The sequence below is a fragment of the Dipodomys spectabilis genome, unplaced genomic scaffold (genome assembly GCF_019054845.1).
Source record: "Dipodomys spectabilis isolate Male_0828 unplaced genomic scaffold, ASM1905484v1 ptg000507l, whole genome shotgun sequence".
Lineage (NCBI taxonomy): Eukaryota > Metazoa > Chordata > Mammalia > Rodentia > Heteromyidae > Dipodomys > Dipodomys spectabilis.
The window spans coordinates 568,045-712,223 of record NW_024871184.1 but is presented as its reverse complement, the minus strand read 5'-3'; positions in this window follow the sequence as shown (position 1 = coordinate 712,223).

Genomic DNA, 144,179 nt, shown 5'->3' with positions numbered 1-144,179 from the left:
ATTAAATTACATTTAATATATTACTAATAATTAATAGGTATTTAATTATGCCTCCATTTAATTATGTATCATGTTTTAAGGCATAATAAAATGCTTCCTTGAGCAAAAGGAGCTCAAGGACAATGTCGAGGCTCACAGTTCAAGACTCAGGACCTGCCGCAAAAAAAAGAGCCAGTAACTCCACATATCTGTGTATATATGCAAGTATTTCTATCGGTGAACATCCAGAGACACTATGAAGAAAGGAACCCAGCTAGGAAATTTGCTTTAAATAGAATGATTTCATAGCACAGCTTTCAAGACAGTGCATGTTCCAGAGCTCCCCTCACTGTTCCCAGCGTAACCTGAGGTTTTCTCCACACCCCAGGCTACTGGAGGAAATCTGCTTCATTGTTGGAACAGGCAAACAAATTAGTGAGGATGAGTGTGGTTGGGCTCTAAAGGCCAGGAGAAAAAGGCCTCCTTTTACCCCAAGCTATCTCTCCCCCCAGTGCTCTGTTTTGACAGGAAGTCTTTATTTGTGTCACCTCCTGTGGCAGGACAAGTTCCCTGTACTCATCCTGTCTTTGTTATACTATGTTCCAATGTTGAGACAAACTGCTACAATTAATTAAAGAATCCTTTTGGCAGACAACTAGGGCCATGAATCTAATGAATTGATTCATAATTGGCAGTGTTGCCTCCCTAGGTTTCCGGAACATTGCTAAATCTGCAAAATCACAATGCTTCCTGTCATCTAGGGCTGGTGAAGCTCATCAGGATTTGAAACCTTTGACCTCTCTTAGTTGGGTCCTCAGTGGCTAGGTTTGGGGTTGAACACAGGGCGAAGGTGTTGACCATGAGTTCACAGCAGAAGCTCAGTGCTTTCCCATTTGGTGTCACAGCTTCACTTCTGGTCTGTGTATGTGTGTGTGTGTGTGTGTGTGTGTGTGTGTGTGTGTGTGTGTGTGTGTGTGTGTTTGCATACACCAATCCTGAAGGACTCAGGACCTGACCACTGTACCTGAGTTTCTCCTGTACAAGGACGGCACTCTACAACTTGAGCCACAAAGCACTTTAGATTTTTTTTCTAGTGATGTGGCATTGAGGATTCAAACCCAGGGTTTCATACATGCAAAGCACTCTACCCCTAAGACACATTCCCAGCACTCCACTTTAGGTTGTTTTTTTCTTATAAGTTTGAGGAGTTGAAATCTGGGCCTGGGTACTATCTGTGAGCTCTTCAGCTCAAGTCTAGAGCTCTACCACTTGTGCTAAAGAGCCCCTTCAGATTTCTGGTAGTTCACTGGAGATAGCCATCTCAAGGAATTTCCTGCTCAGGCTGGCTTTGAACTGTGATCCTCAGCTCTCAGCCTCCTGAGTAGCTAGGATGACAGGCGCGAGTCACCGGTACCCAGCTTCCACTTCAAGTTTCTAAGTGGTGAATAGGAGATAATAGTCTCATGTGACCTTTTATGTCTGCAATAGTTTGGAACCCAGATCATCAGATTTCAGCTTCATGAGTAGGCAGAATGACAGACCTCAGCTAAAGACACCTATGCTCTGACACTTTACTGCAAGGGGTCATTGGCTCCACATGGTAGAGTGCTAGCCATGAGCCCAAGATGAAAGTCAGCGCCTATGCTCTGAGTTCAAGGTACACGATGGAAAAAACTAAACCAAAATAATTGTCTGCAGGAGACAACTCAATAGATTTCAGTACATACATCATTTTGGCCCTGACATGGGGGCATATCTGAGCCTCAACTTTCCCATTTGCACAATCATCTTCAGGTGGAGCTCTTACAAGGACCAGATGAATGAACCCCGTGAAGGACTAGGCACACAACAACTCATGAAGAACTCATCACATAGCTGTATCCCACATGCTGTCATTAGAATTAGGGTGCTTTCATCAGTATCACCATTCTTTCAGAAACAAATCACAAACCTCACAAAGTTCACATCCAATGATTTAGAGGGGTTGGTTTTTTTGGTGGGGGGGTTCAGCCACGTGGATTGCACTCAGAGGTTGGGGATACTATACTAAGATTTTAGCTCAAGCCTACAGCTCTGCCACGTTGAGCCACAGGTCAGAGTTTCACAGACTTCATGCCAGGGCTGAGTTCTAAACCCACCAGTGTCAGATCTCAGCCCCCGAGTATCTTGGATGACAGGGGTGAGTGAGCGAGCAGCATCTGTTTCGGTGGAGCTGGGTTGCAGTGGTTTATCTCTGGCTAAGTCGGGTTAGATGTCACCTGTCAACCCCAGACTCCCAGCTTGTTCTGTGATGAGGTATTTGCAGCCTATCCTTATATCATTGCAGTCAGAACATTCTATCTTTTTTTTTGGTGCCAATACTAGGGTCTTGAGTAAGGGTCTAGACACAGTCCCTATGTTTTTATGCTCAAAGCTAGTCCTCAACTACTTAAGCGAGACAGCACAACTTTTGGGTTTTTCTGTGCATGTGGTAGTAAGGAATCAAACCTAGGGCTTTGTATGTCTTAGGAGAGCACACTACCACTGTTCCCCAGGAGTGACAAGTGTACAAACAGATAAATGTGTAGATTGGTATATAGATAGTTAGGTAGGTAGGTAGGTGGATAGATAGATAGATAGATAGATAGATAGATAGATAGATAGATAGATAGATAGATAGATAGATAGATAGATAGACAGATATAGAGGTATATGCTTAAAACAAGAAAGAGATGTCTGTATATTATGAAATTGCATATACAAAATTACTACTGATTATTGGCAATTAAATTATTCCTTACTTTTTAAAGTATCATGATTGAATACAAAATAAAGTATTAATTGAAAATTAATGTAGTATAATTGTTTTATATAGTTTTATAATTTAATCATACACTAGTAATTAATTTGTTACTTTTATAACATTTCATTTGTATGGATGTATATCGGAATGTGCCTTAGAATCTCCTACCATTCATTACTGGCAGTACCAGGATTCGAACTCCAGGCCTAAGTGGCCTCTTTTGGCTATGGCTTCCCTAATAGCCCGCCAAACATCAGCAATGCAAGGTCATGCACACTTTCATTTAGACCCAGGATGGCCACAATGCAAAGGGGGGGAAAAAAGTAAAACCACCTTCTTGAACTACTCAGTTTTTTTTTTATTGTAAGAATACCATACAGAGGAGTTATAATTACATGGGCAAGATAACTAGTGCATTTCTTATCAAGCATTGTTGCCTCCTCTTTGTTTCTGCTTCCCATCTCACTTTTATCCTTCTCTTTTTATTTTTTTTTTGCCAGCCCCAAGATTTGAACTCTGGTCCTAGGATCCCAGGGTTGATTGTGGCAGAGATGCCAAGACCTGAGTTAAGCCCCATTCTTTGGCCAAAAAAAAATAATAAGGCCCTGACTTGGAATTTGCACTATTTTTCTGGCAGGCCTTTGATTTGAACTCAGGGTCTGGATAACTCTGTGACACTGTGGGTGAAGGGGAAGATCACCGTCCTTGAAAACAAGAAATTCAGAACAATTCCAAGAGCCCAAATTGAAGCCCCAGCACTGGAAAAACTAATATTTATACATAAGATCTATTTATATTGCATGAGTTTACAGCATATGACGTTTATTACACTTATTAATTTAGTATTATTACACATATAATGTTTCATTACCTCATATCACCTAGGATATATTTGCATATGAATTATACATCACACTGTGACCAAGGACTGTCACAGAGAAGAAAAAAATGTGTCAAAATTAGCTTCTTACCCCACGAATAAATTTTTGGCCATGTTGGGATTTCAACTCACAATGCCCAATCCATAAATGGGGTCACAGTCTTAGCAGACTAGCGTGTGGCAAACAGCTGCCAAGAAGTTCTGAGGACCTGTGATCAAGCCACAATAGTGCCCAATATACAGATAGTTAGAAACATAGATAGATAGATGGATAGATAGATAGGTGTGTATATATATACATGTGAGTGTGTGTATATATATGCATATATATATATATATATACAGAAAGGGAATGTGAAGATGATATATATATATATATAAAACTGATTATTAGTGATTACATTATGCCTCCATTTAATGAAGTATTATGGTTGAATACTTAAAAAATGTGTAGTTAAAAATTAGTCAATATCCTTCCATTAGGTGCTAGAATGGAAGACATAAATCCAGTCATTTGTGTGTGGCATTCTAAAATAGAATCAAGAATTAACTGCAAATTATTACTATTATAACATTCCATTAGCATTCACATGAATAGGAATGAGTTTTTCAGATTCTCCCTCCATTTGTAGGGGGCAGTCCTAACATTCGAACTCCAGGCCAGGGTAGTTTACTTCTAATGCAAACCATTGGAATGGCACTGTGAAGACTTCAGATTGTCACGATTAAAAAAAGAACAGGAAGAAAAGAAAGCCAGGTGTCAGTGGCTTCTGCCTATAATCCTAGCTCCTCAGGAGGCTGAGATGTAGAGAATGCCAGTTTGAATTCAGCTGGGGCAGGAAAGTTCCTGACACTCTTATTTCTAATAGACTACAGGAAAAAAAATACACACATGGGTGGGGCTGTGGCTCAAGGGCAGAGCACTACCCTTGAGCAAAAGGAGCTCAGGGACAGTGCCTAGGCTCATAGTTCAATCCCGGACCTGCCAAAAAACAAAAAAGAGGCAGAAATTCTGTGTCTCTGTGTATAGATGGATGGTGTATGGATGATGGGCATTCAGCAGGTTGCCTATGCCCAGCCCCTAAACCTGGGCAAGCTGGGACAAGCACTGAGACAATACTAAGTCTGAGCCTGCTGCTTGAACAAAGCATCCTTCGCTGCCATTTAAGTACTGAAGCCCCAAAGGCTTTGCCTGGTCTGGTGTGTGCAACAGGTGCATTATGTTGTGGGTGAGGTTTCCCATTAGGACACCTAGAAGCCAGCCACTGCCTCCAGGGAGACCACATTTCCTAGGCTGTAGGAGTTGTTCAAGGTTCTGGCTCCATATTCTGTAGGATGTGGGGCCTGGTGCCTATCACTCATTCATCATTCCTGATTGCAAAGTCTCAGGCTGGTCCCAAATCCTGGGAAAGATAGGAAATAACCAGTGATTTCTGCGCCGAAATGGTTAGCCAATAAATCCCACCCTCATAGCTCCTGTTAGAAGTGAGCCTTGGGCTGCAAATGTGGCTTAGTGGTAGAGTACTTACCTAGATTGCACAAAGTCCTGGGTTCGATTCCTCAGTACCACAGAAAAAGAAAAAGCCAAAAGTGGCACTGTGATTTAAGTGATAGAGTGCTAGCCTTGAGCAAAAGAAGCTCAGGAACATGTTCAGACCTTGAGTTTAAGCCCCAAGACTGGAAAAAAGGGACCCTGCTGAGACATATTCTTCTGGGACTCAGAGGAGGGCCAAGGTTAGAAGTAAGAGGTAGAGGTCAGGTGCTGGTGGCTCACCCCTGTAATCTTAGCTACTCAAGAGGCTGAGATCTGAGGATCAAAATTACAAGAAGAAAAGAGTATAATGAGACACTTTTCTCCAATTAAACACCTCAAAAGCCAGAAGTAGAGCTGTGGTTCAAGTAATGGAGTGCTAGCCTTGAGCACAAAAGCTCAGGGATACTATCAAGGTGATGAATTCAAACCCCCAGACTGGCACAAACACACAGCAAGATAGAGCATTTCCCAGTTGGCCTGCACAAGTTCCATCTCTAGCAACACAATATTAAAAAAAAAAAAGGAGAAGGAAAAGAAAGAGTTGCTCCAGAAGGTGATATAACGAGTGCCAAAATTCCACAGGAGTTCTAAGATGTGGCAGGACAGAGAGCCTCAGGCAGAAGGTACAGCATTGGCAAAGGTCCTGAGGTATGGTGTAGTGCTGGTGGTGTGGGTGAAATGAAGTTTCTGTGGCTTCAGACAAGTCTGGCAGGACATTAAAGGCTGGGTAAAGGTTTGTACTTGAGACACAGGCAGGCCAGAGGGTGGCGACCTAGAATGGGGCCCAGGGGGAAGATTAGCTTGGCTTTTCACCACGGACCCCAGCCATTTCCAGTGGCTGGAAGCCTATTTTTCACAGCTCCTGACCCTCAGAGGCCTCCTTTTCATGGATGAGTCAGGGCAAATGCAGGCAAGAACTCTTTCTTAAGAAAAGTTTCTAGGCACCAGTGGCTCAGCCCCTGTAAATCCTAGCTATTCAGGAGACTGAGATCAGATATTGTGGTTCAAATCCAGCTCAGGGGAAGAAAGTTAGTAAGACTCTTTTCTTGCCAATGACCTAACAAAAGACAGAAATGGAAATATGGCTCAAGTGGTAAAGTGCCAGCCTTGAGAAAAATTTAAGAGACTAAGTCTCAAACTCTGAGTTTAAGCCCCAGTACTGGCACAGAAAAAAAAATAAAGAAAAGCTTTAAGAAGCTCCTAGCCCACTGTGGTGAAAGGCCAGATCAGCTAAGTGCATGTGGCTCATGCATGTCCTCCTTGATCCTCAGGAAGCTGAGATCAGAGGATCCTGGTTCAAAGCCAGCCCTGGCAAGAAAGTCCAGGAGACTCTGATCTCCAAGGAACCACCAGAAAACTGGAAGAGGCGCTGTGGCTCACGTGGTAAACTGAAGAGCTGAGCTACAGTGCCCAGGCCCAGAGTTTGAGCCCCATGACCAACACCTGCTTGGAGCTCACTCTGTGGCTCTAGGCAGAGTACTTTCCAATGGGCCCCTGAGGGTCAGGTCTCCCAATGTCTAGGTGTCTTCAGGGCAGTCGCTTTGGCGGCCTTTGTGTATGCAACGGGCCACAGTATCAGAGAAGGGTCCTGCCTTGGGGCATGGAGGTCATCAGCCGGGTCATCAGAATGGCATCAGTCATGGGTGCAGTGTGCATCTAAGCAGTAAACCAATGTCTCATACCACGGTTCTGGGTTAGGAGGGCCAGGAGCTGCAAGATGGCACAGCAGGTAATGCTCACTCATGTGGGTATCATAAGTTTGCGACTCTGTCACGCACACCTTGGACATGTGTTGAGTTGGGCTCATGAAAGACTTGTAGGCTCAGGAATCCAAAGCTGGCTGGCTGATGCTTGTAGCAGTCGCTATCCCAGGAGTCCCAGGGCTCGGAGCACTGCTTTCCTCTCCACTGCTTGGGGACAGATGAAGGTCTGCACTCTTGGACTGACTACAAAGGAGCATCCATTGTGTCCTTCCCTTGGTCCTGTGGCCCTGTGCCTGGATGGAGGGGCAGCTTCCATGGAACTTACTGCCATGGCCCAGACCCACTCAGCCCAAGAAGGACTTAGGGAGAAACCACTTGATCAACTTTGAGAATTTACTATGACTATGCCTCAGGACTGCCCCCAGTTCTAGCTCAGCTCATCATTAACACCTTCCTCTGTATGTGTGTGTGTGTGTGTGTGTGTGTGTGTGTGTGTGTGTCAGTGTGTCTGTGTGTATGTGTGTGTGTGAGCATGTGCGTGTGTGCACGCACACCCATGCATCTTGGTGCTAAGGCTTGTACTCAGGGCCTGGGCTCTGTCCCTCAGGTTTTTCATTCAAGGTTACCACTCTACCACTTGAGCCACAGCATTTCTTCCAGCTTTTGGGTGGTTATTTGCAGAAGAGAGTCTCACACACTTTTGTAGCTGGACTGGCTCTGAATGGTAATCCTAACATCTGAGCCTCCTGAGAACCTAGGAATAAGACAGCATCAGCTATTAGCATCTGGCCTCACTTTCCTTCTTGGCTAAAACAGAGTACCTCTCTCCCAGCCTAGTACCCATCTGCAGCTACCCCTCCTAACCCAGGCTTCAGAGGAAACATTCCCTCCCCTGACGACAAAGAAATAGGATCAAGTTTGAGCTTTATGTTCTCCACACAGTCAGGGGCTGCTGGGAGCTGATGTGCAGGTCAGAGGATCTAGGCCAGGGCAAGTAGTCAATGTGTTAGAACAGAAGAGAGTATGAGACGACATCCTTGTAGCTGGGTGCCAGTGGCTCATGTCTATAATCCTAGCTACTCAAGAGTGACACCTGAGGATCAATCAAGGTTCAAAGCTAGCCTGGGCAGACTCTTCTCTCCAATGAATCACCAAAAAGCTGGGAAGCAGAGCTACCCTAGTTCAAGTGGTACAGCACTAACCTTGTGGAAACAAACTAAAGGATACAACCTAGGCTCTGAGTTCAACCCCTGGTAAACACACACACACACACACACACACACACACACACACTTACATTTGCACGTACACACACATACACATGTAACATCCTTAGCAGTTGCCAATGGCTCATACCAGCAACCCCAGCTACTCAGAGGCTGAGCTCTTAAGATGGCAGCTTGAAGCCAGCCCAGGCAGGAAAGTCCACCAGACTCTTCTCTCCACTAAACTACTGAAAAAGATGAAAGGTGAGCTGTGGCTCAAGTGGTAGAGTGTTAGCTCAGGGACAGTGGCCAGGCCCTGAGTTCTAGCTCTGAGATGTTTTTTCTTAATAGACACCCTTTGCCATCCTCATCCCCACTGGCCATACATCCAGATTTTCATTATCGTAGATCTCACTTCCGCTCCTGCCACTTCCACAGCACTGCCACAAGAAGCTGGTGTGTGGCCAGCACTGGATTAAGGGAACTTTGAACAAGAGACACATAGCCAGGTCAAGGCTAATGCCCCAGAACATTGAAGTATTGGCCATACCAGTCTTTCATCCCCCAGTTCCCTGGCCCTAGAATCTAAAGTCTGTGCCTCTGTATTCTGGGCATCTGGAATTGTCTAGAAGAACCTAGAGAGGCCTAGCTGGGGCTGGGAGATAGACTTTCCTGTGGTAAGGTACATTGACATTTCCTAGATACCGACAGATACTTCCAAGCCACCTTGGCCTCACCTCCCATGTAGCCCCGGAAGATCCTTGGTTGGGTGGCCTTCAGTCAGCTATCATGCTTGAGTTGGCCAGAGCCACTGGCAACCACCCTTCCCCCACTCCCCTACCAGCCTCCAGGAAGGGACATGCAGCCAGAGGCCCAGCTGAGGAAAAGTACAGGACATCACATGACTGAGCCCCCGCCTCCCTCACCCTGTGTCAGGGGAGAACCTATGCCAGCCTGCCCTGCTAACCCAGAATCCCCTGGAGGTGGCCAAAGACATGGACAACCAGACTTGGTCCCCCCAAAAAAGCTGGAATATGCAGGTCTCTGGCAATTTAAGACTCATTGTAGACCCTGATAGGGGGCTAAAGGCAAGGTTGCAATGCAGGAGGGACACCATCTGAGGTCAGAAAGAGGCAAACAGTCACCAAAGAAGGGGACAGAGAAAGATGAGGGAAAAATACACACACACACACACACACACACACACACACACACACACCACACAGGTAGCCCAAGGCCTCAGCAGTCCCTGAGCACCTGAACATCCCAACCCTTGAGAAGATGGCACTACCATCCTCAGACCAACTGTAGACAAAACTCAGAGCATCTCACATGTCTGGAATGGCTCATGACACAGCATACCATTTCCTACTGTATACATCGCTATGTAGAAAACTCAGCTACCTTATTTTTGGTTGTTGGTCATGAGGTTTGAACTTTGGGCTTATGTGCAGTCCCTCAGCTCTTCAGTTGAAGATGCACGCTCTACCACTGGAGCCACAGCGCCACTTCCGGTTTTCTGGTGGTTCACTGGAGATAAAGTCTCATAGATTTTCCTGCCCAAGCTGGCTTTGAAACTCGATCCTCAGATCTCAGCCTCCTGAGTAACTATGATGACTGTTGTGAGCCACTGGCAACGCCTGGCTTCAGCCACCTTCTCAAACCCAGGGTAAACCCACTTTGTCAGGCCACAAACCACAGGCAGCCCTTCCCTTCAGACTTTGACACCAGTATACAAAAACATTCTTCCATGGATGGGGAGAATATAATTGACACTAGCCTCCCACCCCTATTTCCATTCACCCACTCCCTGCTTAAGAAAGGCCACGACCTCTGGAGTTCTTGGTAAGGCAAAGCCCAGCATGCTGTAACTTCACCCTTGGGGAAAACTGGGGAGTTCCTAGAAATGTCTGTACCCTGAGGCCAGCACCTGGTCTCCCAACCACAGCAACCCCACTCCTTCACCATCTCTTGCAGGCAAGGGTGTCTTTCTTTCTTGTTTTTGTTTTTTTTTTTTTTTTGGTTAAGGGGCTTAAACTCAGGGGTTGGGTACTGTCCCTGATGATTTTTGCTCAAGGCCAGTGCTCTACCATTTGAGCCATGGTGCCACTTCTGGTTGGAGATTAGAGATGAGACTCTCCAGGGACTTTCCTGTCTGTGCTGGGGAAACAAGGTACTCTCCTGCATGTGTGGGGAAACAAGATACTCCTGAGTAGCCAGGATGACAGGCATGAGCCATCTGCACATGGTTTATGGTGTCTCAGTCTTTAGAATTTCCAACTAGTCTTCCTCTAGACACTCCCACCTAGTCACTCCTCTAGATACCTTAGGGACAGCAAAGGTATGTTCGGAATCTGGGTAGGGCCATAAGCATTAAAGTGCCCTTTCCACATCACTGCCCCTCTCTAACCTCTCATCTGTCTCCTCTGGAAGGCCTAGTCATCTGGGTCAGATCAGACTCACTAGGACTTCTGGGGCCTGCCCTGTATCCCCATGCTCCACCCAACCGGTATCTTAGGATTTCTGAGGCCAGCTGCTCCATGTCCTGGTGGAATGAAGATGTTGGGAGAGTTGCTGATAACTGGGTCCAGGGGATGCCAGGGCAGAAGAAGTGTCCAGCTCCCCTCTGTCAAAGAAGGAGACACATAAAAATGGATGGATCTATTAAGAGCTACCGGGCATAGCCATCCACCTGTCACCAAGGACCCTTGGAGTGCTGTTTTATGTTGACAGTCCTGGGGCTTGACCTCAGGGTTCAGGTGTTGTACCCAAGCTTCTTTGGACCGAGGCCAGTATTCTTCCACCTGAGCCAAGGTGCCACTTCCAGCTTTTTCTGTGTATGTGAGACCTAGTAATTGAACACAGGGTTTCCTGTGTGCTAGGTGAGCCCACTACTGCTAAGACACAATCCCAACCCTGGATAGCTGTTCTTCTGTAACCCCTCGGGCATGTCTCAGGACAGTCTTGCACATCTGTACCGAGTTTCTCAGCAGCAACTCTGGCTGGAAGTGAACATGCTCCTCTATGTTGTCCTTTATATACAGCATCTTTGCTCTGCGTGCTTCCTGTCAGATACTCCTTGTTAAGCAAGACCCCTTTTCAAGTTCTGCTTCTAAGAAGCCTGCTCCAATCACCCTGGCAGAGTGGGGTCTTCTCTGCTCTGCAGGCTGTTGGCCTTGTCACGCTCTCCCTTGCTGCTGGTTTGGGTTGAAAACACATGAAGGGGAAGGCCTGGATTCCAACACCCAATTTCTGAAGGCTCTGATACACTACCCAGGGATCGGTGCTGTATCACACTCTGTGAGAGGGCACTCGAGGCCCAGGCAGTCTGGGAGCAACGAGATGGGTCCATTCTTTGTGTGGGCTTGAACTGAGGATCTGGGAGCTGCAACTGAGTTTTTGTGCTCAAGGCTGGTGCTTTACCACTTTAGCCACAGCTCCACTTCTGACTTTTGGTGGTTCCATGGAGAGAAGAGTCTCCCCAGATTTCCAGATTATGGCTGGATTCAATCTTTGATCCTCAGATGTCTGCCTCCCAGTAGCCAGGATGTCAGGTGAGAGCCTGAGCCAGAGGTGATGGGCACCAGAGCCTTTCTTTTGAGCTTCTGTTTATCTCATGTCAAGTAACACACCCTAGTTAAAATACTCAGTTACAGGGGATCAAGTTCCTCTCCTAGGTCAGTTAATCCAAGGAGAAGAAATGTCTTTGGAAAAGGCTAGTCTGAGTTGGCCTGGGTGAGTATGTGTGTGTTTGTTTGTGTGTGTGTAAGTTTCAGGAATATCTACCCTATCTCTCCGGTGCCTCATCCTCCCAGTGGTGAGTACATCCAGGATCCCCACCCCAAGGAAGGCGGGTAGGGGAGCGTACCTAAGGTCACATTGAGTGGAATGATCTGAATTCTATCCTGAAACTGAAGCCTGGAAAGATAATGGAGAGAAGGAGAAGTTTAGAGGAACATCAAGAGAAGCTCATTACCTTTGGATACAAGTACCAGAGAGAAGTCTGAATCCATCCTTTTTGGTAGTAAGGTAACAGATGCCCATTATTCATTTATTTCATTATTTTTTGAGTTCTAGGGCTCGGATTCAGAGCCTGAGTGTCATCCCTGAGCTTCTTTTACTCAAAACTGAGGCTCTACCACTTAAGCCACAGCACCACATCTGGCTTTTTTTGTGTGTGTGTTGGGGGGTGGTTGTTGGTTTATGGGAGATAAGAATCTCACAGGCTCTTGCCTGAGCTGGCTTTGAGTCACGTCCATCAGACCTCAGACTCCCCAATAGCCAGGATGATGTGCAGGAACCACGGGAACCTGACCACCACCATCCATTTATAATCTCCTAGGGCCAGTGCTGGACTACCTCCACTGCACCCCCTTGTTGTGAGTGGGAAGCAGACATGGGTGGGTTTGATACTTCACCAGCCTACATACCTTTGAGCATTGTTCCAGGTCAGTCTGATGGCGGCTTCCTCGTCATACACAGCAATGACTTGGCTCTGTCACAAGAACAAACATCCCCCAGGAGGTGTCAGTTCTGGGGTCTTTCCTTTTCACACCACCCCCACTCCCTGAAATGACACCCCAGCAAAGCAATATAGACATAGAGTGAATTCATTTTCTTATAACCAGGTTCTGGCCAGAAAGGTAGCAGTGGGGAATCCTGATCCAGACCAACCTGAGCATATATTTGAAAGACCCCAGACTCACTGGGACACTTTCTTCAATGGGAGGGCACCCCAGGAACCAAGACTCCAAACCAGCAGATGCAATAAGCAAGAGGAGTTTATTTGACGTTTGCGCAAACGGACTCTCTGTCCCAAGCAGACAGGGAGCCCCGAGCAGAGGTTACAGACATTTTTAAAGGCAAAAATCATAGAATCAGCATAAAATACTCTTTGTGATATAATTGGCTTATGGTTGGTCTATAATTGGTTGACATTTGACCCGGTTTATGGTCTGGCCAGGTGGTCATTGTCAAGGTTTGTCCCAGGGATGGCTTAATTAACTTGGAACTGAAGAACATGCACTTATCTATAACCGCTATTCTTGTTCTGGGTGGGCTGATATCCAAACATCTGGGCCGGCCAATACTTGAGTTATTGCCAATTATCTCCCAGGCTAAAGGGGGTCTAAATGCAAGCATATTTACAGAGGCAAAGTCAGCAGTTAGCAAGTTAATAATGGTGAAGTGAGGTTCCTAATTTTTAACTCTTCAATATTGAGACTCTGTCTCAGAAATGCCCAAGACAGAAAGTTTTGGCTCACATGTTAGAAGACCTGACTGGCAAGTCTAAAGCCTTACATTCAAACCCTAATATACCAAAAAGAATCAGAGGCCCCGGTGCCAGAGGCTCATGCCAGTAATCCTAGCTACTCAGGAGGCTGAGATCTGAAGATCACAGGACAACATTTAAAATAGGGTTGGCCTCGCCCATCAGACATCATGATAAGACCCAAAGTCTGAACTATGAGAGTTCACTCCATATTAACAGGGCTCTCATCCTTACTAAGTTTTTTCCATGCTCTTTGTCCCCCTGGGGAGCCACCCACTGTGGGCCCCACCCCAAGGTCCTCCAAAGCTCCTTCTGCCACCTACCAGGCCCAAGGAAGTAGACAGCTCCAGGACACACAGATTCCTTGGTCTTATAATTTAACAGTGCTGAGTCCCCATCAAGCATCTCACCCTTCCAGGTCCCAAGACCTCAGCCACAAAGCCCATGTACCCCCCAAAGAAAGCATGCAGAAGTTACCAAAGGATCCATCGCTCCTTGTTACAGCCCACTTCTACACTCACTCACATACACACACACACACACACACACACACACACACACACACACACACAACCTGCAGGGGAGGTTCATGTTTGTCTTCCTTGCTACTCAGGAGGCTGAGGTTTGAAGATCACGGTTCAAAGCCAGCCCATTCCGGAAAGACTGTGAGGCTCTTATCTACAGTGAGCCACCCAAAAGCCAGAGGTGGAGCTGTCGCTCAAGTGAAGTGTCAGAGCAGTAGCTTTGAGCACAGAAGCTCAGGAACAGCACCTAGACCCTGAGTTCAAGGCCCAGGTCTTCTAACTCCAAACACACACAGACACAGACACAGACACACACAGACACACAGACGCGCGCACACACACACACACACACACACACACACACACACACACAGCCCATGGCTTCAGCAGTCCCTGAGAACAGAACCATGAACTGTATCCATTAGGATCACATCCTACCCTCAAGAAGGTGGCACTACCGACATCAGACCCACTATAGAAAAACCAGTAAGCCTCTCACATATCTGGAATGTCTCATAGTCCAACATGGCAGTTCCTACTGTACACACTGCTATGCGGAAAACTTAGCCCCCTCTTTTTTTTAGTTGGTCGTGGAGTTTGAACTCTGGGCCAGGGTGCTGTCCCTCAGCTCTTCAGCTGAAGGTGAGCACTATCCCACTCGGGCCACAGCACCAAATCCTGTTTTGTGGTGGTCCATTGGATATCAAGTCTCACAGACTTTTTCCCAAGCTGGCTTGGAACCATGGTCTTCACATCTCGGCCTTCTGAGTAGCTAGGATGACAGTTGTGAGCCACCAGCGGCTTCCGGTTTCAGCCACCTTCACATACCCAGAGGAAACCCATCCTCATCAGGCCACAAACTTCTTGCAACCCACTTCAGACTTTGTCATCCAGCATCCAAATCCATCCTTCAATGGAGAGAATACAGACAAAATAATCCCACCCCTGCACCCATTTGCCCACTCCCTGCCTGCCACAGGCCAAGTCCTCTTGAAGCTCTGGCTTCAAACTGGGGCAAACTTGGGGAGTTCTTAAAAATGTCTGTACAGTGAAGCCAGCACCTGGTCTCCCAACCACAGCACCCCCCCCCCAACACACACACACCTCCACCATGCTTTGCAGGCAAAGATGTTTTGCTTTCTTGCTTTTTTTCAGTTGTGGGGTTTGAATTCTGGGCCTAGGTGCCTTCCCTGAGCTCTTCAGCTCAAGGCAAGCACTCTAATACTTGAGCCACAGCACCACTTCCAGTTTTCTGGTGGTCCGTTGGAGATGAGTCTCAGGGTCTTTCTTGCCCATGATAGCTTTGAATCGTGATCCTCAGATCTCAGCTGCTGAGTACCTAGGATGACAGCCATGAGTTTCTGGCATCCAGCCAAAGATAATTTTCCAACCTTTTCATCCTATCCTCTCAGGAGACTGAGATCTGAGGACTACAGTTGGATTCTACCCTTGGCAGCAAAGTCCTTTAGAACTCTTTTTCTACAATTAAACGCCCACAAAAGTTGGAAGTGAAGCTTTGGCTCAAATGGTAGAGTGCTAGTTTTGAACATCAAAGACAAGGGATAAGACCCAGTCCCTAGTTTCAAGATTTTTCTAGCAAAGACCCACCCAAGAAAAGGAAGCAGGTTGGCACACGGGAGCTCAAAGTTCAAACATAATACTCAAGACTCCCAGAACATACCCCATCTGGCTCTGATTCTCTAGATTCTATGTCCTACATCATGGCAGTCTTAGATGGGACTGACCATGCACCAAGTTAGGACTTTCAAGTATAATCTCATACTGAGGATCACCTGAACTTATCAAAGACTCAGGATCTCTCACTGTCCTGTCTTGACACTTGGCAGCAAGGTGAGTTCTACTGATCCAACCACAGGATGTGAATATGAAAGGATTTCTCAGCCAAGGCACTCCAACTGGAGGGGCTCTAGGTCCCTTTCTCTCTGGAAGGAGAAAAGTGCTGGTGCATCCCAGGAATGTTCCTAGGCTGTGAGTCTCCTCAAAGAAACAACCCTGTTCAGAGCCCAGTGCCTCTTGTTTTCCCACCAGCCTCTACCCAAGCCTGCCCCACCTTTAGTCAGCCCTCTCTGAATCCCAGATCTGCCATGCATACCAAAGGTTGAGCCAGCAAAGAGACCCACCTCTGCCTCTGAGAATGGCAGTCACGTGGTCTTAGCGCCCCCTAGAGGAAGTCTCGAAGGAACTCGGGTCCCGACTCCCATCTTCATTCCCAGGCTGTCTTGTGCCAGTGGCCCACTTACCTCTGTCTCTGGTGGAGGAATGAATACCGGTAGTGTCATCTTCTGATTGAGCCATCGGAAGTCCCAGTCTCCAAGGATGTACTGCACAGGCATTCTGCAGTGGAAAACAGCCAGGCAGTTAATGGTGAACCCAAGATTCTAGGACTCTTAATAGAAATGTGGCTGGGTCAAAGACTTTATAACTAGTGGTCTATGTTGTCGGAGAGGTCATGGCTCCAATGTCCTGACACACCTGACCTGGGATCTTCCTACCTCTTCATCTTCCTGCTTATGCCTTGCCCCGCCCTTGACACTCCCTCACCCCAATACCTCCCTAGCCCTTAGACAATTTCTTATTATCTGACCAGGAAATAAACGTGCTGGGGCCAGGATAATTGAAACCTGGTGACCCACCCTGAGCCCTAGGTCATTCCTGAGGTTGCTTCCCCCTGAAGTTGGTGACCACACAGCTCCTGGATGTCATGAAGTTGTGGAAGAGTCAGTGGTTTAGGCCTACATGCTGGCTTTAGGCTCTGAAATGTTACCCACAGAGATTGTGATCCCTTGATCCAGGGACTCCAAACCAAGGCACACATGCTCCCTTCTTCCTTCCTTTCCTCTTTTTCTCCCTTCATCCTTCCTTCCCCTCTCTCTGTTTCCTTTCTTTGTCTCACTCCTGGCCTTGAATTCGGAGCCTGACTGCTGTCTCTGAAACTAGTCTATGGCTTGAGGTACACATCCATTTCTGGCATTTTCTTTTTGGTTGTTAGTTGGATATAAGTGACTTACAAGCTTTCCTGCCTGGGACTTAAGCCTTGATCCTCCCATCTCAGCCTCCTAAGTAGCTAGGATGACAGGCATAAAGCACAAGCATCCAGTTCAAACCAAGGTTTCTTCATGTGCTGTGGAACCAGCACTGGAACATTTCATCATCTATGACCCCCTCCACCTCCTCAAGCATGGCGCACACTGTAACTCTTTGTTGGATAACTAAATGAGCATCTGTCTATGACAATACTACAGAAAAGTCCCATTTGATTCATGTAAGCATCCTGGGGTGGGGGGGGGGGGAGTGGGCGAGGCAAAGCTTGATGTAGCTCTCCCACAGTTCTCCCTCGTCCCTCTTCCCACCCTCCTGGCAGTTAACTGTTTTGGCTCCCAGGATGTAAGCCACGATGTGCTTGCTGGATTCTGGGGACAGTGGGATGCCTATCTTCTCAAAGATCTCTGTCCAGTGGCTGATCAACTCTGTGGCACTCAATTCCCCCTCAGGTGTGAACGAGGTTGCCATGAGCTGAACCCCTGGCTCAAGTGGCCTCCTTTCCTCTCCGTGGGGCCAGACAGGATGGTCCACTATATCTGGCCCCCAAGTTTCATGTTACAGAGAAAGGATTCTCGAGGCATCCTGGGTCTCTCAATTTCCCAGTGTCCACTGCAGGTGCTGAAAATCGTCTCTGCTCACAGCTGGCAGGCTGGGGATGGCGAGGTCACTCTCTGCTCCCCATGACATCCTCGACTGTGGTGGTCACCCTAGAGAGAGCTGTAGAAGAATCAGCAGCTGCCAGAGAAAGGCAGTCAAGGCACGACATTCATAGCAGGAGACCATCTGACTTGGGAACTCTGCCTGTGCCACTTTGAATGTCAGTGTTTCACTGCTGGATTGGTTCATCTAATTTGACCCATGAACCCAGGCATTAGTGGAAATTGCCAGCTTCAAGAACAAAACCTGGAAAATGGTGGCATTTCACTTGTCCCAATCAAACTTAAAGGGTTCCAAAGTCAGTGTCCCCTTTTCCTTCCAGGCAGCAGGTTACAGAAACTGGCATTTAGAGAGCCCTAGCCCTAGCTAACTGCCACGGTCTGATACTGAGCAGGCTCCAGGAGGGGAAACTTGCCTACCACTTTCCAGCTGGAAACAGCCCAGGTGGGACACAGATTGGAGACTGCAGGACTCCAGAGAGGACTACACACGTATGCACTGCCCTAGGAGGGAATCCACGCCACCAGTGTGGGCCCAGAGCCCCCTACCCAGATGCCCACAGACACCTTACCCTGGGTAAGGTTCTCCTCTCATCCTCAGTTGTGGTGAACCATCTGCCATGTTACACCATTTGCCACTCCCCAGACACCACAAGCCTCACACCCCTGCCCTACTCCCACCCATCTTGTTCCTTAATTATGTTTGGCAGACACATTCCCAATCCTTGAATTAACTCCAACTATACACATGAGAGCAGAGTGTCTGGCTGGAAGAGTGCGGCTGTGGTCACTATCCTCACGAGCCTTTTGTCTGAAGACAGAAGGACAGGTGTCCACTCTGTTCTGAGGTTCACACAGGCCTCCTAGGGAGTCCCATGCAGGTCCAGCAGCTACTGTGGGCTGCAAGAAATGGGAAGAGGGAGGTGGAAAGAGGTGGAAAGGAACATATTATGAAACCTTCCCCAAAGGAGCAATGAAATGGTGAAGGAGAAAACAAAAATTGTGGCTGGGCTCATACTGGGCATTATCAAAAAAGAACAACAAATACACACATACACACAAATAAACTGCTTTTGCTCTTTTTAGACATGGTGACTTAAATATATTTTCATTTTTCTCATCTCCTAATCTCCCAACACAGACACACACACACACACACACAGACACACAGACACACACACACACACACACACACACACACACACACACACACACAAACTGGTCACACAAGACTCATCATGCAGCACGTGCAATTTGCCAACTGATCACTGACCTGAGCACAGTCAGGCTGTATGACTAGCAGTGCCTCTCCTGAGTTTGTTGGTTCCTCATCTGGGCAATGTACAAGCTCGAGCATGTCAGTTCCCTTGTCAGAACCAGGGGCTCCCACCCAATGGGAACACCGCTCTAATAATGCAGAACCACCCTGCCTCTCCCTTTACCCAGGGCCAGACCCTTCCATTGGAAACAACCATTCACCAAAACCCTAGGCCCGGACACTGGGTGAAGGAATCCAGAGAGAGATGACTCCTTAGAGCCCGGACAGAAAACAAAGCAGGCGGTCCTGGTGACTCTCGAGAGGTTTCTGACTTGGGGTGGGAGCATTGTTGTGGAATTTGATGGGGTCCTAAAGGCTACATACATGGATGGACTCCCTACTTCCAGCCTAGATGCTTCTGGGCTAATTGAACTCTTGGGGAGAACTAGGAGACCAGAAGGACCAGGAGCACCAGCAGAAGCTGGAAGAGCTGAGAAATGTGATCACCCTGTGAGTACTGTTGACAGCTGGGGTGGGGTGGGGGACAGGGCAGGTGTATGTGTGTCAGAAGGGGTGTGTTCCTCCCAGATAGTCACCTTCTGACCCCCAATGCCCTCACCTCCATAGTGGGTTCTTTTGGGATCCTCCTCAGGTGAAAGGGTGACTGAGCACAGAAGACAAGGGCTCACACAGCTAGGGGGCCTATCTCCTGCATCCAACAGCCCCCACCCCCAGCAAAAACAAAAAGACCGAGAAGGCAGGTGTGGAGGTGCTCCTCCCCACATCTGACTAAAGCCACTAGGTTCCCACCAGGGAGAGGAAGAGTGCAGATGTGGCTTCCATCGCCCTAGGCCAGGGGTTCTGTGGTACCCCCTTCTCACCAATCCCTTCATCTGCCCTTTTCCTGGGACACTGGCCGCTAGGAATGGGGGTGGGATCCCTGGGTCGACACCCACCCCCCTCTCCTGGAGTGCATTTGTGGCAGAGCCAGGGTGGACTGGGGTGCAGGGGAGGTGCAGGCAGGACAGGAGAGAGGAGGTGGGAGGCGAGGGTCCGGGTCTGCGGGGGAGTGGGGATAAAGGGGTGAGGGATTCGCCTGGTGCTGGAGTCGCCAGGTGTGGTCCCATGGGGTGACCTGGGAGAAGCTGTAGGTGATGGCTCTGGGTGCACCCAGGCCTGGAGTGCAAGGACCAGGGGCAGGGACCGGGTCAGGGCCTCATGCCAGGCAGGGACCCACCATCTCTGCTGGGCAACTGCGAAAGTGGCCGCGGATCAGAGCAGGCAGAGCCATATTTGAAACTCTTTGCTGGGAGGGGGCGGGGCCATCTGCAGGGGACTGTGCTTGCTGCCACTCCTGCCTCAGCTGCCATCACCATCACCATCTCCTCCTCAGCTGCCTGTTTTGGCTCCTCCACCACCTGAGCCACCGATGCGCTTCCCGTGCCAGGGCCTCAGATTCAAGGCAGCAATGGCTGTCATGTCCCCGTGGGGTTGCCCGCAGTGATGTGCCTGCCTCGCTGGCTCCAGGTGCTCTGTGCTCCTGTCCAGGACTGAGCTTTGATTGCAGCAGCTGCCAGCCGCTGGAATGGCTTCTCCTCGTGCTTGTGCTTGCTCTTCTCTCTGCTCTCGATCTCTCTGCCCCCACTCCACTCCTGGGCCACCACAAGACATGCCTGCTCCCCCCCATCACTGCCACCACAGTGCACCTCAGGGCCCCGCCCCCTCCTCCACTTGGGCATGCCCACTCCTCCCCTAGGCCATGCCCCCTACCCCTAGCTGCAATCACATCCCTGACTGGTCTCTAAGGCTTCTGGGCCATAGCAATTGCAGCATCACCTCAGCTCAGCACTCTCCCCCAACCCCAGTACCTGCCCCAGGGATCTGAATCTCCCCTCAGCTCCACCCCTGGGGGAGACTGTCCTCCATCCCCCTTCATTCCACACACTAAGAAGGTGCATGGTGACCCTTGTGTGTGTGTGTATGTGTATGTGTGAGTGTGTGTATGTGTGTGTGTGTGATTGTTGAGAATAACTACCTCTCAAGGACTCAGAACATAGCACTCTTTGGGATGACACACAGCACACTTCCAAAAACAGCATATAGTACCCTGTGTAGAGTACTCAGCACACAGCACCCGTTGAAGAAGGGAGTCCATAGCTTGCAGTGTAAAGGACTCAGCACATTACATGCTTTGAAAAATTCAGCACATAGCACACTTTCGCAGGGGCTCATTACATAGCACCCTCTGTGTTAAGACTCCACACACAGCCCTTTGAAACGCTGAGTACAAAGCACCCTTTGTAAATCACTCATTGCATAGCACCCTTCGAAAAAGTCAGCATATAGAAGAATTTTGAAGGTTTCAGTACATACCACACTATGGCAGGACTCAGCACATACCAGACTGTGGAAGCACTCAGCACACAGCACCATTTGAAGGACAATACAGAGCACCCTGTGTAAAGGACTCAGAACACAGCACTCAAAAACTCACCTCATCCCTCTCAAGGGCTCAGCACATAGCAGGACCCTTTCAGATGAATTAACACACCACACCTTTTGAAGGACTCAGCATACAGTACGTCGTGTAACAGACTCAGCACACAGCACCCTTTGAAAAACCGAGCACGGCCCACTCTTCTCAGGGACTCAGCACATAGCACCCTATGGGATGACTCAGCAAAAAGCACCTTTTTGAGGACTCAGCACAAAACCCCCATGTGGGAAGGACCCAGCAAATAGCGTCCTTTGAAGGACTCAGCACATAGCTGTATGTCACAGGTTCAGCTTTCATTAGAATTAGGGTGCTTTCTTCAGTATCCCCATTCTTCAGAAACACTTCACAACTCCTACTAGTTCACATTTAGCCAACCTGTGTTTTATGGGGGAGGGTCCCCTGGGGGTCTTGAACTCAAAGTTTGGGGGCCCTGTCCCTGAGCTCTTTGGTTCAATGCTAGAGCTCTACCACTTGGAGGCACAGCTCCAATTTTAGTTTTTTTTGGATTGTTCTTTGACAGGTCTTATGGTGATAAGGAAGGCCAAGCTGGGGTGTCTGTGGGCAAAGGCTCTTAGATCAGCTTGGAGCTCACCTCTCTCTTCCTTGTGCCCCTGGGAAGCTGGGCCTCCTGGAGCTCTCTTGGCCTATAGTGGAACAGACCTGCTCTGGCATCAGCACTCAGGGTGAACAAAAGTCAGCTTGGCCTTGGTCACTTCTCAAAATTGAACTCTACAGGACAATGGCACGGGACCGCATATCCCGCATCTGGCCACCAGGGCGCAGGAGTGGTCCACCATAGGGATTCTACCTGTGAGTTGTGTTTACTCTAGCTTCTCTGGGGTCTCCCTCATGCTTCCAATTCACTCTGGACAGGAAAATCCTTGAGACACTTACCTACAATTAACAATTGAAAAGCAAGTGGGGCTGTGTCTCAAGTGGCAGAGCAGTAACTTTGAGCAAGAAAACTCAGGGATAGAGCCTAAGCCCTGAGTTCACACACACACACACACACACACACACACACACACACACACACACACACAAAACACATGCATGTAAAATCAGAGATTTCTACACTGCAATCTTTGATTATTCTCTACTTTTTCCCCACTAAGCCTGGTGGCTGCAGACACCACTACCTGGCATCTTTAATTTTGGGGAACGGAATGGGTAGAAGGTCATCCTTCTCCAATCCCAGCTTATTGATTGGGTCATGGTCTATCCAGGCCCTTTGGTGCTCCTTTACAAAATCACCAAGATTGCCTTCAAAAGTCATCACATACTGGACACTGGTGGCTCATGCCTGGCATCCTAGCTACTCAGGAAGCTGAGATTTGGAGGATCATGGTGCCAAGCCAGCCTGGGCAGAAAGTGTGTGAGACTCTTATCCTTGATGAACGATCAGAAAACAAAAGTGGTCCTGTGGCTCAAATTGTAGAGTGCCAGCCTCGAGAATACGAGCTCAGGGACAGTGTTCATGGCCAACAACAACAAGGAGAGGCTTTGCATGTTGGCTTTAGGATTGGCATTGGCCAAATATAATTGGAATTTTCAAGTGCTCCACGACAAAGCTGGTCCGTGCTGGTCCATCTTGTCTCACCCCCTGGCCTTGTCCATGTTTTGGGTCAGCATGGCTCTAGATGGAAGGGAGGGCTCCAAGGAGGAAGATCCCAGAGCAATCACCCCATCTCCTTCTGCCATGCTCACCCTAATGCTTCTGCTCTTTGCCATAGACCTTCTTCCTGGAATCCATCCATGAGGTCATCACCGCCAACATAGCGGTGAGTGGTGGGTCTGGCCTAACTCAGGGCAGTCAGAGGTGGAAGTAGGTCTGGCATTAGGAGCTTCCACCCTGGGTGTAGGCTGAGCCCAGGGTTGACCTTTATTTCATCCTGAGCCTTGCAGTGGTGGGAAGACAGTGTAGACTCCACATTGAGTCAGGTAAGATTGGAATCTGGATGACCCCTTGTGTGGGGGAGGATGTGGGGTTCAGGGGGCCACTGTTGTTGATACTCCTCTCTTGGGACTCCCCTCTCCCTCCCTCATCCCTCAGTGGTAGAAGATAAACTTCAACTAAGGGTGTGGGAATAGGGGGCGGGGAAGTATTTTGGTGTGAACCAGAAGTGCTTCATATTCATCCTAGCCCCTACTTCCTATTTATCTGAGGAATGGCCATATGGGTTTGGGAGGGGTGAATGATCATAGCTGAGAATGTGGCTCAGTGGTAGAGTGGTCACCTAGCATGACTGAAGCCCTGGGCTTGATTCCACACAGAAAAAGCTGGAAGGGGAAGTGGGGCTCAACTGGTCGAGTGCCAGCCTTGATCAAAAAGATCTCAAGGACAGTGGCCAGGCCCTTAGTTCAAGCCCCAGGACTGGAAGAACAAATCTTTGTTGGAGGCTTTTCTCCCCTTTGAAAACAATTTATTCTTTGTGATAAGCATAACATTGGTCTCTTCCCTGGACATCAATGGGCCATTAGATGTCCCTTGAGCTTGGGCCACCTCCCGGCAGGCTCTGCCCTACCCGACCCCCAGTTTAACCTTCCTGTCACCCAGCAGATGGAGGCTTGAGAGAAGGCCACCTGACCACCTACTTTTGGTGGCTGCCAAGGCTTTTCAGAGTCAATATGTCACATGGAGAGTCATTATCTGCATCAGCCTATAAAAGAAAGGGAGGGAGCACTCCTCGCCTGAGCTGTGGGCAGATCTCTATCTGGGGCATCTGCAGCAGGACATGCTGCTTGGGGGAGTCCTCTATGGTGAAGAGAACCCTGACCTATCCTCTGGCAGTTTTCTCGCTGTCTTCAAGTTGCAAGTCTTCAAAACCTTTCTGCTCCTCCCTCATTTCAGCCACCACAGACCCTGATGCATCTGAAGCCGCATTGGTGGTGGGGCACTCAGCCTGTGCTAGCATCTGGAAATTGGTGTCCATGCTTTCCTCTGTGAGGATCGACAGCAGCTCCTGCAGCACTCTCTTCTTCTCCATCTTCTCCAGGGACAGCCAACACACACACTCAGCTTTCTCCCAAAACAGCTCATTCAGGGCCAACATCTGCTCTTTATATGCCACGAGGCACTCCTCAATAGTTTGGATGTGTGCTGACAGCTGGCTGCATCGATGGTGGAGCTCACCTGCTGGATTCTGGAAGTCCACCTCATCAGGCAGGTTGTGGATGAAGCAGATTTTCTTTTTGGACGCCCACTGGTCTCGCTTCCCATCCCCATGAATGCTGTGGTGGCAGCTCATGGGGCGGGGGCCTTTAGCTTCAGCTCAGTCTGGCACTGAGCTGCCAGGTGGGCCAGATGCCTGCAGCTGGCCCACCGCTCCTGTGGTATGATTTCCCCCTGTGTATCTCAGCCTCAGTGTGTTAACAGAGACTCATCCATCTACCAGGCAACATGGAATGTGGGTGTAGCCACAATTCTTGTATCCCATTGGTCAGAAAAGATCATGAAATAATGGGGGTGTGGCTAGAATCCTGTGATGCAGACAGAACGGGCAGAATTAAGATGACAATGGCTCCCCCAGCCCCTTTGCCAGGGAACTCTGTCCAATTCAGCTGGGGACAAGAGGGTGACCTGCTGAGCCGGATGGCTGCACAGATGGTTGTGTATATCCGTTTGTTGCCAGTCTCGGACCTTGAACTCAGGATCTGGCACAGTCTCTGAGCTGCTGTTGTTCAAGGCTAGCCCTCTACCACTGGAGCCACACGGCTCTACTTCTGGCTTTGTTGGCATTGAAGTTGGACAGGGGTCCCAAGGACTTTCTGGCTTAGAGTGACTTTGACCATGATCCTCCTATCACAGCCTTGTAAGTATCAAGGAGGAGCCACTGGTGCCTGCCTCATCATTGGTTTTGCTGATGTTCTTGGACACACCCGGGAGTTCCCTATCCTCAGGTTTAAATGGTGGGACCTGGAGCCCACAGTTGGAATCCTGGTCCTGCCACTTCCAAATGGCAGGAGATCCTAAGAAACTCATTCCTATCCATATGAATACCAATGGAGTGTGATGTATGTCATGATTGAATGGGCAGTTCTTGCATGATTCTAGGATAAAATTATACACAATTGTCATCTAGGACACTGATCGATTTTAATTAATACTTTATAAAGCATTTAAACAATCACATTCATTAAATGGAGGCAGAATGAAATATCGAAGAATTGGAGGTCACATAGTATAGAAATGCCATTTTTTCTGCCCAGACTTTCTTTACTTAATTGCTATATACCATTTTCTGAATGTACTTTGGTATATGCAACTAGGATATATTATACTTGATCTGGAAACCAATTATTTTTTATCAAAAATGCTTATAGCAAAATAAAGTGGTAAATCTAAATTATGTATATTTGAAGACAATGCTTGGTTAATCCTCTTCTCACATTACCAATTCCCTTCTTGAGAATAATACACATTGTAAGGAAATGTTTAGAATGATTTGGAGAAATAGGTTGACTTTAAATCAGAGTTACTCTATGCTGCATTTTGTTTTCTTTGTATACAAAAAAGCTAAATTATTACCCAATCATTTTCCTTAGGCTTTATATTCAGGTTTAATCTATGATGCGTGAAAGATATAGATATAAACATTTTTAACAGTTGTTAAATTTAAGCTGAAGAATCTAGGTGCAATTATGCCCATGCAGATAGGCCTCATCAGTCATGAGATCATGATACCAAAATGTTGACCAATGCTTACTGGTGTCATGCTTATGAGATTTTGTGTATTATAAACAGTGGTTATTATCATTTGTTTTTTAATCAACATCATTTCATGGGTTAGGAATTGATATGAGACATTATACTCAGAACTACACTGAAGGAGGAATCCAAAATTAGTTACCAAGATATACACTTAACGCAATGTTTTAAAAATGCAAGCTAAAGGAAATAATTTATGAAAAAATCAACATTTACAATAAATACAGAATCAGTATGACTGATTTTTCTTTTATCCCAGTTGCAATGCGGCTTGCATGATGACTTTTCTGGTTATATGTTTAGTTAGGTCTTGATATTTAGTTGAATTTCTGTTTTTTCATATTCATTTGTCAGATCAAAGAGGAAATTAATTCCATGCCATAGTCAACATCCGTAATAATGTTACAGTTGTATCCTGCTACTTTGCCAAAGTTTCAAATGAGCTTGAGTATCTTGGGTCTTTTTTGGATCTAACTAAATATGTATGCAATTTTGTCAGTAGTAGAAAGGTTTTTTGACCACTATTTATTAATCTATTATTTTCCAGAAACTACTACTCTCTTTTCATGAGTTTCTTTTTGGGGGGTGATCCGGGCTTGGGGCCTGAACTCTCGGCCTGGGCGCTGTCTCTCAGCTCTTCAGCTCAAGGCTAGTGCTCTACCACTTGGGCCACAGCGCCACTTCCGGCTTCTTTATATTTGCTTATGTGGTGCTGAGGAATCGAAACCAGGGCCTCATGCTTGCAAGGCAAGCGCTCTACCACTGAACCACCTTCCAAGACCTTTTCATGAGATTTTTAATGTCATTTATATCATGGGTTGATGTTTTCCTTTAGATAACCCACATTCTGTCTTCTACAAAGTGTAATTTGGAGTACTTTAAAATTATGTACACTCAGGTACACTGCTCAGATTCTACTATTTGCATATTTTGTTCTTATGAAATCAGTAGGATTTAGGTCTCAATATGGTTACTATTAGACTTATTCATTGCATTTCTGAATTTTTTAAGATGTCACGATTTTTGTTATATATTCCCTTAAATATGTGCAGATCTCACTCCACTTACAGTCACATTTCTTTTAAACAATGTGATCCATTCAAGGGATTTGCTATATTAGGTTCATCTAGATGAATTAAATTATAAATGAACAAAACCGTATTTCTGAGACTCAGTTATCTTTATGGTTCTAGTTAAGGGTAACATGTATTTGAGGTTTTTGTGCTTAAAAATAACTGGGCACAACATGCTTTTGTTCCTGGGTGAGTTCTACTTTGTTGGTTGTTTTCCCAGCTGTGGTGACTTCAACATATGTGTGCATTTTATTTCAATTGTTTTTTGTCTATATCTTGTTTCATATAACAGAAAGTATAAAAAGAATCAGTGATTTAGAACTTTTTGAAATAGATTTCTAAGAGAGATACTTGAAGTTTTGTGACATCTGGGACCGGATAGGTCTTGTTAGTGGAGGGGGTAGTAGAATAACAGAGACATTGTTTGACATGATTTGAATTCTTCCTCTTATTGACTCACTATTACAAATAGTATTACTTCAAAGTCTTTAGTGGAAAGAAAATAATTTTGTCTGTCTGAACTCACAATTTTTGCTTTAATTGGAACACACTACACATTTATAATTGACTTTAAATCTAAAACCTTCTTTCCTTCTTTTAAAATCACAGATGTGAATTTATAATGCTAAAATAGCATCTACTAATTTATATGAAATAGTCCAAACTATTTTCGCTTCACACTATATGTAACATAGACTGTAATAATAGTGAGTAATATAGTATGCAATAATTTACTTTGGGGAAAGTAAATTACAGTGGATTTTGTGAGATAATTAGTAATATTAAAAATTATATTTGATTCTATTAAAATGTTCAGTTACATCTAAAAATAACTCATAGTTATAAACTAATGCTAAAAAGTAGGATTGTTTATTGGAAAAAGCCAGAAGTTTCAATAAGCTTGCTTTTTAAACATTGACTTGGATCTGGGTTTTGGTGGCTCATGCCTGAAATCCTAACTACTCAGTAGTCTGAGATCGAGGATAGTGGTTCAAAGCCAGAATGGGCAGAAAAGTCTGTGAGACTCTTATCTCCAATAACCCACTTGAAAACTAGAAATGGCACTGTGGCTCATGTGGTACAGTGGTATCAATGAGCTGAAGAACTCATTGAAATCTGAGACCAGGCCCAGAGTTCAAGGCCTACGACCACCAAAAAAAAAAAATTGACATGTATTTTTACTTTATTATTTCATGATTTTTTATTGTGAAAATACATACAGAGGGGTTACAATTACATGAGCAAGGTAATCTTATCAAACATTGTTTCCCCCTCCTTTTTTTTCCCTTACCATTCCTTCCCATCTTCCCTCCAAAGTAACCCAGGTGCCAAAGTTGTAAAGTTCATTTTCCGACATAACTTGTTGTATATCTGATTGTTGCATGTGACCGCCTGTATCCCTATTTAAGCAACTTGTTTTGCCCTTCCTCTCCACAAATTATACCAACATCAAATACAGTGAAAACAAGGGTTATGTCATGGGGGAGGGACATACAAAGCAACAAAAAATCATCTTATAAATATGCTAAAAACAATAGCAAGAGAAAAAAAATTTGAGTCCTTATGTTTGGGCTCATTTCGCCTAACATCAACTTATCTGACCATTTCTGCTTGTCCAAGACATATACTTGTAATTGTGAATAAGGAAAACCATGAGACATATATTTCTTGGAGTCTGGCTTACTTCAATTAATATAATTTTTTCCAAGTCTTTCAATTTCCCAAAAAAACGGGGCAATATCATTCTTTCTGATGGAGGCATAGAATTCCATTGTGTATATATACCACATTTTCTTGATCCATTCATTTACTGAGGGGTATCTGGGTTGGTTCCATATTTTAGCTATAGTAAATAATGCTGCAATAAACATAAATGTGCTGGTAGGTTTAGTATGGTCATGTTTGTGAACATTTGGGTAAGTGCCCAAAAGTGAAATTGCTGGGAAATAGCGGAGCACAATGTGGAGTCTTTTCAAGAACCTCTATACTACTGTCCACAGTGGTTGAAAAAGTTTACACGCCCACCAACAACACAATAGGGTTCCCTTCTCTCCACATCCCCTCCAGGTTCTGTTGTTGTTAGAGTTCTTATTTATAGACATTTTAACTGGGGTGAGGTGGTATCTCAATGTTGTTTTCATTTGCATTTCTTTTATGGCTAGGGAGGTTGAGCATTTCTTCACGTGTCTATTGGCTATCTTTCTTTCTTCTTCAGAGAAGTTTCTCTTTAAGTCTTTAGCCCACTTATTTGTTGGGCAGTTGTTTCTTTGAGAATTTGTTGTTGGTGGATTTAATTTTTTGAGTTCCAGATATATTTTAGTTATGGGACCCTTGTCTGTTGTATGGCTAGTGAATATCTTCTTCCAATCTGTGGGCTTTCTATTGATCTTGATAGCTTTATCCATTGCCACGTAGAAGCTCTGCAATTTCATGAAATCCCATTTTGTCCAACCTTTCTTTCATGTGTTGTGTTTCTGGGTCTCTATTAAGAAAATTTTGGCCTATGCAAAGGAGACCAAGTGTGTCTGATATGACTCCAGGACTTTGATCCATTTGAAGTTGATTCTGATGCAGGGTGATATATAAGGATGTAGCCTTAGTTTTCTACAAGTAAGTAACCAATTTTAACAGCACCATTTACTGAAGTGGCTGTATTTCTTCCATTCTATTTTTTAGCTCCCTTATTGAAGATAAGATGGTTATAGGTCTGTGGGTTCATTTCTAGGTTTTCAATTCTATTCCCTTGGCCCTGAGATCTATTCTTGTGCCTGTACCAAGCTCTTTTGATTACTATGGCTTTGTAGTAGAGTGTGAAATTTGGTATTGATATTCCTCCAGCACTGTTCTTTCTGTTAAGGACCATTTTTATATTTGGAGTCTTTGATTGTTCCATATGAATTTTTGGATTGCCTCTTCTATTTCCTTGAAGAATAAGGATGGAATATTAATAGGTATTGCATTGAATTTGAAGATAGCCTTGGGAAGTATTGCCATTTTCATGATGTTGATCTTTCCAATCCAGGAGCGTGGGAGTTTTTGCCACTTTCTTTTTTTTATGTAACTTTTTTATTTTTAATGTATTTATTTAATTGTGAAAATAGTGTACAGAAGAGTTACAATTACATGGGAATGATAATGAGTACATTTCTTATAAAAAATTGTAGCCTCCTCCTTTGTTTCCCCCTCCCATCCCACCCTCCCACCCCAGCCAGCACTCCTCCCCCACCAAAGTTGTAAAGTTCGTTTTCGACATAACGACTTGTACATCTCATTGTTTCATTGGGGTTCCCTTCCCCTCCACAAATTATAACAGCATCAAATACAGTGAATGGAGGGGTTATACCGTGGGGGAGGGACATACAAAGCAACAAAGAAATAATCTTATAAATGTGTTAGAAACAATTGCAGGAAAGAAAAAAAAAACATTTGAATACATATCTTAGGGTTCATTTCCCTAACATCAATTTATCTGACCTTTTCTGCTTGACTCAGACATATACTATTTATTGCAAATAAGGGAAACCATGGGACCTAAGTTTCTTTGGGCCTGGCTTACATCACAATATAATATTTTTCCAAGTCTTCCCATTTACTAACAAATGGTGCAATGTCATTCTTTCTGGTGGAGGCATAGAATTCCATTGTGTATATATACCACATTTTCTTGATCAAATCATCTACTGAGGGACATCTGGGTTGGTTCCATCTTAGCTAGGGTAAATAAGGCTGCAATAAACATAGTCGTCCTTGTAGCTTCAGTGTGGTCTTGTTTGTGAACATTTGGGTAAATGCCAAAAGTGGGATTGCTGGGTCATAGGGGAGATCTATGTGGAGTCTTTTGAGGAACCTCCATAATACTTTCCAAAGTGGTTGAACAAGTTTACACTCCCATCAACAATGCAGTAAGAATCCCTTCTGTCCACATCTGCTCCAGCATATGTTGTTATTAAAGTTCTTGTTTATAGTCATTCTAACTGAGGTGAGGCGATATCTCAACGTTGTTGTGATTTGCATTACTTTTATAGCTAGAGAGGTTGAGCATTTCTTCATGTGTCTATCAGCGATCCTTCTTTCCTCTTCAGAGAAATTTCTCTTTAGCCCACTTGTTTATTGGGTAGTTGTTTCGTTGAAAATTTGTTGTTGGGGAATTTAATTTTTTGAGTTCCAGTTATATTTTAGATATGAGATTCTTGTCTGTTGTATTGCTAGTGAAGATCTTCTCCCAATCCGTGGGCTTTCTATTGATCTGGCTAGCTATGTCCTTTGCCATGCAGAAGCTCTGCAATTTCATGCGATCCCATTTGTCCAACCTTTCTTTGATGTGTTGTGTTTCTGGGTCTCTATTAAAAAAATTTCGGCCTGTGCCAAGGAGACCTAAGGTTTTTTTCTATTCCATCCTGTAAAGTTTTCAGAATGTCTGCTTTGACTCTGAGGTCTTTGATCCATTTGCAGCTGATTCTGGTGCAGGGTGATATTTAAGGATCTAGCTTTAGTTTTCTACAAGTAGTTAACCAATTTAGCCAGCACCATTTACTGAAGAGCCTGTCTTTCTTCCATTCCTTTTTTTTAGCTCCCTTATTGAAGATTAGATGGCTATAGGGCTGTAGGTACATTTCTGGGTTTTAAATTCTATTCCATTGGTCCTGAAGTCTGTTCTTGTGCCTGTACCAAGCTGTTTTGATTACTATGGCTTTGTAGTAGAGTTTGAAATTTGGTATTGATATTCCTCTAGCACTGTTCTTCCTGTTGAGGATCGTTTTTGCTATTCGGGGTCTTTTATTGTTGCATATGACTTTTTGGATTGCCTCTTTTATTTCCTTGAAGAATGAGATTGGAATATTGATAGGTATCGCATTGAATTTGTAGATAGCCATGGGAAGTATTGCCATTTTCACGATGTTGGTCTTTCCAATTCAGGAGCTTAGGAGGTTTTGCCACTTTCTACATTCTCTTTTGATTTCCTTTCTCAAGTTTTTAAGGTTTTTTATCATAGAGGTCCTTCACTTCTTTGGTTGTTAATTCCTAGGTTTTTTTTTTTTTTTGTGTGGGGCTATTATGAATGGAGTTGCTTTCCTAATTTCAGCCACACTTTTCTCATTGTTGGCATACAGAAAAGCCATTGATTTTTGGGGGTTAATTTTATACCCTGCTACTTTCCCAAAGTTTTTATTCAGCTTGAATAATTTGAGATTGGAGTCAATGGGATTCTTTTAGTACAAGATCCTGCCATCTGCAAAGAGGGAGAGTTTTATTTCTTCTTTCCCTCTTTGGATCCCCTCTATGTTTGCATCTTGTCTTATTGATGTAGCTAGGCATTCTAATACTAGATTAAAGAGAAGAGAGAGTACATCTTTGTCTTGTTCCTGATTTAAGAGGAAATTGCTTTAGTTTTTCACCATTATATATAATGCTGGGTGTAGGTTTGTCATATACAGTCTTTATTGTATTGAGGAATGTTCCATGGATTTCTAGTTTTTCCAGAACCTTCATCATAAAGGAGTGTTGTATCTGTCAAATTCTTTTTCTGCATCTATTGAGATAACCATGTGGTTCTTATCCTTGCTCCTGTTGATGTGATGAATTATATTAATTCATATGTGTATATTGAACCAGCTTTGCATCACTGAAATGAATCCTGTTTGATCGGTGTGTATGATTTTTTTGAATGAATTGTTGAAGTTGATTGGTCAGAATTTTGTTGAGAAGTTTTTGCATCAATATTCATCAAAGAAATGTGTCTATAGTTCTCTTTCTTTGATGAGTCCCTGTCTGTTTTTGGGATGAGGTTTTTGATGGCTTTATAGAATGAGTTTGGTAGTGAATTTTCTCTTTCAATTTCATTGAAGAGTTGGAGGAGTATTGGTGTTAGCTCTGCTTTGAATGCCTTGTAGAATTCAGCTCTAAATCCATCTGGTCCTGGGTTTTTCTTAGATTTGAGTTCTCTTATTGCTGTTTATATTTCAATACTTGACATGTGCCTGTTAAGTTTGTTTAGTTTCAGCATGTCAATATTTGCTAGGAAAAGTCCATTTCTACCTGGTTCTCAAACATTTTAGCATAACGTTCTGAGAATTATTCCATTATAACGTTCTGGATCTTGGATTTTTTCTGTGGTGATGTTTCCATTCTCATCTCTGAGTTTGTTTATTTGGGTGTGTGCTCTTCTTTTTCTGATAAGATTTGCTAAGGATCTGTCAATTTTGTTATTTTTTTCAAAGAACCAAATCATTGTTTTTTTTATTCTTTCTATTTTTTTTTTTTGGATTCTGATTCCTTTAATTCTGGTTTCATTTTGATTATTATTTTCCATCTACTTGACTGAGGTTTATTTTTTTGCTCTTTTTCAAGGAGGTTCAGATGTCTTATTGAATTGTTAATTTCAGATTTCTCTAATTTGTTGGTGTAGGAGCTCAAAGGTATAAATTTGCCTCTGAGTATTTCATTTGCTGTGTACCAGTGTAGCTGGTAATATATGTGTTAATTTTTGTTGAATATTATAAACATTTGCATATTCTTCCTAATCTCTTCCACGACTCACTGGTGAATCACCAATGTATTATTCAGCCTTCATTTGTTACAAGACTTTCTTTGGCGGGTTTGAATGTTGAGTTCTAATTTTATTTCCTTGGTTGCTGTTTCTTGACCTTTATTTTGGTGTTGTTGGTTTTCTATGTGTAGGATTTCTCTAAGTAACTTTTGTAAGTCTGGTTTGGTGGAGACATATTGTTTCAATTTTTCTTTGCTCTGACCCATTTTTATTTTACTTCCGGTTATGAAGGAGAGTTTAACTGGTTTCTATATTCTTGATTGATAGTTGTTTTCTTTAGGATATGGCATACACCATTCCAGGCTCTTCTTGCTTTGTGTGTGCTGAAAAAGCTGAGGCGATTCTAATTGGTTTCCTTTTATAGGTGATTGATATTTTCTCCTTGACAGCTGTAAGGATCCTTTCCTTGGTCGGAATTGATCCTGTGTAGATTATAATGTGATGGTGGGATGTCCTGTTCTGATCTGGTCTATTTGGGGTTCTAAAAGCTTCTTATATCTGAATAGGCCTATCTTTTTGTATGTTTAGGAAGTTCTCTGCTAAAATTTTGTTAAATAAATTTCCTAGACCAATAACTTTTCTTGTGTTTTTCTGGCTTGTTCTGCCCATATGGAATGAAAGTAAAACCAATTTTGTGCTAGAACACTATTTTAAGGCAAGCATCGACCAGAGTCCTGTACTTTCACAGTCAAAAGTCTGCAGATACAATCTAGTTCAACAGATACAATTTATTCAACATCAAACAACCATGGACTAGTGGACTAAGAATAGCAAAAAGGATTTGGCACACCAAAAATTATTAAGTATAGGGAGAAATATGGAGAAAAATAGGATTAGAGTGATGTGGAGAGGTAAAAGAACAAGGAATTTAACCAAGTCCTAATCTTTGAGAGGGAAATGGATTAGACAAATGATAGGAGAGATTTTTTTAAAATAAAGAAAAATGGATTAACAAAAATTTAAATTTAAGAAGTGAAACACCCAAAATTATGTAAGTTTAAAGAAATGAAATTGAGAGAAGAAAAGGATAGGATGAAATGAGAGGAGGGACAGAAAGGAAACATGAAAAATTAAAAAATAAAATTTTTAAAATTAGTTACTTGAAAATTAAATAGACAAAAAGAGATAATAGTGCTATTAACGAACTTAAGCCTAAGACGTTTTGAATTGAGTAAAAAATCTCAGGATTAAGTATGTACACATGGGGAATAAGGTCTAATAATTGACCACAGGGATATATCTGGGGATGAGCAGATCATCAATTAAGTCACACAAAAAAGAAAGAAAGAGAGAAAAAAATGAAAACAATAAAAAAGGACCAAAAGTTCAAAAGAGGTTAAAAAACACACGGACACATACAGACCAAAAACAAAAATTATGAGAATAAAAATTAACATCAAACACTTTTAAATAAAATAAAAATTGAAAACAAATTTTCAAAAGTTCTTTGATTTTTCGGGTTTTTTTTGGGGGGGAGGGGGAGAAAAATGGGAAGACCCTGTATCTCCCCTGTGTCTGTAACCAGTCTTTTCGTGGAGTCTCTGGTCTGCTTTTGGTGTTTGGTATTCTTATGGCTTGATTGTTTTCTTAAGTCAGTTTTTTGGAGCAAGCAGAAAAATGCTCAGCTTTACCCAGGATTTTGTGATCCTCCTCCCAGGCTATTTCAGTGGGAGGGAGATCTGCTTTGAGTATCACAAAAGAGGGAGATGGCTGTTTCCTCTAGTGTGGAGATGCTGTTATGTTGCTAGGTTCTGGATAGGGTTGAGGCATTTCAGGGAAAAGCCTGAGTGGCTAGCTCCTGAAACACTCAAATATCCCATTCTTAGGGTTTATGTTTAGTGAGTTTCAATTGTTTTTCTAGGCTGCTGTACAGAAGGGCAGCCTCTGGCTCTGTTTACCCTGTGAAGAAAATCACTCCTCGGAGGGCAGAGTGTCCACTGGCAGGGCGGGGTGACATTCCTCTGGGTGGAGCTGAGCCTGTCAGGTCATGTCTACTTCCTGTGACCTGCAAAACGACTCTTGTTTTCTTCCAAGGCCTGAGTTGGAGCTACCTGCTCAGCCCGGCCTTTGTCAGTATCATAGATGTAGATCTCTGGTTGTGGGCAAGGGGTGGCCTTCCCTACACTGCTCCCTGAGAAGGAGTGAGGATGTCAGGGTTCTACTCATGCCAGAGTCTTGGTTCCTGGGTTGTCTCTGGTCTGCAATCTGCAGGATGATGCTTTCTGCTCCTTGTCAGTTTTTGCTGGTGTTGAGTAGAATCTGCTCACTGGCCACATCTGGGGCCTTTGTCGGGGACTCTCTGTAGGTATGGTGTCTATGGCCACTGGCGCTCTCCCTACTGCTGCTGCAGCTGTAGATACTGGCAAATGCTCAGATCTGTCATCTTTCCTGGCTTTTCTGTCTCTGGCCAAACTCTCTGTACTGTGATGGCACACTTGGTGTGACTCTCTTGCCTAGGACTGTTCACTGGAACACTAAAACTGCTTTCTATGTGAGAGCTTGTTTAGCTTCCAGCTTCTCCTCCTCCATCTTCCCCCAAATTCTCATGATTTTTTATGAGTGTTTTTTTTATTGATAAATGATATTGGTGTTTATATTTTGTGTTTGCATAAAATGAGCTTACTATTCTCTTAATTTAATAAAAATAAACTCTCTGATCCTATGACAGCATAAATTTTGTGAGTAATGTTTAAGACTAGATTGCCTTTCTGAAAAAAAAAAAATCACCACCCAAAAAAGAGGACAGGAAATAAAATATGACAGGAAACTTATAAATCTTAATGGACTAGGGGCTGGAAGGTGGCTCTGTGGTAGAGTCCTTGCCTAGCATGCATGAAGCCCTGGGTTCGATTCCTCAGTACCATATACACAGAAAAAAGCCAGAAGTGGTGCTGTGGCTCAAGTGGTAGAGTGCCAGCCTTGAGCAAAAGAAACTCAGGGACAGTGCCCAGGCCCTGAGTTCAAGACCCAGGACTGGCAAAAAAATAAATAAATAAATAAATCTTAATGGACTAATAGTCTGTCAGTTTAACTTTTAATCAAAAATTAAATTAATACTTGATAATATTTTATTAACATTTAAATTTCTTCATCGTTGCCATATAAGATACACTTTAAAAAGAAATTCAACAGGTGAAAGTGTTTTTTCCTTAATAGTCTGTCAGTTTGTTTTAAATTTTAATCAAAAATTAAAGTAATACTTGAAAATATTTTATTAATATATTTAAATTTAAATTTCTTCATCCTTGTCATTTAAAGTACACTTTAAAAAGAAATTCAACAGGTGACAGTGATTTTTCCTTACTTTTCCAAAGAAATGATCATTTCATCATTATAGCGTATAGCACAATATATCCAGAAAGCATTTGTTAAGGAAAAAAAATTCGCATTCTTTGGTTTGCTTCAGTCTGTATTTAAAGCTGCATATCACATCTTACCCACCCTATTGTCTGTCTTCTCAGTTGAAACATTTCATTTTTTTCCCTGGTGTGTCAGCCAGCAAATCTGTATAAAACAACATACTTTCATTCATCCTGCTTTCCAAAATATATCTCACAAATGCCTAGAACGAAGCACAACCTGAAATATCTGTGGATTTTTCCACCTAGAGTACGAAGTAATCACTTTCCATACTCCATAGAACCAGCTGTTCACTGGCATTAATTGCTCTGTCACTTCCATGCTTTAGAACAACAGCATTTGACAATGGCATACATTTTAATTGGTTTACCACGTTTGGTTTGTTTTCAGCAAGGACTGTCTTTCACAGAAGATGGTAATAGATGAGGTTTGCAATTATGTAATTTAAAAGGTCTTTAAATTGTGGATATAGAATATCCATTTCAGTGACTAAATATTTAAATTAAATCCTACAATGTATACTCCTTCAATTTTCTGGCTGAAGTTTTCTACAATCTAGATATACATATATTTTTTTGGAGAGAGGCCAGTTGTGGGGCCTGAAATCTGGGCCTGGGCGCTGTACCTCAGCTCTTCAGCTCAAGGCTAGCTCTCTACCGCTTGAGCCACAGTGCCACTTCTGGCTTTTTTCTTTTTGCTTATATGGTGCTGAGGAATCGAACCCAGGGCCTCATGCATGCAAGGCAAGCGCTCTACCACTGAGCCACTTTCCCATCCCTAGATATTTTTAAAGGAAATATTGTACGTTGTTTCTTTGGTGACAATGTAATTGGAACACTTAAAATTTTCATATACCATTGCTGTCTTAAATGAGGTGGATGTACATGGATGTACGTACATATAGAACTTTTTGGACATCATTAATGTTTGAATCTTGGATCTGATTAGGAATTGTGGCAGGCTTTCATGGTATGAGAAGGAAAACAAAAGGCCATACTAATAGTTTTATTTGTTACATTGCTAAATTAGTTTATTATTAGCTTATGTGTGTTTACAAACATACACACATACACACAGATATACACATGTGCAGTATGAAGACCCAGTCAGTCTGCAAGAAAACATTTTAATAGGAATTCCATAAAATATTTAGTCTGCTGAGATCTGATTAGAATTTATAGCAATATCTAGTTGCTTTCACCCCTGGGCAAGTTATTACCATTGGTGAAGATGTTGCCATTTGAATTTAGAATGTCCCAGAAAGTCCTATGTGTTAAAGAAAAATAACTTTCCCTTTTCTCCCATACTGTGGAGAATACCTGAATAGTTCTTCTGGAGATTATTTTTTTCAGAGTGAAACCTATGAGAACATGGACTCTCATCTACTTTCTTCTTTTATCTTTTAATCATTCTAGGTCAAAAAACATTTCTCTTTGACATACTACCCACCTTGACATTGTCTTGTCACAGCCCCCCAAAGCAATAAAACCAACTGAACATACACTGAAACATTCCAACTTGTAAATCTGAGTAAGACTTTCTGCTTAATAAATGGACATTATCACTTATTAAGGTAGGTTTAACGCTAATAAAAAAAGTCTAATCTTTCTAACAATGTAGAGTATATAAAAATATATTTCATTATAAAATATATAACTCCATGTTGTATTTTGTGTTTTTGTTTCTGTAGATCCTAGGGCTTAAACTCAGGGCCTAGATGGTGCTTATGTGTTCAAGGCCAGTTCTCTACATAAAATCTGAACTGGAACTTCATTTCTCCTGGTGGTTAATTGGAAATAAGAATCTAATGAACGTTCCTATTCAGGCTGGCCTAGACATGTTGCATATTTTATGAAATTCCAATTCTCAGTATTGTATAGATCCTCCAACTACAATATAAAAAAAACTTAAAACATGCTAAGGGTATTTTTAAAGCATAAAATGAAGAAAGAATTTTCATCCTTTACAAATCTATGGAAAATCTATGCTAAACTATTGATATTTTATTGTACTTTTCCTGCAACCAGTTTAATATAGTTTAATACTTGTCACACCAAATTTCTCTATATTCTACTGGAGATTTACTTTTTCATGTATGTGTGTATATGTATAAAATATGTGTATCTTTCTATATATGTTCCAATGTGGATTATCGGACTTGAAACTGCTTTGTTTTGCTGTTCAGAAATTGAACCTTGTCAGCTCATTCTGTGACAATATCTGTGCTCATTCTCATCATTCCTTTATTTACCAAACCATTAGCCTTCTAAACTTTGCTTCAATTCCTGGGTATGTATACCAATTAGTCCAACCAATATCCACCTAGATGGTTTTATTTTATGTTTATTTATTTCATATTATTTTGGGGGGTCCAGTCGTGGGGCCTGAACTCTGGGCCTGGGTGCTGTTCCTCAGCTCTTCAGCTCAAGGCTAGTGCTCTACTAGTTGAGCCACAGCGCCACTTCTGCCTTTTTAATTTGTGCTTATGTGGTGCTGAGGATCGAACCCATGGCCTCAGGCATGCAAGGCAAGCGCTCTACCACTGAGCCACCTTCCCAGCCTCCAGAGGGTTTTAATAAATCAAGCCTTAAGGAAGAAAGATAACATGAAGTGACAACTACAGAAATTCTACAGAGACCTGACAACTTTCACATTTCTGCCTTCGTTCTCTTCTCATACTTCAGAAAACATTGACTAACATTATAAATATACTGCAATTATAACTTAAGGATCAGTATTTTTTTCCAACTGGAAGCCTTCTTTTCCATGATTTTTGACATAAAATTTTGGGAGATTTTTTTTTTTTTTGTGATGGGATTCCAATCAAAACAAAGCTCTGTATATCAAGAAAGCCAATGTTTTCAACTCAGAGTACTAAACAAAAAGGGAGAAAATTATATAGGCAATATCAAGATATTTTGAAATTGTATACTTTTACTGAATAAAGTGGCTTAAACCTGTAATATTATCTGCTTAGAAAACAGAGATTAGAGAAGTCCAGTTCCAGACAAGCCCAGACAAAAAAAAAGAAGTTCCAGAAAGCATTTGCTGGGTACAAAGTGTTTTGCTTGTGTTAGGAGGACCACAGTCCAAGCAGATCCTGGCATAGTGATACTACCTCAAAATAAGCAATCCAATTACAGTCTGCAGGCATGGAAGTAGTAGAGATGCTGTTTCACAAATATAGGGTTTTGGGTTCTATCCTCCAGTAACACTAGGCATTTACGAGAGTGCCAAGGTAAGAATTTGGCATGTCTAATGTCAAGACTTCATACTCATTTTACAACCTCTAATGAAATCTTTACTTCTTTTGCTATTTTTAAAAAACATGCCATAACTTTCATGCCCAAACCAAATAATTTCCTATTAGAGATTTTTACCTATCCATTAAGTAATATATTATGTGTTGGATACTGTCATACTGAAATCTTTCCTATGATAAAAAACCCAATGCCTTAAAAAGTGACTGCATTTGGAAACAGAATCTCAAAGGTAGCATTTAAGTTGAAGTCTCCTCCAAGAGAAGCAGAAGGTTTTGAATATGCCAAGGAAAGAGGACTCAGAAGAAGCGACTCTGATCTTGGAGGTTTAGTTCCACCAACTCAGAGGAAATGTATTTACAGTGTTAATGCTACTCAATCTGTGGTAGTTAATTATTATAATTACTAGCAAACATGTGTAATCTATAAGACATGAAAAGTCATTGCCTGTTGGGGTCCATGACTCATCTCTATAATGCTAGTGATTAAGAAGGATGAGACTTGGGGGATAATGGTTTTCAGTGAGGTAAGAAAGTTCATGAGGTTCTATCTCCAATTAACTATAAAAATTTCTGGACGGGGGCATGGTTCAAATGGTAGACTGACTCTTGTTAGCAAACTGAGCATGAGTTATGTTCAAGCCCCAAACTGGGAGAAATAAAAAATCCTTAGAAAACTATTATGAGAAACAGAATTATGAATAGGAAAGCAGAACCAAAAGAAATAAACTTATTGATACAGACAAAACTTCCCAATGTGAAATATGGCACAAACTGTAATATTTAAGGTTTTCCTTCCTATACAATAGAAATAAATGGTATTTTGATTTGACAAAACTAAAGTGTGAAACTGTAAGCAATACATAATCACATTACTTTTGTGTTTCCATAATTTAACTTGTTTTTCTAAGAATTTATAGGATAGTGTAGCTTTGGAAAATCAATAAATGTTGAATTTTCATATAGGATTATATATCCTTGCAAGTGTTGTCTAAAACTGATCTACACTGAAATGATTGCCATTGATAGCTTTCTCAAGATTCCAAATGTTTATACTTTCAGCTGACCTTCCACAAAATCATACCCCAAACATAACTTTTTAGTTTGTTCGTGCAATCATAGAAACATAAACATATGACCCAAAATGTTAATTACTTTTACCTGCTGTCATTAATGTAGTATAACTAACACAGTTAAGTATATACCTTGAGGAAAATAACATTCTTCCTTTGAAATACATGCTTCCAAACACACACTCATACACACACACACACACACACACACACACACACACACACACACATACACATATTTACCACTCTGACTCAGGTTAGGTTCCTAAAATTGGGTATCAATCATCTAATAATCAAACTTTGCTGCCCAGACATAAAATACATTCATAATTCCACACATATAAAAATACCAGATCATTCAAAATAATGAGAATATTTAACGGAATCATCCAGCTCCTGTACCATCTACTCCCTGATTTAATTAATTTATGACAATGCATTTTTCATATCATAACTAAAAATAATTTTGAGTCTCTCTGATTAGCAGACAAAAATATGTTATCATATAATAGAAAATGTAGGTAAAATTACTTTTCCCTGTGTAATCTTTTATATATCTTATAAAAAACTTCTTTTTCCTTGCATAGTCTGTTTCTGGCATTTTGCCCTAATGTCTAATATTAAATTACAAAGGACATGCCATATTCCTTAGTTCATTTTTCCTAAAGGTTATGCTTTGGAGTTGATTCTGACTTGTTTGATTATTCTAAATTAAATTTTCTCAACAACTTGAATAATTGTTTATATTACCCTTAAGCCATTTGAAATATCAAAAAGAACCGGAAATTCACTTTGGCAATAAGTTGTGAATGGCAGCAATGCTTGTGGGTGGAATGAAGGACTTGAATTACCTAGAGTTCCTTAAAAATGGCACTGTTCTTTAAAAGGCCTAAGATTTAGTAAGCTTTTAAAGGGTAGTCTTCATATTTCATCTAAGAAGATAACAGTATACTTTTCATCACATTCTTGCCTGCAAAGCACAAATATTATTTCCCTTGTACAGTACATGCCCAGCTGCTACTGTAGTGAAACCCACAAACAACTGCACAGCTGTGTTAGGTGCTCTGGATTTTGAAATTTTCTTCCAGTAGCCCTAGTAATTTGAGCCCAGATCCATGGGATAGGCACATAATCTACAATTACAAAGCACCACAATATACAAAGACCACGTGCAAAATGAGGTTCAATATTCTTCTTTGTTGTTCCCTTTTTGTCTTATTGATTGTCTTTTAAGGAGCTAGAGGCTGTTTATTTCTCATTATTGTTGATGTAACTTAAATAAATTACCAGATTTTTCAAATAAAATAAAGAGATATAAAAAGACATATTCATCCATAAAATAAGCATTTCAGTGATGTTTTTTATTCTAGTCCTATTTTCAGTTATCTTCATATAGTGTTGATATGAGTCAAGTATATGTGTAAATTGACACGTATTAAGCACACAGAACTCTTGAATCTTTGGGTTTGATTTTTATATAAACCACCTAGAAATGAAAATTATCACTTGCTTCCTGTCTTAAGTAATCTACTTAAAACAAGTTGTATTGAATTTTTTCTCTTAAAATATTTTTTCCCAGTCCTGAGTTATATATATATATATATATATATATATATATATATATATATATATATATATTATTTATATATTTATATATATATATAAAATATATATTATTTTAAAGTGTGAAAATACCCTACAGAGGGGTTACAATTACATGGGCAAGGAAATAAATACATTTCTTATCAAACATTTTTGTCTCTTCCTTTTTTTCCTCTTCCCATCCCTTCCCATCTCCCCGTTGGTATAATTTGTGGAAGGGAAAAAATAAATTGTTTAAATAGGGATACAGACGGACCCATCGCAACAATGAGATGTACAAGAAGTTATGTCTAAAAACCATCTTTACTAGTTTTATTAATTTTATCAATAGATCTCATAATCTATGGAATTGATTCATTGCAAAAGTATTTGATTTCTAATTTCCACTGGATTAATATTACATTTATTTACTTTTATTACACATGAAATAATGACATTCTTGTGGAAAAAACATCCCTGGTTTTCATTTTGGTTGCCAAAATGGAACTCTTAGACATTTTGAAAATTTAACTTTAAACCCGAACCTTCAAATTTCACTAGGACTTGAATTGTGTTACTTACAAATTTAATATTAAAATAAAAAGCATTATTAAATAGAAAGCAACATTGTAAGTTATCATACCTTAGTCCCTGAAATGACTTTATGATTAAAACAATTATATTTATATAACATGATATACATACTCAAACAAACGATGCGACATGGAAACAGAAGTCTCCTTTTTTGTTTTGTGTTTGTTGTTCTTTATAGTTTGTGATGATTCTGTCTTTATCTTATGTCTGGTATATTCATTGTACGTCTTCAGGAAGGTGAGGGGTGGGCACAGAGCTTTAGGGAAAAGGGTGAAATATTGCAGCAGTGGAGTTCATTGAACATTGATGAAAGTAAACTATTTTACAATTGGATAGGGACAGGAGGGAGGGACTAGGAGCAAGTGAGGGAACCAAAGATATTTCATAAAAGGAAATGTACTTATTACCTGACTCATGTAATTGTAATCCCTCTATAAATCACCTTAATAATAACAACAGAGAAATTTTTTAAAGTCAGACAGAATATTGCTTCTTAGAGTTCTAGAAGTTTTTTGTTCACTAGTTTGAGCTGGTTGAGTCTATCTCTGAAAATAGCTACATTGACATTCATTGAGTGAATTTGTGAGTTACTAGTAGATAAAAGTCAATTATGATTGCTTGTATGTTTTTTTGAAACTCTGATTTATTTATTGCTTTAATCTAATTTGTAGTATTTCTGTCTACCGGTTTTTGGTTTGGCTTGTTCTTGTTTTTCAAGTACCTAGTGGTGCACCATTAGTGCTGAATCAAGATTGTTCTAATTTATTGCTGTACGTACTCAAAGCTATAAATTTTCTTCTGAGTATTGCCTGTGTTGTTGTATCCCAGAGGAGGTAGTATTTTGTGTGTTCACTTCCACTGAATTCCATAAACGTTGGAACTTCCCTCCATATCTCTTCAGTGACTCACTGATGATTTAGCAATGTGTTATTCAGTCTCTGTGAGTTTCAGAATTTTCTGTGATGCCTTTTGATGTCAATATCTAATTTGGTCCCAACATAGTTTGACAGGATGCAAGGAGTAATTTCATTTTTATTTTTGAATTTTCACAGATTTTCCTTGTGATTGAAGATATATATTTTGGAGAACATTTGATGGGCTCCTGAAAGAGATATATATTTTGATGCTGCTAGGTGAAAAATTCTGTAGATATATACTAGTTATATGCTAGGAATATATTGTCATTACAGTTACTTAGCTCTGAAGATTTTTTTTGCTAAGTTTTTACCTGGCTGGCCTATCCAGAGGTAAGAATGATGTGCTCAAACAACCAACAATGTGTTTGGATGTATGCATATGTTTAACTTAAATGACATTTGTCTGATGAACTTGGGAGCTCTAGGATTCAGGGCATTGATATTTAGAATTGTTATATCCCCGTGATGGAGAGCTTTCTTTGTCAATATTTAATACCGTTTTTTGTCTCTTATTACTTTCATACCAATTTTGATTTAAAGCCTATTTTATGTAATATTTTTATACCTACTCTAGCCTGTTTATGAAGTCCATTTTTAATTTGTGAACCCTAAGATATGTATTCAAATGTTTTTTTTTCATGCAATTGTTTCCAACATATTTATAAGATTATTTCCTAGTTGCTTTGTATGTCCCTCCCCAACGGTATAACCCCTGCTTTCACTTTATTTGATGTTGATATAATTTGTGGAGTGGAAGGGAAAAAACAGATCATTTAAGTAGGGATACAGGTGGACCCATTGCAACAATGAGATGTACAAGTCGATTTGTCGAAAACAAACTTTACAACTTTGGTGAGGAGGGGAGGGAGGGAGGTGGATTCAGTGAGCGGGGAGGATGGGAAGGGATGGGAAGGGGAAACAAAGGAGGAGGCGACAATGCTTGATAATAAATATACTCATATCTTGCCCATGTAATTGTATCACCTCTTTAAAGTATTTTCAAATAAAAAAAGATGATGTACAGAAGGGTTACAATTACATAATCAGATATTGGACACTTTTGAACAGTCTCACCTCTTCCCTGATGTTCTCCCAGATTTACCCTTTCAACCTCCCTCTCCCATAAGTTGTATAGTTCATTTTTCAATGTAGTGTTTATTGAGTAGCACTGCTACATTTGTTCACCCTTTGCCCCACCATTTCTGTGTTTCCCCTTGCCCTTTCCAAACTTACATATAAGACCAAAGGAACAAAAATCAAAACAGCAACAGAAGATAGGAGGAAAAAGCAAAATAATAAAACTCTCATTATCATTTCTTGGATATAATTTTGCTGAATATTATTTTATATGATAATACTCATATAGCTATTGAGCCTTTGTGATCTTCTCCAAAGGACTTCCTCCTTTGATCTCACTGTATAAATTTTTGGAATCACATATAATTTATCTTGTCCAAGTCTAATGTTTTCTCTTTTACCATCCAAGTGTGTTTACTTGTAGAATTATAGGCACATTCTAATACAACAAATGAGGGAAATCAGGCAACCTACATACACACACACACACACACACACACACATATACATACATACATATGTACATATGTACATATATATACAAGACATATATAGAATTTTATTGATCCCTATTAATAAGTATATATGTATGTATATATACACATATATACATATATATAAATAATCAAATTCCATTATTCCATCATAAAGAATAATACTGCACCATTCTTAAGGAAAATGAAATACTTAGAAATAATAATATTCAGTGAAATTAACTGCACTCAGAGAAACCTCGGTTGAATGATTTTCTTCATTTGTGGTAGATAGAAGGTTCTTATAAATGTAAAATTGTTTTGTAATTAATTAATTAATTAATTAATTTTATTGTGAAAATACCATACAGAGTACTTACAATTATATGGGAAAGATAACGAGTTCATTTTTTATCAAGCATTGTTGCCTCCTCTTTGTTTCCCCTTCCCATCCCTTCCCATACAATCCCCACCTCTCCCCACCTGATCCTCCCCCCTCCACCAAAGTTGTAAAGTTGTTTTTCGACATAACGACTTGTACATCTCATTGTTGCAATGGGTCCACCTGTATCCCTAGTTAAATGATTTGTTTTTTCCCTTCCCCTCCACAAATTATACCAACATCAAATGCAGTGAAAGCGGGGGTTATACTGTGGGGGTTAAACATACTGGATGGTATACAAACAGGTACAAATGAATTATCTCAAGTATCAGTGTCTATGGAGAGTGAAAATACTATTATTATTCTCTTAAAAGATTGAGTCAAAGCCCCACAAAATAAATACCAGTAAATGTGTACTGCAAGAGAGGACAATGGGGGGCAATGTGAGAGGGGTAGTAAATTGAAAGGGAAAAGGATAGAATACAGGCATTAAACTATTACATACTTCCCAGAATTGAAATATACAAAGCAAGGGGTAGTGTGAAATGGGAGTGAAGATGTTGAAGTGGTAACACAATTCCAGGTACATTGTACACATAAACTGCTTTGTTAAATGGCAAGTAATTGCATAACATTATATTGAGATACGTAAAGACTCGGGTTGATTGGGACGAGTGGATGAGGATATTGAAAGGAGTGACATTGACCAAGATGCACTGCATCCATAAACAGTTTCAGTGAATGGCAACTCCTTTGTACAACTACTTAGAGATATTAAAATATTCAAAAAATTAATTATGATAGTTGAATAGAGAGTTGCACATCAATTCCATCCCCATTTAAAAATACTTTTAACCTGGAGTTTTGGAGAATAAAATTCAAATTATAAAACATTATGAATCTTTTTTTCTGAAAATTTGAAATTTAAATCAAAACTACTTTGCTTTTTGTCAACCATTGGGCTGTTATTAGAGAATACTTCAAAGTAAGTGGCTTAAAAACATCAGGAGTATATTACTCATACTCTAGGAGCTTGAACATTGATTATAAAAATGGTTATTCAAATCAATTCCTTGTCTTATGGGGGTCTACTTTCTAGTTCATTATACTTTATTTGCTGGATGTTCACATGGCAGAGTAGTTATATTGGGCCTCTTTTATCAGGATCATTATTTCAGGGTCATCTCTGAAAGGGTGATTCCAATATCACCAGACAGGGGAATACAATTTCAAAATGTGTATTTGGGAGGAGTTACATCGTCCAATATATTGTGCAACTTTTGCTTTAACTCAGTGTAGTTTATCATTTTGATATTATTTCATAGAAAATAATAACTTAAGGACAAACCTATAACAAGTAAAGTATGTGAATGATTCTTCTTACAATGGGAATAATTATAGTGATTGCAAAGCGAAGTATGATTGTTTTGTGGCTCTTGAACTACATCAAGGGTAATCATGTAAACATGGTGTGACCTTTCTAAGGCCCTTCTGATGTATTTGAACAATCTCCATTGAGTTAATTGCTTTCAGAAATACAGATCTCCTTTGATTTTAATAAGGTCTGCTATTAGGACTCCCACAGACACCAAAATTAGAGGATGCTAATTTCTCTGATAAAATACATAATTGTTATAATTAATATAACATGAGGATTGTAATATTATTAGCATTATAAATACTAGTGTTCACATTATATAATACATTTACATCCTTTGGTTGCATCAATTTTTAGAATATTTATAACTAAATTTATATTGTTTGTAAATAGTTATTTGATGATGTATAGAAAATGAGAAAAAGCTTTGTGTACATATTTACTACAGATGAAAAACATATTCACTTGGTTATTTCTGATCCTTCATTTGTTAGTTTCATTCATGCATAGAGAACAGGCAGAGAAGTGACAATTACAAACTTGCATTTACTAAAGGGTTAACTTACATGAAATTTATGTTCGGCTAAATAGCAGATTTTATAAATTAAATTGTTTTTGTCCCTTCCTTCCTTCATTCATTTTTTCTTTCCTTCCTTCCTTCCTTTCTTCTTTCCTTTCTCCCTCCTTCCCTCCATCCCTACCTCTCTCTTTCTCCCTCTTCTTTCTTTCTCTCTCTTCTTTCTTTCGTTCTTTCTCTCTTTCTTTCTCTCTTTCTTTCTCTCTTTCTTTCTTTCTTTCTTTCTTTCTTTCTTTCTTTCTTTCTTTCTTTCTTTCTTTCTTTCTTTCTTTCTTTCTTTCTTTCTCTCTCTGTCTTCTTTCTTTCTTTCTTCCATTCTTCCATTCTTCCTTTCTTTCGTTTACTCAGAATACTTCTTAAGACTATAGAAGAAATACCAAATGTTGTACTCCAAGTTGTTATGAGGAATTATGACTATTAACTAGATTAACATTAATTTTAATAACCTATGCTATATCTTAAAACAAATTTTACTAAAAACCACTTCACAAAAGTTGCAGTATATGTAACAAATATTACTTTTCGTGATATTGTTTATTTCTTCAAACTAAAATAAGAATTTAGACATAATATTGTACGTGTCTCTCTGTGTGTGTGTGTGTGTGTGTGTGTGTGTGTGTGTGTGTGTGTGTTTTGCTCTTGTAATTTGAACTCAAGGCCTATCCCTTAGTTTTATTCACTCAAGGATAGTGTCCTAACATTTGATCCACAACTCTACTTCTGGCTCTCTCTCTCTCTCTCTCTCTCTCTCTCTCTCTCTCTCTCTCTCTCTCTCTCTGTGTGTGTGTGATTGAGATGTGTCTCACAAAATTTCTTGCCAAGGCTGGCTTTTAACCCCAGCTTCCAGAGTACCCAGGATTAGAAGCTTTTAGATACAATATATCTAAAAATAAAACAAATTTCTTGTTATTTGAATTCCAGAGGTCAATTTAACAAATTAACATTTAGATATTTATTTAGTTATTAAATCTGAACCTGCACTGTGGAAAAATACTTTTCATTTTTATGAAAAAATATACACTCGAAGGTTTAAATGACAGAATCTTTGGACAAATTGAAATACTTTATTGTTCAAAAGCTACAAAAGGAACATTAATCAAATGTCTCATGTAAGGTAAAATCAATAGGCTCTGTCAGGCTGAATGAAGCAATTTGTCATTAACATTAAATTTTATCTATTGTGGCTACATGATTTTCTATTCTTTTTACCCTGAAATTTTTTGACATAAAAATGTAGTTTCATATAATTCTTGAGTATGCAGAAATCTTAGGTACTGGTCATGTATTTCTGAGGTTCAAGTACCAAGTCATTTCAGAGGTTAATTTCATGTATTTTATGTCAACACTGATTTTTAGAAATTGAATCAATCTAAATATGAGATAACTAAAGCAAGATATTACATGACTTATCGAATTATTCCTATAGTTCTGAATATAACTTATTGTTGAATAGCAGGAAAATCATACTATATCTACTCTCTATATAAGTGATAGTATTCATTTTTCTTCAACTTGAAAGAATGAACCTCACTATAGATGAAAAAACTTGAATAAAAATGCCATAAAATTATGAATAATTCAAGTCATTATGAGTTAGATGTAATAGTCATTTTTGAAGATAAAAAATGAAATATCTTGACGCTTCCTTATCTGTTAAATTAAATGTATTTGCACTCAAAATATTTCATTGGTCTCTCCAGCAATTGTATAACCTAACCAACTCCAAGCCAAATATCTCCTCTGATTAATTCAAGTAAATATTTAGGAACAGAAGTTATCACAATTGTACAGAAATATCTACCCACCACTCTAGAAATTAAATGTGAAATCATAAAGGATTGAGATTAATAATTAGTTTTCACTATGCTGCCATAAAGAGGTGGTGAACATTTTCAAGTCGACACAGTTGTAGAGATTTAGTAACTGAGGACTTGTGATCAATGAGGAAAATAAAATCAAAGTCCTTTCCTCCTCTTCCTTCTTTTTCTTCTCTGTCTCCTTCTCCCTTTCCTTCTTCCTCTACCTCTCCTCCTCCTCTTTTTTCTCCCTCTCCCACTCGTATTCCTCCTCTTCTTTACTTCCTCGCTTCCATAAATTCACATACTCCATCGCATGTTCCTGATATGGGGTACTGTGCCACCACCCACCCAAAGCAATGAGGATAAGAAACATAAACTGAAATGTATAAAATCAGAAGCCAAGATTAATCTGTCTTCCTTTTAGGTTGGTTTTATAAAATATTTTGTCATATTAATAGGAGACTGACATAGCATGCTCTCATTTATTATAAGGGATAAGATTTACTGGAAAAAAATCTGACCAACATCGCCGTAATGAAATGATTGCTTAAATTAATATGAAGGTAGGGCAAATCAACTTTAAAATATCACATGTACTTCAACAAGAGGCAAAAAATTTACTTTGCTCCTGTAAACAACCTTTGAATTCTATCTATATTTTGTCCCTAAAATGACTTGTATTTTATTCTAATCATATTTTTAATTAACTTTAAGTACGAGATTGGGGGTTGCTGTTTGACCATGCAGTTTATAAATAGTGTTTAGTGAGTTATTTTGTTTTTCTTTTTTCTCTCATGAGTTTTGAACTCTGGGTCTGGACGCTGCCCCTAAGCTCTTTTGGATGAACACTAGAACTCTATTCCTGGAGGAACAGTAGCACTTTCAGATTTTTCTGAGATTTAACTGGAGATAAGAATCTCACAGACTTTCCTGCCTGGGATGGCTTTAAACCTCAATCCTCACCCTCCTGAGTATTTAGGATTACAGGCATGAAGCACTAGTGCCTGTCTTAATACAATGCTTCCTTTTTTTTTTTTTTGGCCAGTCCTGGGTCTTGAACTTAGAGTCTTGACAATGGGCAATGTCCTTGAGATTCTTTTTCTCAGGCTAGTACTCTACAACTTGTATCACAGTGCCAATTCCAGAATTTTTTGTTTATGTAGTACTGAGGAATAAAACCGAGGGCTTCACACTACTACTAAGTCTATCACTAAGCCACATTCCCAGCCCAGTACAATGTATCTTGATCATCATTTTCCCTCATCCTTCTCAATCCTAACTCATCCCTCAATTTGCATAATTTTGTAGAATATTCACTGACTCACAATATCATATATAGTCACTTAGAGGATATGCAACAGATCATATTTTATTGATTCATCAATGTACGAAACTTATGCATTACAGAATTCTGTGATTTTAATTTCTAAAATATCACTCAGATTCACCCACTACTATTCTAAAATTTTCCTAAGGTTAATGCAAATGCAAACTGTAATTCTTCGATAAAGTACAATGATTCATAGAAAGTTAGATATGGACTATGAACATCACCTTGAGTTCTAGAACATTTTATCATCACAACCCTCTCAAAATACTCCAATACTTATTAGTGGTTACTTCCTGTCATCATTTCAACCTACCACCCATTGACCAATCATTACTTCATAGTCTACCACTACAGATGTGCCAATTTTAAAAAGCTAATTCAATTAGAAAATGAAGTTTATTTTATCCAATTCTCCCATATAATATTAGTGTTTCCCAAGTAAATTCATGTAAATTTTTCTCAAGGATAGACAATATTGTTCTGTATGTATGTGTATAATTGTATAACGTCCTCAATGGGCATTTCAATATTTTATTTTATATTGTTGTAAAAGGTTTTGCTATGTATATTCTTGTACATGTGTCTCATTGGGCATGTGTTGAAATCTGTTTTGTATACAAAATTATGATTCAAAATGCTGGATAATAGAGCAACTATATGTATAATATCTTAAAGATTGTCAGTATGTTTAAAAACTGACTATATCATTTTAAGTGCTAAACACCAATGTATAAGGATTCCAATTTCTACATAGTGGTTGTGCAGACCTATCTTGTATCTTTTCTTTATTGTGAAAAAACTGTACAGAGGGGTTACAATTACATGGGCAAGATAATGAGTACATTTCTTATCAAACATTGTAGCCTCCTCCTTTGTTTTCCCTTCCTATCCCTTCCAAGCCTTCCTCCCCCCAACCAAACCTCCCCCCACACCTCCACCAAAGTTGTAAAGTTCGTTTTCGACATGACAACTTGTACTTCTCATTGTTGCAACAGGTCCACCTGTATCCTTATTTAAACGACTTGTTTTTCCCCTTCCCCTCCACAAATTATACCGACATCAAATACAGTGAAAGCAGGGGTTATTCTGTCGGGGAGGGACATACAAAGCAACAAAGAAATAATCATATAAATGCATTAGAAACAAATGCATGAAAGGAAAAAAAACATTTAAATACATATCTTAGGGTTCATTTTCCTAACATCATCTTATCTGACCTTTTCGGCTGGACTCATACATATACTAACTTTTGCAAATGAGGGAGACCATGGGATATATGTTTCTTTGGGCCTGGCTTACTTCACTTAATATAATTTTTTCCAAGTATTTCCATTTCCTAACAAATGGGGCAATGGCATTCTTTCTGATGGAGGCATAGAATTCCATTGTGTACCTATACCACATTTTCTTGATCCATTCATCTACTGAGGGGCATCTGGGTTGGTTCCATATCTTAGCTATAGTAAATAATACTGCAATAAACATAGTTGTGCTGGTAGCTTTAGTGTGGTCTTGTTTGTGAACATTTGGGTAAATGCCCAAAAGTGGGATTGCTGGGTCATAGGGGAGCTCTATGTGGAGTCTTTTGAGGAACCTCCATACTACTTTCCAAAGTGGTTGAACAAGTTTACACTCCCACCAACAATGAAGTAAGGTTCCCTTCTGTCCACATCCCCTCCAGAATCTATTGTTATTAGTTTTCTTGATTTTTGCCATTCTAACTGGGGTGAGGTGGTATCTTAATATTGTTTTGATTTACATTTCTTTTATTGCTACGGAGGTTGAGCATTTCTTTATGTGTCTATTGGCCATCCTTCTTTCTTCGTCAGAGAAGTTTCTCTTTAAGTCTTTAGCCCACTTATTTATTGGTAGTTGTTTCTTTGAGGATTTGTTTATTTCCACTAATCTCTATATGTATGCAATGTCTAGGTATGTTATGATATTTCCATATGTTATGTGGTTGTTGATATATTATTACAGAGATATGTATTTGGACTTTTTGATAACTTAGTCAGAAAGGTAATGTTTTTCATTGGCATTAATATGCTCTTAATATATTTCTGATTCAAGTCTCTTTAAATAAGCGTTTATGTATGCATACTATGTGTACGTATGCATATATTCATACTTACATGTGTATATATACAAATAACTATATATGTATACACATAAATGAATATACAGATGTATACATACATGTATATAGACATATATGTATATTAATATTTTCATTTGTCTGTAAGCTATCATTTTACTTTATTTGCCAAACATGTCCTTTATTGACTTTAGCATTAAGCCATCTTAAATATAGGCTCAAGTCTAAAATTTTAGTATTATCTTAGACACCAATGGCATTCTATTCTAATAAACCATGAGCCCACCGACTGTTGACTAAATTTCTTAGTTTGTTTACACAATTATTATAATTATGTATTTTCTCATCTATCATTGTTTCATTTCACTACAGAATCTGTATTTATCCTTTATGTCATACTTGAGTACCAATGCCTTTGGAAGATATTTATTAATTGGTGTATATTAATTTTACGAAGAAATCGTATTGAAATCTTTTGCACACTCACATATTTATCAAGGGCCTGATTAACCTGTTTCTGTCTTTCTCCATTCCCATAGCCCTTTATTTTTCAATGATTTTCTGTGAATATATTTTTGTTATCTCCACACATCGTCAAAATGTATTTCAGTTTTGTTCACCCACCATCATTGAAAATTATACCATGCTGAATATAAAGACTAAATTCTATATAAATAGAGACATACAATTTTTATGGATTGGAGGATGCATATTGTCTCCCGCTTCCTCCCCCCTCTCCCTTTTTTTTGGGTCATTCTTGGGACTTAAAATCTGGGCCTGGGTAATGTGCCTCAGTTCTTCACCTCAAAGTGAGTGCTCTACCCCTTGAGCAACTTTGCCACTTCTAGATTTCTCGTGGTTAATTGGCTATAAGGGTCTCACAGACATTCCCATTCCAGCTGGATTTGAACCACAATCCTCAGATCTCAGCCTCCTATGCAGTAAGGATTATAAGCATGAGCCATCAGCACCCAGCTTCACAATTTTATTTATAAGTTTTTGACAATTTCTTAAAACACCTGACCAACATTCTTTGATTCATTGACAAAGGAATATAAACTGGAATATATTTCTCTGTCCAATATTAAAGCTGTTAGTGTAAAATTGTCATATTTGTAGAGGAAAGATTATATAGCTCAATGGGTATCTAGGGCACCAGATTAGAGCCACATAAATATTATCAAGGAATATTTTATAAAAGTGTAAAACCAATCTCTTGTGGAATGACATTCTCTTTAATAGTGGTGATAGATTAGACAGTATTGGGGAGAATTAAAAAGTGAATGCTGACTTAAATATAACAATTTTTTCAAATGTTATCTTAAAGCAGGTTTTGAAGGTGGCATATAAAACAAAAAAGTGATGTAAATATAAAGTAAAGGAAGATGACAATTTTGGAGATGAAGCATACTTAAATATGGCATTAAAATTATAGGAAAGGAAAACTTGATATAGTGAAACTCAATAAAAGTTTAAAATAATTTAGTCTGTAAAATCTCATATACAAGTAGTGAATAGAAGTTTGGAGCCGGTGGCTCATGTATCACATCCTAGCTACTTGGAAGGCTCTGATTTGAGTATTGCTGTTTGAAGGCAGCCCACAAAATAAAGTTCCTGAGAATCTTATCTCTGCTTAATCAGTAAAAAATGTAGAACTGAGGCATGACTCAAATGGTAAATTGTTAACAAAATGCAACAAATCTCAGGGGCCCTGAGTTCAATCCCCAGGACCATACATACATGTAAAAAAGTAATAGTAGTAATACTAATAGTGATGATGATGATGATGATAATGATGATGATGATGAAACGTGCCCATAGTAAGGATAAAATAATTACAAATCCTGTACCTGAAGACTGCCCCAAATCTAGAGTCTACATAGAACTCTCAAAACCTAATGTTAAAAAAATCAATTAGACAACATCAAAATACCTCTTGTGAAAAATAAGCACAAGAAAATAATCATCGGTAATCAAATGAATGCACATTAAAACTAACATGACATCATAAAACATGTATGAGAATTACTTCACATAATACAATAATGTCCATACTAAATGCGATCAAGAAACAGAGAAACTAGATGTTGGCAGGAATGTCAAATGGGAAAGCTACTTTTGAAAACATTTTGACAGTTTCCTAGAATATGAAATATGCAACCACCCACAGTATAGCACAGGAATTGAGCTCTTCAGTCTTCGTCTCATGGAAATAATATGTTACATTCACCCAACGGCCAAAACACAGAGGTTTATAGCAGCATAATTTCCTCTAGTCAAAGAAATGGAAATCAGTTCAGGGTTTCTTTAGGTGATGGGAAACGAATTATGCTACATTCTATAATGACAGAACCAAAGGCAACTCGTGGGAATACAATACAATATGAAGGCATACAACAACTGGCAATAATCTACCATAGATTTGATGGCAATCTTAAAAGCGTATTTATTGCATGATCTAGAAGTCGGAGCAAAAAAAATGTGTTGGTTTCCAGTATGAAACAGGTTTTGGATGGGACAAAGAGAAGTAGTGGGTTTAATTATAAAAGGGAAACATGGGACAGACACATTTTTGGTAAAGAAACGTATCTGTAAATACGATATATTAATATAGAGTTGATAAAATTATATTGGACTTAATATTGCACAAAATAATTAAAACAACTGAAATTTGCATAAGGTACTTGTGAAATATTAATATCCGACTTACCATATCATACCTATAAATATTTAAAGAAACTGGGAAAATATTCAAGGGATTTCTCTGTGTTATTATTATAACATCATAAAGAATCATACTAACCTCAATAGAATGTAAAGATATACAGAAAATAGAAGTCAATATTGAATATTTACATTGAAAAATATTCTGAGTCCAAACTTGGAATGAAATGTACCTTGCTAATTAGAAGGCAGAACTTTAGAACACTGAAATCCAGGGCCAGTTCTGACAAAAAAAATCGTGAGAAATTACAAAAACAAAGAAAGCTAGATATAGTGTAATTTCCCTGTTATCTCACATTTGTGGAAGCCATAGGAAAGAGATTATTGCTCAAGAGAGGCTTGGCTAAAAAGTAAGACCTCATCTGAAAAATAATCTAAAGTGGTCAGAGCCTTAGCAACTTCAAGCACCAGTAGTGCCAAAGGAAAAAGGAGAAGAAGAAGACAGAAAACTAAAGGAAAGGATAGAAAAGGAAAACTATTTCCTTTTTATTCTTGTAGTTTCATGTCATTGAATACAGGAATTGAGAGTAATTTGCATACTGATTTAGGATTTAGGCCTCTCTAACATGAAAGGATTTATTTCTAGTAATTATTTTATTATTACCATTTATTACGTTATTATGCGTTCTTAGAGACTGAACACCTGGTTTTGTACATATTACTATAGTCCTCCAACTGAGCTCTACCCCAGCTATCTTGTATAACTTAGAATTTTGCTTTGAGATAAGAGGGAAATCGGCTATTTTATGACATCTATTAAAATTATATACAGATATATGTATTTCACATGCATGATTGATTCTTAGAGTTCGTTGCAATATGGTCATATGCACATAGTTATTGAGTCATTGTGATCCACTCCTCAGAATAGCTTCCCTTGTTTTCACCATGTGAATGCTTAGAGTGCTGTTAGTTAATCATGTTCAAGTATAATTATTTGTCTTTTACTACCTACTGGATTAACTTGTAGATTTATGGACAGATTCTAGTTATTACAAACGTGGAAAACAATGCAACATATATTTAATTGGATCTGTCTTATTTCAATAAATATCATTTTTCCAGTCTCTCTTCATCCTCAGGAATGCAGTAGTGCCATTCTTTCCAATAAAAGCACAGAATTCCATCAATATAACAGAATTGAAGACCCAGAAATGAATCCACTCCTATAGGCACATAATCTTTGATAAAAGAGACAGAAACACAGGATGGAGGAAAGACAGCCTCTTCAAAAAGTTGTGCTGGTAGAATTGGCTGTACACAGAAAACTGAAGTTAGATCCTTATATATCACCTTGCACCAGAATCGATTCCAAATTGATCAAAGACCTCAATGTAAGTCCAGATACCTTTAAAAAATGTTACAGGAAGGGTTAGGGGAAACATGAGGGCCCCTTGGCATAGGTCAAAACTTCCAAAGATCACGAAGCACAACAAATCAAAGTCTGGGTAAATGGGATTACATCAAACCAAATCAATCATTTGTCACATTCAAAGACCATGGAGAAAAAAACTGATAGTGTAGCACAGATTTATTAGGGAGCAAACCTACAGATGAGAGCATCAGCCAATGCTAAACATTTAATCCCTTTTCTAACTAGGTTATGTATAGTGGGTTTACATGAATATAAGAGTTTTCTGTGGGGATTAGAAAGAAAACAACTAATGCTAAGACATAGATAGCATGTGAAATGAGTTGTAGCTTGAGAAAGGGAGGGATTAAGGCAGTGGGGTCTAGTTCAAAGACTTGGTTTGGTGCTAGCTAAGTAAGGCAAGGGAACGGGGATAAACCAGGAGTGGTTATAAACAAACCTCTGGTTTGAAGCCTCAAAATAAGACCCTTGTCTATGTGAATCAAACAGTCTCTAACATGAGGTTTTATTTAAATTAACAAGAAGGAGTTTAAATTTTTGCAGAGTGGGATGGTGCATATTCACAGGCAATGTCTGCTATGTCAGGTTATACAATCTACTCTTTCACATGTTACCCAAAAGCCAGGTTTCAACACAAATTAGTAAAAAGAGATTGTACAAATGAGACTGTTATTTTTCCCTCTCATGAATTTCAACATTTCTCATGATCTTTTCTACTATTTTGTCTTCATTATTGATGTTCATAGTACTTTTTATTGTTGTCTTCTGTGTATATGCCATTTTTATGGCTTGAACTCAATGTTTAATGGTCTCCATTGTATTTTTTTGCTCATAGGTGATGACACTATTCCTTGAGCCACATCCTCACCTTCTCCTTTTTGCTGGATAATTGGAGATAAATTTTCACATTTTTGTCTGTTTGCACTGACATTGAACTAAAATCTTCAGGTCTTAGCCTCCTGAGTTTCTAGGATTTTACACAAGAGCCGCTAACACCAATCTTTGCCTTACTGTTATTTTAATTATGTGGTAGAAGAAAGTGAAAGTATATTTGTGTTAAGTGTGAAATTTTCAAATACAAGTTTGAATCAACTTGTTATAATGTAACTGTTACCAATTTTAACAGTTAAATCAATGAATATTACACATTCTCACAGAAATATAATTGAAAACAAAAGGCATAATTGTTTTCCTAAAACAAGTAATGGAACCATGAATTTCTTTCACTTTACAATTCATACTTTATATAACTTTAATTAGCAGACTTCCATGACTAAAAGTTAATATATTAATTGTATACCATAAGAAGCAACGTGATTATAGTTAAGAATAGATATTTCATCATAGCCAAAAGACAATGTTTTGAGCAGTCTCACTAAAGAGAAATGTCTCAGAAACTATTGGATATGATATAGCTTGATCATTACACAAGATATAAATGAATGGGATTACAACTCCATACTTCATAAATGTGTAAAAATAATTCTGAAGTAGGTGCCAGTGGTTCATACTTGTAATCCTAGCTACTAAGGAATCGGAGAGCTGAGAATCATGGTTCAAAACCAGCCTAGGCAGGAAAGTCCATGAGGCTCTTATCTCCAATGAGCCAATAAAAGACTGGCAGTGGCCCAAGTGGTAGAGCACTAGCTTTGAGCTGAAAAGTTGAGAGAAAGTGTCCAGACCCAGATTTCAAACCCCATAACCTCCAAAAATAATAATAAACAGGTAAAAATAAATATTTTTACATAAATGTTAAAATATATATTCTAAAACTCTTTAAATCTTCACTAGATATAATAGTTTACATAAATGTAGGGAAGTGTTTTGTGGCCTTAGTTGTCATTGAATCAATTTTGTAAATCACACATTTCTCACTCAATTCATATGTATGTTTATATAGTTATATGTCATAAGTATAATTCACTGATAAGTGATAGCCAGTGCTGTTTATGGAATCTCTCTTGACTTTCTAACATTAACCCTTCTACCCTAAAATTTATATGTCCTCCAATCTTGCCAGAGGTTTCATTTACAGTAAAGTTACTCATCTCATTGAAGCAGAAAAGTATAAGCCATCATCATTGTTTGGAACAACTGTCACATTTATATGCATTTCTCTTAGTTTAAGAACCATACCAGTAATAGCAAAATGTCTTCTGAGCTATTCAATCTCTTAAATGATGAAAATCTTTAATTATACACCTATTTTTTGACTAACATCCTATTCCTTAGAAAGATCTTTTTGTGAAACTCTCTGTTCCTGATTAGAGGCTGGAACAAAGGCAATAATGAAAATAGCCAAGGAAAATACTTGAAAACATTTTAAAAAGCAATAACAGACACTTGTTTTCACTGGTTTCAATGAAAGTGTACATTAAAGTATCACGCTTGTTATCATTTAAATTTCAATTAGCAGTGTAGAAGGGAACAGAAAACTTTGCTTGAAGACAGCTTGACTTTGAACAATTCAAAATAAGCATAATGGATTCATCTTGTTTTTCTGTGTAGTTGCCAAAATAATAGAGAGCAATGCCCAAAGGCAGGAAAACACCTGAGCCAAAGCAATAAACTTTTGTCTATAAAATAATTGTGAGGGTCTGACTCTTTCAAAATCAGGCTTGCAAAGACGAAAAGTGTATTTGCTTTAGTGTGAACAATAAAAAAATAAAAATCCTTTATTAATGTTTTACATATCTTGACTAGGATTTCTCTTGTTGGAGAAGAGGAAAGGTATGAAAAAGATCAAGATTGTTTGACTATTCCCAAAGATCATTCTTATTTATTAGCTATAGCAACACAAGTAGACTTGGTTTCTCTTAGTATCATTCTTTTTTACATTTAGAAGCATTATTTGTTGCTGGGTTATAAGCTGCAAGCCCTTAAGTATTAATAATGAGTCATTTCCTATGAGAGGAAAGTTGCTGTGTAAACAAACCTAAAATATCAAAGACAGAATAGTGGAAACTATTTTCTAGCTATATCACAATCTGTAGGTATAGATTTTGTTTCCCATTGTTCCAAGGGACCCATTTTTGTTATCTTCTTTTTCACCATCTAGTGATCTTATAACATCCTATACCATTCTGGGATTGTTGTATCTTTACTGGATTCTCTAATTTCTGTTGGAAAGTTAGGAAGGATAGAAAATTGAGTTTCTGTTTCTGTTTTACTTTATTTTTCATTACTTTAGAACCTATAACTCAAAATGACATAAATTATCTTTATAATATTAGGAGACAGATTTCATTTCCATATTCTTACCTTAGCTTTCTACATAACTAGTAATTAGTGATCCCCAAATGTGAAAATAAAGATAGGGAGCTCCTTACTTAGATATTATTTAGAATTTCAAGACTTCATTAATGCAAGGCCTTTAGTAGTATGTACATCATACATGTATACAAAGCCAGTGGCAACTTTTTCTTATTCACAGAAACTAGGACATGTGGTGTCCCTGTAGTTGCATCAGTAAAAGGCTGTAGTTGACTTGGTTTAATCTATCAAATCTGTCAAATTTCGACAAGTTAAGTGGCTTGTATAATCCATATTTATCATTTTAGTTCTAAAGGACAGAAATCTAAAAGAAGTCTCAGTATATTAAAATCGAGCCACCGACAGAGGTGAAATACTTTTCAGATGATTCTAGTGGAAACGGCATTTACTTCTTGTTCTGCTTTCCAGAAACTTCAGAATCTGGGTCGTTGTCTTTTCCTTTATCTTCTAATGTAGCATCTTTACATCATTCTGAGGGTTCTTACCTTAATCATGTCCCTTTCCCACTACAGCTGGGACTTTTAAGTACCCATTTGAATATACATCCCCCATCTGATAATTATTCAAATTTGTGCTCCTTGAGTAATGAAAAGTGATTATTTTACAAACTTGTATAGATAGATAGATAGATATATAGATAGATAGATAGATAGATAGATAGATAGATAGATAGATAGATAGATAGATAGATGGATGGATGGATGGATGGATGGATAGATACATACATACATACATACATACATACATACATACACATATACATACATACATACATACATACATACATATGTATAAAATGCAAATCTACATTTGAGGAATTAGATATTTGGGGATGATATTTTGAGAAGGTATTTCACTGCTACCACAATAAGTGTGTAGCATTCTTTCTACTATAAACTGTTATCCTTTCATTATATTTGAACAACATATTTCTTCTATGAAATATAACTAAAATAAATTTAGTCCCTGAAAGCAATTAATCTAAATCCCAGAGAGCAGCTCCTGAAGCAGTGCTGGCACTGGCACTTTTTATACATTCTGTTTAAAATCTCTTTTCAAGAGCATTTGACTGCTATTATTTTGGAATTATGGTTAATATTTACTTGACAGCTATTTTTAAAGACTATACCGCCCAATACTGGTTCTCTTTTTCTAACTTTTTGTGTCATCTATTTCTGAAACACAGTTATTTGAATTACATGAACTGCTTATTGAAATTGAGTCAGTGTGGAGAGGAAAAGAAGAAAAAAAGTTTTCTCTGTGTGTATGTCACGTTAAAAATGTATCTAACAGCTATTTATCTTAAAATCATTTATTTTGCATTATGTTTAGATTCTGATAACATTTAGCCTCTCAACTCACAAAATGTTAATGCAGTCTTATTTATTGCCTGCCAAAAGCAAACAACAAATTACTATTTATTTAAAAATTATTTTTAACATTTTTTAAAAAAATTGCTATTTATTTTAAAAAACTATTTTAAAAAATTAGCCAAGGCAAATGGTTTATTAGATATTTAGAGTCATGGTCCCACACTATAGTGGAAGCCAGACAAGGAAAAAATCATATTTTTATTCTTCTTCGAGCCATTCTGATTTACTTCACCTATTTCTGAAAGAATGAAATTCTGGCTTTGAAGCCTTTTGCTTGATATCTACAATGTAGATATTAATTTATTAATAGGAGAATTTGGCAAAAGCATGAGAATTCACAGTAGAAAAAGGAGAAGAGGAAATGAGAAAGAGAAATCTAGACATTTTTTTCTTCCTCATCTCAATGGCAAGGTCTGGATTATGATTGTGGATATTAGATACAGTGGTGTATAGTGATTAAACACATGTATAGAAAAAGATAACCCCACAAGTGATCACATGGAGAATGCATATTTATAAAAAATGTATAGCATCAAAAAGGAAATGTTATCTATTTGTTTAGTTCTTCTTTAGTGTTTGTTAAATTCTGGTGTGCTATAGTCAACTATCATAAACATATACAAGAATGGTAAAAACTGATATCTTATTCTAATATTATCTTAGTTTTGCCTGTTTTATATGTGTGTGTGTGTGTGTGTGTGTGTGTGTGTCTGTATTTCAGTTTTGCCTCTATTTCACATGCTATATTCTTCCAGTATATAAACTGAAAGAAGTCTACCTCTAGAAATATGCTATTTTTATGGCTAAGGGAAAACAAGTCAGCTGCTAGACACAGACAATGGATTAGAAATCTTCCCCTAGAAATACCCTTTGACCACTTCTGGTTTATTTTTGTAAGCTGAAGTAAGTCACATGACCCATGTTGACATTGCAGAGTAGAGGTAAATCTCAACTACAGGAAGCTGATGCAGGACAGAGAAATATGCCAAGAAATACAACACTTGAGAAAAGAGGAAAAAGAAGAGAACTATAATACAATCAATCATACTTGCCATCACATGTCTCTGCAGGAAGGAAGCTATTATGTACCTTTGTTTCTAAAAATACTGAGAACTTCAAATCATGATTCTATGCTTGGATGTTACAGGAATTAGAGAACATTTTGATACTGAGACAGCATAAAATCTCAAAGAAAGCTGGATTAATCATTTCAATATTTCATTTTGTTCTTCTAGGAGAAGAAATCATTTTATAGATACTTTATACTTTCTTACCTAGTATCTTTTTTTCCAGAAATAGATTTTGTTAACATATGTGACTATCCACCAGAATAAATGCCTTAATTTATCTGCATCTTTTGCAGATAGCATAGTCAATTAGATGTATGTGGGAGTTCATCAGTAGCACTTTTTAAAAATGCAAAATATGTGGACAGGGAGCCAATATATATATTTTTCCACCATCACCTTCCATATCCTCCTTCTTCCTTCCTAGGAAACACACCCAATCAATAAATAGTCATAGATATTTAGCTCTTGACCTTGAAAGTGGAAGCAGAATGTTATCGATGTCAGAGATGACTGTTAATGGTGCTTTACATAATAATGTCACATGTAACAGCCCTATGAGTCCTGCAGGTTTTTTTTTTTTAATTGCAAAGATACTATACAGAGGGTTACAGTTACATGAGTGAGGTAATGAATACACTTCCTCTTGAACATTGTTACCCCCTCCATTGTTTTCCCCCTACCATCCCCTCCCTCCCTCCCTTCCCCGAGGTTCTTTTTTTTTTTTATTGTGATTAAGTGATTACATAATTTCAAAGTCACAAGTTCATTCTAACTTCCCTGGAGCAAATTGTCTACCACAGTCTGTAATATATAACTGTTCACATGTTATATACCATATTTGTGATCAGCAGCATGGGGATATTTAGTAGTGGTTCAACCAGATGAGCAGGAGTTCTTTGTTTCTTAAGTCCTGTTAGTTTTGTCGTATCACCTAACATTTTGGATTTAGCATCCACTTATCAGGGAGACCATGTACCGTTTGTCTCTTCGTTCTTGGCTTACCTCGCTCAACATGATTCCTTCTAGCTCCATCCATTTCCCTGCAAATGCCATTATTTTGTCATTTCTAATGGCTGCATAATATTCCATTGTGTATAGATACCACATTTTTTGGATCCATTCATCTGTGGTGGGGCATCTAGGTTGTTTCCATACCCTAGCTATTGCAAACAGTGCTGCAATAAACATGGAGGTGCACGTGTCATTGTATATTGGTTCCTGTTGTTCAGGGTAGATGCCTAGAAGTGGTATGACTGGGTCGTAAGGGAGGTCAATCTTTAGCTTTCTAAGGACCCTCCAGACTGCTTTCCAAAGTGGTTGTATAAGTGTACATTCCCACCAGCAGTGTAATAGGGTTCCTCTTTCTCCACATCCCCTCCAGCATTTGTTGTTGGCTGATTTGTGGATGTGGGACATTCTGACTGGGGTGAGGTGGTATCTCACGGTTGTCTTTATTTGCATTTCCTTCACCACCAGGGATGATGAACATTTCCTCATGTGTTTCTTTGCCATTTTTATTTCTTCATTTGAGAAGTCCCTCTTTAGTTCCCTTGCTCATTTAGTAATTGGTTTGTTAGGTTTGGGAGGGATTAGTTTCTTGAGTTCCCTGTATATACAGGATGTTAACCCCTTGTCTGATATATTGCTGGTAAATATTTTTTCCCAATTAGTTGGTTGTCTTTCTAGCTTAGTTGCAATAGATTTAGCTGTGCAGAAGCTTTTTATTTTAAGGTAGTCCCATTTGTCGAGTCTCTCTCCAACTTGTTGTGACCCTGGGACTCTGTTCAGGAAGTTCCTTCCTGTGCCTATTAGTTCAAGTGTCTCTCCTACTCTGTCCTGCAGTAGTTTCAGAGATTCAGGTTTAATGTTAAGGTCTTTAATCCATTTTGAGTTGATGTTGGTGCATGGTGATAGGCTGGGGTCCACTTTTAGTTTTCTGCATGTGGCTGCCCAGTTTTCCCAGCACCAGCGGTTGAAGAGGCTGTGTTTCTTCCATTGTATGTCTTTGGCTCCTTTGTCGAATATCAGCTGGCTGTAGGCCTGTGTATTTATATCTGGATCTTCTATTCTGTTCCATTGGTCTTCGGGTCTGTTTTTGTGCCAGTACCATGCTGTCTTTGTTATTATAGCTCTGTAGTAGAGTTTGAAGTTCGGCATGGATAGCCCTCCCATATTGTCTTTATCCCCTAGAATTGTTTTGGCTATTCTAGGTCTTTTGTTGTTCCATATAAATTTTTGGACTGTTTTCTGTATTTCAGTGATGTACGTCATTGGGATTTTAATAGGAATTGCATTGAATTTGTATATTAGTTTTGGAAGTATTACCATCTTTACTATATTAAGTCGGCCTATCCAGGAGCATGGGAGGTCTTTCCATTTCCTAGTGTCTTCTGCAATTTCTTTCTTTAACTTTTTATAGTTCTCATTAAATAGTTCTTTTACATCTATGGTTAGGTTAATTCCTAAATATTTTATTTTTTGGGAGGTTATTGTGAATGGGGTTGCTCCCTTTATTTCCCTCTCTTCCTGTACGTTATCAGTGTATATGAAGGCAACTGATTTTTGTGGGTTTATTTTGTATCCTGCTATTTTGCCGAAGTGACTTATGATTTCTAAAAGTTTGGGGATGGAGTTTTTGGGATCGTGGAGGTATAGTATCATGTCATCTGCAAAAAGGGATAGTTTAACTTCTTCTTTCCCTATGCAGATCCCTTTAATGTATTTTTCTTGCCTTATTGCCCTGGCTAAGGGTTCTAGGACTATGTTGAAGAGGAGTGGAGACAGTGGGCATCCTTGCCTTGTTCCTGTTTTTAGGAGGATTGGTTGTAGCCTTTCCCCATTAATGATAATATTGGCTATTGGTCTGTCATAAATGGCTTTTATTGTTTTTAGAAATGTTCCTTCTATTCCTATTTTCTCCAGAGCTTTTAGCATGAATAAATGTTGAATTTTATCAAAGGCCTTTTCTGCATCTGTGGCGATAATCATGTGATTCTTGACCTTGGCTCTGTTGATATGCTGGATTACATTTATTGACATACGTATGTTAAACCATCCCTGTGTCTCTGGGATGAAGCCTACCTGATCATAGTGTATTATTTTTTTTATGTGTTTCTGGATTCTGTTAGCTAGAATCTTGTTAAGGATCTTTGCATCTGTGTTCATCAAGGAAATTGGCCTGTAATTCTCCTTTTTGGTTGGGTCTTTGCCTGGTTTGGGGATGAGTGTGATATTGGCTTCGTAGAATGAGTTTGGGATAGCTCCCTCCTTCTCTGTTTCTCTGAAGAGCTTGAGGAGTATGGGTATTAGTTCTTCTTTAAAGGTCTTATAGAATTCTGCTGTGAATCCATCTGGTCCTGGGCTTTTTTTTTGGAAGACTTTTGATAGCTTCCTGTATCTCATTATAGGATATTGACTTATTTAATTGGTTAACTTCTTCTTTGCTCAGTTTGGGTAACTTGTATTTCTCTAAAAATGCATCCATTTCTGCCAGATTTTCTTCCTTTAGAGAGTATAGCTTTTGAAAGTAGTCTGTTAGAATTGTTTGGATATCTTGGGTACATGTTGTGATGTTTCCGGTGGCATCCCTAATCCTATTAATATGGGTTTCCTCTCTTCTTTTTTTAATTAATCTTGCCAACTGGCCATCAATTTTGTTTATTTTTTCAAAGAACCAGGTTTTGTTTGGTTTATTTTGGTTATGGTTTTCTGATTTTCTAATAGGTTAATCTCTGCTCTTAATTTGGTTATCTGGCTTCGTCTAGGAGCTTTAGGTCCCATTTTTTCTTGTTTTTCTAGCTGTTTTAGTTGCAACATGAGATTATTTACTTGGTCTTTCTCCATTCTCTTGATGTGGGCACTGAGGGCAATAAATTTGCCCCTCAGGACTACTTTTGCTGTGTCCCACAAGTTTCTTTGTGAGGTATTTTCATTTTCATTGAGTTGTAGGAAATGCTTTATTTCTTCTCTGATCTCTTCTGTTACCCAGGTATTGTTAAGGAGTGTGCTGTTCAATTTCCATGTATTAGAGAAATTTCTGCGGTATGCTTTGTTATTGAGAGCTAGCTTGATTCCACTGTGGTCAGATAGGATACAGGGGATTATGTCGATCCCTTTGTATTTGCTTAAGTTCCTTGCATGAACTATGATATGGTCTATTTTGGAGAAAGTTCCATGAGCTGCTGAGAAGAATGTGTACTGTGTTGTTTTAGGGTGAAATACTCGGTAGATGTCAGTTAATTCCGCTTGAAGTATGGCCTCACTTAATTCGGTAGCTTCTTTGCCAATCCTCTGGTTGGTAGACCTGTCCTTTGGTGAGAGTGGCGTGTTAAAGTCTCCTAGTATTATCGTATTGGGATCTATTTTATTCTGTAAGTTTGAGAGCATTTGTTTGACATATCTGGGTGCACCGATATTTGGGGCATATAAGTTGATGATGGTTATTTCCTCCTCTTGGATTGTTCCCTTTATTAATATGTAGTGTCTGTCCTTGTCTTTCTGTACTGATTTTAATGAAAAGTTTTTTTTGTCAGATATCAGGATAGCTACACCTGCTTTCTTACTGGGGGCATTTGATTGGTAGATCCATTTCCACCCCTTCACTCTGAGTTTGTTTGTATGTTTGGCTGAGTGGTGGGTCTCCTGAAGGCAACAGATGGATGGGTCTTGTTTTCTGATCCAGTCCTCAGTTCGTTTTCTTTTAATTGGCGAATTCAGCCCATTTATATTAAGAGAAAGTATAGAGAGATGCATTGTTGTCCCTGCCATTCCGTTTTCCTAAGTTTTTCTTCTTTCCTTTCCTCCTGTGCTTGCTCAGTTAGACTTTGAGTAATGCCTGTTTGGGGCAGGTCCCAGTTCCTGGTTGCTTTCTTCAGGTTGTGTCCCCCCTCTTAGAATTCTTTGTAATGCTGGCTTAATGTTTATGTATTCATTTAGTTTTTCTTTGCTATTAAAAGTTTTCAGTTCTCCATCGAATGTGAATGCTAGCTTTGCCGGGTATATCAGTCTGGGTTGGCAGTTATTCCCTCTCAGGGCTCATATGGTGCTTTCCCAGGCTTTTCTTGCATTCATTGTTTGTGTGGAGAGATCTGCAGTGATTCTAATTTTTTTCCCGTTGTAGTATAGGTCCTTCTTCATTTTTGCTGCATGCAGGATTGTTTCCTTATTATTCAGATCCATCATTTTTACTATAATGTGTCTAGAAGTGTTTCTCCTGGGATCTTGCTTGTTGGGTGTTCGATAAGCTTTTGTGATGTAGTTAAGATGGTCGTTTTTGAGGTGGGGAAAATTTTCATTGACTATCTTGTTAAATAGGTGTTGCATTCCCTTGCTCTGGAATTCCTCACCTTCGTCCACTCCGATTATGCGAAGGTTAAATTTTTTAGCATTATCTGCTTGCTCTTGAATTTCCCTTTGGTTTAATTTGAGTGATTTTTCCATATCTGTCACTTTTTGGTCCAGTTGGTGTATTCTGTCTTCTGTATCTGACACTCTACCTTCCATTTCATTCACTCTGTTGACCGTGGCTTCTATTGTGGTTTGCATGGAGGAAATGGATCCCTTTATGGATTCAATGTTGGTTCTCAGAGTACTGATCTCACCTCTCAATGAGGTGAGATCAGTATGCATTACCTCTAATTTGGCGTTTATCTCACTTCTTACTGAGGTTTGTGCAGCTTCTATTTTTGCATCCAACTTTTGTTTGATATCCTGTATATCTTTTGATAGTTCATCCTTGTGCTCTTTCAATTTCTGATCCATTTCTCACTTTATTTCTTGAGTCATTGCCTCCAGCAACCCTTGGATGTAGCTTTTGTCTTCCATTCCTGCTTTGCTCCCACTGGGGCTCTCCCCTGCGTGGCTGCTGGCTTTTGAGGTGAGTTTGCTGTCGTGGGTAGTGGTAGTGGGTAGTGATTTTTCTCTGTGATTTTCGCATGGGGTTTCAGGAGACTGCTCTTCAATTTTGTTTTGGTGTGTCTGTCTTTGCTTGGTTGCTGATTCTGTATTGGTAGAGAGAGTCTGTGCCTGATCTGGATTCTGTTGGGAGCCTATTTCCAGCTGCTATTCTGACTTACTTAGGATTCTCAGCTCTCTGCTGTAGATTGCTGGCAATTCCCGCCTTTGGAAGGGTTGAGCAGCCTAGACTGCTTGTGTTTGCTCCTGCGGGTGCTCTTGGGAAGATCAGATGCTCTGGATGCACTCTCCCAAATACTGGAGTCTGCTAGGGGCTCCTGATGTGTTTTTGTTTGTTTGTTTTGGGCTGGTTGTGGGCTTGAACTCTAGGTTTGGGTGCTGTCCCTCAGCTCTTCAGCTCAAGGCTGGCACCCTACCATTTGAGCCACAGCACCACTTCTGACCCTTTTTGCTTTTGTGATGCTGAGGAATCAGATCCAGGGCCTCATACTTCCAAGACTATCACTATTGCTGAGCTGCCTTATCAGCCTGAGCTCCTGCTTACTATCAGGTGCTGGCAGCCTGTGTTGCCCAATTCCCAGCCTAGGGTATATGGGTTTAGTTTTGGTGGGGTTTGGGCTTCTCTTGTCCTGAGCCTCCAGGTCTTTTGTCACAGGCGTGCTTCCCAGGGAGTGATGTTCCCTGTTTCTCTCCCCTGTGTTGAGGTGTATGCTCAGCTTTTTACTTCAGTTGGGAGGAGTTGGTTGTGTTGCTCAGGCGCCGGTCCCCGGACCTGGTTCCGGCCCCAGCCTGGAGCGCGCTCGTTAAGCCTGTGCTAATGTGTATACCACCTAGGTTATGCAGCCTGGAGGACACAGTTCAAATTTCTTCTACTGTTGGTAGTCTTGACCCAGGGGCACTGTTCCTGGCTTGGGCATTTAAGCTCCCTTCCAGGGGCACTCTTGCTCTGGCCTGGCCAGCAGAGTGTGCTCCACCGGCTGGTGGAGCTCTCCAACAGTTCCCAGTTTTAGTGGGTCCTGTGGTCCGGGCGTTGGGGTAGGGAGTCTAGGTCAGGGTCTGGGGATTCCCTCCAGCTCTGGTCTCCCTTGAGGGATTCACTGTCCCCTGTGGGGTACTCACCCTGTAGGTCGTCAGTTGTTGTTGCAGTCCGAGTTCAGTTAGGGTGGTTGCAGGCTGGGTTGGGCGGGCCCCGCTGGGTGGCCGGGTCGTTGGGATCGCGATCGGGCAGGTGGTCTGCCGACAGGTCCCTATGTCGCGCTGCTGGTGCCGGGCGGCTTTGGCGGGATGGAGCCTCTCTGTTCCGGTGGAGAGTGAGGGGTGGGGGTGGGATCCTCATGGAGACTCCCGGCTGGTAGGTTTCTCTGTTCCTGGCGATCTGCTGTTCTGCAATCCGGTACCTGGTGATCTGCAAGCAGCCCCCTATTTCTCTGGGGCTCCCGCAGCCCCCGCCGGGCTGGCTGGCCTGCTGCTTGGCGCACTGCCGCGCGGCCAGTAAAGGTTGGGGGAGGGGTCTTCGCTCTTCTCTGTTCTGAATTTCTTCTTTTCCTCTCTGTCTTTTTTTGTTATTTTCCACCTCTGGTTTTTCTCTGAGTGTTCGTCTTTTTGTTGTTGTCAGTCTCTTGGAGAGATTAAGCATTGGAACTCGAACTCTCTTTTTGGTTGGAGAGAGCTGTGGCGTTTCCCTACTACCCCGTCGCCATCTTGGTCAGTCCTGCAGGTTTTAACACTGTATTTCATTAGTGATGTGTTAGGAATGCCAGCCATACTGAACTTAGTATTGTTTTCCACTTTTTTTATATGACCTGGCCAAAATTATAATACATAGTAATGGAATGAAAAAGTAATGCCATCTTAAAGTCATTTAGGGCTCTGGGAATATGGCTTTATGGTACAGTTATTTCCTAGCATGCATGAAACCCTGGGATCCATTGCTTAGTACCAATTACACAGAAAAAGACATGAGAAATGGTACTGTGGTTCAAGTGGAAGAGTGCTAGCCTTGAGAAAAAAAAAACTCTCAAGAACAGTTCCTGGCCCTGAGTTCGAGCTCCAGGACTGGCAAAAAATCTTTTAGTTAATAAACACAAAATAACCAATGCATGGAATATATAATTGCTCCTTCCATACTGATACCTGACAATAGTCCTTAATTCATATATTTTAACTATATTAGAATTCTGTATTGAACAAAAATTTTTGTTAATAAGTCACGGCAAGTAATGACAGGAATGTGTTTAGATATCAGGTTTTAGATATCAGGTGAAGATTAATCCTGGAAATTCAAAGATTCCAGACTTTTGAGTGCTCAATGCTAATCATAATGAGAAGGGTAGTCTAAGTGAGATTTTGGAAATCTTTTTGTCAGGCATGGCACCAAAAAAGCAGAGGCTAATAAAAGAAATGCAAATCAAAACAACATTGAGATATCACCTCACTCCAGTTAGAACAGCAAAAATCAAGAACTCTAACAACAACAGATGCTGGAGGGGATGTGGACAGAAAGGAACCTTACTTCATTGTTGGTGGGAATGTAAACTTGTTCAACCACTTTGGAAAGCAGTATGGAGGTTCCTCAAAAGACTTCACATAGAACTCCCCTATGACCCAGCAATCCCACTTTTGGGCATTTACCCAAATGATCACAAACAAGGCCACACTAAAGCTACCAGCACAACTATGTTTATTGCAGCATTATTTACCATAGCTAAGATATGGAACCAACCCAGATGCCCCTCAGTAGATGAATGGATCAAGAAGATGTGTTATATATACACAATGGAATTCTATGCCTCCATCAGAAAGAATGACATTTCCCCATTTGTTAGGAAATGGAAAGGCTTGGAAAAAATTATATTAAGTCAAGTAAGCCAGGCCCAAAGAAACATAGGTCCCATGGTTTCCCTTATTTGCAATATCTAGTATAGGTATGAGTCAAGCGGAAAAAGTCAGAGAATGTGATGTTAGGAAAACGAACCCTCAAATATGTATTTTAATGTTTTTTTTTCTTTCATGCATGTGTTTCTAACGCATTTATAAGATTATTTCTTTGTTGCTTTGTATGTCCCCCCCCCACGGTGTAACCCTCGCTTTCACTATATCTGATGTCAGTATAACATGTGGAGGAGACGGGGACAAACAAGTCGTTTAAGGATTCAGGTGGACCTGTTGCAACAATGAGAAGTACAAAATGTCATGTCAAAACCAGCTTTACAATGTCGGTGGGTGGGGTGGGGTATGATTGGGTGGGTGGGAGGGGGAAGGCTGGGAAGGGAGGTGAAGGGTAAACAAAGGAGGAGGCTGCAATGCTTGGTAAGAAATGTATGCATTATCCTTCCCATGTAATTGTAACCCCTCTGTACAGTATGTTCTCAAATAAAATAAAATAAAATTAAAAAAAAAAACAAAAGAAAAAAACAAAAAAGCAGAGGCTAATGAATAGTTTTGACAGAAGAGAAGGAATAACTCCAGATGGAAGGAATAAATTATAATAATAACTTATACCAAAAACAGTTCTAGGGAACCACTTTTGGTTATTGAAGAACTAGTTATCAATTAGGCTTATTCTTCATTGCCTTTGGCATTCTAAATTTCTTTGGCTAGTTCTTAATTCCTGTGAGATAAGTTTTATTTCCTTCTTTCATACTTGATCTATTTCCTTTCTAAAAATCTCAGTCTCTATTTCCCTATGAACAATTTCTGCTGCTAAGTCAGCATACACAGACAGCAGAGGATGCTAATGTAAGAGTTCCATACCTCGTGAGTCATTGATGTAACAGCATGGAAAAGGAGGACATATTTATTGCTAACTCAATTTTTCTGAAAACCTACAATGTCATCATTTGATTCAAATTTCCATTCTTTGTCTACATAGTGTCATTACCTGCACATAAATGCAAATATGAGCTGGGTGCTGGTGACTCATGCTTGTAATCCTAGCTACTCAGGAGGTTGAGACCAGAGGATTGTGGTTCAAAGCCAGCCTGGTCAGGAAAGTCCACGAGACACTTATCTTCCTTTAACCACCAGAAACCTGGAAGTGGTGCTGTACCTAAAGTGGTAGCGTACTCAACTGGAGCTGAAGAGCACCCAGAATCAGAGTTCAAGCCGTATGGCCAACAAAAAAAATGCAAATATGACTTAAATTTCCCCAAAAGGAACTATGAAGTCAATAGTTATCTTCCCAATCAGAAAAAAATTCCAAAATGATTCAGCGCACCTACTTTTGCTGAGTTATTTAAGTTATGGCTTCTTTGCTGGACATATTCTCTTCTTTTAAAAATTTCAAATATTAGTTTTATAGTAAACTGCATCTAGTATTTCTTGGTTCAAAACAGAAACCTTGATACGTTTGATGTCACTTGGCTTTCTTACTATCTCAGTTCAAAGCCAACCCATGCAGGGGAGTGTGTCAAATTCTTATCTGTAATTAAACACCAAAAAACCAGAAGTGGAGTTTTGGCTCAAGCAGTAGAGTACTAGATTTGGGGGCAGTTGGACATGGAAGACAATTGTTCACGGACAGGGTCCAGCTTCTGAGTTGAAGCCCCAGAACCAGCACCAACTAAACAAACAAACAGGCAAAAAAAACCCCACATATTACTTTGGGACCATCGTTAAAGCACTGGTTTGAGAAGAGGCTCCTTTTTCTGATCATACTCAGTTTATTCTGCTTTTTTAGAATCCTTATTGTTATGGAGAACTCAGGACCACAGAAAAGGAATTGATAACTGACTCGCAATAAGAAAATCATCTCAGGAGTGAAATATCCTTCCATAAGACACTTTAAAACCTACGTGTCTTTGTTTCTTTGCAGTAGAACACTTTTCAAACAAAGTTATTTTTTTTCCTATGATGGCCTTCAAGTGGCATATTGTTTCCTTTTGTAATACTCTCAACTACAAGTTTACAGACAAGTTTTATGAGTAAAGAACACACTCGAATAAGCCCAGGACAGTGTTTCCTTCAAGCCTTGCATTCTTTTCTTAACTTGAACTTTGTCATTTCTCTATGTTCAATTCCTCTCTTGAGATCAGTTTCCACCAGGTAAAATGAATGTTTTCTGGCTTCATTGAAATAGCACAAAGACATCGTTGGACATGAGGTAACACATGTTTCAGAGGCAACTTAGTGAAGACAAAATATGGAATTTAAATGGCTTATAAAAACATTATTAATGTACATATGGCCATATAAGATGATGTTAAGTGAAATGAACCCCAAGATAGGGACACATCTTGTTGTTTCTTTCTTGCTATTTTTTTAATATATCTAAAATATATTATGTGATTTTTTTGGTTTCTCTTCTATGTTCTTCCCCTACATATATCCCGTTTTCACTTGATATGATTCCTAACCAGTATGAATTCACTTCCTCTCTCCCCACCACTACAGACAAATATTTAAGAGTTTGAACAGAATCATTTCAAGTAATATACTGTAAATGTTACTACAATATCATGTGTATATCTAAAATTCCCTTGAAAGTAATAAACTACTTTCTATTGAAGGTTAGTCATTTTATTTTAGGAAACTTTTGGAAAAATAGACTGTGTAAATTTGAAATGAAACAAGGTCAAAAAATAGTAGCATAAAGTTTTAGAAGGTGTCTGTCTTCAGAAATATATATGTGTGTGTGTGTGTGTGTGTGTGTGTGTGTGTGTGTGTGCATAGAAAGATGCATTTTTAGAAATAATTTGTCATCAGAAATATATACGTATATCTAAATTTCTGTGTAGAACGATGTACATTATAATGAAACAAAGATCTTAAAACATATTAAAATTTAAAAAATACATCAAACCAAGTGCCAGTAACTCACGCCTATAAATGGAGCTATTCTGGGTAATGAGATCTTAGATTTGTTTTTGAAACTAGCCCAGATAGAGAAGTATTTTTAGATTCTTATCTCCAATTAACCACTATAAACAGGAATTAGCTCTGTGCCTCAAGTTGTAGAGTTCTGGTATTGAGCATAAAAATGCTTAGGGACAATGCACAGGCCTTGTAAACAACAGCAACAGCAACAGCAACAAAATATATTACATTAATTTCACAAAAGCATCTTTTAACTGCTGTGAACATTTCTTAGACACATGAATACTTGCCCCTGGAAAATGTTAAGTAAAAGTATAGGATATTTACATCTATGTTAAATACTTGACTATTTAGATTATTTAAGATATTTAGGTAATGATTAGGAATTAAGAATAATGATAACATATTGAGACTTGTCTTTTGTTCTATTTTATGATTGTAATAAAATAATATTTGTAATGATTACGTAAAATTACTCTTGTTTGTTAGTAGAATTATAATAAGTGTTAAACATTTTTAAATGATTTCCATAGGAAAGAATCATTTTTTAATGGTATTAATTGTTTTGCATTTTCAAAACAATTAAAAAATTTATTCCAAGGTTGGTTACTCTAAGACTGTATTTGTTTTCTTGTTCTAGTTTTCATATGTTGGTAGAAATAAAAATTCCAAAAATTCAGTGGGTGTTGGCATTCAGGAACATCTTCAAAAATACTATTGGAGTCCCTTAAATGGAATTGCTTTATTTCATTTGTTATTTTCACAAATAAATCAAGATTATTGTGCATTTTGTTTCTTTTCATTGCTATTGGCTCTTATCTTGAGAATACTATTTTTTTTCTAGCAAAGTAGAGAAAAGCAATTGGATTGAGCAAGTAACATATGACTTTCATAAAACGCAGGTGCACAGATTTGGGTCTTCTGTCATTTGCTAAACGTTTCTTCCAGAAAAGGTTATCAATTACTTATAAGTGATGCATAATTCCTAGGTATTCCATTTATCACATACACTTTTTTATTGAGTTATCTCTGCAAAACTAAAATAAACAGATCAAAAAAAGTCAAAATAAACAGAAATCAAATCTTTGTCTAAAAGCTGTACTTTACAAATAGTTTTTAGCCAACACCGAAAACATCTTTTCAGGTATTCTGCAATTTGTGTGAAGTATTTTTAACAATAGTTTTTTTTTTGTTGACATGTAATTTACATGCCACATATTATCTCCTTCTATAGTATACATTTTAGTGCTTTGGAAGTGAATTGTAAAAACATAGATTTTCCAAGCCTAATTTTCACTTGCATGTCTTCAAATAGAAATGCTGTAAATTTTAGAACAGACATTAAAATTGACATAAAATTCACTTACAAGAATTTGTCCAGCATACATCCTCTATAGTGTGTCTCTTCAAAATTCGTTTTTGGGGATTATTTCAAAGGTTTTCACACAGACTATTCAAGTGCACTGTCAATGAACTACATTCTATGTCCAAAGAAGTTTTTTAATTCTCTTTAATACATACATAGAAGTGTAATGGCTGAATCATATACGATTCTTTTTGACCTTTTGAAGACTTGAAAACTTGCTTGCTAAAATGATTGCAGTATTATACAAATCAATCTACTATGTGGAGTATATCAATTTCTCCACAAATGCATTACTATATTTTGCATCATCTTTTTATATTATGGTCATACTAGTGAGTTTTCATTTTATTTTTTCTTAGAAACTAAAGAGGAGCTTATTTCATATGCTCCTCCTTTTGAGTATTAATTTACGTATGTTCTTTAAAGAAATACCCTGTTCGGGAAAAATTATATAGAATTAGAAGATATAAAAGTACTTAAGACTCGGGATCATTGTAGCATTAACATTGTAGCATTAACAAATATGTGCCCTTATCTGTTGGATATGTTTTCACTTCTTTCATAGAATTATAAAAGGTTATCAGTTGATATTAACCAGTATATTCTTCTTTTCTTTAGCCAGTAATGCTTTCTATGTTAAATTTTCAGAAACCTTTACTGATCCAATGTTATGAATTTTTACATTTATGTTTTATAGGTTTTTACATCTCACATTTAGTTTGATAATCATATTTTATTTTAAAATTTTGTATAAGGTTTGAGGAAGTAGTCTAAGCTCATTCTTTAAATCTAGAGAGGCCATAGTGCCAATACACCCATTTAAGATTCTATTTTTATTTCATAAAATCATGTCATCCTCTTCAAAATCTGTTAGCCATAAAACTAAGAATATATTTTTGATAAATCTGGTACATTCTTCTATGTGTCTGTTCTTATAGTAGAGCAATGTTGTCTTCACTACTAAACATGGTAATAAGATTCAAATCTAGTATGAGACCTCAAGCTACACCATTTTACAAAATTGTTCGGACTGACATGTATTCCTTGAATTTACCTACAAGTTTATTGAGCAGGTGAACCAATATTCTACAGAGTTATCGAGATGTTTGATAGTCATTCATATTTTGTACTTTGAGAAAACACACGATCCCAGATATTACATATAGTAAAATGTCTTAAGAGAATGCTTGAAACAACTAAAATTAATTTAGGAATGAGTTAAAATTTAGATAACACTATAGCACAATAAACCTGAATGATAATGACTTGAGCTGTACTAGAGAGGAGAGTGAGAGGGGATAGAATAGAATGATGGACCGCATAGAGCTGTATGTCATTGGTTTTATGATTCAAAAATCAGAAAGTCTTCAGAGAAGAGAAGGAGGAAAATAATTAAAGTGTCCTGAATCAAGGTTCTTTTTAATCCACCTAATAGTGTGGACTGAGAGTCAGAGAAGATGGGAAAAATAAAATAGAAAATAAAGCATTGTATAGACCTGTTACAATGGAAAGAAATTGTAATAAGAATATGATAATTAATTACCAAAGAAATAAGAGAAAGAATAGGTAAACTCTAAAGGCAAAAAGAATGAAGAGAGAAAAGAAGCAAAGTAAAACCTTTATCCACAAATGCAAGAGTTTGGAAGTGGAAATATTCTAAATAACATTAAAATAACAATAACATTTGCTAACATGGATAGAATATGGATCACATTCTAGCATATACAATTTTGAAAAAACATAATAGGAATGAAAATTTAGAAGTCATAATTTAAGGCACTATTTACATTATAACCGCACAATATATTTCAGTGGTAAAAACTTGGTCTAGCACATGTGAAAAAATGTTGTGATATCCCAAGCATTACAAAGTACACAAAAAGTATACACACACAAAAACCACATAAACACACACACATACCACATACACACAATTGGATTGTTATTATCATATTAAACAAAAGAAATTACCACAACTAGTAAAAGTAATTTAATATAGGAAATCATAATATTGCTTGTACTATTTAAAAGTTTAGTAGAAATAAAATAGTCACAATACACTTGGATTCTTATAGATTAAGTTAATTGAAAAATAAGAAATTGAAGACATGAGAACCTTTGCAAACAAGTTTTAAATAATAAACATTTTGAAACATTTATCCTTTTATTTTAACAAAAGATTGATATTACTGGGGATAATCAGCTGCTCTATATCTCACTAGGAATGGCTATATCTCTAATCATTTCAATCTGGATATTTTTATAATGAGGTCTAAGTTCCTCAGGCTCTCCTGAATTACAAACCCTATTCACAGTTACTACCATAGCTAGAAAATAGAAGCCACAAATCACCATGCCCAGCTCAAACTTTTTTTTAAATTCAAGTACAAATATTTACAAAAAAGTGACCAGATTATGAAGTCTTTCTTAATAAAGTATGTGCTTCTTGGAAATATAGTAATTATTTGTTTCCTGGAAAATATGTTTAAAATATAAGAAAATAAATTTATTTAAATTCACCTACCATAAATAAATTAAGGAAATAATTTTAAATATTCACATGTTAAATATTTTAAAAGCAAAATATATGTCTGAATAATTTACTTGTGTTAAAATCAGGCAAAATTAAATTAACTAATCCATTAACAATGAAAAAAGAATTACCCTAAAGAAACAAAAGAAGTTCAAAATTTGAAATTTAGAAAATGAAATGAATTGTACTGTTTAGTTGACCTAAATAACTGCAAACCATCTGTATATCAATTTTATAATGAAAATACATGAACAAAGAAAGCAAAAGTACAGTAGTTCTTTGAGTGTACAAATAAAATCATTGGAGAGGATAACAATGTTCCTTCCATAAGAAATGTACTCTACCTTACTTATGTAACTGTAACCCCTCTGTACATTACCTTCACAATAAAATTAAATTGAAATTAAAAATGAACCAAATGATATACCAATTAAGAATTCTTAAATGCCATTGTTTAAAAACTTTGTAAAATCTGCCCCAAGTACCCAAAGGAAATACTTTGATGATAATATTTAAATACATAAATTGCAGCAGAGGAGCAAAAAGTTTAAAAACTGTTACAAAGTAAAGTAATAAATCAGAATACAATACTATAATAATCATTAGCTGATTTTTTTAATTTTAATTTTTACTGTGAAAATACTGTACAGAGGGATTACAATTATATGGGAACGATAATGAGTATATTTCCTATCAAGCATTGCAGCCTCCTCCTTTGTTTCCCCTTCCCATCTTCTCCCCGTCCCCGCACCCAATCTTCCTCACCCCCCACCAAAGTTGTAAGTTCATTTTTCCAATTAACGACTTGTACATCTAATTGTTGAAATAGATCCACCTGTATACCTATTTAAACGATTTGTTTTTTCCCTTCCCCTCCACAAGTTATACCAACCTCAAATACAGTGAAAGCAGGGGTTATACTATGGGGGAGGGACATACAAAGAAACAAAGAAACAATCTTATAAATGTGTTAGAAACAATCACCTGAAAGAAAAAGAAAACATCGAAATACATATCTTGGGGTTCATTTCCATAACATCAACTTATTTGACTTTTTCTACTTGACTCAGACATATACTAGTTATTGCAAATAAGGGTAACCATGGGGCCTAAGTTTCTTTGGGCCTGACTTACTTCACTGAATGTAATTTTTTCCAAGTATTTCCATTTCCTAACAAATGGGGCAATATCATTCTTTCTGATGGAGGCATAGAATTCTATTGGGTATATATACCACGTTTTCTTGATCCATTCATCTACAGAGGGACATCTGGGTTGGTTCCATATCTTAGCTAGGGTAAATAAGGCTGCAATAAACATAGTCGTGCTGGTAGCTTTAGTGTGGTCTTGTTTGAGAACATTTGGGTAAATGCCCAAAAGTGGCATTGCTGGGTCATAGTGGAGATCTATGTGGAGTCTTTTGAGGAACCTCCATACTACATTCAAAAGTGGTTGAATAAGTTTACACTCCCAACAACAATGCAGTAATATTCCGTTCTGTCTACATTCCCTCCAGCATCTGTTCATTAGAGTTCTTGATTATAGCCATTCTAACTGGGGTGAGGCGATATCTCAATGTTGTTTTGATTTGCATTACTTTTATGGCGAGAGAGGTTGAGCATTTCTTCATTTGTCTATTGGCAATCCTTCTTTCCTCTTCAGAGAAATTTCTCTGTAAGTCTTTAGCCTACTTATTTATTGGGCAGTTGTTCCTTTGAAAATTTGTTGTTGGGGAATTTAATTTTTTTGAGTTCCAGTTATATTTTAGATATGAGACCCTTGTATGTTGTATGGCTAGCGAAGATCTTCTCCCAATCCGTGAGCTTTCTATTGATCTTGCTAGCTATGTCCTTTGCCATGCAGAAGCTCTGCAATTTCATGCAATCCCATTTGTCCAACCTTTCTTTGATGTGTTGTTTCTGGGTCTCTATTAAGAAAATTTCGGCCTGTGCCTAGGAGACCTAAGGTTTGTCCTATTCCAGAATGTCTGGAATAGGTTTGTCCTATTTCAGAATGTCTGCTTTGACTCTGAGGTCTTTGATCCATTCGCAGTTGATTCTGGTGCAGGGTGATATATAAGGATCTAGCTTTAGTTTTCTACAAGTAGTTAACCAATTTAGCCAGCACTATTTACTGAAGAGGCTGTCGTTCTTCCATTCTATTTTTTTAGCTCTCTTATCGAAGATTAGATAGCTATAGCTCTGTAGGTTCATTTCTGGTTTTTCAATTCTATACCATTTTTTTTGTGGACCTATTAAGAATGGACTTGCTTTCCTAATTTCAGCCACACTTTTGCCATTGTTGGCATACACAAAAGCCATTGATTGGGCTGGGAAGATGGCTCAGTGGTAAAGTGCTTGCCTTGCATGCCTGAGGCCCTGGGTTCGATTCCTCAGCAACACATAAGCAAAAAGCCAGAGGAGGCGCTGTGGCTCAAGTAGTAGAGCGCTAGCCTTGAGCTGAAGAGCTGAGGGACAGCGCCCAGGCCCAGAGTTCAGACCCCAATGCCGGACCCCCAAAAAAAAGAAAAGAAAAGAAAATCCATTGATTTTTGAGAGTTAATTTTATACTCTGCTAATTTGCCAAAGTTTTGAATCAGCTTGAGTAATTTAGGAGTGGAGTCTGTGTGATTCTTTAAATAAAAGATCATGTCATCTGCAACGAAGGAGAATTTAATTTCTTCTTTCCCTATATGGATCCATATTATGTTTGAATCTTGTCTCATTGCTGTAGCTAGGCATTCTAATACTAGATTGAAGAGCAGTGGAGTGATTGGGCATTCTTGTCTCATTCCTGAGCTAAGTGGAAATGGCTTTAGTTTTTCACCATTAAATGCAATGCTGGATGTAGGTTTGTCATATACAGCCTTTATTGAGGAATGTTTCATGGATTCCTAATTTTTTGAGAACCGTCATCATAAAGGGGAGTCGGATCTTGTTAAATACTTTTTCTGCAGCTATTGAAATAACCATGTGGTTCTTATAATTGCTCTTATTGATGTGATGAATTATATTAATAGACTTGCGTATATTGAACCAGCTTTGCTTCCCTGAAATGAATCCTGTTTGATCATAGTGTATGATTTTTGGAGGAAATTTTGAAGTCGATTGGCCAAAATTTTGTTGAGAAGGTTTTCACCAATGTTCATCAAAGAAATGAGTCTATAGTTCTCTTTCCTTGATGAGTCCCTGCCTGGTTTGGGGATGAGGGCTATGATGGCTTCATAGAATGAATTCGGTAGTGAACTTTCTCTTTCAATTTCATTGAAGAGTTGGAGGAGAATTGGTGTGAGCTCTGCTTTGAATGCCTTGTATAATTCTGCAGTAAAACCATCTGGTCTTTGGCTTTTCTTAGATGGGAGGTCTCTTATTGATGTTTCTATTTCAATACTTGATATGGGCCTGTTAAGATGATTTAATTCATCTTGTTTTAGTTTTGGCATGTCCATATTCATTAGGAAAAGGTCCGTTTCTGCCACGTTATCAAACTTATTAGCATAAAGTTTTGAGAAGTATTCCCTTATAATGTTCTGAATCTTGGTTGTTTCTCTAGTAATGTTTAAATTCTCATCTCTAAGTTTATTTATTTGGGTGTGTTCTCTTCTTTTTCTGATAATATTTGCTAAGGGTCTATCAATTTTGTTTTATTGGAAGAACCAACTCTTTGTTTGATTGATTTTTTCTATGTGTTTTTGGATTCTAATTCATTTAATTGATTTAATTTTGGGATTTATATTGCTGCTCTTTTTCAAGGAGGCTCAGATATCTCAATAAATTGTTGTTTTCAGATCTCTCCAATTTGTTGATGTAGGAACTCAGAGCTATAAACATGCCCCTGAGTACTGTCTTTCCTGTGTGCCAGAGGAGCTGGTGATTTGTGTGCTCATTTTTGTTGAATATCATGAACATTTGAATTTCCTTTCTAATCTCTTCCATGACCCACTAGTGATTCAGCAGTGTGCTGTTCAGCCTCCAGGTGTTACCGGACTTTCTTTGGTGGCTTCTGGTGTTGAGTTCTAATTTTATTCCCCTGTGACCAGAGAGAATGCAAGGTATAACTTCAATGTTTCTGAATTTGGACATGTTTGCTTTGTGGCCTAAAATGTGGTCTATTTTAGAAAATATTCCATGTGCTGCTGAGAAAAACGTGTATTCTGAAGCTGTTAGGTGAAATATTCAGTAGATATCTGTTAAATCTAGTTGATCTATGCAGTTGTTTAGATCTGCGGTTTCTCTGTTGAGTTTTTGCAGAGTTGATCTATCTGGTGAGGAAAGTGATGTGTTAAAGTCCCCAACAATTAATGTCCTTGGATCTATGTGGGATTTGAGCGAAAGTAATGATTCTTGGATAAATTTGGGTGCTCCGTTGTTTGGTGAATAGATATTTAGAATTTTAATATCCTACTGAAGGTGAGATCCCTTAATTAGTATGTAGCGACCTTCTTTATCTCTTCTTACTAATTTTAATTTGAAATCTATATTATCTGATATTAGGATTACAACTCCCGCCTGTTTATGGAGGCCATCTGCTTGGTAGATTTTGTTCTACCCTTTCACATTGAAAATGAGTTTGTTTTTATGGGCAAAATGTGACTCCTGAAGGCAGCAGATAGAAGGATCGTGATTTTTAATCCAGCTAGACAGTCTATGTCACTTAATTGGAGAGTTAAGTTCGTTAATGTAGAGATAGGACAGAGAGGTATTTGAGAGTTCCTGCCATTTTATCCACTTTCTTGGGGGCTGCGGCAACTGGGTTCTTCCTATGGTTCTTGGATTCTCAGTTTGGGTGCAGTTTCTTGGCCTCTATTGTGGTCTTGTTGGTTTTCTATGTGTAGGACATCTTTAAGAATCTTTTGTAGGGCTGGTTAGGTAGAGATATATTGTTTCAATTTTTCTTTGCTATGGAAGGTGTTTAGTGACCTTAGGTTATGAAGGAGAATAAAGCTGGATACAGTATTCTTGGTTGATAGTTGTTTGTCTTTAGGGCATGGCATACATCATTCCAGGCTCTTCTTGCTTTGATTGTCTCTGCTGAGATATCTGAGGTGATTTCAATTGGTTTCCCTTTATAAGTGATTGATCTTTTCTCCTTGACAGATTTAAGGATGTTTTCTTTGGTCTGAATTGATCCAGTGCGGATTATAATGTGACAATAGGATGTCCTGTTCTTGTCTGGCCTATTTGGAGTTCTAAAAGTTTCTTGTATCTGAATAGTCCTAACTTTTTTGCATATATGGGAAGTTCTCTGCTAGAATGCTATGAAACAAATTTCCTAGACCATTGACTTCGGTCTCTAAGTGCTCCTCTACACCCATTGTCCTCAGATTAGGCCTTCTGATGGGGGTCTTCCAAGTGTTGAATAGATCTATCATATTTCTTGGATTTGTCTTGGATGGATGTATGTTCTTTCTCTATAATATCTAGGCTGTCTTCAGTCCCCGAGATTTGATCTTCTACGTGGTCTAACCTACTGTCAAGACTTTCTATATTGTTTTTTATTTCTTTTCTTTCTAGTTGGTTGGCTTTGATGGCTTCAAATTCTTTGTTTGAGTTTTGTTTTAGATCTTGTATGAAATTCTTTACTTCCTTAATTTGGTGTTCAGTGTTTATTCTCAAATCACCTAGTTGATTGGTTATGGTTATGGTTTCCTTGGACTCCCATTCCTTCTGTTGGTTTGCATTCAGCATTCCCTTTGTAGACTTCCTGAGTTCTTTCAGCTCTCTATTTATGGATTCCATGATTGCCTTTAGTGATTTTTGTGTATTCTCATCCTGCTCTCTCAATTTCTGTATTACTCTTTGATTAGCTTCCTCAAGTTACGTGATTCCTGTTGCTCTCTTTGTGTATTTTTAGCCTGCTCATGCTATTCCTGACTTTTTCTTTGTCTGTTCTCAGCCAGCTCCTCCAATTCCTGTCTATCTCTTTGACTGGTCTGAACCTGCTCATGCCATTCCTTTATTTCTCTTTGAGTGTTCTCAAGCTGCTCACACAATTCTTATATCAATCTTTGAGTACCTTCTTCACGCCCATGATATTCCTTTATTGAACTTTGGTTTGCCTCATCTCTCTCCCTATCATGCTCATACAGAATCCTTTGCAGGTTTTCAATCTTTTCATTTACCATGTTTACCAGTAGTGTTTGTAGAGCTTTTTGCGAACTGTCCAATGGATTATTCATTATCTGTTCTGTCCCCTGAGTATCATGAGTGGGAGTAGGATACCCGGACTTGCCATTTTTCTTGTGTTTTTATGGCTTGTCCTGCCCATTTGGGATGAAAGTAACACCAGTTTTGTGTTAGAACACTGTCTTAAGGTAAGCATCAAACAAAGTCTGTAGTTGCAGCGTTAAAAGTCTGAAGATAAACTCTAGTTCAACAGATATATCTATTCAACATCAAACAACTATGTATTAATGGCTACGAACTGCAAAGAAGAATTTGGCAAACCTGAAATTATCAGGGTTAGGGAGAGATGTGGGTAAAAATAGGAATACAGGGATGTGGAAAGGCAGAGGGTGAGTTAAATAAATCCTAATCTCAAAGCGGGAAATAGGTTGAATAGAATGTTAGTAGAGAGAGAGAAAAAAAGATAAAAGAAAGAAAAAATGAGACAAGAAAAAATAGAAGAACAAATATTAAACATTAAAAAGAGAAACACTTAAAAACTTAAAAATTATGCAAAATACAAACATAATATTCAAAGAAGAATTTGTATAGGATAAGATAAGGGTAGGATAGAAAGGAGATATAAAAAAGTTAAAAATAGAAATGCTTAAAATATTATGTAGATATAAAGAAGTAGTACTGGTATTAAGGAATTTAAGTCTAAAAGGTTTTGAATTGAGTAATAAATTCCTGGATTAAGTGTGTACACAATGGGTGATAAGGTCTTATAATCGACTATGGGTATATCTGAGGATGAGCAGAATAGCAATTAAGTCATGTAAAGAAGAACAAAAGAGAAGAAAAGGTGAAAAGAATGAGAAGGAAAGAAAAAAAGGATCAAAAGGTCAGTATAGCTAAACAAAAAAATTTATAAAAAGAGAAAAGAAAAAAAAACAAGTAAAAAAGCACACACACTTATACCATGAAAATAAAAATTACAAGAGGAAGAAAAAATTTTAATTAGAAATAATTTTTTTAAAAAATGTTAAAAATTAAAAATTTATAAAAAGGTTTTGGAAATTTTTTTATTAGAAACTAAAAGAGTTCTTTGATTTTTGGGGGGGGGATGGGAGGATCCTGTATCTCCCTTGTGTCATTAACCAGTCTCTAGTTGGAGTCTGGTCTGTTTGTGGTGTTTGATTTTCCTGTGGCTTGCTTGGTTTCTAAAGTCGGTAGTTTGAGCAGGTAGAAAAATGCTCTGCTTTACCTAGGGTTTTGTACTCCTCCTCCCATGCTGGTTCAATGGCAGGGAGATCTGCTGTGAGTATCACAAAAGTGGGAGATGGCTGTTTCCTCTAGTTTGGAGATGCTGTAATGAGGCTAGGTTCTGGATAGAGTTGAGGCCTTTCAGCAAACAGTAGCTTTTCCCTGAGGGACTAGCTTGTGAGATACTCACAGGGCCCAGCCTGGAGCCTTTCTCAGGGTTTAAGTTTACTGAATTTCAATTGTTTGTCAAGGCTGCTGTAGGGAGGGGCAGCCTCTGGCTCTGTTTATCCAGTGAAGAAATCCACTCCTTGGGCTGGCGGAGCTTGCTCGGCCCAGGCTGGGTGACTTTTCGCTGGGTGGAGCTGAGTCTAGCAGGTCAGGTTAGGTTCCTGTGACCTGCTAAATGACTCTTGTTTTCTTCCAAGGCCTGAGTTGGAGCTACCAACTCAGCCTGGCCTTTGTTAGTATCAAAGATGGAGATCTCTGGTAGTGGGCGGAAGGGGTGGCCTTCCCTCTTTTGCTCCCTGAGAAGGAATGAGGATGTCAGGCTTCTACTCACACCGAGTCTTGGTTCCTGGGTTGTCCCTTGTCTGTGAACTGCAGGATGAAGATGTCTGCTTCTTGTCAGTTCTTGCTGGGTTGAGTAGAATTCGCTCACCCGCATCCAAATTCACTTACATTCTTTTATACTATTTCATTTACTTTCAAAAAAAACTTGGTTTTCATAAAATGATGCATAAAAAAGCCTATATACCCACTTACATCTTCAGATCTTAACAATATTTATTTCAGAAATGTCTTTAACTCTATAGTCAATGAACTGAAATAATACTAAAATATTCAAAGGCTTTTCAGAATTTGCAAGACTCACTTTGGGTTGTTATTTATATTGGAAAAGATATTCGAAAAGCCTTATTTGTTAGGATTGTGATAGTTACTCCCACAAAAGAGCCATTAGTGAAGATCCCATTGCATGTACAAAACAACTTCAAATGCATCCACAATCTGGAGGTGACACATGCTTTTTGTTTGTTTGCTTTTGAAAGGTATATCTAACAAGCATATCCACAATACTGATTTTCCGTCAATATGATGGGATATTCAAACCTAATAAATACAGGATTCATTATCTTAGTGAGAATAGATATGATGTTACAAAGAAAATTATTTTCAATAGAAATCCAGAAAGACTTTATCCACCTTGTGTTTCACAGGAATAACCAGAGAGTAATGCCTGTTTGGTCAAGTCAGTCAAACTCACTCCATGAGTATATCTTAAAAGTATACCCAATTTAAGAGGTCAAATACATATTTTGTACTGACAGTCATCTTACAGCAATAACTTATTACCTAATTATATCTGTATCTTCTTACCTATCATATAATAAGAGCTGAAAGTGCTCTCTTTTATCTAACTAAATGTTGTATATGCTTTGATTATGATGATGTTATTATTTGACAAATAAAATGTACAGAAGGGTGGCTCCAAAGAAATGACATGAAAGAACACTGATAAATAAATACATTGCAACACAGTTAGTTCTTTTCAGCCTCACCCTGTCCACATTGGAAAGCAACATTGCAACAGCACATGCACACATATACACATACACACATGTGTGCACATGTACACACATATGCTTACATGCTAAATTCAGGGTTTAGTACAAATAAAATATTAGTGATTAGGACAAACGTTAATTTGCCTTATTACAAAGTAATACACAATCCAGTCACCATGGGTGTTACATTTTACTTGCTTCACCACACGTGACCACTTAATTTATTTTAATTAATTAATTAATTCATTCATTTATTTGGTGCTAATACTAGGCTTGAACTCAGGGCCTGGCTCTGTTCCAGAATTTGTTGTTATTTTGTTTTAGTTTTCTCAAGCCTAGAATTTTACTACTTGTCCCACAGCTCCATTTCTAGCTTTTGCAGGTTACTTTCAAATCAGAATTTAATGGACCTGTTTTTTTTGCTTGGTATGGTTTCAAACCACAATCCTCAGATTTCATCTTTCTGATTAGCTAAGATAAACACATGAGCCACCAGTGTGGCATCTAGATTTTCCTCTATAGCTATCTAATGCACATACTTAGATAGTAATTTAAAACTTAGAGTATAGAAGCAAGTTGTACAGTGATGACATTGTCCTGTCAGAAATTTAAGCTAGTAAATTTCTTCTTAAAACCATAAACAAAAATACCATGATATAATATAAGATAACTCACTATTGAACATATGAGTTTTAAGAGCTTTCTAATAGATCCATTATTTGTTACCCAACATCTGTATAATGCAGTAGTAAAATAGAAGTCCTTTGTAAGAACGCTTAATTACCTTGTTTTTAAAGACACTTGTTTTCATCTAAAAAAGTAGGCCTCTCTATTGGCTTCATGTGATTTTGATGTGGTTAATGAGAAGACAAAGTGTATTACTAATCCCTTGCTATCAATTACATCTCACCTTTTCTTCTTGGAACATATAATGATAAAAGCAATAGTACAGAATAAGCAAACAATATTTCAGATTCACACTTCCAGTGCAAGTGGATCACCAGTAATTAATCCTTGATACCATTTTCCACAAAGTTTTGTCCCAGATACAATCGGCCTGCCTTCTCTGGCTGCTTTCCTAGCCTGGACCTATTCCTTCACTCTACAGGAAAAGTGTGATACAACTGATTTCAGTCAGATCTGTTACTAGAATTATCAGGGATTTAGATTCTTGTCTGTAATTTGGTAAAAGCTATGTCTCTTTATGTAGGCTATTAAAATTTATGTACTAATTCAATAAATACATAAATTCTATTTTTAAAAAATAAAATTGTTTGCTCTATAAATTGATCAGAGGCATGGATTTTGTGGCTAGCTAGGTGATTGCACATCTGTCTCTCACTTCCTCTCTCCCTTTCATGGTTCTCATAGATAATATGACTGATCCATAATTATCCTAATTTATTTTGCTTTTATATTTTTGGTTGCATCATTTCACTTTCCGCTCTGCCATTTCCCAAATCATTTACATAGAAGGCACTATTTCATATTTTCTCATTCCTAGAATAGCTGCTCATGAAGACACCACTGGTCCTCATTTTCAGTCTGTACCTTTGAATATGGAGGAAAACCTTTCCTCTGCTCTCTATCAATTCCCTACTCACCAGTTAGAATAATTTCGAATAGTAAAAATGGAAAAAGTGAAAAAAAATCATGGTGAAATAACAGATGTAGAAAATTCACTGGATTTTTCTGACCAGTTCAACCAACGTGAACTATTGGGGAATACATATACACCCCATTCCCACTGGTACTCATTGTCTCTGGTTAGGCAATTCTGATGAAGACAAGGAACAAGATGAAAAAGTGAGGAATGATATCATTTGTAAAAAAAAATGGAGAAGTATTCAAGCAAATTTTTCTGTGGGCTGCTGAAAATAATTGGCTTACTACAGTACAGAGACTACTTTCCAAAAAGGACATTCATGTGAATACTAGGGATGATGATGAGTATACCTCTCTTCATCGGGAAGCCTAAGTGGACACTTTGACATTGTCCATGTGTTGGTGGCTCAAGGCAGATATTCATGCAATAACTGTGAATGGCTGGACACCCCTGCACAGTGCTGATATGTGGAATAATACCAGAGTGGCTTCCTTCTTAGTTCATCATGATGCAGATACCAATGCCCAAACTAAAGTCCTCTTGACCCCCTTGCATCTTGTTGCTTGGAATAGAAATAGCAAAGATATGCTGGATCTCCTTCTATTGAACCATATATGAAACCAGGTCTGAAGAACTTGGAAGAAACTGCATTTGATATTGCCAAAAGGATAAATATGTATCACTACCTCTTTGAAGTTGTGGAAGGCTGTAAAAATTGTTCTCCTAAGTCATAATGGTTTGGTTAAGTTTCTTAAATTTCAAAAATGCCAATCCATCTTTGTGTCCATACAAAATATTTTCACAGTACAAAGCTACTGCAATATCTTACTTTAAAAATTCATGGATTCCATCGTATTTTTCAAGTGAATTGCCTGACTTTGATGTCAAAATGTATTCAAGATTTGTTTGTATATATCTATAATGATTTCTGCTGGGTTTGTGATTATTTAAATCAGAAATCATTTTAACTTATCTGTTGGAATGAGTAGTACAAAAACTAAAAATATTTCTGGTGCTTGTATGAAAAAATTGTATTTTAAAATAATCTGTATTTTGTTTGTATAATGTCCATAATGTGTTTCATTTGTTCCTGGATATAATACTTTGAATTCTACATTGTTTTATAATATATAGATTCACGATTAAATGTGTTATTTCAGATAGCATTCCATATAGAAACAGTTTAAGATTCCTTTTTTTCCTAGGTCCTTATAGTATTTTATTTCTTTGGGATAAAATGACAATGATATCTAATTTGAAAAGTTTTGTAAAGATTATGCTATGTAAAGGTTTTTCTAAGTTGAGGATTTAGTACACTGATGTCAAACTAACTTTCAGTTCAATGAATTACATGTATTGTTACATTTGTATTTTTGTAATTAATTTTTAATAACTGTTTTTAATTTCTTGCATCTGAAGAATGACAAATATGGAATACTTAAATTTTCATATCATCCTTGTGCAAGTGCCATGTTAATCTCTATAGTGTAATTTGGGTAAACGTGCTGCTGAAGCATGTAGTATCCTGTAAATTTAAGTAGTTAATGATGCAGTCTTTATGTAGGCATATATCCTTGGTTGACTGTTTGTAACTAGGAAACCTTATTGTTCCTAAAAATGCTATTGATCTTACTTCTCTAAAATTCTGGGTAGATTGGAAAAAACTTATATTGTTTGGTCAAATGCTCACATTTGCAATTTTTTGTCAATGACAATTTTAAATATTTTTCATTTTAAATTTGATCATACTTTGAAGTCTTTATAGCTAGGTCCAAAGGTGATGGCTTTACAAGTAATTATTTATCAACTGAGTTAGCTTTGTGGAGCTAATGGATTCAAATTAAACCTTGCTTAAGAGCTACTTCTAAACTTCTGCAGCTTAAAATTTCCTAAATGAGGTCTTACTGGCAAAAATGTCTACCTGACCCTTTATTCTTCTTCCATGTAGCAACAGACCAACCAGAATATCTTACCCTGACAGCATAGATTTTCTTATTGGAACAAAACTAATCTTAGTTAAAAGGGATCATAGAGAGATGAACAGTTAAAATAGAATTGTTTAGACTAGAAGGTACTTTATCAAAATATAATTGTTTTTTATACCTAACATTTCAAAAGTAGCTAAAGCCAAGAAGGTGAAAATTTTTTTCATATGTATGATTACCTAATGTCATGGCTAATCTACCATACTACCAGGCAGGAATCTACACTACTGCCTTTCATTCACCAAATATTTTCATAGTTAAAAGAGAAGTCTATATGTTTCTCCTCCATATTAGTCCTTAAATTGGTAATGTTTTAATCACGGTGTTTCCTCTTGTCTCTAGGCTGTAAATCTACAAATGATAAAGCTTTAGGTCCAGCTCTACCAAACACTGAGGTAGAAATAATGGAATAATACATTAAAACACAGTTGCCTTTGATACCCTAACCATATCAGAACATTGCAAAACATGTGCCTTTTTCTTATATTTTATATAGTTATATATTTTATACTTATACATGCTGATATTTTATTTCACACTGTGAAACTTACCAGAAATAATTGATAATTTGACAAATAGATATAAATTACAATTAATAGACTGGAATATAAATAATTAGGTTTAGAATATATATCAGAATATGAAAAGTATCAATGCAATGTCTGTATAAACTTGTGATAGGTTCTAAGTGTTCTTGGTCTTCAGAATTCACATTGTAAAAAAAAAAATTGTTTTCCTCTAATCTATAAGGGAATTTACTCTGCTGCTCTGTTTATTATTTTAACTCACTGGTCCAAAATGTTTTTCTCCATATTTCTGATTATACGCAAATTTTGCTGATATGATGTCTAAAAGGTATTATTCTTCTGCAGGACACACATGTCCTAGGATCCCAGTTTCAGTTATCAGCATCATCAAGTAACAATGGCAAGACTTCTCATCTAGGCCCATGCAACATCCCAACAGAAAGTAATTGAAAATCCATCTCAATTCTTGACGACACTGGAATTAGCAGTAAGCAATTGTGAAATGCAAGGGAACTTAAAATGAAATATGAGATCACAAAATCTGAAAGAAAATTCAGTAATTCAAAGTTTCAATTTACAAATGACCAGCCCATATGAGCGAACAAGATCACAAATGTCACAAATTATTTTTAATATCCCTCTCCTAATAATTACTGAAAGATTTCAGTCCAACATAAGTAGGCAAAAAAAAAGAGTTCCTAGAACGATAGATCCATAATTGGTCTACCAAGGCTAGGAAAACTTGACTTACCGGTCAAATATAATTCACAAAAACATTATTTGAGAAGATCGTTAATGCTTCAAAATACTGGTACTTCAGGAAAACTTGGTTTTGTAGTATAAAAATGTTATCATTCACAAACAAATGATAACCTATATTTAATCTCCTGAAAACAGATTCCTATTCAAATAATCTTTTAAAATCATATTCATCAAAACAACAATTGACAAGTCGATGATAATTAGTGACATTACAAACTTTTCAAGTTTAGGGTGCAAGTTACAATTGAGTTGATTTATTTACCCAGCACTAATGCCAAACAGGTTCAACCATTCATTAAAGTGTAGAAATAGTACCACCCACCATTTGTGTTGTTCAGTAGGTGCCTTCCAGAAATGTGTTAAATAGAACAACCTCCCATAATTCAAACTCAAACACTAGCTAATAAAGTATATTTCATCACTTAATAAGGTACATTATAAAAAGTCACAAATAGTTGCCTTATCATATGTTGTTTTATGTTTTCCCTATCTGTCTAACATAGTAAGAAATATGACTTAAAGTCATGAATATGGGTACTCATCAAAGATGTGACAAACAAAATCTGTCTTCTATTTCTCTCATATTCCTCTATAGTAGTAAATCGTAGTTTTCTTCTTTTTCCAAAACTTAGAGGTAGTAGAAAATATTATCCAATGTAAAATAAAATAATCACAAGCCTTTTTACAAAGCGATTTATAAAATTTGGTAGTTAGGAATATATTCTAAGCCATTTTTAAACTTTCTTGTTAACTAAAGATTAATCTTCCAAATGGATGAGAATAAAATCATGTCTAGGTGCTTCATGTCTCCAGTCTTGCAAATTGTTATTGCAGATGAATGAATTATGGAAATATAAACTGACATCAGTTCAAGTATAAGCAGGATTGAAACTCTATGGAATGTATATAAACCTTTCAAAATATTAACAATTTAACAGAATGACTATCAGGAAGTTGAAACCAGAGAAGAAAGACATAGAATGAATGAAAAATGGAACAAGGGGCAAGTACAGCTAGAATACTCAATGTACACATGTGACTAAAGAAGTGGTAAATCTGAAATAAATCTTGGAGAAGGGGTTGGCTGAGAATGATAGAAGGAGTCACTCTGATCCAGGAACATTGGACAATTTGATGGACATTTTTATTGTAATATACTTGCACAACCTCTTGAGATTTAGTTTTAAAACACAACAAAAAACAAAAACACACAAAAATCACAACCAAACAGCAATCTCTAGAGAGGATGAATATGACCTCTCAAAATTTTAAATAGTTAATGAAGGGTAGTCTTGGGAAAAGCAAACAAAGCTGTTCAAAGAGGACAGTTTGGGGTAGCAGAGAATTTTGAACAGATTTAAATAGATTGTCTAAGGTTAAGAATAACCAACATCTGCTGTAAATATTTTCTTCTGTGAGTTCTCTTTTTCTACAATGGATACTCCAGTACTCAGCCACACTTGATAGCTTGTGAAGATAGAATGGAAGAAACAAGATCAAGAACCCATTACTCCACTGGAGACAGAAGAGTCCTCTATGTTTTCTCTCCTCTCTCTTCAGAACTCTTTCTTCATTCTTTTAAGTCAAGTGATTTTGAATTATATCTTTCATTCTTTGTTCTGGCAAAGTAATTAGCCACACTAATTTACAATATTATTTGCCTTTCTTTTCCTACCATGCTGTTTACTTATCCAAGATAGTCCATTAAACTTCATCCTTGCATTTGGTTGCCACGAAAACCCAACATCTATATTAATGAGGACAAACTCTAATGTAAAACTTTGTCTACATAAAACCAGTCCAATAAGCTGTGATCACAAGTATTTAGCTATACTTTTTTCTTTTACCTTGAAAGTCTTCTTGTGTCTAAAGGGCCACTAAAATTATTCCCACACTTTTTGGTTCAATCACTTCTAACCTAAAAGATATGTTTTGCTAACAAGATGCTTAGAGGAAGTATACTTCACTTACTTTAGTCTTCTCTCGTAAGACGCTCTTAGATAACATATCAGGAAAAAAGTTATTCTTTCCAAAATTATTTCAATAGATTATTTTCTCTTGGTATTATATTTGCTCAACTAAATGTATGGAGAAAAATAGAGTTAAATCGCCCATACCTTGTATGACAGTGTCTGTTACAACAGACAATACTTCTTTGTCCTACTTCTATGTCCTCCTCATAGTTCTTGCTTGATTTCCAATTAATCACACCTTCTTGGCTTCAAGTCTAGTGAAGCTGAAGGAGTATAAGGCTTCCCCCACTGCTACATCTTCCTGATTTCTCTTTTTAAATTCTTCTATTTGGTTGTGGAATTTATGTTCATGTCTTCATCCAATCTGTTCTGCATTGTATTGAGCCAAATAGGCTCTGTAAAATCACTTTAGGTAGCAAAAATATTAACAAAATCTATATCAAAAAGTTTTGGAATCCCTCTACTGCTGAAGCCAATACTCTTAGCTAGGGCTTCTAAGAACACCTTTTCTTACCTTTTCAATTTGCTCAATTCTTTTCTGATCCCAAAACTTTTTGGCTAATGTAGTAAGAGAAGTCTTCACTATCTCATGTTAATAAGGATATTATATTTTGTGAGCTACTTAGAAATGTGAAATCATTGGTTTGAGGTATCCAATCAGATATTTTTCTTTGTTTCAGGGCTTCACATGCAAAGACATTGTGTAAAGTATTATAAACAGGAAAGTGTATATCCAATACATTCTTTCATTGTTGAGGGCACTTTCTCCCTAAATATTTTGCCCCAAATTATCTTTTTCAGAGAATTTCTGTTTGGTAATTAAAGTCAATTCACACATTTTGATGTCTTTTTTAAAGAAATTTGAACTTAAATTCCACTACAACCTTGTTTCACACAGTGAGAGTATTTGTCCTGGGTAAGGATAATTCTCAGGGGAACCTACAGGATTTATAGCAACGTTTCTGAGGTTTATTTGTTTAGTGTGAAAATGAGCCATCTTCACCCACATTGCTTCCTCTCAGCTAAGTCTCCATGGATTTCTTTGCATGAAAGCCTATTTTCCCAGGCAATTTTAAATTTTCTTAATAGGATAAGTTGTTAAAAAGTTTGAACAATTAAAATTTACCTGACATAATTTTAAAATTCTTTTGAAATTCCTTTATCAGAATAGCGAATTTACCAATCCTAATTCCACCTTTACCATCAAAAACTGTTACCATGCTGTTTTCATGATATAGTGTCCATGAAACTATTATTTTCCATTGGCTTTGTTATGCATATATATGACTATATAAGCTGATGCTGAGCAAAATGAACTCCAAGATATCGAAACAAATTTTTATGTGCGGTTTGTGTTTTTAATGTACTATGTGATTTCTATTTTGGGGGGATTTTTTCCCCTATGGTTTGTCCCCGGCTGTATTTGATTTTGGTACCTTGTGTATTGTGTATATATTTACCTTAATTAGGGAAGGGAAGAGGAACAGCAAAATGGTGAGAAAAAGGACAAAGGGCAAACCAATGCAATAGCAATACTCACAAGACAATATGTTGGAAATGTACTTTACAACTTGTGAGAAGTATTGAGGTGAAGGAAAACTGTGAGAAAAATGAAGGAGGGGGTAACACCTTTGAAAAGTTATGTATTAACTACCTTACAATTACTGTAATCCCACTGTACATCACTTTGACAATAAAATTAATTTAAAAAATAAGTTGCATGAATAAATTTCACTGTATTGGTATAGTAAATATTATTCTTTATGTAGTAACTTTTTAAAAGTTAATACTATTTTGCATCTCATTTGAATTAATTAACCCTTTTTAATCAGAGGACCATCAACTTGAATCCAACTAGACAATATTTTCACACTATACTTGACAATATTTTGAAAAAAGAATAAATTTAGTACTTTCTCATACTCAAACCAAAAACAGTTCAATTCTATGTAAACCCATAATTTTAAAAGTAAATAAGTTGTTAAGAGGAGAGAATATATGTGTTCTTCAAAATTCCTATGACTGATAACTACTCATTTTCAAATTCTGAACATTCCATACCTGTTGGCATGTTATGAAATTCTGCAATAGATGCAGTTTCCAGTGGGGTGTTACAAATTGAGAAATCAACAGAAAAATAGCCACATTCTGGTAGAGGATAAAACTATGATGCACCTGTAATAATTTTTCAAGAGTAAGCAATTGTTAATCAGAGTAAGTTATTATTTCTATGACCATCAATCCTAAGATTTATGCCATAAAGTCATCCTAGCCCAACAGTTTCCAACTTGGAGGGTACACCTCAAAATTCCCTTAATGCACATTACGAATAGCTTATCTCTATTGTGAAAAAATACTACACCTCTGCTAATGTGATGCCCTCCGTGTTCTGGAAAGAACACCACAATAAACTGGGTTGCATCATTTTCCCCCACTGGTATTCTTGAGATCAAAACACTTGTAAATATTATTTATACTTATCCTTTTTAACTATCATAGATATTTAGGATGCTAAGATCGGCGGATTACCGTTCAAAACCCACCCAGGTAGGACGGTTCCCTAGATTCTAATCTCCAAGAAACTTCTCAAAAAAGCCAGACATAAGTGGCACTGAAGTTGAAGTGGTAGGGCACGAGCCTTGAGCATAACCAGGCTCAGAGAGAGTGTCCAGGCCCAGAGTTCAAGCCCTATGACAAATCAATAAAATAAAAACAAAAATAAAAACAAACCCCAAACCTAGCAATTTTCTCATTGTATACAGAGGCACATAATTTAGGAAATTGCTTCCTGTGTTACATACAGGTAGAAAAAAGAAGATGTCATACAATTATACTCTTCATACCATGTTCTACCAAAGCCTCAAAAATTGCTGTTTTCTAAATTTATAAGTTAACATCATCTATTTGTTGGCAACTCTGTCTACATTATTCACATTATCATTTTATACATGAACTGTTGGAATTATCTATTAACTAAGTTCTAATTATAACTCTCTTGAAAGAATATTCTAGGCAAGTAGAATGCAAGAATCATTTGTAAATTTGTCAATTAAACCCTCTACTTAAAAAGAATTGTGTAGTATCTTATAGAATATGAAAATAAAAACAAAACAAAAACATTTATTTTAAATCTAAATTCTAATTTAGCAATATCTACAAAGACATGCATTAGACAAACTTCGCTTTTTCTCTGGGCTTAAGCTTTTGTAATCCTTCATCAATTCTTTGGAATCCAACAGAATTATGCTAACTTTGGGTGAGAATTTTGGATGTGAATCAAGAGCCATTTTGCATCTAGAAATGTTCTGTAATGAAGACAGCATTGCAAACACAACTGAGGATTATATCTGAATTACATTGTAATTGGAACCTTGACTTCTCAAAACATAGTGAAAAAATTAGCCCAAACTTCCAACTGTGTATTCCTTTCTTGTTTGGTTTGTTTTATGAAGACAAAATTATATTACCTAGTTCAGGGAAGATATCACCATGTAATTCCACTCTCTAATCTCCTGTCAGTCTGAGTGCTAGAATTCTAGCCTTGTATCACATTGCCCTGCCATAGTTTCTTGGTTTATTTAATCTAGATACAGACTAGCAATTCTGAACTTCTCCAGTGATATTATCCACTAGACTTCTCAGACTGTTCATGTACTATTTTCAAAGATGTTCTAATATTTGACACAGGATATGAACATTTTCAAATGCACCTGCGGGGTCTCTGATTCATTCTTCCATGGATCCAATCATTTTAATATTGATTACTTGACTCTCTTCCTATCTCTAGCTTACCTATCTATTATTCTCAAACTTTTTTGAAGAAAGTTCACTTGAGGATTTTCTAATTTTAAAAATTATCACTTGAGGGGCTGGGAAGGTGGCTCAGAGGTAGAGCGCTTGCCTTGCATGCCTGAGGCCCTGAGTTCAATTCCTCAGCACCACATAAGCAAAAAGAAAAAAGCTAGAAGTGGCACTGTGGCTCCCTGTGGTAGAGCACTAGCCTTGAGCTGAAGAGCTGAGAGACAGCGCCCAGGCCCAGAGTTCAGGCCCACGACCGGACCCAAAAAAAAAAAAATTATCACTTGATTCTAGTCTTACTCAGGACATATTTTCTATTGCTTTCTAAATTTTCTACATATTCTGAGAGTTGTATCATTTCTGTATTTGTGTGTGCACATTTAAGTGCTTCTGTGTTTATGATTATGTTTGTTTCTATGTATGCAAAAACCTCAAGCTCTTATTTATCAGTCTTGCTCATGACTGGTATTCCATGACCTGAAATATTCTTCCAATCCACCTTTTGGAAGGTTAATTATAGATAGTGTCTCAAAAACTGTTCTGCCCAGGCTAGATGCAAACTGAACTTCCCAGACTCCTTTATATTTGTAGCTTTTATTTATCCAGTAGAATCAGCTTTTAAACTACAAACATTTTTGTGAGTGTAAATTCTAAGCTGTATCCCAGATTTTTAACTCAAGAATTCATATAAAGATAGATGAGCATACACATTACATATACTGAGTGTACACTGTTAAGAAATGTTATCCTAAGCTGGGTGGCAGTGAGATCTGAGGATTGGGGTTCAAAGCCAGCCAAGTAGGAAAGCCCCAGAGACTCTTTTCTCCAATTAACTGCAAGAAAAGTGGAAGTGGCACTGTGGCTCAAGTGGTAGAGCATTAGCCTTGAGCAGAATAGCAGAGGGAAAGTGCCCAGGCCCAGAGTTTAAGTGCCAAGACCACCACCAAATATATATATATATATATATAAGCAAAGGAAAGAAAAAGAAATGTCATCTTAGTCACCAGTTCATTGCTAGTATATTCCCTACTCTCACAAGATGGACTTTTTTTCCCAGTTAAATCCATGCTCTTATGTCTGACTTTTTTAGAAGCAGAATTATACTTCCATTCTTCTTTCTACAAAGTTGCTTGATGAGCAAGCATGATTTAGAAAAGGAGTGCCCTCAGAATTCGTGTTCCACATAGGAGTAATGCTTTCTCTATATCACTCCCATAAATCTACATACTGGACTTGGCTTTATTGTTTCAATGTTATCTTATTTGTAGATTCTTTTTATACTATATTGAACGCTTATACTTAAAAGCAGAACTTCTCTTTCTCCTAATATTGCTATTGTTTCCCTTACTGTTAATGCATGTACACTTGGGAAATAATGCGCATCACATACACTCTCAAAAAGAATGACATGATAACCTTCTTCCCATTTAAAATTCTCTTTAATATACAGAGAACTTACAAAGTTTGAACTCAATGTAGTCATTGATAATGTATTTATAAGCAACATAAATTTCATATTTTCTCTTTACTAAGTTGTCCTGAAACAAGTGTTACCTCAGGTCCAAAGTGTCCTTGTGTTATTTCAATGATCCCAGAAAACTTTCATCATACCTCAGGCAGCACCATCGATTGTGATTAGCAGTGACAACACAAAATCCTGGAATCTTTGAATTACCAGAATTAATCTTCACCTGACATCTAAGCACATTCCTGACATTAATTGCTGTGACCTAATGAACAAAACTTTTTTCAACACAGTATCCTAATATAAATAAAGTACATGAATTAGGGACTATTGTCAGAATGCAATTATATATTGCAAGTATGTGTTCTTTATTTTGCATTTACTAACAAAAAAAAATTTTGTCCTCACCCACAGACCACTTCCAGAATGAGAGGGCCACCTTGGGTTCCAGCCACATGGGGACGCTGGGCTACCTCCTCCAGCACCCATTCAACCAGTTTCTGTGAGAGAGAGAGAGAGAGAGAAAGAAAGTAAGAATTACACTTGTCAGGTGCCTGTGGCTCAGAATTCTAATGCTAACTACACAGGTGGCTGAGATATGAGGATCATGGTTCATAGCCATCCCGGGCAGGAAAGACTGTGAGATTTTTATCTTCAAAGAACCACCCGAAAACTGGAAGTGGTACTGTGGGCTCAAGTGGTAGCCTTGAAGTGAGGAGCTTGGGGACAGCGTCCAGGCCTAGAGTTCAAGCCCCACAAATGGCAATCAGTGGACTTCCCACCACAAGAAGTGGACTGAATAGCAGCCATTGTCCTAGAGTGCATAGTAGAGAAATCAGGCTGAGCTTCCTGTGAACTTGAGGTCATTAGTAGGTCACCTGGCTTCTCTGTGCCTCGATTTCCCCAGCTGCAAACTCAACAGACTGAAGGATCCCCTGCCTTATGGGGAGATGAAAGAGAGCCATGTTTTGTTTCATAATACCCACTTGTTGCATGATTAATAACTGGCCCCACCTCAGCCCTTTTTGGTATCTTCCTGTCATATGCTCACAGAATTGCCAAGAACCTTATCTGAAGGCTGCTCCCTCTGTGCCTAGCCATGCTCTAGAGATCCCTCTGTATAAATCTATTGTTTCCTGACAACTCTCCTGTGAGGAGACTGAGGTCTGATGGTTGAGGCCCTACCCAGAGCTTCACCTGTGGCCAAGAATCGGCTACTGTGTACTAAGAGTTTGGGATAATCCATCTGAACCGATGACTGAGCATGGCACTACATGCCTACCATCCCAACTACAGAGGACCAGGCCTCACATAATATAAAGGTGCCATTTTTATTCCAGGACTGGGATTTTTACTAATGGTCTGGGTAACTCTGTTGCACTGTATGGGAAGGGAAAGCTTGCTTCCCTGAAATCAAGAGATTCAAGTATTTTCCTTAGGCCTGAAATTGATCCCCACAACTAGAAAACATCCTATTATGTACAATTTATACATATGATTTATATTTATATACATATGTTGACTCCATATTGTGTTAAGTATAGTTATTTTATTTTTTATTTTATTCATGTATTGAACGTTTATGTTATTGACTATTTTGGCACATAGAACATTGATTACATTGATTAAATAGGATATAGGTCTACATATATATTCTACTTCATACCTGACACCGAGGACATTCACAGAAAAGGAAAACATGTGTCACCATCAGCTTCTTACTCCACGATTCATTGTTTGGGAGTTCTGGCATCTGAATTCATGGCCTACAAGGCCAAACTCATGAATGGGTGAGTGTCATCACGCCATCCTGGGGCAAATTGAGTGGACAGGCAGTTCCCAGAACCTGAGATTGTGCCCCAGGTGTTAACAAAATAAGAACAGATTGACATGCAGATGGCAGTATGCTAATAAATATATATTTTTATAGAGAACCAGAGATGTCTATACATTATTCAGTTATATAGACTACATTCCTACCAATTCTTGGGTATTCATTATGCCTCCATATAATTAATGTTATTGTTTTCATCCTTAAACTATTAATGAAATCAATCAGTGTCCTCAAATTATTGTGTAATTAATAATATTCTTTTTATGCTTCATAAATAATAAATAAAATCAATCAGCGTCCTGAAATGATGCAGTCTAAATTTATTATATATATATATATATATATATATATTTATTTATTTACTGTGAAAATACTGTACAGAGGGGTTACAATTACATGGGCAAGATTATGCGTACATTACTTATCAAGCATTGTAGCCTCCTCCTTTGTTTCCCCTTCCCATCCCTTCCCATCCTCCTCCCTGCCCCCCACCCAATCCTTCCACCCCTCCTCCCCCACCAAAGTTGTAATGTTCATTTTCGACATAACGACTTGTACACCTCATTGTTGCAAGGGGTTCACCTGTATCCCTATTTAAGAGATTTGTTTTTCCCCTTCCCCTCCACAAATTATACCGACATCAAATACAGTGAAAGCAGGGGTTATACTGTCGGGGAGGGACATATAAAGCAACAAAGAAATAATCTTATAAATGTATTAGAGACAATTGCATGAAAGAAAAAAAAACATTTGCATACATATCTTAGGGTTCATTTCCCTAACATCATCTTATCTGACCTTCTCTGCTTGACTCAGACATATACTAGATATTGCAAATAAGGGAAACCATGGGACATATGTTTCTTTAGGCCTGGCTTACTTCATTTAGTATAATTTTTTCCAAGCCTTTCTATTTCCAAACAAATGGGGCAATGTCATTCTTTCTGATGGAGGCATAGAATTCCATTCTGTATATATACCACATTTTCTTGATCTATTCATTTACTGAGGGGCTGGTTCCAAAATAAAAGACCCGGAATAGCAAAAGCGATCCTCAACAGAAAGAATACTGCTGGAGGTTTATTGCAGTCTAATTTTATAGCAGAATCATTCACGATCAACTCATTCTACTGTGACATTGATAACATTCCATTGTTATTCCTATGGATGGGAACCAGTTTCTTAATATCTCCTGTCATTGGTTGGTGTCAGGACGAGGATTAAAAATCAACACCTATGTTGCCACGTGGGCCTATGGCTTCCCTGATAGTCTGCCATCCTTCAGCAATGCAAGGTGATGTACCCTTTGCAACAGTGTTTTTCAGACCCAGGAGGGTTACCGTGCAAAGGGAGAAAACTTAAAAAGGCCATATTATTTCTGTGCATTGTTTTCCCTGCAAGGCCTGGGTGTCTAGGATCCCAGGAGCAGCTGTTTGTCCAGTTGCTGCACCCCAGCATTGGGTGATCAAAGCTGAGGCAGAGTTGCCACGACCTGAGTTCAAGTCCCATGCTAAGGAAATTTTTTTTTAAAAATTAGCTCCCTGGCTTTGGATTTGAACTCAGGATCTGGGTAAATCTGCAGCAATGTGGAGGAAGGGGAGTATCACTGTACTTAAACATAAGAAAATAAGGACTGTTCACTAGTCCTGAATTCAAGCCCCAGGCCTGGAAAACATACTATCTATATGCATTGTAAAGATAGGATTTATACTTACCTCTAGATGTTCAGTCCATACATATTTGGTTTTGTTGTTCCTTGTATTTTTTGTTTTATTCATTTATTTAGAGTTGATTTTACTAGGATAAAACACATTCTGTTTATTACATTGATGACATCCTAACACAGAGCATCAAGATTTGTAGAAAATGTTCTCCATTATGCCTGACACCCAGGATTCTCAGAGAAAAGGTAAACAAGGTTCACACTTGCCTTCTTACTCCATGATCCACGTGTTGGTAGTACTGGGATCTGAACTCAGAGGCTAGCAGGACCAATTGGCCAATAAGTCAAGGTGAACACACCAACCTGTGAGCATCTAAGGAGCTAGGCCATTCCCAGCATCTGACATTGATCCCTAAGGTGGTGCACTATAGTCATAAATTCATAATTTAAACATAGAATCTATATCGATATACATGTGTGGACATCATTTTGAATTTGGTTTATGTCTCCTTTTTTGTCTATAATTCATGGAGGTATTGTGTATTTTACTAAGTATGGTGACAGCTATAACTGTGCTAACATGGATGATGACCTGTTCCCATGGTTATAGAGTTGCCTATGCGTTCTCCACCCTAGTTGAGACCCAGGACTTTCACAGGAGAGGAAAATGTGTGCAACAACTGGCTTCTGACATCAGGATGAATATTTTTTCAGAGCTGGGATTTGAACTCAGGTCTGGGCAGCTCTGTTGCACTGGGGGAGAAGGGGAAGCTCACCATACTTGAAGACTTGAATGTCAGGACTGGTCCAGGGCCTGATTTGAAGGCACAGCACTAGACAAAATAGCAATCCCACCTTTTTTAAACATAGGATCTCTCTTTACCTATAGGTGTGGTATGCATCTTGCGTTCAGTGTAGTTATTCTTTTCATTTTGTGTCTTATTCATGGATGTATTTTGTATTTTATTGAGTATGGTGCCAGATATAACTGTGCTGACATGGATGACAACTTGTTCCCATGTCTATAGAGTTGCCTATATAGCATTATCCATCCTCGATGAGACCAAAGACATTCACAGGACAGGAAAACATTAAACATGTGCATCCTTGGGTTTCTCACATCAGAATGAATCTTTTGGCAGTGCTGGAATTTGAACTGAAGGCCTAGCAGACCCAATTGGTGAATGGGTCATGGTGAGCACAACAGCCTGTGAACTACTGAGGATCTAGGCCATTCCTAGGACCTGAGATCAAGTCCTGGTTGGGGCTAATATAGTCATAAATTCATAATTAAACAGAGGCTCTATATTGACAAATATGGCTAGGCAGCATCTTGGTTTCGGTGTAGTCACTCTATTTTGTGTCTTATTCATTGATGCATTGTATATTTTCTTGAGTATAGGATGACAGATATAACTCTGGTGACCTGGATGACAACCTATTCCCATGAGTGTAGAGTTGTCTATACATTTTCCATCCTAGGGAGACCGAGAACTTGCACAGCATAGGAAAATATGTGTAACGACTGGCTTCTCACATCAGGGTGAATTATTGGCAGTACTGGGATTTGAACTTGGAGCCCAGGAGACCCAACTGCACAATGGATCCACATGATCACAGCAGACTGTGAGCCACTAAGGAGCTTGGCTGTTCCCAGTAACTGAGATTGAGCCCCAGGGAGGCCAACATAGTCCTCAATGCATCATTGACACATGGGATAGTATCCACATCTATGAGTGGACTGCATCGTGCATTGAGTGTAGTTATTCTCTTTCTTTTGTATACTATTCATGGATGTATTGTGTATTTTTTTGAGAATATGATAACAAGTATAACTGGGCTGATATGGATAACAACTTATTCCCATGGCCACAGGGTGGCCCATGCATTCTCAAATCATAGCTGAGACCGAGGACTTGCATGGGAAAGGAAAACAGGTGCAACAATTGGCTTCTGACATGAAGATGAATCTTTTGGCAGGGCTGGGATCTGAACTCTGGGCCTAGCAGGTCCAATTGGTAAATGGGTCCACATGAGCACATCAGCCTGTGAGCCACAAAGGGACTAGGCCATTCCCAGGACCTGTGATTGAGCCCCCCTGGGGGGAGATTGTGGAGCACAATAGTCATCCATTCATAAGCTGAAGGGAGTATGCAAAAAAGTACATATTTGTATAGAGTAGGAGAGATGGTGACCTGTGATGGAATCCAATCTGTGTGACTACCAATTCTTGAACCTTTCCATTCATAAGCTGAAGGGAGTATGCAAAAAAGTACATATTTGTATAGAGTAGGAGAGATGGTGACCTGTGATGGAATCCAATCTGTGTGACTACCAATTCTTGAACCTTTCCTGATGCCTCCATTTCATGACTGTGATGCTTGTTGTCATGCTTCATCAACTCTTCTTTACAAATAATAAACACCCATGAGTCTTGCCTATCATTTCCTACTCGCATCATGCACTAATTACTCATTCAAGGATGAGATCGATAGCATTCCATGACTCTTTCTAGGTCCAGAAACCAGTATCTCAGGATCTTCCACCATTCCCTCCTGGTAGCGGGGGCTGAATCAAGCCTCAGGCCTGCAAAAGATACTCCTTATATACATTTTAAAGGTAGGATTTATACTTCCCTACAGATGTTCAGTCTATATTGTGTTTGGTGTGGTTATTCATTTTATTTCTTATTTTATTCATCTATTTACTATTTATTTTATTGACTCTGATGACACCTATACCATTTATTAAATTGTTTACATCCTATCATATAGCATCTAGATTTTAGATGTGTTCTCCATCACGCCTGGCAATGCTAGGATCTGAACTCAGGGGCTAGCAGGCCCAATTCATGAATGGGTGAGTTTTAGAATGGCAGCTTCTTGCCAATGAAGCTGTGAGGGGGTTCCCACATGCTGAGATTTACCCCCAGGTTTGGCCAAAACAGCAATACATCGATAGGCAGACGGTGGTATACAAATCAATATATATTGGTAAAGCATGCAAGAGCCATCTATCTATGATTGAATGACATCTACTACGTTCCTACCAACTCTTAGGTATTTATTATACTGCCATGGAAGGAATATTTTTCTTTTCATGCTTAATAAACTATTAATTATGATCAATCAGCATTCTAGGATTATTGCATCCAATTTTAGACTAGACCGATGCAGCAGTTTAATACTCTTTCAATCAGTATTCCTATTTATAGGAATGAGTCTCTTGTGATCTCCTGCCATTAGTGTCAGGACTGGGATTTGAACCCATGGCCTATGTTGACAGGTTGTGCTACGATTTCACTGATACCCCACCAGCCATCAGCAATGGCAGGTCAGGTCCACTTTGCAACCGTGTCATTCAGATCCAGGATGGTCACTGTGCAAAGAGAAAAATCCTAAAACCCCAGCCCTCTGCAGCTCACCAATCCTTATACTTTCCAGCTATTTTTTTTTTCTTCCTGAAAGCCCTCTGGGCCTAGGATCTCAGGTTCGGCTATGGTCCCAGAGACTGCACCCCAGCCTCGGGAGATCCAAACTGAGGCAGAGTTTCCACAACCTGACGTAAAGCCCCATGGTTGGCCAAAAATAAATAAATAAATAAATAAAAATCCAAAAATAAAAATAAATAGATAAATAATTTAACTAGATTAAAAAAAATAAAGCTCCCTGTTTTGCAATTTCTGCCAGTTTTCTTTCCTAGCCTGGGATTTGAACTCAGGATCTTGGTAAATCTGTAGCAATGTGAGGGAAGAGTCCAAACCCCGTGCCAACCAAAAATGAAAAACTAAGTCACTGACCTCGGCAGAGGGAGGAAGTTGTGGAGATGGGAGGGAAGGGATGGTAGGGGAAAAACAAAGGAGGAATCAACAATGCTCATTAGTAAATGAACTCATTACCTTGCTCCTGTACCTGTAACCTCTCTATACAACATTTTTAAAATAAATAGTTACAAAAGAACAGGAACAATGTAGTTCTCAGAGAAGCACTTTGGAGTTAAGGGAAGGATGTTTGAATAACTGTACAAAATTCTACTATGCCTTTTTTTAATATTCAGTATGGAACTGTAAACATAACTACTTCCATTAAAAAAAATAAGTAATTGTCTTGGAAGTGGGGCCAGTATTTCCATCATTGCTAGGATTTGAGCTCACCGTCCACGTAACTCTTTTGCACCATGGGTGAAGGCGAAGCTCACTGTCCTTGAGGAAAAGAAGTTCAGGCTAGAGTTCCCTGGGCCTGAATGAAGGCCCTGCAATAGAAAAAGTATTTCATTACATGTGTAATATATTACATATACTTACATATATATGTTAATTTCATATTATGATTTTATTATTGATTTTGTATTTCATTTTTATTTGATTCATTCAAATTTCATTTTTATTTGATTCATTCATTTTATTTGATTCATTCATTTATTGATTATTGTATTTATTATACACAATATTAATAAAAATAATAAATAATAATAAAATACACATTTTGCACATCTATTATGAAATTATATACAACAATAATTATATACAATAATGTAGGACATTGTCTCATTTTTCATTAATATTTTAAGTGTTGAAACATAATACATAATTAAATAGAAGCGTTTGTCACAGTATTCAAATGTTTAGAGTCTCTCCCAAGTATGAGTTTGTCTTATCTTTGGACATCTTCCTATTGGGATTTCTTTAGATGATTTATAGTCAGATGCCTTTTCTTGAGGATATGAAAGTGAGGGATACAATTGTAAGTGTGGGGCTAGAAATGTGGCTTAGTGGTAAAGAGTTCGCTCAGCATGCATGAATACCAGGGTTTGAAACTGCAGTGCCACATACTTAGAAAAAGCCAGAAGCTGTGGTGTGGGTCAAGTGGCTAGCCTTGAGAAAAAGAAGATCAGAGACAGTACCAAGGTCCTAAGATCAAGCCCCAGGACTGTCAAAAACAATAGGCCAGATGCCAGTGCTCACACCTCGAATACTAGCTTCTCAGGAGGCTGAGAGCTGAAGACCACAGTTCAAAGACAGCCTAGGCAAGGAAAGCCTATTAGACACTTATCTCCAGTGAACCACCATGTGGCACTGTGGCTCAAGTGGTATAGTGTTTGCCTTGAGGTGATGGGTTCAGGGACAGTGCCAGGCTTAAGTTCAAGACAAACAATTGGAAAAAAGTGAGGGTTAATCAAAGTACTTTTCCTATTTGCTAATTATGAGAACATTCTTTGGAAAATGAACACTGATGGACACCAGAATAGAAGTAAGAGCTCCAGGCTCAAGTGTAGCAGATCCACATGCCCAGCCTCTCAGACTCTAGCATTGTAACCTTGTGTCTTACCGGATTCTGAAAGGTCCAATGTTGAAAGACTTAATATGTTCCCCAAACCCTTTGTGATAAGCAGTTGACTTGTATTGTCAATGTTATTGCAATTCTGAACCAGTAGCTCAGGCCCGTCACCTTAGCTCAGGAGACTGAGGTGTCAGGATCACAGGGTGAAGCCAGCCAGGGCAGAAAAGCCTATGACACTCAGACTTCCACTTATGAAAGGTCAGACATTCAAGAGCTTCCTATGTTTTCTTTGGTGATGAGAAGTACTTTCACTCTAAATGTTCTTAGAGTTCTTGAGCTATAGAAGCAGGAAAGAAACATTATTGACCCATCCTGGGTTCAAATGAAGTTCTCAGGATCCAAACCCTAGCCGTGTTAGCAGGAAGAACGACAGTGTAACACTGTAATTGAAGGCAAAAAACAGTTTCAAAAGCCAAGCTAGATGCAGAGACCAGGCCTACAGGATTAGGAGGCAGAATGTATACACTCATCAGGGAAGGGAGCTGCAAAATCACTTCATTCATTCCAGGAACAGCCACCAATGGGGGAAACCTGAAACAGTTGTTAGAGTTAAACTAGGGTAAGGCTTTTCTCCGCCTCTTCAAACAATGAATAATTAACCTTCCTCCCTCAGGTGAAGGGAGCCTCAGGCTATCTTTTGGTAACCAATAGAGAGCCAGTTTAGTGGGTGAGAGGGGAGGAACAGAGTAGAAAAACCCTGCTCTCTGTTCTTAGGGAGTGGGTTTTTCACTCTCCATCTGTCAGATTTCTAGGCCCTTCTTCTTTCTCTGCCAGTCCTTTCTCTTTCCTTCATTCTCCACGTCATTAATGCAAATCCCCAGTCCAAGCCCCTGAGTTAGAACCTAGGTTTGCCCATTTGACTGTGGGGCCCTTGGCTGCCTGAGAAGTGGAAAAGTGACAGTCTTCCTGCCCTGTGGTTTTGTGAAGGCGATGCTGCTGGCCTAGCACACTGCAGAAGGCCTCATGACTGGGAATTGTTCCCTTCTTTCCTCCTGATATCCAAGACCAGATTCATCTATCATCTTTCTGTTTATCTATTTAATCTATCTATGTATTTATCTAGGTATCTATGTATTTGTGTATCTATGTATGTTTGTATGTATGTATGTATGTATGTATGTATGTATGCATGTATCTATCTATCTATCTATCTATCTATCTATCTATCTATCTATCTATCTATCTATCTATCTATCTATCTATCTATCTATCTATCTATCTATCTATCTATCTATCTATCTATCTATCTATACCCACCTACCTAGGTATCTCTTTGGCAGTACTTGGGTTGAACTAAAGGCCAGGACACTGTCTCTAGCACTCTACTACTTGAGCCACAGCACTGATTCTGGATTTTTCTGTGTATGTGCTCCCAAGGAATCGTACCCAAGGCTTCTTGCATGCTAGGCAAGCACTCTCTCAGCAATCCACATTCTCAGCATCCTCATCTTTTCCTTAATGGTAGTTTTTACATAAGTATGCTACCATTTTACTGGTTACTTCTATGAAACCTGATCTTCACTTCCCCTGTCTGATTTGTGACTATTCTTGCATCGGTCCTATAATAAAATGTAAATAAATGCTGCTGAGAGCTTCAGTGTGCATCATATAAGGACACAGGTCTGGAACCCTGGAAGAGAAAAGCCATGGGCCTGAAATGAAGATAATGATGCAGTATGTGCAAGGAGCATATCTGAAAAATGAACCAGTAAATAAAAGGACACTAATTGGCTATAGTCTGTTTGCACTCAGGAAGGTAATATACACACATAACTGCATAGGGCACTGATACATAAACTTGGCCTTCTCTTTTTGAAAAAATTTGTGGCCATCCCAGGGCTTGAACTCAGGGCCCGATGCATTCCTCAGCTGTTTTTCACAAGGCTGAGGCTTTACCACCACCACAGATCCACTTCCACCCATCTGGTCATTAATTGGACATAAGCGCCTCCCAGGCTTTCCTGTCTGGTCTAGCCTCTGTCTCCTGCTCGTCTTTCTCTATGAAAGCTGCAGCTCTACCCTCTGGGCAACTGCTCCACTTCTGGTTTTCTGGTGGTTTATTGGAGATAAGAATCTCACATAATTCCTGCTCAGGCTGACTTTGAACGGCAATCTCCCAAGAGGCTTCAAGGGGGCTTTCCTTAGGGATTCACCCAGTAGGCCCTCCACACAAGCCCTTAATCTAAATTTTAAGAGGCACTAGAGAAAAAGAGATACATGAAGATGCTTCTAGTGTGTTCTAGATACTTAAGGTTAGAGACACACAACATTCATAATTATTAGATCATTTTATAGGCAAAAGGAGCAATGTAGACAATATGAGGTTTGCTCCAGCTTTTGGTTCTCTCATCCTGAGACAGTAAACTCACTGCAGCTCAATGCTAAGTGACAGAACTGGCATGTAATATGGACATTAGCTGCCAAATTGTGTGACACTTACTTCTCACTTTTGGCTTCAAACCAGTGACCAGAGGAGAAGATGAGGAGAGAAAATCCTTCTCAGAGAAAGCAGATGTAAAGAACATTGGGCTAGTTAAACTTATAAATTCAAGCCATTGGAATGGCCCTGTTAAGAAGTCAGATTGTCCAGATTAAAAAATGAAGAAGAAAAGAAAGAAGGTGCCAGCGGCTTCTCACTTTAATACCAGCTCTTCAGAAGCTGAGATGTAGAGAATCTGAGTTTGAATCCAGCCAGCATAGGAAAGTCCATGACACTGTTATTTCTAAGAGATCACAGGAAAACTCAGAAGTGGGGCTGTGATTCAAGGTTAATGCATTGCCCTTGAGCAAAAAGAGCTCAGGGACAACGCCTCGGCTCATAATTCAAAGCCGGGTGTGCCACCTCATAAAGAGCCTGTACTTCCATGTTTTTGGGTATGCATGGATGTATTCCTATAGGTGAAGTTCCTGAGTAGCTATGATGAACAGCACCAAGCTAGGAAATTTGTATTCAAGAAAATGATTTCATAACAGAGATTGCTTTCATGACAGTGCATGTTCCGCGGCTCCCTTCACTGTTTCCAGTGTAACCTGAGGGTTTCTCTGCATCCCAGGCCTGCTGCAAGAAGTGTCTCTCATTGTCTGAACAAGCAGACAAAAGGCCTCACTCCTGTACAGCTGTGTAACAAACAACTCCATCCAGGTCAGATAGTGAGAATGATTTTGGGCGGGCTCTGAAGGTAAGGAGAAAAAGATCTCTTTGTACCCCAAACTATTTCTCTCCCCAGTGATCTGGTTTGACAGGAAGCCTTCATTTGTGCCACTTCCCATGGCAGGCCAAGTCCTGTGCACTTATCCTGCCTTTGTGAGACTATATTCCAGTATTCAGATACAGTGCTAAATATAATTCAGGATACCTTCTGGCAGACAACCAGGGCACTGAACCTCATGAGATGTTTCATTGAGGGCGATGATAGGCCTCTGATGCCTCTCCTAGGTTTCCAGAAGCTTGAGAAATCCAAGCACATATCCAATATCACAAAGCTTCCTGTCATCTAGGGCTGGTGAATCTCATCAAGTTTTGAAACCTTTGACCTCTCCTTGTTGGTCCCTGGGTGGCTAGGTTTGGGGGTTGAACACAAGGCTGGGGTGCTGACTATGAGCTCAGTGCAGAATCCCAGTGCTTTACCATTTTGTGTAACAGCATCACTTCTAGTGATGTGTGTGTGTGTGTGTGTGTGTGTGTGTGTGTGTGTGTGTGTGTATGTGCTTGCACATGTGCTCGGGCTCATACACCATTCCTGGAAGTTAAACTCAGGACCTGAGCTCTGTACCTGAGCACTGTAATTAGTTTCTCTTGTACAAGGATAGCCCTCTTCCACTTGATCCAGAGCCACTTCAGGCTTTTTTTTTAGTGATGTGGTCCTGAGAAATCAAACCCACGGTTTCATATATGCAAAGAACTCTACTCCTAAGGCACATTCCCAGCCCTCTACTTCAGGTTTGTTAGTTTGTTTCTGTCTTTTTGATGTTGTTGTAGGAGTTGAAGTCTGGGCCTGGGTGCTGTCCCTGAGCTCTTCAGCTCAAGTCTTGTGCTCTACCATTTGAGCCAAAGCACCATTTCAGTTTTTCTGGTGGTCCATCGGAACTTAGTGTCTCACAGACTTTCCTGCTCAGGCTAGCTTTGAACCATGATCCTCAGATTTCATCCTCCTGAGTAGCTAGTATGACAGGCATGAGTGACAAGCACCTAGCTTCAACTTCAGGTTACTTAGTGGTGAATTGGAGATGATAGTCTCATGGGAACTTTTGTGTCTGGGGTAATTTGAACCCAGATCCTCAGATCTCAGCTTCCTGAGAAGGCAGGATGACAACCTCAGCTATAGCCCCCTAGGTGGCTCTCTGCTGCAAGGGGGTCCTTGGCTCCATGTGGTGGAGTGCTATCCCAAGAGGTAAGGGGCATCAATCAGGCCCCTAATTCAAGGTTCATGAGTGAGAAAAACAAAAACAAAAAAAAATTCTGCAGGAGACAACTCATTACTTTTCAGTAATACATAATTTTTTCTCTGCCATAGGGACATATCTGAGCCTCAATATTCTTGTCTGCATAATCATCTCAGTTGTGGAGTTCTTACAAGGACTTGATGAAAGAATGCACCCTGTGAAAGACACAGCACATGGCACTCTTTGCATGACTCAGCACACAGCATCCTGTGAAAGACTCAGCACCCAGCACCCAATGCAGGACTCAGCACACTGCACTTTGTGAAGGACTCAGCACATAGCACCATGTGCAGGACTCAGCACAGAGCACCTCTTGAAGGTCTCAGCACGTAGCTCTATTCAACAAGCTGTCATTAGATTTAGGGTGCTCTCATCAGTATCACCATTCTTTGAGGAACATTTCACAAACCACACAAGTTCACATCTAATGGTTTATTGGGGTGTTGTTTTTGTTGTTGTTGGGGTTAGCCATGGGGCTTGAATTCCAATCATGGGGTCCTTTTCTAATACCATTTGCTCAAGGCTAGAACTCTACCACTTCAAGCCATATTTCAAAGAGTCTAGCAGACTTCCTGCCAGGTTTTAAAGCCCCTGAGCAGCCAGGATGTTGGTGGTAAGCCAAGGTAAACCAGGATGACAGCAGTTTACATCTGCCCAAGTCAGGTTAGGTGGCAGCTGTCAGCACCAGACTACTAGCTTTCTCTGTGATGAGGAAGTTGATGTCCTGTCCTTCTCTAGTTACAGTTGAACATACTACCTTTTTGTGGCATCAGTCCTGGTGCTTGAGTAAGGGCTTTGACACTGTCCCTAAGCATTTGTGCTCCAGGCCAGCAATTAATTGATTGAAAGATAGCAGAACTTCCAGGTTTTCTGTTTATGTCACACTGAGGAATCAAACCCAGGGCTTTGTGCTTACTAGGTGAGCACTCAACCACCAGGCCCCAGGAGTGAACGAGGCATAGATAGAGATTGCTGTATATAAATATTATATACACAAAAAGATGTCTGTATATTATTAATTTATAGATAATATTACTACCAATTATTAGGTATTACATTATGTCTCCATTTAATTATGTGTCCAGTAAACAATTAATAAAACATTAATTAAAATTACTCAATATCCTATTAGTATTTATCACATATGTACATACACCCATGTATAATAATCACATATTTTATAGAATAAGACAGATGTCTATATATTATTAAATTATGCATCACCTGTTATTACCAATTATTAGGTATTTATGTTTCCATGCAATTTTTATTCTGTTAATGCTTAATAAAATATTAAACTTAATCCATGTCCTGTAATTATTGTATCTATTTTATCCTAGAATGATTCACTACTAATTCAATCTTTTTTTTCATTTATTGTAGTGACAATTCTTCCACCTATGACATTTTTTACATTTATGACATCCTATTACATAGCTTATAGATTTGCATCTGAATTATACATCCTACATGTCACCGAGTACTTTCAAAGAAAAAGAAAACATGTGTCATGCTTGGCTTCTCACTCCACAATTACAGTTTTGGCAGTGCTGGGATCTAAACTCAGGGCCTAAAAGGTTCAATTCATGAATGAGTGACTGATAGCACAGCAGCCTCTAGCCAATTCAGCTGCCAGGCTTTCCTAGGCCCTGAGTGTTAGGTTTTTAAAAAGAGGTAGGTGAGTAAGAACTGCAACAGCACGCACGTGGTATTCAGGTAAGGGGTAGGTTTATTCAGTAGATCTGCTGGGACCAGGCAAGGTTGGCACTGCACGTGGCTGGGAAAGGCCTGGGAAGGAGAGAGAGCTGGGAAAAAGAGGAAAGAGCTAGAAAAGAGCAGAGAGAGGGGTAAGAACAGTAGCACTCACGTGGTATTCAGGTAAGGGGTAGGTTTATTCAGTAGACCTGCTGGGACCAGGCAAGGTTGGTACTCCACGTGGCTGGGAAAGAGGAAAGAGCTAGAACAGAGAGAGAGCAGAGAGAGCTAGAAAAGAAGAGCAAGAGCAAGAGCAAGAGCTAGAAACGAACAGAGAGAGAAAAAGAGAGAGTCTGGGCCTGGGCTAGCCCTTATCTAGGGTATGGGCGGGGAAAGGTATGGCCACATCAAATTCAGATGTGACCTCAGCGGATGCAGATGTGACCTCTTCCAGGTGTCTCAGTTGCCTAGGTAATGCAGGTACTGGGTGGAGACTTTGCTTCGAGGAGGGTGGAGTCTGCTTGCCATCCAGGGGCAGACCTTACACTGAGATAGAGCCCCAAATATTGACCCCATATCCAACTTAGTATAGTTATTCATTTTATTTTGTTTTATTCATTTATTTACCATTTATTTTATTGACTGTTATTACACATGAAATTTTTATTACATTTATTACATAGGGTATAGATTTGCCTATATGTGAAACTTCACACCTGACACCCAGGACTTTCACAGAAAAGGAAAAAATGAGTCACCATGGTCTTCTTAATCCACAATTCAATTTTCGGGACTGTTGGCAACTGAATTCACAGCCTACAAGACCCAATTCATGAATGGGTGAGTGTCAACACAGCAGCCTGGGGCATATGGAGCTGACAAGCATCTCCAGCACCTAGTTAGAGCCCCAGGCATTGAAAAAATAAGAATAGATTGACATGAAGATTGTAGTACACAAATAAACACAGATATTTATAGAGTGCCAGAGATGTCTACACATTCTTCATTTATATACACTACATTTCTACCTATTCTTGGGTATTTATTATGCCTCCATGTAATTAATATTATTGTTTTCATCCTTAATGAAATATTAATTAATTCACTGTTTGGAAACTGTTGTGTCCATGTAATTAATAGCATTCTTTGAATGTGCCAAAAGATACTCATTAAAATCCATTGTCCTCCTAAAATCACTCTGTCTAATTGTATAGTAGTATTCAGAAACAACCAATTCTACCTTGCCATTCATAATCTTCCATCAATATTCCTATGAATAGAAACGAGACTCTTAGGATTTCCCTCCATTTGTAGGGAACAGGAAGGGGCTTCTAACACAGGACCTATGTTGCCGTGTTGGCCTATGGCTTTCCTGGTAGCCCGCCAGCCTTCAGCAATGCCAGATTATCAACATTTTTCAGTCGTGTCATTCAGACACAGGAGGTCACCTTGCAAACCAAACAAATGTAAAATTGGCAGCCATCTTCAAGTTGCCATTTTTTTTTTCTGTGTCCCATTAACTTTTTTTCCCCTGTCAGTCTTTGGGGCCCAGGAACCCAGGTTCAGCTTTGTGTCCAGTGGCTGCACACCAGCCTAGAGTGATCAAAGTTGAGGCAGAATTGCCACGACCTGAGTTCAAGCCCTGTGATTGACAAAATAAAAAGAAATGAATAACTACATACATTGATACATTAAAAATATTTAAAATATTATGAGGCTCCTTGTCTTGGAATTCATGCCCTTTTATCTGCCAGGCCTTGAATTTGAACTCAGGCTCTGGGTAAATATGCAGCACTGTGGGGGATGGGGAAGTTCACCGTGCTGGAAGACAAAAGTCAGGCCTGTCCCTAGGGCCTGAATTCAAGTCCTAACATACTAAAGAATAGTATGCATATACATTTTAATACATGATTTACATTTACATACACGTTTACTGCATATTGTGATTAGTGTAGTTACTAATTTTATTTGTGTTTTATTTTTTACGTATTTTAGTGAGTATGATTACACATATACCATTTTTTGCATCTTTTTACGTAAGACAGATTTGCCTATGTACTCTACATCATTCCTGAGACCCAGGGCTTTCACCGAAAAGGAAAACAAGTGTGACAATTGGCTTTTCCACCAGTGTTAAGTTTTTGCCAGTTCTGTGACTTGAAATCAGGGCCTAGCAGGCCCACTTCAGGAATGGCTAAATGTTAGCATACCAGTCTATGCAAGTGAAGTTGGCAGACAAATTTGAAGACCTGAGATCAAGCCCTAGGAATGGCCAATATATAAACAGATAGATGTTTAGATTGCAATGTGTGTGTGTGTGTGCATGTGTGTGTATTTACATATGTATATACATCTATAAATATAAACAGAGAGAGACAGACTTTTATGTGGATTCTGGTGTGTAACCCTATATAAAGAGTGATGTCTATAGCTTATATTTATATACTCCATTACTACCAATTATTTGGTCTAAAATTATGCCTCCATTAATTAATCATGGTAGAACACTTAATAAAGAATTAATCAATGACCTATATTTATTGCATACAATCTTATACTGGAATGACTATCTAATTAGTAATTCAGTTAGTACATTTCAAACATTCTATTAGTGTTCCTATACATAGGAACGAGTTTCCTAGGATCTTCAGCCATGTATAAGTGGCAGACCTAGGATCGAACTCAGGGCCTAGGTGTCTGGGTTGGACTCAGGCTTCACTGACAGGCCCCAGCCTTCATCCATGCAAGCTCACATAAATTTTGAAGCTGAGTCATTGGGACCCAGGAGGGTCACAGTACAAAGGAAACAAAGGTAAAACTGTTGTGTAAAACTTCCTGTTTTTCTCCTCCTCCATTTTTGTTGGTTTGATGTACTTTTGCCAGTGCTGGGAGTTGAACTCGGGTCCTAGGAACCCTGGATCATTTGTTGGTGTAAAAGCTGCACCCCAGCCTATGGTAATCATGGTTTAAGACACAATAAAATGGTTCGTTGAGCAAAAGGAGCTCAGGGAAAATGTCTAAGCTCACAGTTCAAGCCTCAGAACCTGCCACAAAAAAAGAGCCATTAATTCCATGTGTCTGTGTATGTATGTATGTATTTGTATCAGTGAACATCCAGAGTTTTTATGAAGAAAGGCACCCAGCTAGGAAATTTGCTTTGAATATAATGATTTCATAGCACAGAGAGTGCTTTCAAGACAGTGCATGTTCCGGGATTACCCTCACTGTTCCCAGGGTAGCATGAGGGGTTCTTCATACCCCAGGCTGCTGGAGGAAGTCTGCCTCAATTTTAGAACAGGCAAACAAAAAGCCTCACTCCTATAGAGCTGTGCAACAAACAATTCATCTGGGCCATTTAGTGAGGATGAGTGTGGGCATGCTCTGAAGATCAGGAGAAAAAGACCTCTTTATATCGCAAGCTATCTCTCTCCCGAGTGCTCTCTTTTGACAGGAAGCCTTCATTTGTGCCACCTCCTGTGGCAGGCCAAGTTCCCTACACTCATCCTGTCTTTGTAAGACTATGTTTCTGTTTTGAAACAAACTACTACCATTAATTCAAGAGTCCTTCTGGCAGACAATTAGGGAGCTGAACCTAATGAAATAATTCATTATGGCAACGGTGCCTCTGTGTGTGTGTGTGTGTGTGTGTGTGTGTCTGTGCGTGCATGCGCCCAAACGCACGCGTGCATACACCAGTCCTGGTGCTTGAACTCCAGACCTTATCACTGTACCTCAGTTTCTCCTGTACAAGCACAGCACTCTACCACTTGAGCCATAGTGCCACTTCAGGGAGGTGGAACTTTTCTATGGCTGTAGTACAGAGGATTCAAACCCAGGGTTTCACACATGCAAAGCAGTCTAACCCTAAGAAAAATTCCCAGCACTCCATGTTTCTTTCTTTCTTTTCTTGTAAGTTGGAGGAGTTGAAGTCTGGGCCTGGGTGCTGTCTCTGATCTTTTCAGCTCAAGTCTAGTGCTCTTCCACCTGAGCTACATTGCCCCTTCAGGCTTTCTGGTGGTTTATTGGAGATAAGGATCTCAAGGCATTTCCTGGCCAGGCTAGCTTTGCACCATGATCTGAGATAGCTTTGAAACGAGATTTTCAACTTCCTGAGCAGGCAGGATGATAAACCTCAGTTAAAGACACCTAACCCATGACACTTTGCTTCAAGGTGGTTCTTGGCTCCACATTGTCAAACGTTAGCCATGAGCCCAAGAAGAAATTCAGCACCTAGGCTCTGAGTTCAAAGTTCATGATGGAGAAAACTAAACCAAAACAGTTGCCTGCAGGAGACAAGTCACTGGAGGTCAGTATATGCATAAATTTGGCCCTGCCTTGGGGATATATCTGAGCCTCAACTTTCTCATCTGCACAATCATCTCACTTGTGTAGCTCTTATAAGGACCAGATGAAAGTAAACAACTCATGAAGGACTCAGCACATAGCACCCTGTGAAGGACCCAGCACACAGTACCCCATGAATAACCCAGCACCCCGTGAAGAACTCAGCACCCAGCATCCCAGGAAGGACTCATCACATAGCTTTTTCCCATAAACTGTCATTAGATTTAAGATGCTTTAATCAGTATCACCACTCTTTCAGATACATGTCACAAACCACACAAGTTTACATCTAACGGTTTAGAGGGGTGTTTTTTTGTGGGGAGTGTCATCAGCCTCGGTTATTGCACTCATAGGTTGGAGGTACTGTCCTAAGATATTTTCCTCAAGGCTAGAGCTCTACCACTTTGAGGCACAGCTCAGAGTCTCCCAGACTTCCTGCCAGGGCTGAGTTTTCAACCTACCAGTATCTGATCTCATCCCCGAGCAGCAAGGGGTGAGCCAGCAGCATCTGGTTCCATGGTTGACCTCTGGCTAAGTCAAGTTAGATGGCAGCCATGAGCTTCAGACCCCCAGCTTGCTCTATGATGAGGTATTTGAAATCCTGACCTTCTATACTTGCAGTCAGAACATTCTAATTTGTTTTTGGTGCCAGTCCTGGTGCTTGAGTAAGGGTCTAGACACAGTCCTTAAGCTTTCATGCTCAACTCCAGTGCACGACTGCTTGAGTGACAGCAGTACTTCCCGCATATTCTGTGCATGTGATAGTGTGGAATCGAACCCAGGGCTTCATACATACTAGGTGAGCACTCTACCACTGAGCCCCAGGAATGACAAGTGTAGAAATAGTATGTAGATTGTTACACATACACACATATATATACATATATATATACACACATATAGAAGTATATATATGTATATATGTAAAAAACAAGACAGAAATGTCTGTATATTAGTTAATTATATATACTATATTACTACCAATTTTCTATAAATTATTCCTTCTTTTTTTAAGTATTATGGTTGAATAAATAACAAAGTATTAATTGAAAATTAGTCAATGTACTATAATTATTGTGTATAATTTTATAATACAATCTTACACTAACTACTCATGTAATTGTTACTTTGTAACATTCCGTTCATATGGATATATATATATCAGAATGCGTTTCTTAGATTCTACTGCCATTCATAGGTGGCAGTCCTGGGATTCGCACACTGGGCCTAGGTTGCTGATTTTGGCTATGCCTTCCCTGATAGCCCACTAAACTTCAGCAGTGCAAGGTCATGTACACTTTCCGGGCCCTGTCATTTAGAACTAAGATGGTTGCAATGCAGAGGAAAAAACAATGTAAAACTGCCTTCTGGGACTTCCCAGTTTTATACTTCTCCTTTATTTCCCTCTCTTTTTCCTTTTTTTTCAGTTTTGGGGCCAGAACTATGGGTCTGGGTGCTTTCCCTCAACTCTTCAACTCAAGGCTATTGCTCTACCACTTGAGCCATAGCACTACTTCCTCTTTTTCTGCTTATGTGGTGCTGAGGAATCGAACCCAGGGCCTTATGTCTGCAAGGCAAGCCATCTATTACTGAGCCACCTTCCCAGCACTTCTCCTTTTTTTGCCAGTCCCAAGGTTTGAACTTGGGTCCTAGGATCTCAGGATGGTCTGTGGGTCCTGAGGCTGCACACTAGCCTAAGATGATTGAAGCTGAGACAGAGTTGCCATGAGCTGAGTTCAAGCCCCAAGCACGGCCAAAATAAAATTAAGGCCCTGGCTTGGAATTTGCACCGATTTTCTGGCAGGCCTGGAATTTGAACTCAGGGTTTGGGAAACTCTGTGGCACTGTGGGGGAGAGGAAGACAAGAATTTCAGCCTAGTTCGTAGGGCCCAAATTCAAGCCCCAGCACTGAAAAAAATAATATCTGTATATGAGATCTATTTACATACATGGGTTTAATCCTTATGACATTTATTACCCTTATTTTTATTTTATTTAGTAATATTACATATATAGCATCTATTTCATTTATTATGTCTTATCACATGGATCTATTTGCATAAGGATTATACATCTTATTGAGACCAGGACTTTCACAGAGAAGGAAAAAAATGTCTCAAAATTGGTTTCTAACTCCACATATAAAATTTTCGCCATTCTGGGATTTGAATTTACAGCCCACAATGCCCAATTCATGAAAGGGTCTGTTGTAGAACAAAAGGCTTTGGCAAACTGAGCTGCTAGCCAGTTCTGAGGACCTGGGTACAAACCATAGTAGTGATTGATAGATATAGATATAGATAGATATAAATATAGATATAGATAGATAGATGTATAGTTTGCAATATATATGAGAGTGAGAATGTGAGGATATTAAATTATATATATTATGAATTATTATTAAATTTGGTCTCCATTTAATGAAGTATCATGGTTGAATACTTATTAAAGCATTAATGTAAAAGGAGTCAGTATTCTTTAATTGGGAGAATCATACCATGGTGCTAGATTGGAAGACATAATCCACTACTTTTTGTGTGGCATTCTATAAGAAAATCATGAACCAGCTGCAAATTTAATTGTTACTTTTATAAGATTCCATTAAGCATTCACATGAACAGGAAAGATTTTCTCCAGATCTCCTTCCATTTGTAGGTGGCAGTCCTGGCATTCAACTCTAGGCCTGGGTAGTTTACTTTGAAATGCAAACCATTAGAATGACACTGTGATGATTTCAATTCGTCACAATGAAAAAAAAAGAACAAGAAGAAAAGAAAGGCAGGTGTCAGAGGCTCCTGCCTGTAATTCTAGCTCTTCAGGAGTCTGAGAGGTAGAGAATACTTGTTTGAATTCAGCTGGGAAAGCAAAGTCCACAGCACTCTTATTTCTGAGCGATCACAGGAATAAAAACTCACCATGGGTGGGGCTGTGGCTCAAGGAAAGAGTGCTACCCTTGAGCAAAAGAAGCTCAGGGACAGTGCCTGGGCTCATGATACAACCCCCAGACATGCCAAACAAACAAAGAAACAAAAGACAAGTAACTCCATGTCTCCCCGGGTATGTATGCATGCATTTCTATCGGTGAAGGTCCAGAGTCCCTATGATGAAAGGCACCCAGCTAGGAAATTTGCTTTGAATAGAATGATTTCATAGCACAGACAGTGTTTTCAACAAAGTGCATGTTCCGGGGCTCCCCTCACTGTTCCAAGGGAAGCCTGAGTTTTCTCCTCACCCTAGCCTGCTGGAGGAACTCTGCCTCTTTGTTGGAACAGGCAGACAAAAAGCTTGACTCCTGTACAGCTGTGTAACAAACAATTCATCCGGGGCAATTAGTGAGGATGAATGTGGGCAGGCTTTGAAGGCCAAGAGAAAAAGACCTCTTTGTACCCCAAGATATCTCTCTCCCCAGTGCTCTGTTTTGACAGGAAGCCTTCATTTGTGCCACCTTCTGTGGTAGGCCAAGATCTCTGCACTCATCCTGTCTTTTTTAGACTATGTTTCCTTGTTGAAATAAACTGCTACAATTAATTCAATGGTCCTTCTGGCAGACAACAAGGGATCTGAACCTAATAAAATGATTCATTATTGGCAATGGTGCCTTCCTAGGTTTCTGGAAGTTTGCTAAATCTAAGCACATGTATAATATCACAATGCTTCCTGTCATTTAGGGTTGGTGAAGCTCATCATGTTTTGAAACCTTTGACTTCTCCTAGTTTGGTCCTGGGTGGCTATGTTTGGGGTTGAACAAAAGGCCTGGGTGCTGACCATGAGATCAGAACAGAAGCTCAGTGCTTTACCATTTGGTGTCACAGCTTCATTTCTGGTATCTGTGGTGTGTGTGTGTGTGTGTGTGTGTGTGTGTGCATGTATGTGTGTGCATACACTTGTCCTGGAGCTTGAACTCAGGACCTGAGCACTGTATCTGAGTTTCTCTTCTACAAAGATAGCACTCTACCACTTGAGCCACACAGCTACTTCAGGCTTTTTTCTAGTGATGTGGTACTAAGGTATCAAACCCAGGGATTCATACATGCAAAGCATTCTACCCCTCAGACAAATTCCCAGCAGTCCACTTCAGGTTTCTTTCTTTCTTTTCTTGGAAATTGGAGGAGTTGAAGTGTAGTCCTGGGTGCTGTCCTTGAACTCTTCAGCTAAAGCCAAGCGCTCTACCACTTGACCTACAACACACCTGCAGATTTTTGGTAGGTCACTGGAAAGAAGCCTCTCAAGGATTTTGCTGCCCACCCTGGCTTCTGGTTGTGATCCTCAGCTCTCAGGCTCTTGAGCAGCTAGGATGACAGGCTTGAGTCGCTGGAGCCCAGTTTTCACTTCAAGTTTCTAAGTAATGAATAGGAGATAATAGTCTCATGGGAACTTTTGTGTCTGGGATAATTTGGAACTGAGACTGTTACATCTCAGCTTGCTGAGTAGACAGGATGACACACCTCAGCTACAGACACCTATACTGTAACACTCTGTTGCAAGGGGGTCCTTGGTTCCATATGGTAGGATGCTAGCCATGAGCCCAAGAGGGTAGGGTCAGTGGTTAGGCCCTGAGTTCAAGATCCACGACTGAGAAAAATAAACCAAAACAATTGTCTGCAGGAGAAAACTCACTAGAGTTAGGTATATACATCCTTTTGGCCCTGACATGGGGATATCTGAGCCTCAAGTTTCTCATCTGCACATGAAAGACCCCAGACTCACTGGGATACTTTCTTCAATGGGAGGGAACCCCAAGAACCAAGACTCCAAGCCAGCAGCTGCAATAAGCAAGAGGAGTTTATTTGGCATTTGCGCAAAGGGGCTTTCTGTCTGAGGCAGACAGGAAGCCCTGAGCAGCCATTACAGGCACTTTTAAAGACAAAAGCCACAGGATTAGCATAAGACGCCAGGTTCCCCAGGATTGGCTCAGTTTACTACAAGGAGAAGTTTATAACACTCTTTGTAAAACAGTTGGCTCAGGGCAAGTCTAGGGGGAGCAGTAACCCTGGAGGGGAGTTTACATAGTTACAGGCTTGTGATTGATTAACATTTGGCCTAGTTTGCTGGGCTCACCAGATGGTCCTTATCTTGAGCCCCCTAAACCGAGAATTTTTACACAGGAATGCAGAGGAACATACTCTTTGTTCCTTATCTTGGGTCCCATTTGGCCATTTGAGGAATTTACTTGTTAGTTTTTTTTTATTTAAGACTACAGAGCTTGTCCCAGGGCCGACATCTAGACTCCGAAACTTTTTATTTATCTCCAGGGAGGGGAAGGGTCAGTGCTAGCGCAAGCAAGTTTACAGAAGCAAAACCAGCAGTTAGCAATTGTAAAATGTAACTCTAATTTTTAATCTTTCACACAATCATCTGACTTGTGGAGCTCTTACAAGGACCAGATGAAAGAATGTACCCAGTGAAGGACTTAGCACACAACACCTCATGAAGGACTCATCACATAGCTCTATCCCACACACTGTCATTAGAATTAGGGTGCTTTCATCAGGATCACCATTCTTTCAGAAACACATCACAAACTACACAAAGTTCACATCTAATGATTTAGAGGGGTGGGTTTTATTGGATAGGTAGAGTCGGCCACAGGAATTGCACTGAAAGGTTGGGTATACTGTCCTTAGATCTTTTGCTCAAAGCTAGAGCTCTACCACTTTGAGCCACAGCTCAGAGTTTCACAGATTTCTTGCCAGCGCTGGGTTTTAAACCCACCAGTGTCAGATCTCAGTCCCCAGGATCTTGGATGATAGGGTGAGTGGGCCAGCAGCATCTGGTTCTGTGGATCTGAGTTGCAACAGTTTATCGCTGGCTAAGTCAGGTTAGATGGCAGCTGTCAGCACCAGACTCCTGGCTTGCTCTGTGATGAAGTATTTGCAGTCCTATCTTTATATAGTTGCAGTCAGAACATTCTAACTTTTTTTGGTGCCATTCCTGGGTCTTGAGTAAGAGTCTAGACTCAGTCCCTAAGCTTTTATGCTCAAAGCTAGTGCTCAGCTGGTTGAGCAACAGCATGACTTATGGATTTTTCTGTGCATGTGGCAGTGAGGAATCGAACCCAGGGCTTTATTCATATTAGGCAAGCACTCTAATACCGAGCCCCAGTAGTGACAAGTGTATAAACAGATAAATGTGTAGATTAGTACATAGATAGATAGATAGACAGACAGACAGACAGATAGATGTAGATGCATGAAACAAGAGAGAGATGTCTGTATACTATGAAAATTCATATATGATATTACTACCTATTATTGGCAATTAAATTATGCCTTCCCTTTTTAAGTATCCTGATCGCATACATAATAAAGTATTAATTGAAAATTAGTCATGGTAGTATAAATGTTGTGTAAAATTTTAAGATATAATCAAACACTAACTACTTATTTAGTTGTTACTTTTATAACATTCTATTTGTATGGATGTACTTGAGAATGGGCTTCTTAGAATCTCCGCCATTCATTAGTGGCAATCCCAGGATACGACCTCCACACCTAAGTTGCCAGTTTCGTCTATGGCTTCCTTAATAGTCCGCCAAACATCAGCAATACAAGGTCAAGTACTCTTTCTTTGCCTTGTCATTTACATCCAGGATGGTCACAATCCAAAGGAAAAAAAAGTAAAACCAACTTCTTGAAGTTCTCAGTTTTATGCTTCTCCTTTTTTTTTTTTTGCCAGCCCTAAAATTTGAACTCAGGCCCTAGGATCCAAGGGTTGGCTGTGGCAGAGGTGCCAAGACCTGAGAGCAAGCCCTGTGCTCGGCTAATAATAATAATAATAATAATAATAATAATGCCTTGGTTTGGAATTTGCACTATTTTTCTGGCAGGCCTTGTATTTGAACTCAGGGACTGGATAACTTTGTGGCACTGTGGATGAAGGGGAAAGGCTCACCATCCTTGAAGACAAGAAATTCAGACCAGTTCCCAGGGCCTGAAATGAATCCCCAGCACTGGAAAAAGTAATATTAATATATCAGATCTATTTACATACATGGGTTTAGTGCATATTATGTTTATTACCCTTATTTATTTAGTATTATTACACATATAACAGTTCTTTTATCACATCATATCACATAGGATATATTTGCATATGGATTATACATCATACTGAGACCCAGGACTTTCACAGAAAAGGAAAAAAAAGTGTCAAATTGGCTTCTTCCTCCACGAATAAATTTTTGGACATGCTGGGATTTCAACTTATGGCCTACAATGGCCAATCCATAAATGGGGTCACACTCTTAGCACACCAGCCTCTAGCAAATTGAGCTGCCAGAAAGTTCTGAGGACATGTGATCAAGTCACAGTAGTACCCAATATAGATAGATAGATAGAATTGATCGATAGATAGAATTGATTGATAGATAGATAGATATGTAGGTAGATAGATAGATAGACTTGTGTATATATATATATATATATATGTATATATATATATATATATATGAAGAGAGAGAGGGAAGGTGAGGATATTAAATTATATATATAAAACCAATTATTAGTTATCAAATTATGACTCCATTTAATAAAGTATCACGTTTGAATATTTATAAAAGCCTTAATTAAAAATTAGTCAATATCCTTCCATTAGGGGAATCATACCATGATGCTAGAATGGAAGATATAAATCCAATAATTTTTATGTGGCATTCTAAAAAAGAATCATGAATTAATTGCAAATTTAATTATTACTTTTATAACATTCCATTAGCATTCACATGAATAGGAATGAGTTTGTCAGGATCACCTTCAATTTGTGGGTTGCAGTCTTGGCATTCGAACTCCAGGCTTGGGTAGTTTACTTATAATGCAAACCATTGGAATGACAGCGTGAAGATTTCAGATTGTTATGATTACCAAAAAGAACAAGAAGAAAAGGAACCCAGGATCCAGGGGCTCCTGCCTGTAATCCTAACTCGTCAGGAGGCTGAGATATAGAGAATGCCAATTTGAATTCAACCGGGGCAGGAAAGTCCAAGACATTCTTATTTCTAAGAGATCACAGGAAAAAAACAAACAAATGTGAATTGGGCTGGCTCAAGGGCAGAGCATTACCTTTGAACAAAGGAGCTCAGGGACAGGGTCTAGGCTTATAGTACAAACCCAGGACTGTCCCCCCTCCCAAAAAGAGGCAATAACTCCATGTCTCTGTGTATGGATGGGTGATGGATGGATGATGGGCATTCAGCAGGTTGCCCATGCCCAGCCCTCCAACCTGGGCAAGCTGGGACAAGACTTGAATTGTACTAAGTCTGAGCCGGCAACTTGAACATAGCATCTTTTGCTGCCATTTAATAACTGAAGCCCGATGGGACACCTAGCAGCAAGCCACTGCCTCCAGGGAGACCACAGTACCTATACTGTAGGAGTTGTCAAAGTTTCTGGCTCCATATTCTCTATCCCTCTGTAGAATGTGAGACTAGACCTCTGGGGCATGGTGGCTATCACTTATTTATCATTCCTCATTGCTGAGTCACAGGCTCGTCCCAAATCATGGCAAAGATATGAAATAGTCAGCAATACCTATGCCGAAAGGGGTATGCCAACCAATCTCACCCTCATAATTCCTGTTAGAAGTGAGCCTTGGTCTGTGAATGTGGCTTAGTGGTAGAGTGCTTACCTAGCATGCACTAAGCCCTGGGTTTGATTGCTCAGTACAACACAAACAGAAAAAGCCAAAAGTGGCACTGTGGCTAAAGTGATAGAGTGCTAGCCTTGAGGAAAAGAAGCTGAGAAATATGCCCAGAACCTGAGTTCAAGCCCAAAGACTGGCAAAAAAAAGTGAGCCTCGTGAGACATATTCTTCTGGGACTCAGAGGAAGACCGAGGTGATAGGTAAGAGGTAGGGTAGACGGCAGTTGCTGATGGCTCACCACTGTAAGCTACTCAAGAGGCTGAGATCTAAGGTTTCCAATTGTAAGCAGGAAAGTCTATATGAGACACTTTTCTCCAATTAAACATCCAAAAAGCCAGAAGTAGAGCTGTGGCCCAAGTAGTAGAGTGCTAGCATTGAGCACAAAAGCTCAGGGATAGGATAGCATCCATGAATTCATACCCCAGGACTGGCATGAACATGTGCACACACACACACACACACACACACACACACACACACACACACACACACACACACCAAGATAGAGCATTTGCCAGTCAGCCTGCAAAAGTGTCATCTCTAGCAACTCAATATTAAAAAAAGGGAGAAGGGAAGGAAAGACTTGCTCCACGAGGTGATATAACCAGTGCAAAATTAAACAGGAGTTCTAAGATGTGGATTCAGGAAAGAGGGTCTCAGGCAGAAGGTCCAACATGGACAAAGGTCCTGAGGTGTGTGTAGAGCAGATGGTGTGGGTGGGATGAAGGTTCTGTGGCTTCAGACAAGTCTGGGAGGACATTCAAGGCTGGGTCAATGTTTGTACTTGAGTCACAGGTAGGGTACATGGTCGGGCCCCAGAATGGGGCCCAGGGGGAAGATTAGCTTGCTTGTTACCAGGTACCCCAGCCATTTCCTGTGGCTGGAAGGTTATTTTTCACAACTCTTGACCATCAGACCTCCTTTGCATGGAGGAGTCAAGGCAAACACAGGGAACAAACTTACTTAAGAAAAGCTTCTAGCCCAATGCCACCAGTGGCTCAACCCCTGTAAATCCTAGCTACTAAGGAGATTGAGATAGAGATCGTGGCTCAAGCCAGCTCAGGGGAGGAAAGTTAGTGAGACTCTTCTTGCTAATTTATTGCCAAATGCCAAAAATGGAGCTGTGGCTCTAGTGGTAGAGTGCTAAACTTGAGGTAAAATCTTAAGAGACCAGAGGCCAAGCCTTGAGTTCAACCCTGCGTACTGGCACAGATAAAATACAGAAAAGTTTTCAGGAGCTCCTAGTCTACTGGGGTGAAAGGCTAGATCAGCCAGGCACCGGTGGCTCACACCTGTCTTCCTAGTTCCTTAGGAGGCTGAGATGTAAGGACCACAATCCAAAGCCAGCCCAAGCAGGAATTCGGGAGACTCTGATCTCCAAGGAAACTCAAGAAAACCGGAAGTCTGTAGCTCAAGTGGTAAGCTAAAGAGCTTGGGGACAGCGCCCAGGCCCAGAGTTCAAGCCCCATGACCAACACCTGGCCTGCTTGGACCTTCTGCTGTTGCTCTAGGCCACTGGGGGTATCCCAATGTCTAGGTGTCCTACAAGTCTTGAGAGCAGACTGTTTGGAAGCCATTACCTATAGAGCAAGCCACAGTACCAGAGAAGGGTTGAGCCTTGGGGTAGGGAGATAATCAGAATGGCATCTGTCATGGGTGTAATGTGGATCTGAGCAGTAAATTGACATCTCAGTCCACGGTTCTGGGCCAGGAGGGCAGAAGCTGCAAGATATCACACCAGGTAATGCCCACTCATGCGGGTATCACAAGAGTGTGAATTTGGCAGGCACACATTGGGCAGGTGTTGACTTGGGCTTATGAAAGAATTGTAGGCTCAGGAATTCACAGCTGGCTGGTTGCTGCTTGTAGCAGTCGCTGGCCCTGGAGTCCCAGGGCTCAGAGGCCTGCTTTCCTCACCAGTGCTAGGGGGCAGGTGAAGGTCTGCAATTGTGGGCCAACTACAAACAAACATCAGTAGTGTCCTTCCCATGGTCCTGTGGGCCCGTACATGGATGTATCTCTTGAGAGTTTACTGTGACTATGCCTCATGACTGCCTCCAGTTCTAGTTCAGCTCATCATAACCACCTTCCTGTGTGTGTATTTTGTGAGTGTGCACATAAGCATCTTGGGACTAGGGCCTGACTTCAGGGCCTGGGCTCTGTCCCTCACTTTTCTCATTCAGGGCTAGCACTCTACCAGTTAAGCCACAGCTTTTCTTCCAGCTTTTGGGTGGTTATTTGCAGAAGAGAGTCTCACAGACTTTTCTAGCTGGGCTGCCTCTGAATGGCAATCCTCATATCTCAGACTCTTGAGGAGCTAGGAATATGAGAGCATGAGCTATTACCCTCTGGCCACAGTTTCTTTCTTGGCTAAAACAGACTATCTCTCTCAAGCTGAGCACCCAACTATAGCTACCCCTCCTAACCCTGGCTTCAGATGAAACATACCCTCCTCCCCTGAGGAAAAAGAAATGGGATCAGGTTTGAGCTTTATGTTCTTCACACAGTCAGGGGCTGCTGGGAGCTGATGTGGAGGTCAGAGATATAGACCAGGGCAAGAAGACAGCTGTTAGAACAGAAGAGATTATGAAAACACAGCCTTGCAGCTGGGTGCCATTGGCTCATGCCTATAATCCTAGCTACTCAAGGCTGAGACCTGAGGATCAATCAAGATTCAAAACTAGCCTGGGCAGACTCTTATCTCCAATGAATCACCAAAAAGATGGGTAGCAGAGCTACTGTAGTTCAAGTAGTACAGCACCAACCTTGTGCAAACAAGCTAAAGCATACCACTGAGGCTCTGAGTTTAAGCCCTGGTAAACACACACACACACACACACACACACATCCTTAGCAGGTGCCAGTGGCTCATACCAGCAATCCTACATACTTAAGTGGCTGAGCTCTTAGGGTGGCAACTTGAAGGCAACCCAAGCAGGAAAATATGTGAGACACTTCTGTCTACTAAACTACTAAAAAGATGAAAGGTGAGCTGTAGTTCAAGTGTTAGAGTGTTAGCCTTGAACAAAGAAAGCTCAGGGACAGTGCCAACGTCTGAGTTCCAGCTCTAAGATTTTTTTAAAGACACCCTGCACCCCAGTCAGGCCATAAATACAGAATTTGGTCATTCTAGATCTCACTTCCACTCCTGCCACTTCCACAGTACAAGTGGCCGGTGTGTGGCCAGCACTGGGTTAAGAAGTGAACTTACACAAGGGGGACATAGCCAGGTCAAGGATAATGCCCCAGAACATTGAGGTACTGGCCAAACCAGTCTCTCATCCCCTAGTTACTTGGCCCTAGAGCTCAAAAGCTGTGCCTCTGTATTCTGGACACCCGGAATTGTCTAGAAGGACCTGAGAGACCCTGCTAGGACCAGAAGATAGACTTGCCTGCGACAAGACATCGACCAATACTTCCAAGCCACCTTGGCCTCACCTACCATGTAGACCCTGATCATCCTTGCTGGGTCAGCCTTCAGTCAGCCATCAAGCTTGAGTTGGCCAGAGCCACTGGCAACCACCCTTCCTTCACTCCACTGCCAGCCTGCTGGGAGTAGGATGTGCAGCCAGAGGCCCAGCTGAAGAAAAGGACAGGACATTGCATGATGACTGACTCTGCCCCCCCAGAGGCAGGGGAGAACATATGCTAGCTGGCCCTGCTGACCCAGAATCCTCTGGAAGCGGACAAAGATATGGATAGTCGAACTTGGGCCCCAAAGAAAAGCTGGAATATTCAGGTCTCTGGCAATTTAGGACTCATTATAGATCCTGATGGGGGCTAAAGGCAAGATTGCCATGGAGTAGGGGCACCATACAAGTTCAGTAATAGGCAGACAGGCACTCAGGAAGTAGACAGAGAAAGATGAGGGAAACACACACACACACACACACACACACACACACACACACACCGGGTAGCCCAAGGCCTCAGCAGTCCCTGACGCATGAATATCCCAATCCCCGAGAAGATGGCACTATTGGCCTCAGACCAAGTGTAGACAAAACTCAGAGCCTCTCACACATCTGGAATGGCTCCTAACACAGCATAGCATTTCCTACTGTACACAACGCTATGAAGAAAACTCAGCCACCTTATTTTTGGTTGTCGGTCATAGGGTTTGAACTTTGGGTCTGCACACAGTCCCTCAGCTCTTCAGCTGAAGGTATGCGCCACTTCCGGTTTTCTGGTGGATCACTGAAGATAGTCTCACAGACTTTCTTGCCCAAGCTAACTTTGAACTGTGATCCTCAGATCTCAGCCTCCTGAGTAGCTAGGATGACAGTTGTGAGTCACTGGCATCGGCCAGATTCAGCCACCTTCTTACATAGAGTACTTTCCCTGATGATGATTTTTGCTCCAGGCCAGTGCTCTACCACTTGAGCCATGGCCCACTTCCAGTTGGAGGTTGGAGATGAGACTCTCATGGGACTTTCCTGTCTCAGCTGAGAAATAAGATCGTCTGGATCGTAGCCTCCCAAGTAGCCAGGATGACAGGTGTGAGCCACCAGCACAGGGCTTATGGTCTCTCATTCTTTAGAATTTCCACCTATTCCTCCTCTAGACAGTACCACCTAGACACTCCTTAACCTCCCTCAGGGACAGCAAAGTGAGGCTCTGAATATGTGTAGGACCATGGACATTAAAGGGTTTCCATCACATCACTACCCCTCTCTAAACTCCCATCCACCTCCTCTGGATGGCCTGGTCATCTGGGACAGATCAGACCCACTAGGAAAACTGGGGGCTGCCCTGTATCCGACACCACTACCAACCTGTACCTGAGGATTTCTGGGGCCAGCTACTCCATATCCAGGTGGAAGACATTAGGAGGGTTCCTGGTAACCAGGTCCAGGGGTGCCCAGGGCAGAAGGACTGTCCAAATCCCCTCTGTCAAAGGAGACACAAAGAATTGATGGATCTACTAAGAGCTACAGGGCATGGTCATCCACCTGTCACCCAGATCCCTTGGAGTGCTGTTATATGTTGACAGTCCTGGGGCCCAGGCACTGTCCCAGTGCTACTTTTGCTCGAGGCATGTGCTCTTCCACCTGAGCCATGGTGCCACTTTCAGCTTTTTCTGTGTATGCAGGACCTAGGAATCAAACCCAGGGTTTCCTGTGTGGTAGGCGAGCTCACTACTGTTAAGAAACAATCCCAACCCTGGATAGCTGTTTTTTGTGACAACTTGGGCCTGTCTCGGGACAGACTTGCACATCTTTACTGAGTTTTTCACCACTAGCCCTGGCTGGAAATGAACATGCTCAGCTATGTTGTCCTTTATCTACAGCATCTTTGCTCTCTGTGCTTCCTGTCAGATCCTCCTTGTTAAGTAAGACCCCCTTTCCAGTGCTGCCTCTAAGAAGCCTGCTCCAATCACCCTGGCAGAGAAGGATCTTCTCTGCTTTGCAGCCTGCTGGCCTTGTCAAGCTCTGCCTACCAGCTGGTGTGTGTTCAGAGAGCACAAATGGGAAGATATGGCTTTTACCACCCAATTTCTGAAGGCTCTGATACACTACCCAGAGACCGGTGCTCTATCACACTCCGGAAGAGAGCCCTCGAGGATCAGGCAGTCTGCGGGCAACACATGAGACCATTTCCTTATGTGGGCTTGAACTGAGGATCTGGGAGCTGTCTCTCTGAGTTTTTGTGCTCAATGCTGGTGCTCTATCACTTGAGCCACAGCTCCACTTCTAACTTTTTGGTGGTTCCATGGAGAGTAGAGTCTTATTGGCTTTCCAGCTTATGGCTGGCTTTGATCTTTGATCCTCAGATCTCTGCCTCCCCAGGAGCCAGGATGTCAGGCATGAGCCTGAGCCAGAGGTGACAGGCACCAGAGCCTTTCTTTTGAGCTTCTGTATTTATCTCATGTCAACTAGCAAGCCCTAGTTAAAATAGTCATTTACAGGGGATCAAGTTTTTCTCCTAGGTCAGTTAATCCAAGGAAATAAAGTGTCTTTGGAAAAGGCTACTCTGAGTTGGCCGAGGTGAGTGTGTGTGAGAGAGTATGAGTTTCAGAGATACTTACCCCTATATCCGCAGTGCCTCATCCTCCCAGTGGTGAGTAAAATCAGGATCCCCATCCCAAGGAGGGAAGGTAGGGGATAGTACTTAAGGTCATATCAAGAGGGATGATGTGAATTCTATCCTGCATCTCAAGCCGGGAGAGATAATAGACAGAAGGAGAGGTTTAGAGGAACATCAAGGGAAGACCCTTACCTTTGGATACAAGTACCAGAGAGACGATTGAATCCATCCTTTTTGGTAGTAACATAACAGGTGCCCACTATTCATTTATTTTATTTTTTGTGAGTCCTAGGGCTGGAATTCAGGGCCTCGGTGTCATCCCTGAGTTTCTTTTACTCAAGGCTGAGGCTCTACCACTTGAGCCACAGCACCACATCTGGCTTTTTTCTGATGCGGGGGAGGTGGTTTATGGGAGATAAGAATATCACACACTCTCCTGCCTGGGCTGGCTCTGAGTCACGACCATCAGACATCATCCAGAATGAGCAAGAGCCACCAGCACCTGTTCACCACCATCCATTTATAATCCCCTAGGGCCAGTCCCAGGCCACCCACACTGCACCCTCCATGTTGTGGGAAGCAGACATAGACGGGTTTGATACTTCAGCAGCCTACCTACCTTTGACCATTTTTCTGGGTCAGTCTGATAGCGGATTCCTTCTTTTCCACAGCAATGACTTGGCTCTGTCACAAGAACAAATATCCCCCAGGAGGTGTCAGGCCTGGGGTCTTTCCTCTGCACACCACCCCTCTCCCCAAAATGACAGAAAGGGAAAGTAGATATAGAGTGAATTCATTTTCTTATAATCAGGGTCTGGCCCGATATGTGGTGATGTGGATCAGAGGCCTGGGATCATGCTGTGTGGTTGGACAACATGATGCCTCCTCATCCACTCTCCTTAACAGAGAGTAGTGGAGAAGGACTCAGCAGATGGACTATCAATGAATAACCATCATGGTTTAGCCCGGGTACAGAGGGGCTTACCTCAGGGAGCTAGTTCAACAGGCTGAGCAAGACAGCTCCTGACCCACAGCCCACCTCCAGAATGAGAGGGCCACGTTGGGTCCCAGCCACATGGGGAAACTAAGCCACCTCCTACAGCAACCATTCAACAAGTTCCTGTGTGTGAGAGAGACAGAGACAGAGACAGGGAGACAGGCAGAGACAGAAAGAGGGAGAGAGAGAGAAAGTCAAAAGTACACTTAAACCGGGTGCCGGTGGCACAGGCCTATAATGGTAACTGCACAGGAGGCTGAGATATGAGGATCATGGTTCATAGCCAGCACAGGCAGGAACATCTTTGAGACTCTTATCTCCAAAGAACCACCAGAAAACTGGGAGTGGTGCTATGGTACAAGTGGTACGTTAGCCTTGATCTGAGGGGCTGGGGACAGCGCCCAGGCCCAGATTTCAAGCCCCATGAATGACAAGAAGTGGACTGATTAGCACCCATAGTCTTAGGGAGCATGGCAGAGAAGTCAGACCGAGCTTCCTGTAAGCTGGGGGACATGAGTAGGCCATCCAGGTTCTCCGTGCCTCATTTTCCCCAGCTGCAACACTGTACACAGTGAAGGATCCCTTTCCTCATGGGGATAGAGTAAGGATGAAAGAGAGCCATGTTTTGTTTCATAATCCCATACCTGTTGCACGATAAATAACAGGCCCCGTTTGCGTCATTTCCAGCTATCTTCCTGTCATATGCTCACATAATTGCCAAGAACCTTCTCTGATGACTGCTCCCTCTATGCTGCCCTGCCCAGAGATGCCCCTGTATTAATCTCTTGTTTCCTCACAACTTTCCTGTGAGGAGACTGAAGTCCGATGGTTCCAGGCCCAACCCAGAGCTTCAACTTTGGTCAAGAATCAGCTGCTGTGGACCAAGAGTTTGGGATAATCTATCTAAACCGATGACTGAGCATGGTGCAATATGTCCACCATCCCAACTACAGATGACCAAGCATGGTGGCCCATGCCTGTCACAGGAGGACCGTGATCTCAGCCCAGCCTGAGCATATATTGAGTCTCTATCTTGGAAATGCCCAAGACAGAAAGATTTAGCTCCCATGGTAGAATACCTGACTGGAAAACCTAGGCTTTGAGTTCAAACTCTAATATACCAAAAAGAATCAGAGGCCGGGTGCCAGAGGCTCATGCCTATAATCCTATCTACTCAGGAGGCTGAGATCTGGAGATCACAGGTCAAGATTTAAAATAGGGTAGACCTTGCCCCTCAGATGTCATGATCAGAAGACCCAGAGTCTGACCGATGCCAATACACTCCATACTAACAGGGCTCACATCCTTACTAAATGCTGCTCACACTCTCTATCCCCCTGAGGAGCCATCCCCTGCGGGCCCCACCCCCAGGTCCTCCCAAGCTCCCTCTGCCACTACCAGGCCCAAGTGAGTAGACAGTTCCAGGGCACAAAGATCCCTTGGTCTTATAATTTAATTGTGTTGAGTCTCCTTCAAGAGTCTCACCCTTCCAGGCCCCCAGATTTCAGCCACAAAGCCCATGCACCGCCCCCAAAGATAGTGGTTAGAAGTTACCAAAGGGCCCAGCACTCCTTGTTACAACCCACTTCTTCACACACTCACTCACACACAAACATACAAACACACACACACACACACAAGGCCGGCATGGATGGCTCCTGTCTGTCAGCCTAGTTACTCAGGAGGCTGAGGTCTGAGGATCACTTTTAAAAACCAGCCCTTGCAGGAAAATCTGAGAGGCTCTTATCTACAGTGAACTACCAAATAACCACTGGGGGAGCTGTGGCTAAAGTGTCAGAGCACTAGCTTTGAGCACAAAAGGTCAGGAACACCACCTAGATCTTGAGTTCAAGGCCCAGTTATTGTACCTTCAAACACACACAGACACAGATACAAACAGACAGACAGACAGACAGACACACACACACACACACACACACACACACACACAGATAGCCCAAGGGTTCAGCAGTCCCTGAGCACAGAACCATGAACTCATTCCATTAGGATCACATCCTACCCCCAAGAAGGTGGCACTACCGACCTCAGACCCACAGTAGAAAAAACACTGAGCTTCTCACTTATCTGGAATGTCTCATAGACCAGCATAGCATTTCATATCGTACACACTGCTATGCAGAAAACTTAGCCACTTCTTTTTTTGTTGTTGTTCTTGGAGTTTGAACTCTGGGCCAGGTCACTGTCCGTCAGCTTTTCAGCTGAAGGTGAGAACGCTCCCATTTAAGCCACAGGACCACTTCCTGTTGTTTGGTGGTCCATTGGACATCAAGTCTCACAGATTTTTCTTCCGAAGCTGGCTCTGAAACATGGTCTTCACATCTCAGCCTTCTGAGTAGCTAGGATGACAGTTGTGAGCCACTGGCGACTTCCGGTTTCAGCCACCTTCACATACCGAGAGGAAAACCATCTCATAAGGCCACAAACTTCTTGCAACCCTTCACTTCAGACTTTGTCACCAAGCATCCAAATCCATCCTTTATTGGAGAGAATACAGACACAGCAATCCTACCCCTGCACCCATTCGCCCACTCCCTGCCTGCCACAAGCCACGTCCTCTTGAAGCTGTGGCTTCAAGCTGGGGTAAATTTGGGGAGTTCTTAGAAATTTCTGTATAGTGGGATGGGCACCTTGTCTCCCAAACACAGCACCCCCCCCTTCTTCCCTCCCACACCTGGACCATCTTTTGCAGGCAAGTATGTTTTGCTTTCTTTCTTTTTTCAGTTGTGGGGCTTGAACCCTAGGCCTGGGTGCTGTCCCTGAGCATTTCAACTCAAGGCAAACACTCTACTACTTAAGCCACAACACAACACCACTTCTGCTTTTCTGGCTGTTCGTTGGAGATAAGAGCTTCAGGGTTTTTCCTGCCCAGGCTGGCTTTGACCCCTGATCCTCAGATCTCACCTCCTGAGTACCTAGGATGACAGTCATGAGCTAGTGTCACCCAGCCAAAGATACTTTCCCATGCCTGTCATCCTATCCCCTCAGGAGACTGAGATCTGAGGACTTCAGTTGGATGACACCCTTGGCAACAAAGTCCATGAGAACTCTTTATCTCCAATTATGAATACCGAAACCTGTTGGAAGTGGAGCTGTGGCTCAAATGGTAGAGTGCTAGATTTGAGTATAAATGACAAGGGATAGGACCCAGTCCCTAGTTTCAAGCTTTTTCTAACAAAGACCCACCCACGAAAGGGAAGCAAGTGGGCATACAGGAGCTGAAAGCTCACCCATAATACTCAAGACTCCCAGAACAGACCCCATCCTGCTCTGATTCTCTAGATTCTATGTCCTACATCATGGTAATCTTAGATGGTACTTACCATGCACCAGTTTAGGATGTTCAAGTACAATCGCATATTCAGGATCCCCTGGCCTTATCAAAGACTCAAGATCTCTCACTGTCCTGCCTCTACACTGGGTAGGGAGGTGAGGTCTAGTTATCCAACCACAGGATGTGGGAATGGAAGGATTTCTCGGCCAAGGGACACAGATTTAAGGGCTCCAGGTCCCTCTCAGGAAGGAGAAAAGGGCTGATCTATCCCAGGAATGTTCCTGGGTTGTGAGTGTCCTCAAAGAAACAACCCTGCTCAGAGATCAGTGCCTCTGGTTTTCCCAACAGCCTCTATCCAAACCTGCCCCACCTTCAGTCTGACGTCTCTGAATCCCAGATCTGCCATCTAGACTAAAGGCTGAGCCAGCAAAGAGACCCATCTCTGCCTCTGAGAATGGCAATCACGGGGTCCTAGCGCCTGCTAGAGGAAGTCTGGGGCAACAAGGGTCCTTACTCCCACCCTCATTCCCTGGATGTCCTGTGCTAGTGGCCAGCTTACTTCTGTCTCTGGTGGAGGAAAGAACAGGTGGGGGTGTGTCAACTTCAGATTGAGCCCTGGAAAGTCCCAGTCCCCAAGGATGTACTGCACAGGCATCCTGCAGTGGACGATAGCCAGGTGGTCAATGGTGAACCCAATGTGCCAGGACTCTTAATAGCAGTGTGGCTGGGTCAAAGGCTCTATGACTTTTGGTCTAGGATGTCAGTTGAAATCATGGCTCCAATCTCCTGACACTCCTGACATGTGATCGTCCTCCCTCTTCATCTTCCTGCTTATCCCTTGCCTCCCCCCAACACTCCCTCACACCAATACCTCCCTAGCCCTTGGACTTATCTGACCAGAAAATAAACTCATTGGCACCAGGGATGATTGAAACCTGGTGACCTGCCCTGATTCCTAGTGTCTACCCGAGGCTGCTTCCCTCTGCAGTCGGATACTACACAGCTCCTGGATGTCAGAAAGTTGCTGAGGTGTCAGTAGCTTGGTCCTACATACTGGCTTTAGGCTCTGAAATTGTCCCCACATAGATTGTGAATGGTTGGCTCCCTTGATCCAGGGACTCCAAACCAAGGCTCACATGTTCTCCCTTCTTCCTTCCTTTCCTCTTTTTCACCATCCGGACTTCCCTCCTCTTTCTCTCTTTCCTTCCTTTCTCTCACTCCTGGGCCTTGAACTCGGAGCCTAGGTGCTGTCCCTGAGCCTTTTTACTCAAGGCCAACAGACTATGGCTTGAGCCACATATCCACTTCTGGTGTTTCCTTTTTGGTAGTTAGTTGGAGATAAGAGTCTTACAGGCTTTGCTGCCTGGGCCTCAAGCATCAATCCTCCCATCACAGCCTCCTATGTAGCTAGGATGACAGGCATGAAGCACCAGCATCCAGCTCAAACCAAGGTTTCTTCATGTGCTGTGGAACCAGCACCGGAAATTCTCATTGTCTATGACCCCTCCGGAACCTGGCACACACTGTAACTCTTTGTTGGATAAATAAATGGGCATCTGTCTACAAAAATACTACAGAATAGTCCCATTCCATTCAGGTAAGCATCCTGGTGGGTGGGGCAAAGCCTGATGTAGCTCTCCCACAGTTCTCCCTCCTCCCTCTTCCCACCCTCTTGGTGCCAAGGAACTTAACTGTTTTGGCTCTGAAGACATGATCCATGGTGCACTCGCTGGATTCAGGGGCCTCTGGGATGCCTATCTTCTCAAAGATCTCTGGCCAGAGGCTGACCACTCAATTCCCCACTCAGGAGTGAATGAGGGTGCCATGAGCTGAAGGCCAGGTTCAAGCGGCCTACTCTCCCACCCCTGGGGCCAGCCAGGATGGCCCACCACATCTGGCCCCCAAGTTTCATGTTGCAGAGGAAGGATCCTCGAGACATCTTGGGTTTCTGAATCTCGCAGAGACCAGTGCAGGTGCTGAGAATCCTCTCTACTCACAGCTGGCAGGCTAGGTATGGTGAGGTCACAATCTCTGCTCCCCATGACATCCTCAATGTTATGTCTAGGTCGCAGGACCCCCACCAAGAAGACCACCGAGTGTCAGACTCTACAGCTGTTTAATTTAAATGGGCTGCAGCTCGGGCCTCGTCCTACACTCTGACACAGAGGAGTCCAGGAGGAGAGCCCCGAGCTAAGGATGTACAAGTCTTATAAAGGCACATAACCAGGTGGTTTAGCACCACGTGTTGCTCTGCTCTGAAACAAGCAACATATGGTCACTGCCTCAAGTACTTTAACCCTTCACTCAACTGTGGTGGTCACACTAGAGGGAGTCAGAGGAGAATCAACAACTGCCCAATAAAAGCAATCAAGGCACGGCATTCATAGCAGGAGACCATCTGGCTTGGGAACTCTGCTTGTGATTCTTTGAACGTCATTGATTGTTGGCTGAAATGGTCCCTCTAATTTGACCCATAATCCCAGGCGTTAGTGGAAATTGCCAGCTTCAAGAAAAAACCCTGGAAAACGTGGCATTTCAGTTGTCCCAATCAAACTTAAACGGTTCCAAAGTTAACGGTCCCCTTTTCTTTCAAAACAGCCCACAGCAGGTTACAGAAACTGACATTCAGCAATCCCTAGCTAACTGCCATGGCCTGATACCCAGCAGGCTCCAGCAGGGGGAATGCACTTGCCTACCACTGCCCAGCTGGAAACAGCACAGGCAGGACACAGATTAGAGTCTGCAGAACTCCAGGGAGGACTTCCCACCAGTGCATGCCCCCTGAGAGAGAATCTACCCCACCAGTGGGGTCCCAGAGCCCCCTGCCCAGATGCCCATGGACACCATCAATGCCCTGGGTAAGGTTGGCCTCTCATCCTCAGTAGTGGTGAACCATCTGCAATGTCACACCGTTCACCACTTCCCAGACCCTCCTAACTTCACAGCCCCTGCCCTACTCCCCCCCTCCATCTCTTCCCTAATTACGTTTGGCAGACACATTCCCAACCCTTGAATTAGCTACAGCTATACAAACGAGAGCAAGCTGTCTGGTTGGAAGAGTGCGGCTATGGTCACACTTGTCTCACAAGCCTTCAGGCTTAAGACAGAAGGTGTCCACTTTGGTCTGTAGTTCACACAGGCCTGCAAGGGGAGACCCACACAGGAAAAGCAGCTACTGTGGGGTATAGGAAAGGGGGAAGAGAAATTGCTACTGAAATCTTCCCCAAAGGAGCCATGAAACAGTGAAGGTGAAAACAAAAATTATGGCTGGTTTCATACTTGGCATTGATGAAAAAGAACAACGAACACACACACACACACACACACACACACACACACACACACACACAGAAAAGTGACTGTAGACTCATTCATGCAGTACCTATAATTTGCCAACGGATCACTCACCTGAGCACAGTAGGGCTCTCTCTCTCTCTCTCTCTTTCATGCACACACGCACACACACACACACACACACACACACACACACACAGACTCAGAGTAGTGCCCTTCCTGAGTTTGTTAGTTCCTCATCTGGGGCAATGTACAAGGTGGAGGACGGGAGTTCCCTTGTCAGAACCAGGGGCTCGACCCAAGGAAGCACAGCTCTAATCATGGTAAACCACCCTGCCTCTCCCTTTCTCCAGGGCCAGACACTTTCCCTTGGGAATAACCAGCCTTGAGTCCCCATTGACCAAAACCCTAGGCCAGGAATCTGGGTGAAGGTGTCCTGAGACAAGTGGCTCTTCAGAGCCTGGACTGAAAACAAGCAGGAGGTCATTGTGTCCCCAGAGAAGTGTCTGACTCGGGGTGGGGGCAGTGTTGGGGAAATGGATGGGGTCCTAAAGGCTACATACATGGACAAACATCCTACTTCCAGCCTAGATGCTTCTGGGTGACTTGGTGGGTTCTTGGGGAGGATGAGGAAACCAGATGCACCTGGAGCACCAGCAGATGGTGGCAGAGCTGGAAAATGTGATCACTCTGTGAATGCTGTTGACAGCAGGAGAGGGGATGGGGGACAGGCAGGATGTACATGTGTTGGAGGGGCATGTTCTTCCCAGGCATTCACTTTCTATCTGACCCCTAGTGGCCTCACCTCCCTAGTAGGCTCTTCTGGGACCCTCCTCAGGAGAAAGGGTGATCGAGCACAAAAGACAAGGGCTCACACAGAAGTGGGGCACTATCTTCTGAATCCAACACCCCCCACTGACAGAAAAATAGAAAAATAGCAAGAAGGCAGGTGTGGAGGTGTTCCTCCCCACCTCTGATTAAAGCCACCAGGTTCCCCCCAGGGAGAGGAAGAGTGCAGATGCATGTCTCTGTGGCTCTCACTGCTCTAGGCCAGGGGCTCAGTGGCGTCCCCTCTTCACCCATCCCTGCATCTGCCCTTTTCCTGTGACACTGGCCACTAGGGATGGGGGTGGGATCCCAGGATCAACATCCACTCCCCAACCCGCTACTCCTGGGGCGCATTTGTGGCAGAGTCAGGGCTGGCCTCCTGGTGCTGGGGAGGCACATTTGGGGCACAAGTGGGGGGAAGGACTCATGGGTCTGGGTCCGTGGGGGTTGGGGGGTAGGTTGAGGTCATGAGTTGCAGACCCGCGGGGCTTCCACTGGAGACTGGGACCCGGTCAGGGCCACAAGGAGGCCAAGGGTGCACCATCGCTTGATGACTCCAAAAGACGCCACGGGTCCAAGCTGGCAGCAACATGTTTCAAATGTCGTGCCACAGGGAGGGCAGGAGAAGGGGCCGGGGCAGGGGAGGGCAGGTGGCAGGGCTGAGCTTGCCCCCTCCACAGCTGAGCTCCTGGTGCAAGGGCCTTGGACTCAGGGCCTACCTGGCCTCTGAGCCTCCCTGGGTCTGAGAGAGGGATGTGCCTGCTTCACTGGCTTTGTGTCCTCTCTGCTCCTGGCTCAGACCTGTGCTCCTACAGCAGCAGAGGCCAGCCATTGATGCTGCCACCCCTGGTGCCTGTGCCTGCTCTTCTCTGCTCTCTCTCTGCCCCCACTTCTCACCCAGGCTGCCCAGCCCCTGCTGCGCAAGTATGCCAGCTCCCATATGCCTCTGGATGCAGCAACTATGTGCCCCTTCAACCATGCCCTGTCCTCCCCTCAGTCACACACCCTCCCCACATCCACCATGCCCCCACCCCTGGCTTTGTGCTGCTCTGACTCTGCCCTAGGGCTACGAGGCCATAGCAGAAGCAGCCTCGCCTCAGCTCAAGGCTTCCCCACAACCCCAGCTGCTCAAGATACCCCAAGCCCAACCACTGGGGGAGACTCTTGTCCATCCACCCCACGCACCAAGCAAGTGCAAGTAATGCTCCGTGTTTGTGTGTGTGTGTGTGTGTGTGTGTGTGTGTGTGTGTGTGTGTGTTTTGTGTGTGTGTGTGTGTGTGTGTGTGTGATTGTCCTCTCAAGGACTCAGAACACTAAATCTTTTGGGATGACAGCACACAGCACACTTAAAAAGAGAAGCAAAAAGAACCCTGTGTAATGGATTCAGCACAATGTGCCCTTTGAAGGTCTCAGCACATAGCAACTTTTTGCATCCTCATGGTAATTTAATTACCAATAAGATTAGATATGCCATTTTGACATCACTAAATTAAATATAATATTATGATATTATATGCCATAGTGACATTGTAGACATATTGTGAATTCTTATTCTGTGATTTCATTCTATTACAAGCTAGCAATATTGGTGGATATCAGAAATCCATTGTGACCTCAAAGCCATTGTGACATGAAAATCCCTTTGTGACATCACAGTGCCATTGTGATATCATTAACCTGTTCTGACATCACAAACCTGTCTTGTCCATTGTGACCTCATCACC